At 42.3% G+C, this 137,564-nt stretch overlaps 8 protein-coding genes and 1 long non-coding RNA gene across 13 annotated transcripts; 5 read left to right on the top strand and 4 right to left on the bottom strand.

Moving 5' to 3' along the window:
* The first annotated feature begins 25,791 nt into the window (after positions 1-25,791).
* Positions 25,792-60,237, top strand: LOC124200656 (acetylcholine receptor subunit alpha-type acr-16-like). Its single transcript, XM_046596927.1, has 10 exons — positions 25,792-26,643; positions 41,583-41,722; positions 42,197-42,241; positions 42,566-42,675; positions 44,626-44,806; positions 44,940-45,210; positions 47,951-48,037; positions 49,755-49,864; positions 49,953-50,516; positions 56,496-60,237. Exons 1-10 carry the CDS (start codon positions 26,589-26,591, stop codon positions 56,700-56,702), a joined length of 1,770 nt encoding a protein of 589 aa, XP_046452883.1. The 5' UTR covers positions 25,792-26,588; the 3' UTR covers positions 56,703-60,237.
* LOC124200646 lies at positions 58,460-91,661 on the bottom strand. Its single transcript, XM_046596916.1, has 14 exons — positions 90,859-91,661; positions 85,051-85,126; positions 81,012-81,104; positions 71,596-71,657; positions 70,973-71,044; positions 70,323-70,463; positions 69,970-70,035; positions 69,673-69,864; positions 69,303-69,603; positions 68,979-69,161; positions 68,450-68,558; positions 67,750-68,065; positions 66,982-67,619; positions 58,460-62,913 (listed from the first exon to the last, which is right to left on the bottom strand). The coding sequence occupies exons 1-14, from the start codon at positions 90,901-90,903 to the stop codon at positions 61,293-61,295; spliced, it is 3,915 nt and encodes a 1,304-aa protein (XP_046452872.1). The 5' UTR covers positions 90,904-91,661; the 3' UTR covers positions 58,460-61,292.
* A 14,065-nt stretch (positions 91,662-105,726) lies between these two features.
* LOC124198817 lies at positions 105,727-106,711 on the top strand. Its single transcript, XM_046594894.1, has 2 exons — positions 105,727-105,934; positions 106,047-106,711. The coding sequence occupies exons 1-2, from the start codon at positions 105,847-105,849 to the stop codon at positions 106,511-106,513; spliced, it is 555 nt and encodes a 184-aa protein (XP_046450850.1). The 5' UTR covers positions 105,727-105,846; the 3' UTR covers positions 106,514-106,711.
* A 621-nt stretch (positions 106,712-107,332) lies between these two features.
* LOC124198063 (putative fatty acyl-CoA reductase CG5065) lies at positions 107,333-109,931 on the bottom strand. Its single transcript, XM_046593719.1, has 9 exons — positions 109,597-109,931; positions 109,255-109,503; positions 109,029-109,174; positions 108,901-108,940; positions 108,694-108,829; positions 108,480-108,618; positions 108,160-108,406; positions 107,822-108,075; positions 107,333-107,645 (listed from the first exon to the last, which is right to left on the bottom strand). Exons 1-9 carry the CDS (start codon positions 109,792-109,794, stop codon positions 107,567-107,569), a joined length of 1,488 nt encoding a protein of 495 aa, XP_046449675.1. The 5' UTR covers positions 109,795-109,931; the 3' UTR covers positions 107,333-107,566.
* A 441-nt stretch (positions 109,932-110,372) lies between these two features.
* On the top strand, positions 110,373-111,285 carry LOC124198071. The gene is made up of 3 exons (XR_006876455.1): positions 110,373-110,513; positions 110,567-110,741; positions 110,834-111,285. It is a non-coding gene; the product is annotated as an uncharacterized LOC124198071 (long non-coding RNA).
* A 1,853-nt stretch (positions 111,286-113,138) lies between these two features.
* On the bottom strand, positions 113,139-117,523 carry LOC124198052 (putative fatty acyl-CoA reductase CG5065). Its single transcript, XM_046593708.1, has 8 exons — positions 115,257-117,523; positions 114,947-115,195; positions 114,737-114,882; positions 114,491-114,660; positions 114,290-114,422; positions 113,979-114,222; positions 113,656-113,909; positions 113,139-113,559 (listed from the first exon to the last, which is right to left on the bottom strand). The coding sequence occupies exons 1-8, from the start codon at positions 115,449-115,451 to the stop codon at positions 113,457-113,459; spliced, it is 1,494 nt and encodes a 497-aa protein (XP_046449664.1). The 5' UTR covers positions 115,452-117,523; the 3' UTR covers positions 113,139-113,456.
* Positions 117,524-117,637: 114 nt separating this feature from the next.
* On the bottom strand, positions 117,638-122,169 carry LOC124198048 (serine/threonine-protein kinase/endoribonuclease IRE2-like). Its single transcript, XM_046593700.1, has 9 exons — positions 121,091-122,169; positions 120,724-120,995; positions 120,315-120,643; positions 120,041-120,258; positions 119,813-119,966; positions 119,502-119,742; positions 119,015-119,412; positions 118,761-118,946; positions 117,638-118,690 (listed from the first exon to the last, which is right to left on the bottom strand). Exons 1-9 carry the CDS (start codon positions 122,056-122,058, stop codon positions 118,118-118,120), a joined length of 3,339 nt encoding a protein of 1,112 aa, XP_046449656.1. The 5' UTR covers positions 122,059-122,169; the 3' UTR covers positions 117,638-118,117.
* Positions 122,170-124,250: 2,081 nt separating this feature from the next.
* LOC124209171 (putative fatty acyl-CoA reductase CG5065) lies at positions 124,251-128,287 on the top strand. The gene is made up of 9 exons (XM_046607109.1): positions 124,251-124,434; positions 125,908-126,210; positions 126,420-126,668; positions 126,808-126,953; positions 127,018-127,323; positions 127,406-127,532; positions 127,633-127,749; positions 127,808-128,061; positions 128,125-128,287. Exons 2-9 carry the CDS (start codon positions 126,016-126,018, stop codon positions 128,249-128,251), a joined length of 1,521 nt encoding a protein of 506 aa, XP_046463065.1. The 5' UTR covers positions 124,251-124,434; positions 125,908-126,015; the 3' UTR covers positions 128,252-128,287.
* Positions 128,288-128,711: 424 nt separating this feature from the next.
* Positions 128,712-136,700, top strand: LOC124196443 (general transcription factor 3C polypeptide 1-like). 5 transcript variants are annotated; one of them, XM_046591566.1, is made up of 26 exons: positions 128,720-128,849; positions 128,912-129,105; positions 129,177-129,319; positions 129,381-129,627; positions 129,713-129,835; positions 129,896-130,015; positions 130,090-130,129; positions 130,193-130,568; positions 130,632-130,794; positions 130,887-131,078; positions 131,141-131,262; positions 131,320-131,601; positions 131,663-131,891; positions 131,964-132,281; positions 132,367-132,518; positions 132,586-132,805; positions 132,867-133,185; positions 133,265-133,428; positions 133,502-133,791; positions 133,868-134,236; positions 134,305-134,471; positions 134,562-134,698; positions 134,794-136,048; positions 136,109-136,212; positions 136,278-136,368; positions 136,468-136,700. In XM_046591566.1, the coding sequence occupies exons 1-26, from the start codon at positions 128,771-128,773 to the stop codon at positions 136,614-136,616; spliced, it is 6,045 nt and encodes a 2,014-aa protein (XP_046447522.1). In that variant the 5' UTR covers positions 128,720-128,770; the 3' UTR covers positions 136,617-136,700. The 5 variants fall into 5 exon arrangements, with proteins under 5 accessions (XP_046447486.1, XP_046447522.1, XP_046447503.1 ...); XM_046591547.1 differs by having other exon boundaries at positions 132,867-133,191; XM_046591556.1 differs by having other exon boundaries at positions 128,742-128,849; positions 134,559-134,698.
* The last annotated feature ends 864 nt before the right edge of the window (positions 136,701-137,564 follow it).

Here is a 137,564-nt window from a genome sequence, read left to right as displayed (position 1 = left end):
TCGTCTTTTTCTTTATTTCTTATTGTTCCATCACCACTTGTACACCTCCGTTTCGTTCCACCTCCATCGCTTGTCATCTCGCCATCATTTATTTGATTGGCCATTAAATCATATTTGTATACATTTAGCTAAAGTTTAAGAAATAGAAAAAAAAGGACTGGTCAAATTCTAAAGAAAAGTTACAAGAATTGCTGGTCATAACAAAACGGACGTTATTGCAGATTTTGACTCCCGGGGATATGTCATGTTACTTTTGTGAATTCTTGGTGAAACGGGAGAAAACCCGTCCCTCGAAAAAAAAAGCTTTCCTTGCAGTGATATGTTTATTATATTTGAAGACAGACGCAACACAAAAGACTTTGACAATAGATGGAAGCTGAGAGCGGTACGCTGTATAAACGCACACAAAAGGACACAATAGCTGAAGGCGAAGAATATTGATATACTTCTATAGCAGTGTTCAATCCCCTATTTCATTTAAATACAAGCCGAGAGGCCTTTTAATGGGTTCCCGAAATAAACCGTGAAAACTCTCCATACATTCAAGCGATAGAGTGTATAGCACGCGTTAAATCTCTGTCGGATAACATAATAAGGGATATCGGATTTCGGCTTTTTTTTGTTGAAAAAACGAACAAACAAAAACAAACAAACAAAAACAAACAAAATAATAGAAACGAGGGTGGGGTGAAGAGTAGTATTGATTCTTCGATTGTACTTGTTCCATTTACAATCCCGTCAACTGGGAACTGTACCAGCGCTCCCCATACGATAATACCGTCGTGCAGTGCAGGAGAACAACAATATTTCAGGATCTGTGCTGCTGCTGCTGCTGCTGCCTACATACATGTTTCCATCTTCGTTTCTACCCGCGACTCCCCTGCGCGTGTTTTTCGCTCACCCGCGCCCTATAGAGCGCAGGGCATTTTTTCCCGCTGATTTCGTCCACACCACTTTCCCTCGGCTGCCTCATACGTATTCCATGAAACACATACCACACTACACAAGCAAGTGCTGCTGTTGACGTAATGTATCATAATAGTTGGTGCCGTGCCCAGGCGTCGTCCTCTCGCCATCTCCGCTCGCGTTCCCTGTGACTTTCGACACGTCCAGAATCTGGGAATAGAATATGGATGTGACACGCCTGGAAATTTCTCCCTTCTTTGTGTATTTCCATTTGAGAGTTGAATGCATTCGACTATTTAAATACAGAGACGGACAGGGGAAAAAAAAGAAATAGGCTGTTTACATACATGGCACTTGCATTTAGCTATCCAGAGAAACGTTGCAATTGAATGTCTGTTCCGTTTCCCTTGTACTGCCGTCATTCGATTCCGATGTTTTGATTTACCATTTTTTTTTTTTCCTCACACAGGAAATGTGAGTAAAAAGAAAAGAGAGAAAAAAAAAGAGATCCCATATATATTGCTTTCTTTCCTTCCTTCCTCTTGATCCGTCAATATATACGTCGAAGTATTTGCGCTGTTTCTAGGGGAGCGACGACGTCGTCGAAATTTCTCCGGCCGCTCCCCTGTTTGCTCGGCGTGTGTCTTGTTGTTCCATATATTTATTATTGTTTTTTTGTGTGTGTGTGTGTGTCTCTCTTTTCATCTTGTGTGTGTTATATGTGCAGAGACACAGAGGACTGGCTCTCTGCCTCTCGACTCGGCACTGCCTCTGTTTGCAGAGACCCGGTCCAGTTGGATTTGTAGCCATGCAAGGCGCCGCCGCTGTTTGTTTTAGTCGGTCGAGTCTCCGTCGGTCTCCGTGCAGCCTCTTCCGTTTTCGCCCTTTGTATTTCCATCCATCATCAAACGACATGTAATACTTGGCTGTACATACATGGCTTTCACCGCTCTACTGCTGCTCGACGGGATATATCTCTAAAAACTTGGATGGAAGTCACGAATGCCCTCGCTTGTCTCTTTTGCACGAAGGAAAGAAAATAAGGACGAAATGCAATGGAGAACGACGCAAAGGGAAAAACGTAATGGCCAACCAACACGGACCGCTGCTTCCTTCTTTCTGCCGATGGAGCCGGACTCGCCTCGCAAGTTGCAGCGACCAACGGTCGGATGAAGGAGAAAAGAAGCTCGAAAAAAATAAAATAAAAATAAAAGGCCATCCGAGAGGAGAAAACCAATAAAAGAAAAAGTCTTTCGGCAGTACTTCGGACTGTCTGGGTCCTTGTCACTGTGACTCTTTCCCGATCCGTTGGTCGTGGTGCCCCCCCCCCCCTCCTTTCTCACTTTCCCTTGATTACAAGTTACGCCTTTCGCTCGCCCGTCCGTCTGTCTGCTCCTGCCCGTTATCTGCACCACGCTATTGGAACGGAGGCCCGGCGAAGCTGCTGGCCACCTGAAGAAAAAGAAAAGAAATATACTCGCCGTCCGTCCGTGTTCCTCCTGCTCCCCTTTTTTCGTGATTGGCATTCCGCTCGCGTGCACTACAGCGTGAGCTATATAACTGTGACATGGGCCAAATGGGGCTAGGCTGGGGCTGGGGCTGGCATGGGCTGGAGCTCGTCCGGCGCACACACAGCTACAGACTAGACTATATATGTGTAGCTCGTGCTGGCTGCACCTAATTCCCAATTCGTTCCGCTTGACCCTGTCCTCCCGTGCAGTGCTGCAGGGCACACTGCCGCGATCTACTCCAGCGAGCAAAGGGCCAGACTACTACACAGTTGCCGTTCATCCGTTTGATGAAGTCAATGGAAATGAACCGTTTGTTTCCACCCGACCGGATAATGAAATTGACTTACAGACAGCAACTTTTCGCTTTTCCATATTGGGAGGGGGGGGGGGGGGCATGTCAGTACGTGGCTCCTGGCACACGTGCAGCTCTACATCACATTTTGCACCCAACTTTTGATGCTGTATAAATGTACAAGTAAAATAAAGCGTCGAGTTTTAATAAGTTGAACAGCCAACGGCTGTCAATATTACGTAAAAGCTGCACCAGTTACGCAAACACAGACCAGCAGCTGTATTTAGCGAACGATGAATCTGACAATTCCGCGAGGGAGGGCGGGGAAACAGACTGCTGTAATAGCGCAATAAATAATTATCGCGCAAAAGTCAAATATTCCGGTGCAGCGGCAAACAAGGAAAAATCGAAATGTCACGCCCAACGAGCAATACTGCAATATATTCACGGCCTATTTTTTATTTTATTTTTCCGGGTCCTCGGAGTTCTTATAACCCCCACACTGATATGACGAGTTATTATTATCTACATAAAGCAGTTCATTCTTGCCGCTTGAATGTACATCTTCAACCGATGCTTCAAGCCAACTTTGGCCATTCTTTTTTTTTCCCGAGCCGAGGACCAATCTCCTGCTGATGTCCTCCACCCATTTGCGCTGCAAGCGTGTCATGGTTTGGCGTGTTATATAATGACGGTAAATGGCCTCCCCGCTGTTCGGCACATGACAAATGGTCCTTTGCTGTTACTGATAAAAGTTTTCCTCCCCGGCCGGCATCTCTCTTTCTGCTCTACTCCATCATTGATTTATTTTTCTATTCTCTATTTCTTTTTTTTCCTTTTTTTTTACATCGCGCCTGGTCTTCGATTTATTTTTTGCGCTGCGGTTCATCGAGTATTCTCTCGTGATACGCGGCTATGGTCAAATCTTATGATCTATGGTTTCGGCCAAAGATTTTGACGCGCCCGAGTGGAATACAAAAGTGCTGCTGGGCTACTGCTATTTCCTCCTACCCCCAGTCCCACCCCCTCTTTCCTTTTCGCCGGTAATCTACGGTAAATACGTCACATTATACAGGATCTGTGTAATCCCGCCCGGATATTTTCATCTCCGTCATTTGAATGACGTCGATACATTTTTATTATACACACAAAACACGCGGAAATCTAATGCCGCAGCAATTTATTTATTTAGTTTTTTTTTTTAAATCAAAAGTTTGTTATTGATGCGTTTAGCGGAGGCAACTTATGTTTCACATCAAGTAGGTGTCAGAAAATCTCGGGGAGCGAGGCTAATAGAGCATGGGAAACCTCATCTGCGCTATCGGTTCACATTCATCACTCTCACGAGACTTGTCAGATTTTTTTTCGCGCACATCCTTCCCGTACGAAATAAATCCTTTTATCCGCGCCTGCATTACTACTATTGGCCTGTTTGATGCATCGTCAATCAACTGCCTCTTATCTGGGGATTTCCAGTCCTTATTTCCAACAACTCAATCACATTATCAAATTGATAGTCGCTCGCCGTTTGTTTTCATTTCTCTTTTTACTCGTTCGGAAAAAAAACTGGTCGATGTAATGAAACCATTTTTTTTTTCTACTTTTTACTACGAAATAGATGTCGCATGAATCATGGTTCTATACAGATCCGTTAAAGTCCTAACCTCAAGCACCGGTTGATTAATCCTGTTGCTCCCAAATTGTGTGTGGAGGAAACAGAAGGCAACGTATGCACGGAAACTATTCCGGGTAAACGTTATAGTTCGACATGAGTGGTGAACGTATATAAGAGCATCAGTTGATAATAAGCTATCAAATGAGCGCCACGTGTCAAATGCAAAGCCCTCTCTGTTGACTGCTGTAATAGAGTAGAGTTCCTTTATCTGATTGATTATTTATAGCGCAGAGAGGCGACTACTTCGCTCTCCTACTTTAGAATGCATAAGCCTACTTACCGTCTTCGTCAATGAATGAAGAGGTTCTCCAACAGACACACACACACACTACAGTGTCCTATATATATATACCTGGAGGGACAATAGAGAATACTTCTCCGTGAATATACGAAAGCGATACAGATCCCTAGTCGCTTGTGACGCAAAAAAGCCCGACGGGCACCTCTTCTATCTTATTATTTCTTTCTTTCTGTTTTCACGCTTCTTTCGCTTGTCGCCTGTCCCGAAGAAGAAGAAGAAGAACTGGAGGTCGTCGGCTCCCGGAGGATATCAAGGCGACGACAAAGAGAGTTGAGAAGACACCGGCGACACTAAGAGTGTGTGTTTAGAAAGAACTTGGCGCATTTGTTCCTCCGAGGAGAGTGTTGAAGTAAACAGCGATCGCCTCTCTTCTCCTGTCCAGCATCTAAATGGTCAACAAACCGTAACTATAAGGGAAAATACACGCAATATACATATAGAATTCTTCCCGAATAATACTGGCATATCATCCCACACTGCATTCCCCGAAAATTTAGATATTTATGTGTGTGTGTAACAAACAACTGTGCTGGTTGGCGGTGGTGGTGGTGGTTCCCTGTTAACGGTGGGGGCGCGTCTGACCCATTATTTCTCTGTTGCGGTTGTTGTTTCAAGCTTGCTGGCGGGACCATCTTCACCGCTCTAGTGCTCTCTCACACAGCGGAGCGAAAAGAATGAGAGATAATACATCTTGCAGGACGCCTACGCATCCCACTCTCAGACGCCCAGCCAGCCCAGCAGTCAGCCAGAGAGTGGCAGCGTATGTTGCACGCGTCTAGAAGCAAAACACGCCGCGGTAAAACGGCAGACACAAGCTCGAATTATTCTGGCTAAACTTCAACAACAACTTCGTGTGTGTGTGTGTTTGTTCAGAATTTAGTTTAGACGTCTTAGTTATGTATGCGCATTAGAAATTGTTTTTATTTGATTTTATTTTTTTGCCGGGTCTTTTTCCTTTTTTTTTTACCCGCAGCCATATTACGACGGTTCCTAATTTTGGTGGCCACCAGGAATGCTGGTAGATGATTTTTGTTTGAATTTCCCCCCAAAAAAGAATATTTAGTAATTCCATGCGCTTAAATTGACGTTGATTTTTTCCAAACGACTCCCCACTTGTCAGCTGCTGTGATCCAATTTGGCGCCTTGTTATAGACGTTTCAAGTATCGACGCCTGGCTTGGAATCCAAGAGCACGGATCCATATAGTCCAATACGAACCAGACGTCGGGGAAAAAGAAATCAAGAAAAAATGAAAAGGAAAAATAAAAAAAAACATAAAGAAATGTTCATTCGAGTTGGAGAAGAACATCCGTTTGTCCAAACAGCCTCTTTCGCTCTATAGTTATTAAGAGAGAGACGTTCAGAGAGGCTTCCAGCTAAGCTTTGACTAGTCAAGACTATATAGTGACTTGATTAGTTGGTGTGTGTAAGTCTATCATGTAGAAAGGGGTATACAGGATCGTTTCGTGGCGCTTCGCAGAGGATCAGTTGATGTCAAAATGGGGAATTATATCATAAGAGGACCGGTGACGATTGAGCCGGAACTATAGTGGTGCAATGGGTGTCTTATGGTGACTTCCGTCTGCTTTGATGGCAAACTTTTTCCCTCTTTTTTTTCTTTTTATCGATTCTTTAAACGTGAAATGGTGGTAAAAAAAATATAAATAAATACACGACAGCCGGAATGAGGATTTTTGTATTTTATTTTAAAGGAAGAGAGACCGCAGTGCGGCGAAAGCCTGAAGCATTTTTCTGGTAATCTTTAATTCGCTCCTATTGATTTCTCTATTGGAGCTCCTGTAGGGTAAACAACAAGAGCCAGAAGCTTTGCCAGCAGCTCGACGTCCGATTCTAGCCCTTGAAAATCTTGAAGGAGCTGAGGCGGGGGGCTGCTGGGGTTATTGGGTCTTCCTATTTGTCCCATATACAGTCGAGCTGTTGTTGACTTTAAAGGAGCGGGGATGGAGGGAGGAATTATCACAATAAAGCCAGCATCAGGATCCATCAGACGGCGTTTAACGAAATGTCTATATGCATCGGAGACCTGTACACATGAATCTTCTGTGTAGAATTTTCATTATAGGAAGGTGGCGGACTGGAATGCTGGAAATGGTTCTCTAGCTGCTTATCGGGTTCTCTCCTTCTCTCTGTCTGCTGCTGGGCTCGCAACACATGCTTCTGATGGACCTTTTGATGTTTCGCTCGTCGCCAACTGCTCCGGCTCTTCCGGTCCCACAGGGAACCGGTTGGCAAAAGTCAGAGAGGATACGTGAGAGGCGCAGCCCAATAATAAGATTTAGAGGCTGCTGCCCACGTATATACCGGTGGGTAGTATACATGTGTATACAGTACATAGATATCGCCTAGGTCACATTTCTCTCTAATGTTTTCTAATGCCTTACATTTCTTGTTGTTTTTGTTTCCCTTACATTCGCCATGCGTCTTGTTTTTATTCTGACTTGGTTTTCTTTTCTCGTTGTTCCTTTTTATCTGATTCTTTTCTTTTCTTTTTGGACTTTGCTGGCCGCCCCGTTCGTGACGGCGACAGTCTACGTGTGTGGCCCCACTCTTAACTCGGACCGTCTCCGAGACTCCGACACACAATATTGAGTAACTTAGTCAACTTATAGAGTTCTCTGTGCTCCGGGTCGACTATTGCTGAAAGCAGACAGCAGCAGCAGCACATTGTGTATGTAGAGTTGATTATCTCTGAACAAGTGATGCAGTAGACTAGACTTGCATCGTCTCAAGTTATTCCATCAGATCTATACGGGACCGACTGCCTGTATTATATACCTCAAACTAGTATATACAATTATACACATACTCACGGTCGGTTCTATATGATCCTCTGGTTATATAAGGGAATTACATTTCGGTGTTTTTTTTTCGGGTGAGAGATGATTCAAATGTTTCCCGCTGACTTTCCGTAATTTTCCGAAAGGAGCGAGATAGGAGCAGCAGCCCGCCAGCGGGCGGGCGAGAAAACTACGAGTCAAAGAAGTTAAGCTGATTGATGACGAGGCATGAGCTCGTCAATTCAAGTGAGGCACAGGAGAAGGAGTTTGGTTTGCTCTTCGCCAACGACTTTGAAATGGTGTAAGGAGCCCATCATCTGCCATAGAGACTTGCCCAAGTTTACCAACACGTCGATGAACTATCCGGGCGATAGATCCCGATGGAAAATCAAAAAATAGGCGGCTGTATATATACTATACAGGATCGTTTTTATTTTTTTCCTCTTTTGAAATAACTCGTCTGAGTAGAAGAAGAAGAAGAAGAAGAAAAAGATCTGAAAGATATAGCGAATCAATAAAGAGCCAAGGCCATAGCAATAACGTGAAATTCAAAAGAGATTTACAGGGCCGCCTCTTCCTCGGTTCCTCCTCCGTTCCAAATTGATCATATAGATATTTTCCCACTATGTATACACACACAGAGCGGACGAGGCAGCGCTGCGTGGGATATCCCCGGCACTATCAAGATTTCCCCTTTGATTATCTAACCCAACAGCTATTTTTTTTGCCGATAGCTGTAACACGGTAACCCTCTATATAGCTGCTGCTGCACTCTTCTTTCCTGCTCTTTTCTATTTGCCGCTTTTACATCTTTCCATTCACGGTCTGTGTTTGTGTTGACTCTTGCAGATCTCCATCCAATTGGAATTCCGCAATCAATGAACGGTTTCTTTTCTCTCTCCTTCTTCAAATAAGTATAGCGGAGCTAAACAATAACATCAAACACGCGAAGCGGAGGGAGGGCGGGGGTCGTCAGGGTATGAAAAGATGTAGATTTTAAATTGATTCGATATAATGTGGATGATAAATACCACCACCATCACAGAGAACAGAAGCGAGATAAATAAGAAATCAAATAAATAATCAATATTGGATCTATCTTATGTAGGCTGACTTTGGCCTTAGGTCTATCTTTATAAATAGAAGAGTGGGAGGGTGGGCGATGGGGTGATGGGGTTGGGCGCTGTCTGTCCAAGAGATTTGAATTTTGATTGGATTTTTGGCGGGCGGCGTTCTCGCGATTCGTCTTGCGCTCCAATAGCGACGCGTCGCTCTCCGCTGCATATTCCGACGCGTCTATAAAATGGAACCAACTTTTTTTTTATTCTAAGGCTATTTTCTTATATTGTAGAGACATCAAATATAGGAAGATCAAGAGCGGCGGCCGACGCGCGCGTCTCTGTTCAATATTCGCCACGCGCCATCGCAGCAACCACAGGCAAACACCAACAGAATAAAAGAGAGAAAAAAGAGAGATATACACTTACACATCTAATATGTGCTGGCGCCTCCGAAATGCCAGCACGAATCTCCAGGAAAAAAAGATACGAAATCAAACATAATTCTTTGTATTCAACTGAATCGAATTCCATTTCCTGTCTCGCTGGGATGAATAACTTCAATATTATTTCGCAGGTTTCTTTTCTTCTTCTTCTGCTTCTTTTTCTTCTTCTTCTTTTTCTTCTTCTTCTTCTTCTTCTTGGTACTGAGAAAAAACTAGAAAGAAAGAAAGAAAAAAAATGACGTTGTGGCCCGTCGGCTGCCATCGCCCTTCCTGTTTCCATGTCGTCCACATATGGGACAACAGCTATAGGGCAGTATAGGCTATTCTATCGGGTTGTCATGAAAACTTATATTTAAAAAATAATAATAAATATTACAATACAGAGAAATTCCCCACTTTTTTTTTCCCTGGGAAGGGCAGAGCGGATGATGGAAGAGGACGCGCCGGGAATAAATAAAAGGACTATAGCACGATATTACAATTCCATATGTCATCTAGATATTAATTCCGTACATAAATGTATATAATCGCATTTCTTTCTTCCACCCTGCCTGCTGTACTGCTGCTGTACGTAGTGCTACGTATGTAATAACATATTCTGATTAATTGTCCATGTTTTCCTATTTGGGTCACGCTACATCGGAAAACCCTAGACATCTGTAACGGTTTGATCATGCCAGATGTTTAATATCAATTTCTCGTGTAATACTGTCGCAAACATCAATCAAATCAGCGACCGTCCGAATCTTCTTCTTCTTTTATTGGAAAACTATATACAGACTACAGACTACAGCCCTTGGATATTATGTGTGTGCTGGATTGTGTTACAACATCATATCCGCTTTTCTTGACCGCCCCCCAATCCCGTTTTTTTTTTCTTTTTTAAATGTCTCCTTTATACACTTGGCGTTATATTATTATTTGGTACATGAGGAAACGAAGGCCGTAGAGATGCCGTCATCCAAGACATTCATTTCTTATTCAGTTTTTCTCTATAATATACTGTACTGTATTACGCATAAAAATCTCGGCAGTGTTAACATATATCCAAAAGAGTTCTTCCTCTGGCTTCTTATTGCAGCCTATATCTGTGTGTGTGTGTGTGTGTTACACAGCGCAAAGAGAGAGTCTACACACGCTATATTTATATATTTATGATGCTTGTGATATATTATCTCTCGGATATAGCGGAGGGAGGGAAGAAGAAAAAGAAGAAAAAAAAACATGTACATACATAAGACGGAAAATGAAAGGAAAACGAGTCGCGTCTCTAGGTCGTTGTTTGGCAGCAGGATACGGTATAGCGCATACATGTGCATATTGTTATATTGGATACTTGCGCTTTTTGGAGAGAGAGATATCTGTTAGACGCTCGGTGTTTGTTGTTTGCCAGTGAATTACTGCAGCAGCAGCAGCTAAGCTTTCATCTTTCCAAGCCTTATTTTCTATCTCTCTCTCTCCAGCAGGAGAGAGAGAAGAAACAAAAAATTTCTTGTTGTTTTCCTCCTCTTGAAAAAAACAATACAAAACAAAAACAACGGAGCAGAGCGGAGGTCTGGTAAATGGCTTTCGCGTTTCGTTCTCTTTGTGTGTGTCCGAGGTTGACTGAGCGCATTTATTTAGATATATAGCTGCTTGCCGCTACTCTGTCTATGTGTGAATATATATCTTTTCGCCCGCGTGTGTGTGCTGATACATGAAAGAGGGGCTTTTTTGTTATATGGGAGGCGACAGAAGAAGAAAGAAAAATCGCTTCCTGCCATCTTTTTTCTTTCCCTCCTTTCTTCTTATCTGCAAGTTTTGTTTCAACTATATCCGCCCTCCTGCGCTCCTATATGGAAAGAAAGGCATAGGAGAGAGAAAAACGAAAAGAAACGAAATTCTCACTGTTATGTCGCCATGTTATATATGATAAATACTGTATTCCATATATATGTATGTGTGCAAAGAGGCCTCGGCTGCTTAGATCTGCCTGCCGAGATGGTCTCTCTCTCTCGTCTGTACATGCGGACGTGTCGACTCGTCCCGCCTTTCTGTGGAGCCAAAGCAAAAACGAATCAAGTCAAAGAAGAGAAAGAAGAAAAAGAAAAAGAAGAGCAGACAGAGCAATGGTAACATAACATGCAGACAAGCAGACAGATGAAAGTACATACAGCAGCGTGTCTGTATGTAGCCAAAAGGAGGAAAGGCAACCCCCCCCCCTCAACACACGAAAAAAAACACAAAATAAAAAGATGAACGAAATAATACACGAAAAAGAAGATGCCTTGCTGGTTGGCTTGTTATACCCCGAAAAAATCCGTCGAAGCGCGAGAATATATCTCGTACGCTCACGTCCAAAAATTCCCCGCGCCATTTTTTTCCCCTTCGTTCTTCTTCTTTTCTTTTTCTATCCCTGACACGACGTAATAGTCCTTTGCTCTTTTTCCCAGTCTCTCTCTGCCGGCTCTCTCTCTCTTGTTTCACAATTTTATGATTACATTTTGGTCGTCGACAGAGAGACGAGGAGAGAAGAGGTTTTCTTAGATTCTTTACGAGGAAATTCGATGGGTTAAACAGTGACGGCGACAGACAGACACAGTGGAGAGAGGCTGATTGTCGAACGCGGTCACGTCAAAAAACCCCGCCCGACGCAATACACACGGGACGCTAGTTCCGCTTTTAATGTCGCATCGCACAGCCTGGCCTGGGCAGGCGGGCCGCCGGGATGCGGCAGCCATAAGCCGAGCACGGCAAAAAAGGCTCAAACACAACACAGCAGCAGCAGAGAGAGAAGCGAGCGAGCCCGGGTGTCGTCGCGACGTCCTTCTTATTTCATTTCATTCCGCAGCGTCTTTTGCCCCCCCCCCCCTGCTGCTGCTGCTGGGCATATAAGAGAGTCACGCTGCGGCGCCCTTTAATTTTCCATCCTGCGCTATAGACTCACGACAACAACGTCACGTCCCTTCTAGGCCTTTTTTCTTCCTTCTTCTTCCCGCACCAACTGCATTTTCTCCCCCAAAAGTTTCTTTTGTTTTCTTTTGGCTTCCGCTGAAAGTTACATCCGGTCAGAGAGAAAGAGAGAAAGACTCGACTAGCATAGTACCTGCAATTCGATCAAACCGTGTCACGCGGCTATTTTCTTTTTATTTCCCGACTCCGGGGGTCCGGCCTTAACTTTTTTTTTCACGTTCGGATGGTAAGAACTGGACGTCACTGATCCGCTTGCTAGGACCCCAAGATGCTGGGCGAGACTGCCGTTCAGTTTTGGGCTGCATTCGAAACTGCTGGTTGTAGACAAAACCGCGGGAGCTGGCGAAACGTCTTTTGCCCAACTTTTGAGCGGAAGAGGGTTAGATGTTGTAAAGTATTAACTCAATTGGATAAACAAGGGAGACACAGTTAGACAGCAGCAGCTGTACAGTCTGTCTGTTAAATATTTAATACCCCCCAGCCAAAAGCAGAGCCGAATCAAGCAGCGGAGAGAGACTGATATGATGCCGCAGACTCAAACGGATGACACGCGCGTGCCGGTTTCCTTCAAACTTGCCCGCCACACACTCCCGCGCCCACCCAGCTACTAATGCATTATGGTCGTCCTATAGACGTACTACCAGACCGCAATATCTATGACGGACCCAGCAGTCGACGATGATGCTGCCAGATATATATACACGGCCTGCAGCTGTAATTACACTCACCATGATGTGATGTACGATGGTGATTTATTTTATGTATGATGATTAACTCAACATCACCGCATAATACACATTCGTGGTGATAGCAAGTATATATGCACAAGTATAATAAGCGAACGCCGGATTTGTGATCGATCAATTTATATAGAGGATTTAACCATGTCTCTGCTATGCCATTAATAATGCGAGATTTTCCGAGAAACGTTCCCGCTATATGCCGTTTTCCTTATTTCTTTCCCTTTTGTTAAATAGTAGATCTAAATCATTTGATTTGAAAAAATCCAATTTGATATTTTGAGGTTCTCTTTTGAATATTAACATCGTTCAACAATTGTCAGAGGGAAGTCTCGCTGGGGGGGAATTAATCGAATGACATTTTTCTCGGATTTCCTCGCGGGAACCACAATTTCAAATGAACTTTTTCGTCGTCAGATTAAAAAGAGAAGAAGAAAAAAAAATAATTTTGTCATTCGAAAGTCTTGAATCAAATTGAATTATTCTCATGAAACGTTCGATAACGCCATTTAACCTAAACGCGCAATATACAAGAAAAGGAGAATTGAAAAATTCCACTTTTCCTGGCAACTGGAGGGGAAATGGATTGAAGCTTCTTCTCTTTTGCCCGGAGAAAAATATGCCATCGTGTTCTCCCGTGATGTGTACCAATAGACGCTCCCAGGTTTTGTAATGTTGTCGGCACTTTATATAAGAGTGTACCGAATAGCAACAGCACACACATATACACACTCATACACGAGAGGATTGGAACGAGAGTAGAGCTGGAGTCCGGGAGAAGAGAGTCTTGTGTTTGCTGTGCCGTCGGGAACGAACGAATTTTTTTTTCTTTTTTTTTTTCGATTCCAACACGAGGGGAGACAGGAAAAAAAAAACTTTTTTATTTTTTGTCTGGGTATAGAGTAGAGAAATGTGTCTCGTACATGCATTTAATATTATTTTTATTGTTTGCGGCTGACGGTGTGTACAGTATATATACACAGAGACTTGATATATCGTTCCTGTTCTCTCTGCCGATCCTCTACAATATAAAGAGACTCGCGTCATTTAATTTTCCTCGAGACTTCCAATATATCCCGTGGGGAGGGCGGGGGGTATAGGCGGCAAGCAAGCTAGAGCGCAATAATATCTACACCGTCCGACCCATAACTCGGCTAAAAGCGTCAACAACTCAAGACGCGCAGGCCGTCCACTTCTGATAATCAATCTCCCCGCTCAGATGTTATATTTCGACACGTTCGTCAATCCTGCTCCGGCTTGTTCCTCTCCAATGCCGCACCCAACTTCTCGTCCCCATGTCTGTGCGTGTCTCCTAATATGAGCCGATCTGCATTTCTTCTAACCCCTCCAGCCAGCCAGCAGCTAATGACGTCAGCGGTGAAATACAAAACCTTTGGCACCGATAGCTATTACGTAGAGTACTCGCTGGCATCTATAGTCGTCGAACAATACAGTGCAGGGCGAATAATCAGATGTTCAGTGTCTTATCATCTTTGATGGTGTCGATACAGACATCTATCCATCGATCCTGGCACTGGGATACGCGCGGGACCGAGTCTGTGCACAACCAAGTCGGGCAACCGGCCGAGAGTTGCTGTTTCTCTTCTTCGTCATGTCTCTCTACTACGAATATACATCCACCACAATGCAAGTTGCACAGACAGACGGCTACGACGGGGTTTTCGTAACTTTGTGGATTCGGCTTTCTATTTAATTGGTCATTTGGCAAAGTGTTGAAATAAGAAAAAGGAGCGACGAGTCAAAAGGGAAACAGCTAGCAGCAGCGCAATAAAGCTTTGACGCAGAGCAGATCTCCCACCGCGTTGGATGTTGGCTGCTCTGGTTTTGTTCGAAAGTTCCCCATTCTCTATGCAACAACAATGAGGATCGGAGATGAGCTGGCTCCCGTTGTTGTTGTTGCTGGTAACCGACTCTTCGCTACTTCTCCCCCCTCCCCCCTCTCGTTCTCCGTGTCCTCCCCAATTTTCGAAAGGGAATAGCGAGACGAGTCTTTTGTACACCAGCACAGACACATCCATGCATAGCGAGAGAGAGAGAGATGGGCAGTCTGAATGGACATTATTCCGTCATGCGACATCATTGCCAATGCCAATCTCTCTCTCTCTCTCTCTCGCCTGTCTGTAGCTTTCTCACTCTGCTGGCGGGCGAGTTTCGCGGCCTATCAAATATGCAACGGAAACATTCACGCATCGGCGGCCTTTAGGTGCAAAGTCTAACGTACAAGCAAATAGGTCATAGAGACATGCATCTAGAGAAACGAGGGAAGATGTGCAATCGTCGAATCGTGTCACTGATGGCAGCAAACGATAAATAGATTATCTATAATGCTGGCCAGCAGCAGTAGCGCCCGTATGGCAATATCTTGGCAATAAGTTAAACTAACGAAATTCTCTCCTTCTGACGATGGCCTGCTGTGACGTTGATACATGTTCATCTAGTCAGGAGTCAAAACTATTGAGGGATTTTCACAAGACCAACCTTTAAATAGCAGCTCCGCTATACGGTATCTTAGGTACTAATATTATGCATTGCGCAATGAACGCAGTTTCTTTCTCAAGGCGACGTGAAGGCTCAAACGCGTTATGTAGGCTAATATAGACTATTTTATCCGCGACTAGTTAGAGTAGACAAGTGATGCCGCTATATTTTCGGGCGCCTCTCCTAATTATAATACAATGCGGATGTATTTTCACGGTGGGGCTCCTGGGTAATAAGTTACGCCATACATCAAAATGAGCCGGCATATTAGCATAGATTATCGCGACCAACTACGACAATCAGCACATTATTCCGCATCAGCGATTTTTTCTCACTCGAATAGTATAGGGCGACGAGCGGACGAGCGGAGCAGTTTCGGTTTAACTTGAGAGTTGAAATCCGATTTGCTCAGCGGGAGTCGTAGCTAGTAGTCTGAGAAATTTTTACGATCGGTGATAAGGTCGCCTCGTTGCCATCTACTACTGCTGCTGCTGCAGTGCGTTCACAGAAAGCCAATTCGGCAAAGTTTTGGTGGACCCTCGGCTGTGCTGTTGTGGCGACGGAAACGAAATGAAAAGGAAGAAGATTACCACACACACACACACACAGACGGAGTGTAAGTAAGAGGCTGTACACGGACATAATGCCGGACTGAAGGACCAGCCTCGGCCCAAGCCGAGTTTATGTTGTATACATGTGGACCGGCCAAATAGAGAGAAGCTGGCCGAGGCATTCACGGATGGTTCGACACTGTGCTGACGATGTGTTTTATATACTGCATCCAACATCTATTGGGCGGCGGGTCTTTTCGCCGTCGCTCTGCATCAGCACAGCAGCGTTTAGACTATAAGATGCCGGCACTGCTGTGGCGTTGGCCAACGGCGTCCAGCGGATGATGAAGCAACGAGCGATTCGTTCCATCCGGTCGAAATCGGCCAGCTTGTACAGTATATAGTCGTCCGGGCTCTCGGCCGGCTTCATGTAATTTTCCTCGGCCGTAATTTGTTTCGACAATTTTATCAGATCTTTTCAAAGCTTTAACTTTCAGCTACGGGACCAATGTCAAGAAAAGAAAAACGAAGAAGAAGAAGATGAAAGCCTTATCTTTTTCTTCCGAGGTGACTGGCTGGCTGGCTCCTAAATTTCATTGTCACGCGAGTGGATGGAAAAAGGAAAATAGAAAAATCTTTCTGGGCCAAGAGATTCCATCCATGCCTTCAATATAACTGCCGACTGGACTCTCACTTTCGTTTCTTTCTTTCTTTCTTTTTATTATGTGTACTTATGGGGGAATAATAAGCTTCGGGAAAGCCCCTGGCACTGATCAGCCGAGACTTGACGAGACGAGTTGGATCCCATCATATAATATACAGCCAACCAATTCCGGACGCGCGAGTCGGTTTCATTTTGGAGTCGGGAAACTTTTGGGACGGCACAATTTCTCTATGAAGGAAAAGAAATGGAGAGGAAGAAAGGCACATCATCATCACGATATGTGCAGCCACTACTATATGGAAATGGCCGGCTGAGCCAGTCGGAGCAAAACGCCATTCTGGGCCTTTCGGCGTTTCTTTATTGGGGCCTTTACAACGCGCCGAGCCTATATTGGCCGCCATATATATTGTGAACATTTGTTTTACGGTCCAATATCAATAATAAATGTTATGTAGTGGACTAACTTGCCTTTCCTATACTAGACACATCTATAGTTACACTGCCTCCTGGATATGTAACTATATACTTATCATCTCGGCCTTTTCCCATCCACGTTCGTTCCCTTATAGGGCTATGAACGCCGACGCTGGGAAAATAGTAGATCTTTTCGGCGACCATCCGTTTAATGGCCGTTGATCAGACAAGTAGGCCCGGTCTTCCAACAGCACTTTTAGCCACGATGACTCAGATGAACCGAGAGTCTACTTACTGTCCTAATATGTTTCAGCAATTCGACAATGCAATCAAATGAGATAAATGGGATTAAGCATAAAGTAGCCGATTAGACGCAGTTCCCTTGTTGGCCACTCATCGGCGATCAAATATTTAACCGACGAGAGAAAGCCCTAGCCTTTGACGTATGTTATGTGGTGCAGATCTTCTAGTTTCTTTTTTTTTTCGCCACTGCTGGCTATCCAAATGCCCGGTTATATAACTCTGACAATATTGGCCAACCAATCAACTTCAATATTATCACCAGAATGCGGTTCCTACGTAGACAGAGGGAGCGAATTATAATCTCTGACGACTTTTATCTCACGTTGCAGCTAGGCGATTGCCTTTTGTATAAAACATCTCCAACAGGATCGTGAGTGAGCCGGGCATCACAGGCCGGCGTGTACCGTATTGATCGCCCGGTCCCACTCTACCCACTTGTCGTCGGCGCCAGTTGTAAGCGTTTGGCTCTGTATGCAGCAGCAGCAGCAGCAGCATCACCTATACAACAGCGGCCCGCATGGATTTTTTTATTTTACCGACGAAAAGAAGAAGAAGCAGAGTCTGCAGAGACGAGTTCGTGTTATGCATGTATGGAATGATACAGCAGACTAGCCCGACTGGCGGATCAGACCGCCCTGCCATTTTCACGACAGGCCCAGACGGAATCAGGATCTCGCCAACAGAGCTGCTCTCTATTTGTCAGATTTGGATGCACTTTGCAGCTGCGAGTTTCCGACGACAGGTTACACGACAGGTTGGTCGTTGGTTTTACATATAGTCCACACACCCAGTTCAGTTGAATATGCCAGGGATGATTCAATATCGTTTTATTCGTTTAAACGTTGAATAAAATAGTTTGAAATTCAATTCGAATTATAAGTAAATACTCGGTGATAAAATGTCTTCAAACTGCTTTAAAAAATGATAACACTATTCAGTATTGAGTTCAGGCTTCGTTGTGTGTTCCGTAGATGTCCTACCGATCCCGTTCGTCTACTTCCGATGAGCCGGAAGATCGGGATCGACAAAACTGGTTGCTAGGATATCCGCTAGGTAGCGGATCAATCCTTACCCGGAAACAAAACTACTACGTGGCTACATTCTATTACCCTAGAAAAAAAAATGCATTTAATCAATCATTGTTGAGGAATTTTTAATCATCTTCTTTTGGCCCACCTGAAAACCAGTCCAAATTTTAAAAAGGGAAATGATTTTCAACGCCATCGCTATCTCAAACGATAATTGACTTCGACACGGTATGTCATATTTGATATGGCATATTCTCATCATCCACAATACACTGAGTCATTACTTGCGTGCATCTTTTCCAATCGCTGGTTTAAAGGTTAAGTGCCGCTTTCCGCTTCCAATGCATTGTTGACGAACCATGCAAACTTACAATTATCAGCGAGAGAAATTGACGCGTATCAATCAACTCACTCATAACTCTGAAATCCCATCAACTAGGCCACCAGCTTCGAATAATGATCGAATCAAATTACACAAATAAACGATGTACGCTGTATTTTATTTGACTTTCGCGTATGTGACATATGTATAATATTTAGACTTGACCTAGATCCTTGACTCTCATTATGGTGTGCTTGTCTCTCTATCCGGGTATGAGAACTGCAGTGCTCACCACCAGGGGAATCGAACTCGGGTCCTATGATTCCAATCCAATCTCATAGATTTAGATATCAATACTAAACAACGCTTTATCCGACTCACCCACCCGTTACTAAATAATATGTGCTCGTAGATCGTTTTGACATTGCTATTGAATCTCGGTTATCAGATATGAGAAGAAAAATTTAATAGAAGTAAAGGAATAAAGATAGACAGAAAAAATTCAAATAAAATTGACAACACTCTTATGTCATTCAAATCCAAACATTTCAGAGATTCATAACAAAATGGACAATTAGACTAAGCAAACCGAAATTCGGCTGTGAAAAACAGTGATTTATCTTTGTAATTAGAACTGTCGAAAGAATGCTGAGAGACAACTGGAAACCGATCTCGTTCGTCTACTTCCGATGAGCTCCGGAAGTTCGGGATCGACATAACTGGTTGCTAGGATTTCCGCTAGGTAGCGGATCAATCCTGTCCCGGAAACAAAACTACAACGTAGTAGTACTACACCTTTGGCGCTTTCAGCCAAGTAGCAATTGTAAAGTTTTTGTACGGTATTAAAAAAGAAAAAAGTGGGTTTTCTACCGTCTAACTCAGTATAGATAACACACAACGGGGGGATTTGATGAAAAATCATTGACTTTGTTACTGGGAACCGCCTTCTTACATCGGAGTTGGGGAAAAAGGTTTCAGCAATTTCTTTGGCTTTGCCAATACAATTTTCATTTGTACAGAAATGGCGTGGGCGGGCGGAAGGAATTTCTTTTATTGCCATCAAACCTGGTTATGTCGGATAACTTTTTCTAATATTACAATAGAAGTCTAGTGAATCCTAGCGGGTTTGTAGACAGACCTCTATATATAGAGAAACGAATCATGTCTCGGCCATGTCGTTTCCTTCAGACCGCTTGACCAGCAATATAACGTTCGAGCGAATATATGAGGCCGCAGCAGTCACAAGACACCCCCCTCTCTTCTTCCGCGCTCACGGCTGCAACGGATATTATATATATATATAATATACATAGAGGACCAAAAGAGTCTGAGCGCTAGAACGCAGCATTAGACTGCTACTGTACGGCAATATAAGGTCCTACAACGGGTCTGGTCCGGTTAAACGGGGGGCAGGGGGCAGTTTGGTGGGCTACAACGGGTTTTGATGTCAGTCATATGGAAGTAATGACACCGTGATTATGACCTTCGATCCCATCAGCGGAAGCTCCTATTCGCTCAAGGAACATTGGGCTCCTATTTGTGAGCTATTCCAACCGTCCAACCGTCCAGCGAAGTCCAGAACAGCAGCACCAGCAGCCATATACTCACATATAATAGGCAAACATTTAAGATTTGAGATGTGACTGGAACTGGCTGAGAAGGAAGCTCGATTCCACGGGCAAACATTTATCATCGGCTTCTCCAAAAACAATGGCGTGTACGTGTCTTTCTCAAAAACAGTCTCGTTCCCGAAATCATCTCTTTTACCCCTCAGCTTGATTGCAGTTTGACAGCAGCAGCGCCAGCCTGCAGGCGCATATAATGTGAACCGTCACGTCCAATCAAGCCGTGATACTTGGATGATTCCTTTATTATGTGAATCAATAGTCAAGGCGCAAATAATTAATTAATCGTCGAATATGCAAAGGCGGAACGGCAAGACATCCACGGGCATGATTAGAGACGATCTTATAATTCGCCATCACATAATGATGCAGGTCTTCCTCTCTCTCTCGTCTCTGCTGTGTTGCTCATCCTTGTGCACACACGAGCGGGTGCAAACGAGTCAAAAGTGTAGGAGAAACCCACCAGTCGCTGCTGGTGGTATCTTATAATAGTAGGCCCGTCCGTCCGTCTCCTCTCCTGAGTTTGTCTCGTCGAGCGGAACTCGAAAGGATATTGCAACAAATGAACTCATCTAGTCGTTCCCGGAAGTTGGGATGCTTGGATGAGAGATGCATGATCGCATCCCTTATATGACAGTAACGGGCCGGGGAGCCGGGGATCCGGGCGCTGCTGCTGCTGCCGCTGCTGTGTGTAATCCAGCGAAACAGCTCTCGCGGTTCTCCCGCTCCGCCTTCTCATTTATTTTCCTGCATTTTATCCTTATATTATTTTCTCTCTCTCTCTCCTTTTCGTATATATATACTCTCATCATCCTCTTTTATATTCCCTTTTTCTCTTTTACTTCTCCTTTTCTTCCGTTGCCCTGATGCTGCAACCTCCTCTCTCATCTGTGGCAGGGGACTGTTGGGCGCTTCATTTTTCTCCCCCCTTTTCGGCTCATAGTCCCGTAATGTATAGGATCAAAGGCAAACGAGAAAAAAGAAAGAAAAAGGGCTGTGCTGGGCACAGGCTGGTCCGGTCTGGCGGTGGGCGGGAGAGTAGTGAGAGTGGTGGCGGTTGGTGTGTGCCGTTATGGTCCCTTCGTCGCTTTGATAATGTGAAAGAGGCCGAGGGAATTAAACGGCGCACACGCCGCGGTGGACATGTGGAGGAGGAAGTAAACGGGCGGGAACCGTGAAACGCCAAGGGGCTGGATAATATACGCGGACGGCCTACGTGTTACGTTATCGAGAGAAGATACGCGAAACGCAGAGAGAGGAGAAGCGTACGAAAGAAGAAGAAAAAAAAAAGAAAAAGAAAAGAAAAGAAAAGAGAAGATGGAAGCTTTTGATCTCGTATAAACGCGCTGATAGTCTTTTGTCGCCCGCTCAGCATCCGCCAGATGTTTTTGACAGCAGATATTGCGGAGCGCACACACACACACGGTCAAGAAGGAGGGAAAATGTACTACAAAGAAAGCGTCACTGTGTGTGCACGGTTTACCGACCGCCACAGCCTGCTGCTGGACTCGGCCCTTCTCAGACACCGCAACCATCCGCTTTGAGTTTTACCTGTACATCCCGCTTTTTTCTTTTGAAGTTCTCAGAGAAAAAAAAAATCTTCTTTTTTTGTTTTTTGTTTCACAGGTTCATTTTTCCCTCCCAATCGTATCCCGGCCTTCTGCACATATATTCTACAGTCGTTCCTTTGCTCCTCGCATACGAAAGCTGATCCGGCGTGCATATATTCAAACTACACACACTACAATATTCGCAATCTAGTCGCAGAGCGCTGGGCCTCGGGAGGGATCAGACTTAGATTCACCTGCCTACTAAAAGGTCAATTCTCTAGCGCGCACTGCTCTCAGAGGAGGATTTATTATTTTTTAGCTGTGTACTGTAGACGCTGGTGTAGCGTGTACGTTTTGACTTTATAGCTAGATGGAACGGAACAAGATAGACAAAAACATTTTTTCTCCCCCTTTTTCTCTCCTTTTTAAATGTCTTTTCCGTTTATGGGTTCCCGGAAGGAAGAAAAGGTTTCTTGAGATATGCCTCCGGGATTTTTTTATTTTTTTTATTTTGCTGTTTTGGGTACACTGTGTGCGGAATGGGCTGTGTACACATAGAGGGGGCGAGGACTTATTTCACCCAGCCCTAGCTGCTGTGTACGGAAAGTGCTGGCAAACTAAACTTTAGTGGCGGATGCACATCATTTGATTTGTAGCATTCGAGAGAGATAGCAGTCGACGAGTTAGTCTCGAACGTGATGGCTCCTGAAAATTTGTCGAGCAAAAACTTCGTAAAAAAAAGATTCACTACGAAAGTCTATATAAGAGCCAATGTCTTTTGGGTTGTTCAATACTAGCGGATTACAAAGGCCACAACAGCAACAAAACAAAAGTTTGGCTTTTTTTATATTTCCTCTCTATTTTTTTCTCCAATATATAACCTCTTTGTTCCAGGATCTAAAAATACTAAAAGAAAAAGGGGGAAAAAAATCTCATAGGAAAAAGAACAAAGGAAGGATCTTTATTATTCCGGCTGTTGGGGCTCCGCGGGACTCTCTCGTCGTCTCGTCTGCTATATATGTGATGCCTCTCGTTCGGCGGTTTGCCGAATCGATCATCATCGTTTGCGGATGAAACCGGCAAGAGTTATAGCTTTTCTATGCTATAGCCTATATATATACTACAGTGTTTATACTAGCGCGCTTCAGTGCTTCATGTAATAACAATACAAACCATCGGGTGCTGGTCGATTTCGTTCCAACTCCTGCCCGTGTTTCTCGGTGCTGCTGCTCTTTAGTTCTCTCTCTCTCTCTATATTATGGAGACATTGGGACAGAACAGCGGAAGAAATGATCGGACCATGTAATTCCCTTCTCCGGCAGTCGGGCATGTGGCAAGATATAACTTGATACTATCCTCCCTCGGCATCGAGAGTCTTTCATCATTGCCGTCCTTGAAATACGCGATGCCTATCGATTGTGCATCGAAACGGAAATGCAGAAATGGGAAATCAGTCTAGACCTTTTTAAAAGCATTATTATCCGGTCCAACTGGATCGAACTGATCCCACGGATAGAATAAGTGGACAGTCTGGTCGTCGGGCGAGGCTCTGTAGACACAACACGATCGCCAGCATTCAAAGAATAATAACAACGCCGAGTCAAATAAAAATAATAATAAAAAAAAAATGACCTTATATCTAATAATACGATAGACATCGTGAATCATCTTTATCGATGCAAGCTCATAGATTTCCGTTTCCTTTGTTGGGGGAAGTACAAATGCATTGCGAAATGGCGAAGGTGACGAAAGACAAATAATGTCAGACTCTATATTACTGACGACGATTATAGCCATATAATATAAGCGTCTGAGTGCCAAAGTAATACCAAGTTATACTTTAGATTTTCTTTTACATACAAAAATGCCCATAGATGTACGGTGCCGTGTATTTATTTATATATAAATGTATATAAGCTAGGTCAACTTGTGTTTTATAGCTTTGATTCGGATGCCAAAGAAGAATGGCCTCAATCCGGTGGCTGGATACGCCACATCATTTGTCTGGATCATAATAATAAAGAAAGTACACAGGAAAAAGTCTCTCGGACCCCGAAAGTCGACATGGTAAATTGGACGCGGATGCAGAAAAAAAAAACCCAAAAAACAAAAAAAAAAGAGTTGCGCACCGCGGGTGGGTCCCGAAAACATTATTGTCGATTTCCCGGTCCAATACATATAGGCATCGTTTTTCAAATCCCGCTGGGATTTACGCCGAGCCATCAAATATATAAGACACTACGCGTCACTATAAGTAAAAAAGGAAAAAGAAAAAAATATAGCAAGGGAATACATACAGAAGAGATATACGTCTTGTTATAAATGCTCTGCTCCTATGCGAAAGTTTGAAGATAAACCGGAAGAGAGGTTGCGAAGTAGTGTCGAGTGTCAGGTTTCCAAATTTATTACACGAATGACGCAGTAGGATCGTGGGCGCGTTGCTGAGCGGCCAATAACGCAACGCTATAGGTAACGATGGGCGTAAGTTGACATTGAAGATTTTCGTGAATGAAAGTGTCTAACCCCCCCCCCCCCTCCCCCGCCGACCAACTCTACACAGCTGCGAAGGTGATGGCAACAGCTTGATGGCTTAACCCTATTGGGCGTCGAGTGATTCGACATTGTCGCCTAAGGGTCTAAACGTGTCGGCATCGAAATGTTCGTGTCGGTTGCCTAATACGATGTACAGTGTGCGCTAATTAATGAAATGCTAATGCCAAGACATTGTACCATTCAAAGACGTGTGAGTAAACCATCCAGTCATTCGTTCGGCGTGAATGATCCGGAAGCTTATTCCCAGGAGTGTTACAGTGTATAATCTGAACGAGAGGCGTTGAAAGATGATATCCTCCCATCCCAGTAAATTGATTTCAGCATCAGCAAATGAGTCGAGGTAGTACCATTTTGCCATCTGGATTTCGCCGTTGATTGGATCCAATGGTCGCAGAGTACAGCAGCGGAGCAATGCAGCGATAGACACTATCGCGGACACATGCGGAGGTGCTGCGGTGCAAGTGTATTCAATTAACCCCGGCTGATTGGCTGATCTACGCGCTTCCAGCTCACGCTTTTCCGCTCTTTGTTCTGTATCGCTTTCTAAAAGCTCAAATCTCAATTAGCGCAATTAAAGCGACGTCTATGATACACTCGCATTGATGGCTCCGGCACCCTCCAGCGCTTCACATTGTATGGCAGTGTCTAACAGTCACACTTATCATTTATCAACTACAGTAATAGCTGCAGCAGAAAATTCTAATTTTATTTTCTTTCTTTCCCCTCCGATATTTGGTTGTATTCTAATCGAAATTTGAAACTCTTGTGTCGCCCGTCTCGCCCTTATGGCTCCACATTACAGTTCCTTCATCCTTCTGTCACTGTGATAAAAATATTCAGCTCTACGCACCAGTGGACAAACGCATGGGATGAAGCCATTCTTGAGACAACATCATTATGCAGCACACAGTGGGCTGGCTGTGTATTCTGCATGCAAGACCCACCGAACTCTAGTCAGCTCTTGTATACATATACTCTTCCGGCAGTCGTCTGTAATGCGTTAGAGCTCATTCTCCAGCAGCAGCTATAGTATGAGGCTGCTGCTGCTGCTGCTGCTCCTATTGGCTGTCGGTGCCCTCTCTTTTGTTTTCAAACATATAAAGGCCGATGTATTCTGAATATCAGACTTACCCCGGACGTCATATGTAGTATATATGCCTTTCACATAGAACGCTATGTATATATTACATATATACACGCGCTGGGTGCATTTATTATTGCTCAATAATCAGAATCATTTTTGGGCTTGCACCAGCGCACATCATTTTAATATCAAAAGGCGGATATAAATGATTAAAATACCAAGCTATTGAGCTGGCCTAGATTTCTTTTGGGGTGGTTTTAAAATTCGCCTTCATAACAGGATCCGGGGGGTATCGGCAAATTTTCCATTTGCCTTTTGCCATAGGTACACATAGCGAAAATGATCTGCCGATTAGAAAATGCGGTTTGAATATATTGAAAATTCCACCGATTGTGTATTATTGGGAAATTTGCGGATGGAGCTTGCGCATGCGCAGCCTCCGTCCTCCTCCTCCTTTCCATTTTATTTTATTCCATTGCTGCTTTTCTGCTGCTTCCTTCCGGCTGAGGTGAGATGCATCGATTTGAAGAGAAGAAGAGGGGCGCGCAGGAGGAGGCTGGCTGTTGCCGCCTCTGCTGCTGCTGCTACTGTCAGGTCCCTGAATCGAGCGGTGTGCTGGCGAGTGTCGACACTTTGGGGCTCCAGTCAATGCCCAGACGGGGCCCTGGTATGTGCGGAGTAGTCAGACGCTCACCCGCCACTGCTGCTCCTGCCTCTGCCCCTGTAGGATCCCTCGCCCTGTCCTCCCCATCGCGTCGTCTTTCTCTTTGGTGAATTCGACTCGTCAATTGGTTCAAATCGAAAACGACGCTGGCTTGGGCTTCGTCCTGGGTCGTTTCCCTCATCTTCCTCATTTGCCTCTTTTGTATTCAAATTGAATTATTACCGGGTATCGGCTCGTGACAGAGACAAAGCAAAAAAAAAACTTCCAAGTTCTTCGACATCTTCCGTAACGCTCAGCTGGTGGTCGTGACTCTTTTTAAGACTTGAAAGTTTCTTCCACCTAATATTTTCTTTTTGGTTATTTTTGGGTTTTTATTTTTTGTTGTTGTTGGGCTCTTGGCAGTGTGTGGTGGTCTTTTTTTTTTTTTCATTTCGTGGTTGAACAACAAAACAACAAAGTTGGAGGCGGCCCGCAAGGAAAAAAAAGGTTGTGCATATTTGAAGGGATCGGAACAACATGTTGAGTCGCATTGCTGCTGCTAGTCGACGGCAGCAGATGGCCGCTGAGACGAAGTTGACGGTGTCCACCTTCAAACTTGAACGTTGACTGGGCATGTTTTTGGCCGCTGTTTTCTTTGTGCTTTCCGTTTTGTGATGATGGAGGCTTCCAACTCGATCGTCGTAATCCTCCTGCTGGGCGCCATTCACGGTGAGTCCTTTACTTCTAGTCCTATTCATTCAATCCTCGTTTCTCCAAGCTGTCGCTCTAAAGTTCAGCAAACAGTCGCCTATAGTCCTTCCTGGTTGAAGCCCCGTGTGGCGCAGCATCGAGCTCTCGCCCAGATCATTAAAATGTATACCCTAGCGAACCGAATCAGCTGACTCTTAGAGTACTAAGCACTAGCCTTGATACTCCTATTCTAATCTGGCCAACGTCGCCTAGATCAACGCAACTCTGATGTTGTCTCTAGCCCGAGCGGCAGCATCAGTGTTTCAACAGTGTCTTTTAAGCGGTTTGGGCTCCACCGGGACTCTTATTTTCAGCCCCACTCGTCGCCCCACTTCTGCCCTCTCACTGTTTATATCTCGCGACTCTTCTCGCCTTTTTTTTTTTTGGTTTTCCATTTTGTTTTGTTTTTGGCCTTTTTTCGGTGGGGATTCCTTCTTTTATTTGTCGGTCGGTCGGTTCTCTCTCTCTCTGTTTGTGTGGACGTGTGCGTGTCGATTGTTTGTTCAAGAGACACACTCTTGTAAATGGCTTTCACAAGGCAAAATTCGTGGCACAGCCGCCCAGCCTCGTGATGCATTTATGCGGAGTCAAGTGTTGCAAATTGAAAGCTGAATACGATCGGCTAGTCAAGCTCGATCGAATCCTGTAGAGTAGCTACTGAGAGGAGAAGAGACGCCATTCTAAGAATTCTGGAATCGAATTGATTTTTCTAGCACAACCACAAGACGCCCCCGTGTCAGGAACTGATTTTCAAATGTTTTGTTGTTTTATATTGTTTGTTTGTTTTTTGGTTTTCCCGGGAGCGGAAAGTTTGAATTGCGTCAATTCAAATTTTAAGGTTATAGGTTCAATTGAAAGATTAATATATTTCCTTGGTTTCTTTCACACTCTGACGCTATCCTTGATCGCTGCGTTATTATTTCCCGAAATTCAAAGCAAACAGTTGAATGCGGTTGTTTTGAAATTGAAATAAGTTTGCCTTTAGCCGATTCCTTCACTTTGTGATTCTAATGGAAGCAGCGCTCCGATCAGTATTAGCTTTTCGTAGAAACGGGTGGCTGCCGAATTGCCTCGTATATATACGCACGTAATGTACACACTTAGTTATACACAAGCCCGCGACTGTGCAGTATATACACGGATGAAAGTGCATTTTTATCGACTTCACGCCACGTTGATGGTTTGCACCGCCCAGCAGCATTTATGGCTTATTTTTATACGCGACATGTCATGATGATCGAGTTCTATATCCACTTATTATTATACATTTTTTTTTCTCTCTTTTCCCATACGCACACGTTCAGAATGGTTCCCCGTGTCAACATTTGCGGATGCACATTGGGGAAGAAAAAAAAGGCCCAGCCCCCTGCACCCCCTCCCCAGAGTAAGTCGTGTAAATCAGTTATACGATGATACTCAAACTGCTCCATCCAACAAAATGTATGCACGGGGGAAATAGGCAAGAAGAGGCCAATAAAAAAATCTGACAGGTGATTCGTTCACGGAAGCCTCGATAAATATAGCAGCCTCAGCATCCGCCACTACCTCCGATCCGTGGCAATTGACACAAAGGAGCGCGTGCTGCGGTATCGATCGAATCTTGTTAGTTATTTAATCCTCTAAGACTTTATATGAACAAATTTTCATGTAGATGCAGCTCCGAGTTTCAGGGGACGTTCGGAGGTGCCACCCAAGAGCTTATGCAAATCAGCGCGTATAAATCAACCAATTAGAAATGATCGATGATTTCGAAGTTGTGACTTGCGGCCCCAATGACATCTCGCGTGGTCACGCCCGTGCGATGTGGCACCATTCACTTGCTGGCGTACCCGTCATTTTTTTTTATCTGGCCATAGAATCGAATATATATCGAATATGCTCAAGAGAGGAGGAAGTTGTCATGGAGTGGCCAACAGGATAAAAAAAAATGTACCTCAGAGAGAGGCCGGAAATAGATCTTCTTCTGCCGAACAGAGATAGAATAATAATTTTTTAAAAAAGTCGCGTTAGAGAGAAGAAAAAATCGACGCACAACTCGAGCGGTTGAAAAAGGTACTAGCCCGCGAGAATATGCAAAGAAACTCCACGGAAGCATAACAAAAATGGAATGAGGACGGAGAGAGAAAAAAGGGAGAAAGATAAGGGTGTGGCAGGAAAGGCCAAAGGGAATATCGCATGACTGCAATCGCTGGCTGTCTAGTCAGGCTACTTCGCTCCCGGATGGTGTTTTTATTTTTTTTTACCCCTCCGTTCTTTCTCTTTCGCTTTTACACATTCAAAAAGAGCCGCTTACGCTTTCTCAACGTGGACCCAGCCACCCACACCAAAACATTTGAATTCGCCTCGGAGTGGCGAAGCGCGAAAAATGGGTCCAGCGGACAAACGGCTCACCACTTTTCCAATTTTTTTTTCTTCTTCTTTTGTTGGAAAGAAGCGCAGGAGAGAAGGCGCTATATACTGTGCAACTTAAGCTGGGCTATTCATTTCTAAGAAGAATATGTTAGAGCATAATCTTCTCTTACAATTTTGCGAAAATCCGGGGACTCCCTCCCATCGCCGCTTGTTGGTTGCCCTAAAAGGTTCCATGAGAATTGATTGCAGTGAATCTCCACTTGCTGTATAACTCTTTTGTAGACTCGCTGCATCTGATATATAAATATATATATATAAATTATATACGTATATATACCGTAATCCGAGCCATCCACTTGGGCTATCGGTTTCAGCCACGGCGAAACGATGAGTTATAGTGCTGCAAGTCAAGAACACTGCCGGGGAGCTTTATCGCAAGGATTTACGGCGTAATGATTAAGCCACTTGATTAATGACCAGCATCTTGTCTGAAATCTGATGGGAGGGAGGGGGAGTTTGCCACCCTCTCTTCTCGCCACATTTCTCTCTCTTTGTGTTCGGATGAAAAAACACCAGCCAAAAATTAAACAAACACAGCGTGATTAATTTGCATCTCTTAATCCTTTTGTTTCCGGTTGAGTAATGAAATTGGCGTTATTCGTTTGACTATAATCAGTATTATTATGCTGGCCCTTTTAAAAAATTTACTTTCAATTGGAAAATGGAAAAAAGAGCGGGTCTTTTCACTTCCGGACATTACACGGTAAAGGTTATGCAAGGCAGGAGGGATAAAAGACAATAGCAATAATATTACCTTGCCATGTAATACTACTATAAATCCCCCATAGACCTAGGGGAACTTTACTGCTGTGGCCAACCAATAATCTAGGATCAGCGGCCGGGTTCCATGTCCATCGAGAGAGAAATGTGGTATTGTCTAGGCTCACGCAATACATTCTCCTAATGACATCGATGCGAAATATACGAACTTTGATGTCATTCGTCGACTTCCTTGCCATTCATACCTTGAAACAACACGCAAGCTTAAAGAACAGCTTCCCGGCTGCTTTACCCTCGGATATTCAAGTTCCGTAGTTTAATTTAAGCCGGCTCGTGTTCTCAACATTTCGAGTTCCCATTGGTTGAAGTATATAACGTCATTGAAGTAACAATCTAAAGAAATGCTTTAGATTCTTAGCAAAGCAACAAACAGTGAATAGTGCATGAGCGTGCCAGCTTTATGCATGGCATTAAAAAAGGGGGAAATGACATCAAAGTAATATTGTGGATGTCGTGAAATAAAGAGGAAAACACAAATCCGTGGGGATTAAAAGAGAAAAGTCGCTATCCCATCATAGTCGATATAAATAGCTAGCGCATTTCTTTTTTATCCGGACATCATCAGAGATTTCCCTGACAAATCAAAGAAGGGGATGGGATGGGACGGGTAAGAGGAAAAGCCAATGAAATTTATAAGAAATACGAGGATTTGATGATGATGATGATGATACCGAAGACGAGTTGACGCGCTCTCGACGATCGAATGAATGAGAATATGTAGTAGTGAAACGTCCAGAGGGCGCCGTCAGAAAACGCCACTGCATGCCGAGAGCGTTCTCATTAGAGTTCTCTAATTGACTTCCTCTTCAGACACTGCTGATACCTTCATTAGTCAAATAGACAAGGAGAGGATTTTCCTGGGTTATAAGATAGACTCGAGATGGAACTTTGGATATTGAAGTGCTTGGCTCCACCCACTCACTCCAATCACAAGTGGTGTAGAGATCCGAGCCGATATTTCACCTAGCGTGCGCTCCTCGTTAGGCGATCTTGTCAGCCCCCCCACTAGCAACTCAGGAGGCTGAAAACTTTGCCAACACGCAAAAAAAGAAAGTCAAATTTATTCCGAAAGAGAGAAACCACGACAGCTGAATTAGTATATGTGTATTCGAGATCCTCGTTTATATGTTCACGCCAATCGGAGAAATGAAAATGGAGAGGTCGTTCACGTCAAGTGGATCGTAAATATTGAATTCGCATGATAAAGTCGTGGCACGCTGGAAGAATTCACGATTGATACCCGACTAAAACGTTGATGACTTTGTTCACTCATCATCTCGCCAGTTTATAAATAGTTGGAAACTCTGATCCAACTAAGAGATCCAATTGAATCCCTCTTCACGGTGAAAACTGAAAACTCAAAAAAATCGATTTTCAATTTCTAGTGGGATGATGATTTTCATCAAATATTCCGCAGTGCTAAAAAGAAATGAGAAATACATCAGTGTATATAACTAGGCTGCAATTTCTAATGAAGAGGAGGCTCCTTGCGAGTGGGAACAGTTAGCGAAAGAGGATCGATTCTGGGTCTATAAGAAAGCCTTGAAAGCGACGCGCCGTCAATGTATGCAAGCGAAAGGGATCAAAAGCCTGGGTCGAATGCCACACACACAGACACACTCTATATGTATATAGAAGGCTTTGGTTAGAGCTATCATTAGTCTTCTTCACTCCCCCTTGGTTATTGTTGTATCACTGCAAGTGCAGCGCGGCAGCACACAGACAAACATTCTGCGCTGGGACTGTTATTTCCGATATAACGTACCGTAGGACAAGGAAGGTCCAAAAACAGGAGGCTCTCCATCTTCGTTATTTTTCTAATCTTTCCTGCTCACTGTGGCAAACACAAAACAGTCGCACGCGCCAGAAAAGAAAAAAAAAGCGGCTGCTTTCTTGATCTTCAACTCGTTTTACCCTTGTGTGCTGGGTACAATCGCATAATCGCTGATAAATACGACGACATTACTATTCCATTCGGGTGTATGCATTTGCTTACGTCATTGTGCAGACGTGATTATGACACTATTTCCTAAACGAATTATTATACATGCGGACACTGTAGGTCGTTCAATTCACAGACGGCTAAGGGCCGAGTGAAGTGGCAGTAAACAAACAAAGGAAATGATAAAAAGAAAAGCGACAAGAGACTAGTTATAAATGAAAGAGTGGCCAACGTGAATTCCACCCCTCACCTTTCCCGTGGACGAGTGCCTGAATGAAGCACGCGTGATCCCTTCACAGTTCCGACAGGAGGAGCGTGCACTCCAGCAGGAACATCAGATCCTGATTTTTGACTCATATTCTCGAAAGATGAGAGTAAGCTGACTTCACACTCAAGAAAAAGTAATAATGAGATACTAGACTGTATATCTTTTTCTCCAGACTGCAGTCTTGAACATCAAAGAAGTCTTTGTCGCCTTAAAAGCAACTACAGAAAAGATAGAGAGAGGGGGAAAATATTTGTCTTCCTTTTCATCGCAAAAAAAATATTAAAATTCATTTTTTTTCCCCAAGAACATTTGTAATTTCATTTCGCAGTGTTGAAGAACCTTTCAACTGTGAGAAAATCTGGAAACTTGATCTTATTCTTTGTCACTGAGCGTCTTTATAAACTCGCTTGCCTCTTGACACTTCCGCACATGAATGAGAGAGGGGGGGTTATTCACGAAATATTTCGCCCACTTTTGTCTTTTCCCTTGTTCTGTTCAGCAGATGAGTTAAGTGGACGATCATAGTCAATACTCGAGAACTTTTATGCGGCAGTTGCCAGCTGCTATGCGTTGATGCTAACAGGCTGCAGGCGACTTATTTTAACATGAAAAACCACTCTGTCAAGGAAATGGCTCGGGTCTTAATTCTTTTCTTGATCAATGGCATCAATCTATCCGCGTTATTTCCCGATTTAGATCTAGCCTGTTTTGTGAGCGGATAATTACGATAGGCTCCACTCCGCTCCGCGAATGCACAAAAAGGGAGGAAAACTGGTAAAAAGAAAAACCAATTTAAACACTGTCGAAACGAAAACAAACGGCTTTTGTTCTGCTTTCACGCAGCACATTTTCGTTTCCTTGTGATTCGATTTTCCTTCGTTGTATACAACAACAAGGCCGAGCCCATTGACCTCGCCACCGGTTCCGAGTAAATAGGAAAATAACTTGGAAGTGGGCGTTTGCAGTTCTAGCAAAACAGAATTATTTCCGTGGCCAACCGCTGCTGGGTAACTTGGCACCCCATTACCTATACTTCATACATAACCATCTGTGATGCAGGTCAGCAGCGCTCAATATACAGCAGTTCACTGGCCACGTTTTTCTGTTGGTTTTTCAATAGCGACCGAGTGACCGACCGACAATTGTACGGGCGGAAACTGCAGTTGGCCATCGTCTTTTCCCATTGTCGGGGGTGTTGGCCTATGCGACGTTGACAAAAGAGGTATCCTATAGAAGATGTCGGTGATAAACGTCCCCTTATATGCACGGGGCATCGTACAGCGCGGGCGCTTCTTGAAATTCTCTTTTCGTATTAAGGGGTTTGAGGGCGACAGCGTCGCTTTGTTAGAAACCACTTAGAGGCGTCAAGAAAACTTTGGCCAACATTTGAGAGAAGCGGGGGCCTACTGTGTATACAGTGATATAAGCGATCTGATATGACGGACTATGACGTTTTCTCTGGCTCAACACTCGGTGGAATCCATACGACATTTCAGCCCATCAACAATGTAGCTCGTTTAGGACAGCAGGAGCCCTACTAAATACGGGCGAGGATTCCGGGTACGATGAGGCAGCCACAGGCTATAGAGCTGCTCACCCGCCTGCATTTTCACTTGATTCAACATAAGAAAACGAACGTCGAGCGCACACTATACGGCGACGCTATATGCTGCTGCATGCGGCGCATTTCAGGTCTTTTCCCCTTATATTAGATTGCATGAATTATTCAGTCCGTCTCATTTCGTGCGCGTGACAACATAATGCTTCCGGTGCCTTGGGGGGCTTCGCCGCACTTTTCTCGACAGCACAACGCGCATCCCCGCCGCGCTAGCTCTCCTCTTGTTACCATCGTCTCACTTTCATTTTGCTTGTGTTCTTAGAGGCAAATCTTTCAACGTGTTGAATAAAGCAAACATTTGAAAAATAAACGGGGTTCTATAAAGAAATAAAAAATAGGCAGCATATAAACTGTGCATGTATATTTTAGGCGTGCCGCTAAAGAATATGTGAGAGTGTATAAACCCACGTTCCTATTTTTTTTTCTTTTTTCTTCCAATGAATCACGTCTCACAATGGCTTCGAAATGGAACGGTACGATTTCCCTTTCACGCGGCGCATTTTCCAGACGTCTCATAGCGCTCGAGTTCTTTTTCCGGGACCCAAACGCTTCAATTGTCATGCTCCACGAGCATCGGCAAGTATCAAAAGTTTGAGGATTCCAGCTAGATCCAAGGGGGAAAAATGAGCAAATCCTATAGCTCCGTACACATTGTGTGTGGGAAAAGAGATACTTTTTTTCTTTTTTTTCAAATGGGTCTGTTTTTGCATTCACGTTGCCTGCACCAACGCGCAGAGATCTCAAGTATATAGAGAGATGTGCTTCTATTATAGTTGAATCCAGTCGTGCCGTCAACTGTACTTGCTTCGTGATCGCAAAAAGACTGCATATAGCTACAATGGTTCCTTTCCTTGCGCACGAAAGAAAAATGTGTAGACTTGAAAGAATCTGCCATCGAGTGAAAAAGAAGAAACTCGCGAGCGCATACCTTCCCATTATCAAAGATTTAAAAGAGCTCTTTTCAATTGCATGCTATTACTCTAAAGCTATAACATGCGCACGGGCTATTAGACACCACTGGAGGCTGGAGAACATCTATATCTTATTACTCCTTGGATCTTGAGCACTTCTTCAGTCTCCGAACAATTTAGAGAGACAATTTCTAGGCTAGGAAAAGGTAGGTTAGATAACCGAATACGAAAAGATAGGTTATATAACGTAATCTAACTCGATAAACTGCTGGTTGGGGAGGTGGACGTAATTTGGGATTGACTTTCTGAGGGCCTTTCACTCGTGCGAGAGGAACATAAGTTCCGATTTCCGCCCTCGACTGTCAATCCACGGTCCACGCAAAATGCCCACACATCACTAAAACGCGCTGCTGGCGTCACAGACAATGTTTAGTTATATGAATGTGGTAATAACCCTGATGGTATAACCTAGTTAATTGGCAAGCATATCAAGTTGTCCTTCAGGCATGAAACAGATAAAATACAGCATTCGCTTCTGTTTGAAAGTCAAAGCCGAGAGCTTCAAAAGGAGAAACATCAAAAGTTAGACATTCTTTTTATCCAAGACGTAAAAAAAAATAATCTGTACGTCAAACACTCAGCAAAGACAAATTACAAGTTATGTGACATAATCAAAGCCAGCTGGCTAAAGCCTGCCTTAAAAAAGGAATTTGTTACGAGGACTATATAAACAGTTTGTTTGACTATTGGCTAATTATTCCGTTCACTCTTTTTTCTAATCGATATCCTTATTTCAGTGGGTGTCATTTCACAGCTCCTGATATACGGATCCTTTGCTCTTCTCTGCTTCTGAGATTCATTCGTTGAACTTTCGACTGCGAAGACGAAGGCTGAGAGAAGTTTTAAGTGCAACTGTAACTTTCACAGCCTCAGCATATCTTTTCTCGAAAATCTAAATTTTGTCTGAAGGGGATTAGCGTGCAGCATGCTATGTGGAAGACCGTTAAAAAAATAAACCTATTGGAAAACTGGTGTCCCTGTTCGGGCGTACGAGTACTGTAAATGTCTTTGATGATGCTGCCCTGGAAAAACAAGTGAATATTGTTAATTTGAATAATGTTCGCGCACAGAGGAAACAACAACACGACACGAAGCTTTTTTCTCAAGGATATGACACTTATCCAAGTGTATTAGTTGTTTATTCTTACAATGTTATGTTGGCTATGAAGCACAGGTGCCGGCCCAGACCAACAGCAGTATAGTGCCGCATGTAGTACCTGAGCGCTGCACTTGGACTGTTTGAGTCTGAGCCCAGCATTTTGTTGGGAGGGGGCATGATTTGACAGCTGTGTACGGTATTTGGAGCAAGTTGACGGTATATTAGAAGGGGGAAAGCTCTTCACTTTCTATTATTTAACACGTAACTCTTTGATCTCCCCTGGCACCTCTTCCATTGCAGCCATCGTCCCATGCGCAGCACTCGTATGTTTAGCCTTTACCCTATATACCCTGATCCGCTTTTCCCGGCGACGGCAAACCGGTGGTCATCAAACCAGCAGTTATCACGGCCACAGGAGCTAACTTTTAAAGGTTGTGAAGTTCCTGGATGTAAATAACAACCAGACGGGACCCACCATCAGACAAAAGCTCTGACGTGGTGCAACTGAGTGAAAAAACCGCACTTTTAATGATAGTTGTCACGACTATACCATTGGTGCGTTCTCAATTTATTTGTCAAACCATCAGAACACGAACTTGATGCCGAACTTACCCAAGCACGAGCCAAAGTCTTGTTTGTCTTGGGTGTCGTGTTCTTGACTCTTTGACTTTTCGACGCTATGGAAAAAGATATGGCACAAGGGGGTTCTGGTAGAATATTATAAGCAAGGTAGCAGCACATCGCTGCTGCCAGGTAGCGGAGAGTACAGAGTCTGGCCACATCTATAGATCAGTATTACGAGAAGGGATTTTTTTTTATATTATTATTTTTTCTTCTATTCGTCTCTCTACCAAGTCCGTTCAATATACTACATAGGCAGAAAGCTAGTCCAGTCAAAGAGAAACGACACTAGCAATGGCAGTGACACATGCTGCGCCACATGCGTGAATCCAATATGGGAGAATCTTCACTATGTCCACTGATTCGATTAATATCCGAAGTAGAGCCGAACAGCTACAGGCATTCTGTTATTACTTTTCTCGAAGCAATATGAAAAAGGCGGACGAAGAAGAAACGATCTGTCAGTCCGCCTTGGTTGTTTTCCGTTCGTCAATTTGCATTTTGGCCCACTGGAATATTTTGTCGATTTTTTCCACGGCGGTATCACATCGCCTTGACGTTATCGAATGTTGTCCCTTCACCTTGGCATAGTTTGTTTATTCGCCTCTTCGGCGCAAGGGCCTGCAATGCGAGCGCGTCCAACCCCGCGTGTTGATCTTAATTCCCGCATGGGACGGAGGTCTTGAGGTCTTCGCCCAGATCCTTGAGTAGGCGTGTAAAAAAGCACACACACTCTCTCGCCTCCAAGTTTGCCGCTCCTCGGAGAGACTGGAAAAACATCGTGACACATAAAGTAAGCATCCAAGCACCACACTCGAAACTTCAATTCTGTTCAACCGCGCGCGAAACTTTCCGTTTCATCGCCCTTTTTTCAAAGTGCGGAATACAATTCAAATCACGTCCCTCTCGAGGAAAATTCCCTGATCCATTTTTTGCAGCTGTTTCCTGGTCTTTACATAAAACAAAAGATGCTTAACTAAAGTGTGCTTAAAATCCATTGCTTCACTTCAGCTGTATATCGTCGCACAGCGCAGCGGTTTTTCCCCCCTTCGCTGCGCTCCCGCTTCCCAACATGACCGTTAAAGAAAAGAAAATCCCCCAGTGGCTCGTTTTCCCGTCTCAAAAGCCCAGACGTGACGTCGCACCGAGCGAACGTAACCAAAACCGGCGAGATTCGTGGTTCAATAAGCAGTGCAAAGAAAGAACGCGATAAAAAGCATTGGCGATGCACGTAACAGATCTATCCTAGCTGATAATATTCAAAACAGATATACAAGTGCTGCAGCTCGGTAATTTTTTTCCCCCCACCAACTTGAAATGCAAGTGAAACTTCGTAAGAGCAGGATCAAGAGGTCCACTATTCCAGAGCTAAAGTGTAACTTTTATTGTTCGCTACTCAAGCGTCTAGATATGTGCAGCAGTGCGGCGGAATAAAGGTTTCCAGCAGTTCTAATCGCGGGGAACAATTGAGTGAGTTACAAGAGTTGTTAGTGAAATTTCGCTGATAATACACAAGTCACAATGAGAATTTCATCAACCAACATTTCATTCTCAAGGAGAAATAAGTTCAGACATACAGGGCTTACTAATAAGTGTAATGACTTGTCTACTTTTGAATCCACTGTTTCCATGCAGTAAAAGTAAAACTATCTTTGGAGGATGCCATCAGTTTTGCTGCATCACTGTGAGAAATGTAACTCTAAACGCGGAAGAAACTCCCTTCATTAATTGCGTAACTAAGCGTACACTACGCGCATATAGACAGAGTATAGCAAATTCTGTAATACAGGTTTCTTCAAGAGGTTTTTTAATTGCTTTCCTGCACAAGTCGCAATTTAAAAAACAAGGGCTTCAAAAGAACGAATCTTTTATCCGCACATTTGAATAACAAAAATGTGTTCCGAAATTTCATGAAAAAAAATTAAATTTAATAAATAATTTGTCCACTTTGGCAGTGAGCGGAACGTGCCTATATCAGTTTTAATTAAAATATTTTTGTAAGAATAAGCGTGTGTGCATGATAAAATTAATAAAACAAAAGTTTCGTGTAGCCAGTGTGAGTGTGAAGAGGCTGTTTTTGTTTTATTTTGTTATTTAAAATTATTATTTTGTTTTTCAGATTCTCTAATTAAAATTGAGACTGGTTGTGCATATACGCTTATAGAGAAATAAATTTGTATAATATCTTCCTCGCTATACAAGAGATAACATTACTCGGAACCGGGCTTAAATTTTAAATCAAAATCAACGTTGCGTGAAAGGCACATATGAACGAAACATCGAGTAAACGCTTGATGACAGGATTCTTGTAATATGAAAAATGTTGCTTCATGGAGATGAATCAAACCGAAAACTGCGATTTCGGACCGAAGTAGCATTATATTACACAATGTGCTGCAATCTCAGCATATGGGGCTCCGGGTTCTCATAATGCACCTACAATCCAGCACGCTCCTTTAGCTAATCAACTTTTTGCTTCGATTGAGTCATCCCGAGATGTTACTGACTCGGCTCTTAATAGGTCACGTCGTCTCATTTTGCCGATTGACCAACAATAACTAATAGCCAACAACGAGGACACCATAGATACAGAATTCTGCAATTACAGTATGAATCAATATGGTCTTATGATGAAAGATATACCCTCGGAAAAAAAGTAGCTGAATAGTTATTCTGTAAATAGAATATCTGATATTTGAACTACGTATTGGGCTATATACTGTATTTCCAGAGCCAAATGTGCCACACAGTATCAACTGGCGTTTTGAAATCGATGGATGAGGGGCATGCGTGATAGTTTCCTCCTTGGTTGGCACCCAGGTGCAGTTGAAACCAGTGTGTATTTTCAATGGCATTATAGACTATATGCAGCTATATCTCGATACTTCACTATAGCCTTATACTCCAGCACTTATTTTGCCCTTTGCAATTACAGACGAGGATGGGAAGAAACTCTAAAACAAGAGAACGTATAAGGAACCTTGCGAGAAGGTTAAGAAGATCTGAGAAAACAGGAATATGAGCTTATTTTTAAAAGGAGTTGGTACCAATTTGTGTGGATCCAATAATAAACCCGTCGTCAAAATCATTGACTATTTTGATTCAATGTGGAAGCGGACGGATGTAATTATGGTATGCGATAACTTAAAATTACATGGACGATCTGGCAATTAACCCAGCAGATGGTAATTCATTCGACTCAACGGACGGTTATTTTTAACAAATTATGGTACGAAAGCTTTTTTAAGCTGTGTCCTTCTAGTTATAGTGGAGTTGATGGTGAAGTTAATGAGTATGAAATCTCGATTCAAAATGATTTATTACCGTATACGCTGTTCTAATCTGTTTAAGTATTTTCAGTATTTTCATTCACGATATAGAGCTAGGCAGCTAGGCTATCAGTTAAGGCCGAACATGAAGTAACTACCATTCTAAATTACTTGGTCTATTTATTTATACTTATTTTGATAAAACATCAAGTTGAAACTATTTGATTGTATCGACCGGAAATTAGTTCTGGAGGAGATGGAATGGCGGGAGTAGTGTAGATAATATACTGGATGCCATCATCAAACTGATGTGCCGGCGAACTCATCTGTGTCGACCCTGGGTTAAATGACACTAATAGGGAAATTCTTTCTTGTCTCCTAGCTATGGCGGACGCCCTCAATTCTTTTCATAATTACACTTTCGCAGCATTTTTCCTCGGGGAAGAATTCCATATTTTTTTTGTATTTGAATGTCCCTTGGTTGTTAGGTGTCATCATCATTGACATTGTTATCGTACAGAGCTGGATGGATTCCGGTCGGGTGACTAGATATATAGATTTTTTTCAACAACTGACAACTTAACCGTGTGTCAATGGAAGGCAAACCCAATTGATCGATACTCTACACACACTTATATACAGCCTATTGCGCCCGACTCCGGTCCTAAATCAATTTCCGTCAAACACCATTCTCTACATATATACGGGCTACAATGTACACACCGCACAATGTGACCCTTTCGACACAAGAAAGTCAAGGAGACCGATAAAAGGGAAAATTGAAAGTGCTCAGCCGTTATGCTTTTGTACAACTCGCAGTACGATATTATACAATACCGCTGTGATTCACCACCTGACATCTCCTATTATATGCTCTATTTTTTGTAATCCTCTTCATTAAACTTTCTTCCGAAAAACTCCCTATGACTAACGAACATACAGTACAGTCGTGTACATTTGTTAGCCATTTGATTTCACGATTTGTGTTGTGTACGTGGTAGGTCTTCTATACAGAAAGCTGACGGTTGCTTGGCAATCAGATTTTTTATGACATAACGCCCACTCATTCCTTTATTTATATACTTGTTTTTTTTTTCTTTTACGAAAGAAATTCGACAGGAACAAAAAATCGATGCAGTTACTTTTTTTTTCAACGTTCTACTTCCGCAAGATTTGAGAAAAAAGGTGTTACCTGACATTTCCAAATACGAGCGATAAACTAGTTGACTGAAATGTTCAGTAACGGGAGGCGATATATATGACAACCTGTCACCACGTATATAACCGGGAAATCCCTTGTCAATTCATTCCAAATGATTGAATAATACATTATTTCATACCATATACGTAACTAGGCAATTCGTGGTCAGGTACGAATAGTAGTAGGGATTAATCGTATAAGGAAAATCTAATCCAAGAAATAATCTCCGTCACGTCAGTCTAACGTCATTCTCTCTCGAGGAGAAGGGTCCGTGCTGTGTGTGTACTGAAAGAGACTTGCTTCCGCCAGCGTGGTTCTCTATGTATATTTGTCTAACTTGTTGAGTGAATGTTCTTCCTGACAGGAGTAACTTCGTTACTGCGAGTTAGCCTATATACTACGTGCTATTAGTTTTGTTAGTGCTGGACGCGGGCTTTCAATTATTTCGCTCAACAAAGTTAACTTTTTGGAATATATTGATTTCTGGGCGTTTAGACCGAGTTCGCCTTAACATCAAATGTGATATAGGCCAACGCGCTGGATTGCTATGAATATAAACATACTACAAGGAAGGAAAGGAGGGTCAGCGCTAAAAGTCGTTGCCAACTTTTGATAGAAGCGGATGTACAAGATATTTAATGCAACATTTCTTTTCGTTATAATAGTACTCTAGCTTTAAGAGATATAATTTATAGTGACATTAATCTTAACTTTTTTTTCTTTTGTTTTTCCTTTAGGCTGTTGCGGTGGCCCCAACGAGAAGAGATTGCTCAGTAACCTGCTAGACAAGTACAACACACTGGAGCGACCTGTTTTTAACGAGTCGGAACCAGTCGTCGTCAGTTTTGGATTAACTCTTATGCAGATTATTGACGTGGTATGAATATGTGAACCGAATCATCCAGTGATACGCGTATTATAAACAATTTATTTCTTCAAACTTAAAACAAAAATATGTATTACTGAATAATGGTGTATTTATCGTAGGAGAATGTGAATCAATTCTAATGTAGAATTACAAAATCTCACTTGGATATACGATTGAAAATACGAATTCAAACAAAATAATGGCCGTTTTCAAAATTGTAATCTAAAATCAATATTTCCCGCAGCAAGTCTTACATACAAGTCTCTCGTGTAGTGTCACCTGTAGCATGCAAGCAGGAAGCCAATAATTTTTTTTTGGCGAAGTTAAATATAACAAAAGAAATAACCAGATCAAAATAAAATGTTTTGGAGGCAATTTTGTGAGGAAAACTCGTAAAACTGTGAAGTTTTTTCCTCACTTCAATCCACGTTGTGTAAGCCAAGTGCAGCACTAATGATCTTCTTGTCTCACTTTCTGCGTTAGGATGAAAAAAATCAAATTCTAACGACGAACGCCTGGCTTAATTTGGTAAGTTTATTTCCTCCATTTCTGACGTGATCCTCTTTTTTTTTGCGCTAGACGCACGTTTTATATCCTAAACTTTTTATGTTCTATAAAGTCAATAAGTGCCGTGTAGTAAATATGTACTGAATTCGGTATAGTGCAGTGCACCACAGCGTATATACTCCGACACTTCATAGAAACCTGAGAACTTTACGTCTTTACATACTACTCGTATTTTTTTACGTAATATACTGTGCCTAGGAAATTCATTAGTCTCTTCTCTCATAAGCCTTTTCCTATTCCATTTCTCCTTTGTCTTACATGTATGTGTTGCTCTGACCACTATAGGATTGGAGGGATCAAAATCTTATATGGAACCCGGCGAACTACAGCGGAGTAAAGGATGTCCGGATCCCACCCAACCGCATCTGGAAGCCCGACATTCTTCTTTACAACAGGTTATCCGATTAATTGCCATGAATACTTTGTCAGGGAAATGTTTCCTTTAGAGAAGAGTCGTGCCGAACATCTGTCGTCTGGAATAATAAAACTCCATGCTAAGGTCGTGATGGAAATAACGTTCCAGATAGGTTTGAAAGACGCCACGAAAGCAAGACAAAGTTTACGACGACGACAAACTTGTTGTGTCTTATTAAAATAGAAGAGAATCTCAATCTCTTTACTTTTCTCTCAAATGGAGCGTCTTATTGGTTTTCGTGAACTGTATAACTGTTACGTTTGAGTTGATCTATAGGTGAAGTTGTGCATAGAAGTTCCCTATACAGGATCGATGGAAGAGATGAACGTTTGTTCGTTGCGTACAGTGACAAACCCCCCGAGTGTTCAGAGATATATATGTATATATTGGGAGAGAGCGAGTGCGTCGTTCAGCCATCAAGCCCGGAGTCAGGTTACAATAGATTTCTGAATTTCAATACATCCAAGTACATCTTTGCATTTTCCATTTTCACGCGCGCCTCTTTTTGCAATTCAGAAAAGATGATTCGTTCGTAAATGAGTTAGAAAATGTACGGCAAATAAAGAAGCGCGGATCTTCGACGCACAGCTCCCGTGGGTGTATTTAACGTATGCAAATGACGTGATTGTATATCCTTTGATGTTCCGCTGCACTTAGCAATTTATTCGACGATTGGAATTTGATGTGACTTTACGCCAGAGAATATCGTATGACGTCAGCATCTGCGCTCTCGTGCAGATGAGGCCTAACGCTCGTGAGCAGCCCGGTGTTATGAGAGCAGTCGAGCAAACAAGTCGGAAAGCAAACAGGAGTTCAAGAGTCCTGCTGTGGCCATCCATCAAGAAAAGTTTGAACTCGAGTTAAGAATGTCGTAACTTAATACGTCAAATCTAAACTGCCTCGAGCAACAAGTGGATGCCGATGGAGGCAAACACGCAAATGAGGCGCAGCCACGTCAAGCGAGTTGCGCAACACCCCCTCCCATGTCTCCATTAGCTGTAATGGTTCCTACTGACGAAGAACTTGTGTTCAAGCAATTGCTCCTGCAGCTGACAGGTCCTTTTTCGACCGAAAATAAATCATTGTACACGAGGGAAAATGAAGGCAGACGCTCGGCCGCCGCCGCCTCCGCCGCCGCGGAAGGAGTCACTTCTTCGCCACTCTCTTGCATCAGAGAGAAGTGGATAATAAACCCCAGGATCTCTATCGATCGGCACCAGATGGAGGAAAAACAGCAGCGACGGTGAACTGCAGCCGGCAGACTGGCGGGAGTGACCCCGCCTGCCTGGGCTGCTGTGTCGCTTCATGCGCGCTCATTTATTTCCACCGGTCCAACTGCTGACTCGCTCCAATTACTTTGGTTGCCTACCTCCTTCCGAAATGAGAAAACAACGAGCTACTAGAGAGAGCGAGAGGGACATCCATTTTCTGTTTCCCTCCTCCTTCCTACCCTCCTTTTTTGCCGCACTTTTCCTCGTTCTATTACCGGGGAAATATCCACTCCACAACTCCGATTCCAAATTCAGAAGTTGCGAGTTAAAAAAAATATATACATATTACGTCTTTCTCATAAAGCCCACAACTTTGCCTTTGGCGAGCGAAATGCCAGTGGATTGGAACCGTTTCTTTCGAGGGAACCCAATTTATTTTCAAGCAATCATTCGCGTGGAAAGGAGTGGCGATGATTTCATTTCGCCTCTGAGTGGCCTCGCGTAATAATATTGAAACTTCTCGAGTTTCTTGTTATAACGATGGCGCGTTTCTCTAAAAAAAAAAAAAATAATATCCTGTGTCACCATTTGTCGTTGCCTGCTGCTAGATTAAATTCACTTTTTGGGGGGTTGGGGGAGGGACCATATCTAATTGGTTGCCTTTTGCTGAACTTTCGATTCTTCTTCAATTTGTTTCGTTTGTTGTCGTGAAAAAATAGCGCCGATGAAGGATTCGACAACACATTCCAGACCAACGTCGTCGTGCGACACAACGGCAGCTGCAACTACATCCCACCGGGCATCTTCAAGAGCACTTGTAAAATCGATATCACCTGGTTCCCGTTCGACGATCAACAGTGTAAAATGAAATTCGGCAGCTGGACTTACGACGGTTTCATGGTCAGTACAATAAAAGCGGATTGTCCTATTCTTCTTCTTCTTTTCTTTTATTTTACTCTTTTTCGTCTTCCTCGTCTATAACATCGAAATTATTTTCCTTCTTTCCCTGCACAATGGCCGCTCGTGAGTGCAGTTGGACCTCGTCGAGAAAACGACGGAGGGCGGCGATATTAGTGGCTTCATTACCAACGGTGAATGGGACTTGATCGGCGTACCTAGCAACCGTACCGTTGAATACTACACTTGCTGCCCGGAGCCTTACGTAGACATCACTTTCGTCATACACATCAGGCGGCGAACTCTCTACTACTTTTTCAATCTCATCGTTCCCTCCGTGCTCATTTCTTCCATGGCTCTTCTCGGCTTCACCCTGCCGCCGGACTCGGGAGAGAAGCTCACTCTAGGTATAGTATACACTATAACTATATAGAATATACTATACACAACGCGTACTCTCGTTGCATTCAAAACAGCAGGGAAATGCAGACGTATATAGCAATGGCTGTCGTTTAGATAGTATATGGCAGCAGAGACATTGTCTTGTTTCGGAGCAGGTCAAACTGCTGTGCACCGCTATTTTCCGTGTGTACACATAGTAAGACCGTGACACAGACAATTGCGTTTCTGATGTAGGATTTCGATGAATAAAAGAGACAACCAGGTTTCTCTTTCTTTTTCCATAAACGGGCCTCGATGTTTCCTTGTAATACGCCTAGAATCCGCATTCAAGCGAATAGCGACGTCAAGAACGGCGGGTACGTTGCGTTGGCGCGTCTATATCGATTTTTTTTTCCAGCCGAACGTTAGACAGACACACGCAGCGTGTGCAGCTGCACTTTCTAAAAAAAAAAAAAAAGGGGGAGAGAAAAAATCTATTACATCACATTAAATGTAAAGAATGTGCTGTGTGAGGAATAGAGAGAGCAGGAGGACGAACATCAAATGGGAAACGGCAGCAGCGGCAGACAGGCGGACAGCGTCGCGCGTGTAGTCGACTCGTTTTCCCTCCTTACGCTCCGTCGCCTCTATCCTTGCTCCAGTCGTCTCTTGATTGTCGTTATTTACTTTGAACTGCTGAGGAAATTGAGGATCGATCACCTACTTCTTCTTCCTCCTCCTACTCCTCCTCCAACTTTCCATATAGCGGGAGGTAGAAATGGGGATCGGGGTAGAGTATAGTGGATTAAGGGTTTCCGTTGCCAATCGGGATTTGGTTACGGCGTCATGAGATGCTCATCTGCTTACCGTGTTCTTTGCGAACGATATCGACCGTGAATAATGCCGCCTCTTTCCAACTCTTCATTCCTGCGTGTGGCCAGCACTGCTGCAGCCCATGAGCCCAATGACAATTGGCATTCGGCAGCCCCCAGTTTCTCCTCCGTACTACTCCGCCGCCAGGACATGTACCAATTATCCCCGGCATATAATTCAAATGTAATCCCAATGCCGTTTAGTCTTCGCCAGTTGTAATTACATCTTGGACGTACATATAATCAACTAATAAGTTCTACGGCGCAATAGATTGCCGTCGTGGCTCTCTACTCGTCCTCGCCCGGTAAACAATAATATAAAGCAGACAACTATAAGCGACTCCCACAACACAAAAGCAACGACGCAGCAGATGGATCTTGGCCGAACACAATGTCAATCATTCAGATATTGTGTGGATGCGCTGTGCGCTCTGCGTTAATGGTGATTGTTGCAGGCTTGCAATCTGTTGTTGCTGATGGATCTTGTCAAAACGAATAATAACAAAAAGAATAACAACGAAAGCAACGAAAGCAAAACTATTGCGAAGAGCCAGAGCCCCGAGAGCTCAGCAAAACATCCGTGTCCGGCAAGGTTTTTGTTGGAGTCTCAAGTTTCGAGAACCTTTTTTATACGTAGACATAAAAGAGTAATAGATGTGAAGAAAAATGGAGAAGTAAAAAAGGAGAAAATGACAGAAAATAGGGAAAGTGCTTCAGGAAAAGATCCGTCAATCAAAAGGGGCTGCCACCTTTTTCTTTCTTTATTTTATTTTTATGTTATTCTATTTTATTTTATTTTTTGCTCGGCGGGCTTATATTCCCCAGCGGACGGGCGGGCTGCGCAACTTATACGAATCAACGGATAGCACATGGTCTATGGTCTCTCTACAGTCTACACTGGTGGAGTGGGAATAGGAACACGTGATTTCCGACTAACAATGGCCTGTTCTGGCCATCCGACTATTCTATACAGCAGCGGCCTTTCCTTCAGCGGCGTTTTTCATGCCCGACGTCTGAGTGAGCACAGCGCCTTAACTCTGAAAGGCCGGGCCACCAACAACAGCAACAATACATTGCTGCGCCCAGGAAGCAATCTATTATTCAAGCATCAAGCGGCAACCGACAGCAACTCTAGACTCGCCAACCCTCCCGAGTTAACTGCGGACGATGGAACTGTTCCCTCTCTCTCTCTCGCCAAAAATGCACCAACTTCCATTCCGCGCATACGTAACTACGCTCAAGCTTTTCCGCACGGAGGGGGGGGGGGAGGGGAACTGCATATTCGCGGTCCAAATGCTGCACAGGCGGCGGCTATTTTGCTCGACAGTTGGTCGGTTATATTTCCCGCGCCGTTAATATCATTTTTTATTGCTGTCCATCAGCCGGGCTAGAATTCGCCATTATGACGTGCGCACATTTTGTACGCCATTCCAAGTTTACACACGGTCGTTGTTTGTTGTTTTGTTTTTTTTTTCCCTTGACCATCTCTGAGCCTATTATATTCACGAGATCGTCGAGTAATTTAGCGGAAACGTTGCTTGCTGCTGCTGCTGCGTCAGACATTGCCATGAGCCCGGCTGGCTGGCTAGACGTCCAATTGTTTTCGTAAATACACAACCTCCCGGGATCTATATGCGCTGTATCCCATTGTTTTCCTCTCGCCCTTTTCTCTCTCTCTCTTTGCCCTTTACGACGCGGATGATTCCCAGCAGCAGCAGCTGATGTTTGATCCTGTTGCATACTTTAAACATCGTACACAGTACATAGTCCAACGCACCGTACACACACACACACACATCATATTGTTTTCTGGTTCACATACTTTTGTCTCTTCTATTATTGACGGGGTTTCTTTCTTTCTTCTTTTTTATTTTGTTTTTACACTGTTTTTCAGGAGTTACCATTTTGCTGTCGCTGACGGTGTTTCTCAACCTTGTCGCAGAAACTTTGCCTCAGGTCTCCGACGCCATTCCACTCTTAGGTAATAACGTTTTCATATTTTATAGCGTTTCCAGCGTGAAATCTATTTCTCTTTTATGAATCATTTTTATATTATTATTCGTTCCCATTGCTCAGTCCGCAACATTTCAGTTTTTAGCGCTCTACGGCGCTATTTTTAAACTGTTGCGTCATCTTTTACCGTTTTCGGGCTTGAATGCGCTCCATAATAAGGCCATTGTGTCGTCCTGTATGCGCGTATCCTGTTTCCTCCCGTGCGCCGCTTTACTTCCCTAATTGCGTATACGGTGTCGGATGTGTGTCGGGTTTCACCGGTGCTTTCGCTACTCTCTACAGAAGCGCACTCTCTCTCATTCTGACTTTCACACCGGCAGCTTTCGCCGTCGAGTCGGTCGATGCGAAAGTGTATGAACTAGGATTCAAACAGGCGGGCGCCTTCTTCTAGCGCCTTCCCTTCAGAGCCGGATACTATTGTGCTACTGTGTTTATACACACGTCCCTAATGAAAATAGTTGAACATTGCGTTCAGCCCGGAGGGGTTGCGCCTTCTTCGACTTGAACTATTTCGAAACTTACCCGCAGCCTCAATAATAGGTCCACACACAAGAGAATTCGTCGCTTACATTACCACTATTATAGATACAAGAGGGAATGCACCGAAATACTATAACTATAAATCATAGCTCAGTGCCTGCGCGACGGTGTGCATTCGCGTCCAAATGGTTCTTCTCAGCAGGCTCCCATTTTTTCTCGTTGGAAATGCGACGCTTTTATTATCGGGGAAAAGGGCATAACACAAATGCCGACGTAAATTTCCCCCTTCCCTGTAATATTTCCGACGTCTTGTGTTTTCCGTGCTGCCGTGTTGTAATAACACGTGAATGACACAAACAGTAGCCTTGAGCAGAAGACTAGATATTATCCCTAATGATTCTAATGAGAATATAGTGCGTACGTGTAGTGTCTTTTGCGTACCCAAATTAAAACATATGTCAACGCACATTTGTACACAGATGACTGAGCTCTCCAGCTCCGAATATAATTGGTAGCCTTCAGCATCGTGTTGTTGCAGGAGAGTCTCAAATGACAAAAGGCTGATGTCTGTCGTATACTCTACAAGTGGCGGGTTGTGCGTGAGTTTTCTTTTCAAACTAAAAACGACGGGCGAATGGAATGGATGTTGTACTCGTATTGGTGGGTTATATGGCCTCAGGTTCGACACTTAAACTCAAAAGAAGAAAAAAAATGCAGGATGGAAAAGGCGGAAGATGCCCCCGTATATATACCAAAGTGGATGCTCCTGATCATTACGAAAGAGGAAGACATCTTGAGAAAAGATATAGCCTTTGGTCCGACGGCAAACTCAGTTAGTTCGTACAATTCCAAATGAACAAAGAGAAAAATATTCAGCCTCTCACCAATTCCTGGAAAAGGCAAGAAAATGAGGAGACAGAGACGCAGCAGACTTGGGAAACTCATTTACATCTGTAGTTTGTGAACGAAAGTCAACGGATTTTTTATTTTCCTTTTTTCCCGTTACGTGAAATAAATGTCTGAAATGTAATTAGACGATCTCGTGATGGGTTGCTGCTTAGTCGTATACGGCCCCTAACATTTTCACTGTTGAGCTGGTGTCACTCGGAACGTGAATCTTGAACGCATGCGATATTCAATTAGCGATGATGTAATATGCCTCGTCCCGTCTAACTGAAATGTGTCTTCTCCAAATCATTTATTAGGCACATATTTCAATTGCATCATGTTCATGGTGGCATCTTCTGTCGTTCTGACCGTCGTCGTTCTCAACTACCACCACAGACGGGCAGAAATGCACGACATGCCGGGATGGGTAAGTCCTAATCCTCTTGCATAATAATAGTATCTACAGATTTATTCCGTATTGTTGAGATTGGAATCAATTCGCTGCTGGTGCACAGGTTCGAACGTTGTTTCTGCTGTGGCTTCCATGGATTTTACGAATGAGCCGGCCCGGCAAGAAAGTGACGCGCAAAACGATCCTGATGAACAGCCGAATCAAAGAAATGGAATTGAAGGAACGATCTTCGCGCAGCCTGCTGGCGAACGTCCTGGATATGGATGACGATTTCCGCAGCGCGTCGGGCATCTCTTACGCGCCCACGTACACCAGCAATCTAACGAACCGCTACAGCAGCGGTGGCGGCGGTGGCGGCGGTGGCGTGGGATCGGGATTAGTCGGAGGAGGAAATGGCGGAAGAGGCGTCGTCATCGGCTCTGGCGCTGGCGGTGGGGGAGTCGGTCCAGGAAATAGCTCAACATTACCCCATTTCCCGACTTCTGCCTCCTATCACCAGCAGCAGCAGGCATCCGTTGGCCAGCAGCAGCCATCGGTTCATCTCGCCGAGTCGTCGCTCGTTCACGGCAACATGATCTCCGCCAACGCCCAATCTTCCACTTTCGGAAGCCGGGCAGGAGGTTTCGCCATGGACGAGGACAGCCCGTCGGCTCCTTACTGCATTCAGGTGAATATCTCAAACCTAAGTGAATTCTCAACTCGTCCATAGATTAACTTTGAGGACTTGAGGCGCGCACTCGCCGTCAAAATTCAAAATGTCAACGGCAATTTCTAATAAACTCTCCCCGACTGTTGATTGTTGGTGGCAAACAAATAACCCCCTCCCGAAAAAAAATAAAAAGACAAAACAAAAACAAAGAAAGGAGCGAACCGTCAATCGATCGCTCCGTTCCGGCTCGTCCCGGCAGTATAGTATCCGCGTCCTCGTTTAATATCATATGAGACCCATACATACAGGAGAGACTCTATGTGTGTAGAATGAAGGAAACCCATTCGTAGAAGACAGCAGACAGACAGCATCTCTTTCTGTTGATTCTTCCTCGAGAGTGAAAACACATCTCACCGGGGAGGAAAATCGATATTGATACTATACGGTGGACTGGATGTGCTTTGCAGCTTACAACACTCAGGCAGGCTCCGTGATGGCGTTATGTTATATAGGGAGAATGTAACGTCGTTATAAATTCGGCGTTCCTTGATGCGTGCACGAATGCAGCTGCAGCTTGTACGGTCTACATGATGCAGTTCTATAAAATGGTTTCAGATGAAATGCAGTTTTTAGTGTCGAAGAATGTGTATTAGTTATCCCACAATTTTGTGTTACACTCAATCTCAACTTAGTCAACTAAAGCAGTAGAGTGTAGATTTGTTGCAACAACATTTTCGGTCCATAAATCACACAGCAGAAGGTTATTATAGTGTAGTACTACGGGCAACGGAGAATCTGCTCCCATTTTTGTATTTCCCTTCCTAAGCCCCAATAATCTGAATCGAACACTGGGCTTTTATTCTAGATCTGTTACATGTATGGAGCTGCGTCTTTGCAATCAAATATTTAAGCTAATAAAATGGCGTCCTTTCGACGATATCCTCATCCGTTGAAATGTAATAAAGAACGGACTGAATAGCTCCTGTAAATATTTCATTTCACATGTGGGTGGAAAATCTTCTTCAGTGCTCTTCTATAATCCGAACTTGCCCCCCTATAATATTCCCGAACGAATATTATTCAATGCCCCGAATGGGGAAAAAAAATGAAGAACCGGATTTACGCTTGCTGATTGCGTCAGTGTGTTTCTTGAGGCAGTCGTTTTGCATTCATTGTCAAATTCTATTGAAATGTGACAGTTATTGAATAAGCGCGAACTACTAGCAGTGGGAGTATACCGTGTGTAAGAAGTCCAATAGAACGACAAAAAAGACCTAAGGGTGGGGGGAGGCATTATTTTGTAAATCATTTTTTTTTCACAAAAATTTGTTATAAAGGGTTAAGCCTACACTATCCTGTATGACTTTTTTTTTTTTTTTGTAAATCTTCTTTTTACTTCTTTTTCTTCTTAAATCCGTCATCGCACATCCAGTGGAAATGGCAAAAGCACAGATGCACTTCTTTGGACATTTCAGCCCAGCATAAAAATACAATTCTGTCGCGCATAACTCGCTAAAGGGGAAATCGATTACATTACATCCTTTTCCCCTCCTTCCCTTCTCTTTCCGTCCTTAAATTTATTAGGATCATATATTTCTGGCACTCTCTGGCTCCCTTTAGTCTCACTCTCTTCTCATTGCACATTGAATTTATTACTATTTCCAAACTATTTCCTCAATAACTGAATTCGTTCGAGTCTGTGACGTCCGTTTTCATTACCATCCATCACTCGAATTGTCCACCATCAAAACTTGATTCAAATCATTTTTAAAATCCCCCTCCAAAAAAATGAGCTGGATATTTTGATCCTAGTAAGATGATTTTAATTATGCCGGTATATTATCTACAATCTCTACACTGATCACTTTCTCCGCTGTCGTGTCACCTATAAATGTCGGCTTTAAAGAGCGACCGCCCCCACAAGTGGGGGCTTATATACACACATATCCACCGAAAACATAATGAAAGCCCGCAAGGAAGCAGCAGCACCCGTGTGTGGCCAGAGTATATACATTCAGCCATTTATTATTTCTGAAAAACACCGGATATTTAGGCTGTTGTGTTGGCGTGCATGTGCGTCCTATTAGAGCCCGAGGATAGTTTCCATAGATTCCGTTTTCAATATAAGACGAGTTAAGAGCCTACCAACCCCGCATCCAGGCCAGACCCCAAACCTGTCAGTGTATTATTATTATATTCGTGTAATAACCAAAGACTTCCCGGGGCTTTCTTTTTTTTTCAAACTATTCACGTTCGTGTGGCCCTTTTGTTCTTTTCTATTCTATATTGTATATTTTTTTTTATCTCGCCCGTGTTTGAACGTTGAGAGCCTGCGTGGGAGTGTCAGATGAGAAATCCTATAACACACGCGGAGCCGAGACAGTATTCGAGATATAGAGGCCTGGTTGTATTGTCCCATCTGATGACGTTTCCTTTTAGATGAGTTTTGAATAGTTCTCGCATTGGGAATTGAATCAATAATAGAAGCGACAGAGAGAATGAAGAGGGGAGGCATCATTTCTTTCCTCGTTTTCTCTTGTTTGCAGTTCCCTCAAAACTCCTCTTGTGACGCCACACGACGAAAAAGAACTCTACGGCTGGTGTTGGCGTCTTGCTTGATGCCACTTCACCACCACCACTGGCAAAACCCCAGAAAGACTATTCAGAAAAATCCAAATCTTGTTTCAGGAAGAAGCTCCGAATTATTCGATAGTTCACTAGTCCACCCCTTTTGTTTACTCGACACTCCATTCCAATCACTTCCTCATCTATATCGATCGATAAAATGTCGGCTGCTGTCACTCACAAACAAAAAATCTCGTAAAAAAAAGAAGGAAAACACTTTCAACTTGCAAATATCAAATAAGTCAAAGGCCCGATTTATTTTTTTTTTTTCTGCATGGCGCAAGGACAAAGTTTTTTTTAAATTATTATTTCATAGAGACGTGAAACTTTTGAAATGAGTTTTTTTCACGGAAGTTGTCCCTGTGTTATGTCACCAGACGTTTCAGTTTGTTTGCAACATTTTCTGGCAGTAGATATATCGTATATCAGTATCGTGCCTGCGATGTGGCTGGTGCTGGCGGCCCTACAGTTCGTATCGCTCCGGTGCAACAATGCCGCCAGGCTCAATTCGGCAGTCGCACCTTATCGATTTTGACTTTGGTTCCAGCGCTCTCAGCTCTCTCAGTTGTCTCTCTCTCTCTCTCTCTACCCCCAAAATAAGAAAAACGCGCACTCGAAAAAGCTGAAATCAACAATAATAGAAAGCTACTGCTCAGGGCAGAACAAGAGCAGCGTCTCCGCCTTTTGCATCCTTAACAAAATAGGTGGCCGCCGCCGCTTCCCTGTGAGACTTTATCGCCGGGATATGGTGCGCCGCCGCCTTTTTCTGCTTCGTATGAAATTCACGCTTGAACAGGTTTCATTACCCCGGGCTGCCGAAGACCGGGGAAGAGCGGAGCAGAGGAGCGACGAACGACTCGTCGCTCCGTCGTCTCATTGCTGTGCTGCCTCTCCCTGCCAACTATCCCACTAGTTAGTTGACTTTTGAGTTCTATTGACATGACGCGCCCCCGTCTTCACACAGCGCTAGACTGCTATACGCCCAGTCTGTGTGATGGCTGAGGGCGACTAACAAGGGCCTTTTCTCTTCTATCTTTCTCTTCGGTTTGGCTTTGAAGTGCCTTGAATATGACGATGTTCCAGAGTAGAGGGCGAGGCTTATTTGGTAGGACGTCTAGCGGATTAGATGTGTGGCATCTCTCGGCGTCTGCGGGTTTAAAAAAAAGGAGGTTGGCTTGTCTTTGGCGACATTGATATTGGCGGTGGCATATCTGCCTCGGTTGGCCATTAGCGCAGCGGCAATGACGGGCGACGTTCTCGACGTGGGTAAAATCATATGCTAATCGCATTTTCTCGCACAGGGGAGGCGAACTCTCTGCCGGTTAGTCCCATAATCTTTCGAAATAAAAAAATCCAGTAAATAAATCAACAACTCCGACTCTCTCACTCTGTTGATTTGTCGACGGACGTAATAGGTGACTACGTTTCCATGCAGCGCCCGCTGAGTGTTGCAGACTTTTTCGTAGAAAATCTGTCTATCTCTCTCTCTCTCTCTTTCGTTCTCTTACGGCGGAGACTCTCTATATACATTTAGGAAAGAGAGAGAGAGTGGGAGAGAGAGAGGGATGAAGGGAATCACAAAGTTGGACAACACCAAAGTTTTCGTCTGGCTAGAAGTATACAGTACCGCACTACCGTGGCGGCAGTGCCTCGGTGAATCAACTGCTATGGCCTGGCCTTCTCCTCATCCTCTCTCTCTCAGGCACTCGCCAAAGTTCTTTCTGGTTTCTTTTTCTTTGCTGTTGCATTCACAATTCATACACGCATTTATATAAGAGAGAGAGAGGGAGAGAGAGTTGTGTGTCGCCGATGAACTCGGGCGTCACGTTTGTGTGTATATACGGCGCAGTTATATAGTTCAGACTCCTCTAGAGTGCCACATAACGCCGCTGCCCATCTCTCATTTTTCCGTTTAGCCGTTTCTGTTTGGCTAGCTGCGCTTGGCGCTTATTCAAAAAGTTTGGGAGGCAAAGCTTCCACGTATACACTTGCCCCGGCTCTCATTTGTATATAAGCATACCATAGGGCAGGGCCCCATTCAAGCCATTAGGGATGTGTGAATAAGTCCGTAACTACTGTATATTAAATAACAAACACTCAAATACGGCGCCCAACTACTGCAAAGAGAAATGCCCTCGTCAGGATAACTAGAACGTCTTTTGCTCGTTTTTTTTTTTGGTCATTAGCAACTCTTGTTTTTTTTCTTTTTTTTTTAGTTTGATCTTTTTTGTAATTTCGTTATTAAATAAATCTAAATGCGGACGAGACGTTTATGAATTACAAGACTGATTTTGTCCTACTTGTTTGCGTTTCCATAACGACGACAATGGGGCGGAGACGAGACAAGATTTATTCAGTTGCTCCATTTCATTCATCCATAAGTAACGCTGGTGACATTCGGGACGGGTTAAAAAGGGGGGGGGGGCGTGAAATCGGATTAGGAGTGGAGGGGGGTCACCGAATAATTTACGTCTATTATCGCCATCATTTCGGGGGGCAATCCTGTCTGAGTACGTCTGACATTAATGCCTCGTGCACATTTATGGACTAAACGGCGACTGTGTCCGAGGGGAAAACAGCGAGCGTTTCCGGTATATCAGCCCCTTCTTCTCTTTTTATTTCCTCCCTCTGCAACTCCCACGTATTATCAGGTTTTTTTTATTGTTGATTTAATTTTTGAACGAAGCGCAAACTGCTGACAGGTCCAAGTCTCTCAAAGCCAAACGGTGGCCCGGATCCATGTCTCCTCTGGTGTGCGGCTGCAAGTGTTTTCACGTGTTCAAAAGTACTTGTTGCCTCAACTGGAATCAAATCTATTTTTTATCAAAATAAATATTAAAATAATGAAGTTTTTTTAAAAAAAGGGGGGAAAAGAGAGGAAAGGGATGGGGAAGTTAAGGATTGCTAGAACTATGAGCTTAACTATAGATAGGCTTATACATACATGCATCCTTCGGTAGATGTGTGTGTGTACACTGTGCGGGACGTCGTGTGTGTGTGTGACTATCGATCGACTGATTTCATCCAGGCAACCCGACCTCCTTTCATGTGGTACTTCAGATTCCGCTTTTTTCGATGCTCTTCGTTGTACTTTTAAGCTCCCCTCTCTCTCCGCTATACAGTCCACCCGCTCCTTATACTGTGTGTAAAGCAACTGAGCTGGAGCATGAATATATGTTGCTCCTGCTGTGGCGATTCCACCGGTGGGCAGATCGATGAATCTGTCTGTAATCCATTGGGCAGGTGAAAAGAAGAAGAAACGCTCCATCGGGTTCCTCCGCCGTTCGTTATCGGCAAAGCGGAAAAAAAAATAAATAAAATAAATGTTAAGAGGCTCTTAAAGAATGTGTTTTTGTTATTGCGACTCAACAGGCTCAACGGGACCTGCAGGCGATCATACGGGAGCTCCGCTTCATCACGTCCAAGTTGAAGAAGAAGGACGACGAAAACGATCTCATCGCCGAATGGAAGTTTGCCGCTATGGTCGTCGATCGCATCTGCCTCTTCATTTTCACCATGTTCACCATCATCGCCACGCTGGCCGTCCTCTTCTCGGCACCGCACATCATCGTGCAGTAAAAAAAGAAATCATACAAAAAAGAGGAGGAGGAGGAAGAAGAAGAAGAAAAACGATCGACCCCGGCCCACTTCGAAACGCCCAAGAAACTTGATGTCGTGTGTGTGTGTGGGAGGGAGGGATCCTTAACCTTTTTTATTTCTTCTTCTTCTACTTCTTTTTTTGGCGAAATCCTTCCATCTCTTAGCTTCCATCATCGACACACCCAAGCGCAAGCCTGTGCAGAAAGAAAAGGAGTATATATATATATATATACAGGAGCTGCGTGTATTGATCTTCATACGTTGCTCCGGCTGAGTCATGTAATGTGCGCTCCTGCCGCTTGATGGACAAAAAAAAAGAAGAAGAAGAAGATGGAGAATAAAAACAAAATAAGGACCAGCAGAGGGAGAAGAATAGTCGAGTCAAAGAGCTTCTTAGACTTCAACCCCCTCGGAACTGCCAAGAGAGAAAAATTGCGTCAGATGAAAAAAGCAACAAGACAAAATAAAGAGCATGTTTCGTGACATCACGCGGACCTGTTTTTTTGTTTTTGTTTTTTTTGAGAAATGTGTATTTATGGAATGCGACGGACGGATACGGTTTGTTGCTCTTGTACATTACAGTGTCCGCGTAGTGCATAGGCGTATAGAGTCTAGTTGGTTTTTGGATCGGATCAAAGGGCGAGGCAGAGAAGAGAAATCAACTCAAGTGGCCGGGAGGAACTGCAAGAAAAATGGGAGAAGCCCAACCAGTGGGGATGATGAGAGAATTGGATGTCGGGGGAAAAGAGAAACGATATCACACACACACACACACACACAGACACAGACACAATAAAAAAGGAGCAAACTCGAATGACTATACAGCAGAACTATAACTGCGCTGATGCTATGTGGACCTGCCCCATGGACTGTTGGGTTAGAGAGATCCCATCCCATCTCAAAAAAAGGGGAAGGAAGAAAAGAAGAAAGAAGAAAAAACAACAAGAGAACAAAAAATGATCGTTAGAGAACGGACAAGATGGACAGATTGCTAAGAGAAAGAAGAGATGAGAGAGAGACGAGCCATCACAATCAACAACAACAACAACAACGAAAATCAGCTCGTTTGAGGATGTGCACTGTTTACGTACTTTTATCATCATGTGCTTTTCGGGTTTTCTCTTCATCTCCTTGGAATGGAAACAAAAGGGAGACCTCCACTAATATCCGATGGATCCCGTAGATTAGACACTTGACTTGATGATGCCGTCTCTATATACCTTTTTTTACGGACCGTAACCGTACCGCCTGCCTGCTCCGCTCTTACCCACCTCTTCCACCCCCATGCGGCTGACATTTGTCTAAGCTAAGTCACGTGTCGAAGGATCTCTTTCTTCTTTTCCTCTTCGGCCCCTCTCCGTTCGTTCCCCAACCTCCTCGCGAATACAAATACTTTGATTCGCCCACAGAAGACCCGAACGTGGAATTGGCGGGCAACATGAAATTCAATTCTTTCTTTCCTTTTCTCTAGCTCTCTCTCTCTGAGTTTTGTGGCTTCTTTAAACAAAAAATCAAACGACACTAAATTTCATTTCGGTTATTATTTTTTTTTTCTTGTCCCTCCCTCAACCTTTTCGAGCTCACTCACTATATTCGTGAGTCGTGTTGTGTGTGCGTGTGTATATGTGTACACTGTAAATTATAACTTAAGACAAAAAAAAAATTCCCCTCTCATATTGTTCCCGTGTGTTCGTCGTCCAAGTGCTCAATCAATATTTCCCCTTTTTTCCCCTCAACTCGTCCTCCACTCTTCTTGTTCCTCCTTGATAAATAAATATATATGACTATTGCATTCCTGCCCCGGCTCCTTGTCGCTCTTTTCTCTCTCTCTCTCTCTCTCTCTCTCTGTCTTCTTTCCTGTCATTTTCTCGCTCGCTCACTCTCTTAAATCTCTTATTGCTATTTGCTGCTTTGTCCCGTCGTCTTCCTCAACGTCTTCTTCCTGCGATTCCATACGATTCCATATTTACTTTTGTATAGGATCCAACCCCCGGCCTCCCTCCCACACTCCGTCTCTCCTCCTTGTGTCATAGACTGATCCCCCTGACAATATCTCTCACATGTATTACCTCCTTTATATAGTAGGCCAGACAAAACTGTTGGGTTCGCTGTGGACTGCTGGGTGCTGGACCGGAGAGAATCTATTTGATAGACACTGTGTGCGCGGCTGTATACGCAGAAGACATGGGGGGGAGAGAACGGCCGACCCGAGCGTGGTCATATCGAAGGCCAAAACGATCAATCGTTTTCCAATTCCCATCAAGGGCATCCCAAAAACTTCCTTTTATATATATAATATAGAACATGTCCATCCAATCTAAACCTTTGCCACCCACCCGGTATCTTTCTCTCTCTTCTCTTATTTCTTATAGTGTTTTTTTTTCTTTACTTCTTCTTCTTCTTCTTCTTCTTTCCTAAGATTTCTTTTTTAATAACCCGACACGAGATTGTATCGCATTATACGCGTGTCGCCTCCACATACACCACACGCCCGCCCACACAATCCCACCCACCTGTCAAAGTATTATAGTCACAATATGATCGATATCAGACCGTAGACACGCAGCGGAACATCAAAGAAGTCTCCCTCTCTTCCCTTCCGCTTCCTCCTTCTATACTCATTGTAGTAAAAAAAAAAATATAGCCTACCAAACGTAGGGCCCGGATAATCCATCACGGATTTTTCGCCATTTCTTTTGATAGACTCAAATTTAATCGTTATATAATCACTGATTTCGATCACACACACATATATACACTGAAATCCGATAATTATATACGAAAACGACAATCAATAATGTTTTTTAAACCAATCAGCCAAAACCACTGTCAACAGACGAATCTTCCGTATACGTTATATCTACGTACGTGTATAATCAATCTGAATCATTTTTCTAATTTAATTTTTAAAAGGTAAAAATTCAAACCCAAAAATATGAATAAAAAAAAAATAAAAAAAAATAAAAAAACAAACAAAACAAAACAAATTGCGAGGGCGGGAGGTCATTCTAACGACGATAATTTTGTTGATGACATGTTGAAAAGTGTATTCAGTTTCGTTGCTGGGCGCGTTACACGATGAGATGAGGAAAGATATGATGGACCGTCGATTACTTACATTCATGCGCTCTGATGATGATGCATGTCAATTTATATCTTTTACTGTTGAAATACAATTTTGTTGTGTCTCTCTCTAACCCCCTCCGTTTTTTGGTGTGGGCGTGTGTGTGGGTGTGTGTGTGTGTGTTTGCTATAGTCAATTAGTTGATTGTGTACCTCTTCTCTTTCTCTCTCTCTCTCTCTCTCTCTCGGTATCCCCGTCCCCCCTCCCTTGTTCCTTCCATTTTATATCCGGTATTTATCCTTATTATTACAATCATATATTATTACGCAAAAATATTCGGCGATGGCAAAATGGACGGGAAACTGGAAATCGTGTTGTTCATTTCGGTTGTTGCCCAACAAATTCCCGAGTCTCAAAAAATAAATTGTCTCACGAGAGAAAAGAAATCAACACACATTTTTCGAAATTATTTTATTTTATTTTATTTTTTTTTTAATGGCCCAAAATCATCGAAATGTTTTCTTTTTTTTTCCAGATTACATGATGGGTTATGAGGAAAAGGGAAATATAGTTTATGTGTAGGAACCAAGGACTACAACTTGCGCTCTTGCTCCGGATGTTTCACGCATGTCAGTACAGGCGGGGGAGTTTTTAAGAAATCAAACTCTGATCAAACTAATAGAAGGAAAAAGTTCACATTTTTTTTCTTTGTAGGTAAAATTGGATTAGTAACATGTTATGCAGTGTGTATCATATAATTGCTGTGTATATATGACATGGAACTTGAATTCGTAACAACCCAGACACAGCAACCATTTCTCATCGCTCTATAGCTACAGTACGGTATATGACACAGCAGTATTTATTGTAATTACTTTTCCCCCTTTCGTACCGAACTAGCACATACAACCGCAGCAAATACGACCTAATGTAATATGTAATAAGATGTATTATATAAGGTATGCAGCGGAAAAGTCATGTTCATCCCGGATCGGGGCGTGTTAACAAAGTTCAATTATCTTAGCCAATAGGGAACCGGGCTCAGTCCATTAGGTAATCAAGTATTTAGTGAAGACAACAAAAGAGTTCTCAACAGACAAATAATGAAAGCAAAAAGAATGATTATCTATGTATATATAGCAAAGTTGACGATGCTGGGAAAGGAAAGGAAAGAAAACGGGTGAAAATCCTTAAGGTATTACTCCTCTACATAGCCAGTCCCTTAGTTATTTACATTGCATCAGCCCCGCCCCCTTAAATATTATCTGCATTTTTGCGGTCCAATAGCCTAATTCCGGTTGCTGCATAAACAGCTAAGTATGTTTTATATATCCAACAATTCAAAGAAGAAACTCACCACAAAATGAAGGCAATAGATTTTTTTTTTTTTTTTTTACAAAAAGTCAAACATTTTGGGAATTAGCTTCTCCACCTGTAAGCGTTTCCTGTCTCTCCGCCAAGGCCACAATTTAAAAAAAAAAAAAAAAAACGGACCAACCGAGCACTTACAATTGAGCAATTTCACAGAGCCGGACGGAAATTTCAGGAGCCCAGAGGTCGTACCAGGGTTCGCAGGCCTGTCCATCGCTGGCCGCATCCGACAGATGATCCAGACTGTGGGAGCTGCCAGATTTGGCCAATTGCAGCCGCTGTTTCAAGCGCAAACTGTATTCTTCGAATTCGGCTTTGATTTGTCGCTGCTCCTCTCCCGCGCTCGACTTCCTGGACGACTCTTCCGGCGACATTGGCGCCTCGTCTAATTGATCCAGGTTGAACTGGACGCGCAGCGACGGTGACGACGAGTGAAGCCAGGAATCCGGTTGGAATTTGCGAGGTAAAGTGTGCGGCATGATGGAGCCCGACGATCCAGCGTAGTTGGTGGCTCGCGAGTAAGGCTCGTCGTGGTAGCCGCCGCCGAGACGGCCCGGGAAAAACGGGTGCAAAAGGGCCAGCGTCGGTGGCCAGGAGGGTAGCATTGGTGGAAGGAACGGGTCGATGGCCATGTATCCGGATTCGCTGGATCCCATCGGATCCAGGAGATCCGACTCGCTGCCGTATTTGCGCCAACCCAAATTAGAGCGGCGGCTCTCGCTGCGGGTGACCCGACGTCGGACGCTGTTGCTGTTCATCGCCGATGGGGGGCGGTAATCGACGTCGGTCGCCTGGCAACTTTTAGGCAACGGCATCGGCGGTCGCCAACCGACGTAACAAGGCACGGACGACTTGTGCTGCCATGGCGTCGCCTCAGCAGCGGACGACGGTGGCGACGGCTGTTGATGAGCGTCCTGGAAGAATAACGAAGTATCCAGGAAAGAATCCTTTGAACGGGAGCGGAAGAGAGCCGTTTTCAGAATGCCCGGCGCTGCCGACAATTTGTTTTTGATTTTGGCGGCAGTCGCCATGCTGCTGCCGCCGCCACCCAGGGGGCCCACCGTCGCCGTCGCCACAGGATCCCGTTGCCCTGCCGATCCGTTGGAAGACGACGACGACGGCGAAGAGTTCTTGGTGAAGAGTCCCGACAGTCGACGAACGGCGGCCGAACGATCCGGCATTGGCTGCTGCTGATCATTGGCTACCTGCTGATTTTCTTTCTCAGACGATTTGCCACCGCCGTTGGTCGCCGACTGCTGATCGCCCATGTTGCGATGCCGACGCAGCTGCTTGGACGCCTTTGAGCGAGTCAGCGTGGCCAAATAACCCAAGACGGGCGGGTAGCTGGAAAGTTTATTATTATTGCCGGTCCGGATCACGGACGGGGACGACGTACAAGTGGAAGTGGAGATACTACTAACGCTACTGGTGCGACTACTAGCGCTCGCCGCTGTTGGACGCTGATGCTGGCCCCCTCGGGCTGCAGCAGCCACGGTCGCCGCGACGGCCGACATGGGCATGGGGCGTGTTTTGGTCGGTCGATCGAGCGTCATGGAGAGTCCTTGGTTGTTATAGTTTGAGCGGCCAACGCCAGTTGCTTTTTTCAGCTGGCCATCGCTGCCGACGCTGTTGCCCGAGCAGCTTTGAGGCTGCCTCGTCCACTCGACCGCCGATGATGCGCTACACATGCTGCTTTGGCTCACGTCCAGCGCTGAGCTGTACAAGAGCCAATGGCGCGACAGGTTGGGCGGAAATCTGTTGATTTTTTTTATTTTACTATTATTATTTATTGATTGATTTATTTTTATTATTATTTCGTTACGGGGCCCGGGAGTTGAATTTAAAAAAAAGAAAAGAAAAGAAAGTCAGACAGATGGGGGAACAGGAAAATGTTTCGACATGGTTCGTATAGATATCGTAATATATAAAAAAACCTCGTTGTCGTAGTTATAGAAAATGTTTCTAGACTTTCACAACTTGTGTTTTTGGCTGTGTACAACAAGTACGTCTTTGCAGCGGGAGAGAGAAAAGCTCGAGGAGAACTCAAAGTGGCTGAAGAACGAGAGCATTACAAGAAGGAAAGAGGAGGCCAACGCTCAGCTTTCATCGGGATGAAAGAGGAAGGTCGGAGAATAAAGACGAACTAGGGAGAAACTCATAAAGGAGAAAGAAAGTCTACAGAAGCTACTCAAAAAGGAAACAAAAAGAATGGGGAAAAAAGAAAAAGATTTCGGTAACGTACAATATAGCTAAAAGGTAGGCCAGCGCCGTGTATAGATAGACCGAACAGGAGAACAAATGAAAACGTGATGAAGAGATTCAGAGTAGACTTTTTAGATACCATCACCCAGCCAGAGCGCACAGTCGGGCTCAACCCGGGGTCTCTCTCTCTCCACCCCATCATATCCTCAGTTAGTAATGCGAAAAGGAATCAGTAGAAGAAGAAGAAGAAGAAAAAGATCTCGTCTTTACTCCTTTTTGCTTTTTTCTTGGAGATAGATATACCTTCGCCATATTATATAGTATATATATATATACACGCGTATAGGCCATAAGCTTTATGATTGTTGTTACTACTACTATTATTATTACAAAGAGCGCTGTCGGAAACAGCAGCAGCAGCGGTATAGAAAAGAAAAGAAGGGCGGATGTAAAGAGATCCCAGCAACCAGCCGCCAAGTAATAGGCAACCGAAGATTGTGTATGTAATCACAGGTCAAAGGCAGCGAAGACACGACGATGGCATGTTAAGGGGGTTGGGAAACGATGGGATTGAAGAATCAATGAAAGGAGAGATAATAGCGCGAGATCATCTATATAGTACGACAACAGCAGCAAGAGAGAGAGAGAGAGGCTCAATGTGGATGCTAGAAATACAGTACATATTGTGAGGTATATAATGACAACACATGTGTGATGGCCTTCAGAGAGTATACGGTTTGTTTGTTTTTTCTTCTCTTTGCCCTCCCCACCCCCCACCACCACAGTTTCTTTATTCACGAAGTCAGGATCGGCCATTGGAGCGTGACCGTGAACATCGATCTTTCACACACAGTCAGCGACTCCAAGTGGGTGAAGTGAAACTTGGCGGAGAGGGAGAAGTTTTGACAGGTGGAAAAAACAGGAACCAGAACGCAGGAGCGGCAGTTTTTTTTAAATAGCAGATCGAAATAAAATTTGATTCGTTATTTTTGTTTTTACAGAAGATGGGAGGGCACTACATAAAAAAATGAGCCGTTTTTGTTTCTGTTTCCGCTCCTTGAGAACATTAAGGCCTATATAGCCCAGTCCAGTCGTCAGAGCCCCATCACCGTAGAAGCGTTGCCATTCTGGGTATACTGCACGTTGAGAAAGAAAAAGAAAGCAAAGAGAAGGACAACAACAGGTTGATTCAGTGTGTGTAAAGCCAAGTCAAGCACCACCAAAGCGGAAACCAACAGATATTTTGTTTGTTTTTTTGTTTTGTTTCCTTTTTAAAAAATATACGAAGAAGAAGAAGAAGAGAAAGAAAAGAGGGACGGAAACGAGTCGGATGAGACAAAAAAAAAGAAGGGCGGAACGCGTCAAGGAGGAGGATATATACGTATCGAAGGAAAATATAAGAAGAAAACGACTCTCTCTTTCTCTTTGAGAAGGAGAAAAGAGAGAGAGAGAGAAAAGAGAATGGGGGAGGAAGCTGAGAAATGGAGAAAGGAGGAGAGAGCGAGGAGGAGGAGGAGGAGGAGGAGGAGGGAAATCAATAAAGCCGCGCAGAACCCGCCAACGTGACGTGACGTGTCCGAAAGATCCGCTTATTCAGTCCATCCATCATCATTCGTCGTTTTTCCAATTCACTGCCCAGCTAGACTATATACACTACATACACTACATACCAGCAGCAGCACTAGGCTACTGCTATCACTGTATCACCCCATCTATCTTGATTTCTATCTAGTTCCAAGGAGCGAGGTTGATCAAGGAGCGCTGACTCTTTTCTTCTTTTCTGAACACATATCCGTCGCCCATCCCCCCCCCCCCCCAACCCACCCACCATACGACTTTTGGGAGAACCAGATTCAACATCTTTGAGCGATCGACTCCGGAAAGAGGGTTTTTTATAGGACACATGGACAACGAATCCTCCCGACTATATCCAAGGGGTCGTTATATACCCGGCAGCGGTCGGGGTCAAGCGCCCCCGTTCCAGCCCGTTTCGCGCACCAATGGATTTATAGAACATTCTGTTTTATTTATTCGATAGGCAACGAGTCGATTTCCTCACTCGGATTTTTTTTTTATTGCGATTCCGTAACATCCGGAAGAGTTCAAAGAGAGCCTTTCTTCGCAACGGGCCAAAAACAAAAAAAATCGAGGAAAAAAAAAAGAAATCTGAATAAAGAATCACTGCAACGATCCGAGATTTCTTTTCTTTTCTTTTTTTTTGCCCATCTGTGTAATAGATATGCAATACAGTATCTGTAACAAACGATAGGAATTCTGTTTGTTGTGCAATAGTGCGCTTACACCGCCTGTCCCTCTCTATCTTATACCCGTCGATCCTATCGCAGATCCCCCGCCCCCCGTATTGACATGATTGCTGAGACTGAGGCATTTTGATGGGACGAACATGAGCCATGGTGTATAGGGCGGAGAGGAGATGGGAAAGCGAATTTCGGGCAATTGAGAAAAGAGAATCAAAGAGAGAAAGAGAGAGAAAGACAGGAGAGATATGGAACGGATGACGGAAGGACCGGAGAGAAGGAAAAAGAGGATGAAGATATAGGCTACACAGTATATATACTTATACACAGAAAAAGAGAAAGGAGAAAGAGATGAAGAAGAATCGATAAATATGACTTAGCCTATGTGTGTGTGTGTGTGCGTGTGTATATATATATATATAGGAGGCGTGGCTTCAATTTACCAGCACACAGCATACGCCGCCGCCACCGAGAAGGAAATTGACGTAGTCCCGGCACGGCATACAGACAGTGTATAGTCACCACCTCGGCGTATATCTTGATTCTTATAATACGGAACCACGTATAGCCGATAAAATCCGATAAATCTAATCAAAAAAGCGGCGGCATGGTGACGGCGGTGTAGTATGTGTAGCCTAGACATGTGCTGCGCCTTGTATAGAGCGGTGATGGCGTACGATCGATGCCCAGCTATATTTGCTCTTCGTCTCGCTCACCCGTGCATACGTACGGCACTGACAACACGCGATGCCCAAAATGAAAAATTTACGCAAAAATTCCCGTAAAAAAAAGGAGTAAAGAAGAGAAAAAAAAATTAAGGATCAAGCGGAAGAATTGCGCCAGCTCCCAGACGGGACCAGACGCCGACAGCCTCTCCTATTATATTTTCTGAAAGTCTACTTTTCTCTTCCACCTGTATAAATTCGTCTGCCAGACGAATTGTCCATTTGACTAGTCCACAATGTGCCGCCCGCCATCATGCCAAATAGGACAGGATCCCTCTATGTGCCCATCGTTTGAAAACTGACTGGAAAACAAAACTTGCATAATTGGCATGAAAAAAGCAAGTCCGAAAGTTTCTGACGAAAATTTAAAATAATGGACTCGAAATAAAAACAAAGTGAAGTTAATCAAGAAATAATAACATCTTCAGACGTCCTTTCCTTTCACCCCCCAGTTATGACATAATAATGTAAGGGTCGTCTGCACATTCAATAATGAGACGCCATACTATAATTATATATATACACACACACACGACTTGATAACTAGAAATATGGCAAGAAATATAGGCCTAGTTATGACACAGCCTCTATATAATAAATAACACGATTTTCGGCCAGCCGATCTACTAGAAACTCACTTGAGACTCTCCTCGTCTGAGTAGTCGACTTCGGGCGCTGGCGGCGGCGGCGGCTGCCGTTCCAGCAGAGTCGACGGGGGTTGGTGTTGTTGCTCTTGTTGTTCTTGTACGGCAGCTGAGGCTGGTTCGGTGGCGAAACCACTGTCGCTGCTACTCCGCAGGCTAAGATCGGCTGCGTTGGTCATACCTAAGAGAAGCGAGTGGTGCTGGTGCTGGGCCGGTTGAGGGGCTAGGGTCGTCTGGAGGCGTGGCGGCGGAGCGGGGGCTTTCTTGGTCGGGGAGAAGACGGCGGCGCTGGCGACGTGATTAGAATGAGACGGCGATGATGATGACAAGTTATTGGCTAGGGCGGCGGACGTGGAGGAATTGCCGCTGTTGTTCATTGGAGTGCAGCAGGAGCTAAACATTCTGGGCGTCGAGGAGGAATGCGATAGCGGCAACATCGTCATCGTCGTCATCGTCGAGTGGTGACTCATAGGAGACGGTGAGGCAGGGGTGGCGCCGGCGGAGGGGCGGCCGTCGTGCTCGGCGGAGGGAAGTGGTGCGGCGGACGGTGTCGTTGCTGGACAACAGGGTGCTGAGGGCGTTGTTGCAGGGAAGAGAAGGCGCTCGGCGAACGCTGAACGCGACTTACGAAGCTGCAGATGTCGTCAATCGAAGAATTTGACAGTTAATTCAACGGCGGCAATTGCGTTAGAAATTGAAGCCAATCAGAGAGAAAAACCAAAGAGGATGATCTCAAGCTAAAGGTGGATGTGTAATAGGTACCTTGCTGAAGCCTGGCACCTTATTGAACAAGGGCCGATCACCACCTAAGAGTAGGCTATTAGGTCTACTGTTGGTCGCGTTATTATTCAGCAGCTGCTGCTTGCCGACGACTTGAGCATTACGAGCGCAGGAGGATTTCAACGCTGCGGACGCAGGCGAGGACGTTATTTGCGTGATGTGACCACCGCCGCTAGCGCTGGAATTGGAAGCCGAGGAATTGCCGGACGTGGTCGATTCGGCGTCTACGTTATTAGCCGCTAATACAACAGGCCCAGCGCTCACAAGACTCGAGTCAAACTGCGAGCGCAAGCCGAGACTAAAAACACAAAAAATACGCACAACACGCAGAAACAAAAAAAAAGAAAGAGTCAGAAACTAAGGGGTAACTATAAGCTACAAAGTATTTACAGGATTGATAATAACAAATAATGTCTTAGTAGTGTATAGCCTAATAGGGTTGGTTGCCTAACGGCGCAATGGGGGAAATAACCCCCCGACCAAAAAGGGAAACAGATCAGCGTGTTCCGCCAACAAAGAAACAAAGATAATACCGGTAGTTTCTTTTTGGGTTATACTTTGGCCGATTGCTAATAACATAAATGAATACTCGGCTTATGTATTTAAGTACATATCCATGTTATCAGACTTTTTTTTTCTCTTTTTTAATATCTACAAAGGATATAATCGAAATGTTGTATACCCGGAATCGACGTCGGCGTCCTTCACCTGTTCGGTGTAAGCCAACGGGAACCATCCGCGTTTACCCGTCCGCACATTTTCGCCGTAATACCATCCTTTATTGCGATCTCCTAATACAAATGGCAAAGTCAAGAAATGAATAACACGGAATGAATTCTTCAGAAAATCAGGTTGGCATGCAGCGTCTTCTGTAGTCGACTTTCATCGCTATTCCTAAGACATACACGTGCGCTACATATGTATATATCGCAGCGCTACCAAAGTCACCGAGTTCTCTCAGTCGAAAAGAATCACTAATCAGAAAGTATTACACATTCAGAAATAGGCGGTAAAAGGTCATATGGATATCATAAAAATGTCTTCTTCGGAGCATTCGAAGCGAATGATTTCCGATATGACTGAACATCCGAATTTAGGTACCGGTATTTCTTCTCGACTATCTATTTGAAAGCTGCTTATTTTTCACAATAGAATGAAATCGAATGAGTTCTAGCCAGGCAAGCCTTATGAGTTACAGCAGTGAATGGTACCGTTAGCGTTGGAGTGAAAAGAGACGGGTTCATCACCGAGCAATAGAATCAAATCGCCTTCGAGGAAATTGATTTGATGCTCGCCGCTGGAGAGATAGGCGTACAGAGCACGGACGGTCCCTTTAGTGCTGCCAGGTAGCGCCAGAGATTTGGGTCGAGCTGTCGTTCCAAAGCCGCTCCTGACTGCAAAAAAAAACAAGAAAAAAAATAACACACCAATCGATTGATTTACAGTTGAACATACTGTGGCAACTCTGGAAATTCAATCGATGATAGAATGATTGACATTAAGAGAGGAAAAATAAAAAAATAAAATCAACTCACCTGATCGGGTCGGCGAAGCAAAAGCCAAATTGAATTCAGACTTCGATTTACAAAGATTGGTGCCTCCACCGCCAACTCCTCCCATATGGCGGCTATCTCCGCCAATACCGGCGCCTAGCCCTTGGTTGGCGCTTATTTTCGGATTGACCGCTTCCGTGAACGTCGACTGAGCTTCCTCGTAGAGATACGAAGTGTCGATCGAGTGAGATTTACGCATCTGAGAGGCAGAACAGAAATCCACCTCGTCTTCGAGCGTTAAAACGGGCGTCCGCGGCAGGGCGTAAAGATTTTCGCTGTTGGCCTGCACGAATCATCAAAAATGAATTATATATCAGTCAAACTGCGATGTATTTTGAAAATTGAAACTCACCCCGCTCTGTTGACCCAGGAGGAATTCAACACAGGGCGGCAATTCCTCTCTGGCTTTGGACGTTTCCTGCCATCCGTCCAGGTGTTTCTCCAGTAATGCGGCCCCTTTACCGTAATGAGCTAAAAAGTGTTTCGACAATGAAGTCTGGCGCTCCAACACGAAACCGTAGCGCTTCCTCTCCTGAGCGATGGCCTGTCACAAACAAATTCGAATGAATCGCTAATAATTCGCATACGAACTTGATTAATAAGTCACAGCGGTATAGCTGTGAACCAATTTCAATTGAACTTGTCGTACCTCTTTTAAACTTTGTTCACAAAAGGCATCCAGTTTAGCTTTTTCTTCGTCCATCGACTGCATATGCTAAGAAAAATTCAAATAAAACGCAAATATGAAAATCGAGTTATTCAATTTTAAAAGAATAAGATATGGGGAGAAAGGAAATCAACATTTTTTTATGGTTTCTTATGTTCGGTACATCCGTCGTCCAGTAGGTGGCGGTAGTCGCCTGTGAGGCGCAGCAAACCCGCAAAAAAGTTTGAACGCGGGACTCGTTACTCCCGCAGGAGAATTCAATGGGTGGTGGTGGCTATAATTGGTTTTTCGACCGAACAATTTTCATCGAGACACGTTGCAGTTATTTGGTTTACCTTAATCTCTTTGTCGTACGAGGCCGACGATCGATTCACTTTTGACGAGCTCTTTTTGCTGTGTTTCTTAACAAGAGACATCGCCTTACTGTAGACGTCATATTGGCAGCGGTATTGTTGATTGAATTTCTTATGGTCCGCCTTTTGTAAATAAAAAACATCAGTCGATAAATAAAGAAGAAATACATTAATCATAGAAAACGGTTCAATACATAAAATGGGTTACTCTAAATATCAAATAGAGTTGTCCAGTCAATTTGCAAGGGTCGGAGACTACATCAGCAATCTCAACCATTCTGGGGGTAGGGGAGGGGGAGGGGGAGGACTTATTTGCTTAATATTGATTCTGTCCAACACATGTGTATACACACAGGATGAAACCAAAGCTCGTCCTCGTATACATCAAACGCTAAATCTCCGTTCATTGTTGTGTTGGCTTCAGTATAGCAGCGGCATCCAGGATTCGCAGAGGTGGAAAACCCTAGTCGAACTTTGCGTTTATGTCGCTGTGGACTTAGCCATTTTCCGGCTGCTTAGATTGACAACCCCGGGTGCTGCTGCTGCTATACTTTTCCCTTTTCGAATGCGAATGAACTCGTCAAGAGATAGACGACAATGTTGACTAAAAAGATAAACGGAGAATATCCTACCTGCACAACTTTGGTGTCCTTCTCAATATTGGATTCCAGTGGCACGATCAGGTCAACATAAAAGGCCTTCAGCTGTCAAAAAAATAAAAACAACGGGACAAATATTGAAAGAAAATAATCACACATAAAAGGACACAAACAAATGTAAGGATGAACGAGAATGCCTTGGCAATATCAGTTTTCTGACTGAACAGGCAACACAATTTAATCGTATTCTGTTGGATGTCTCGAACCAACGACCTCGGTATTCGGGAAAAATATCGAAGGGGGGAAATGGAACGAGTCCAGCAGCAGGAAATGATATTACACCCTTATAATCCCATTAGAGTGCTACTTAACACAAAAATACCCCCTCCCCCCGCACCACCTCACCCAAACGAAGACCTAGGTGCCATCCACCGTCGTCTAATCAATACTGATTCGGCCAGTTGGTCTCTTTCCACGTCCGCAAATACAATCTACATTTCCTTCTCCCCCCTTTTGTTTGATTCATTTACTACTAGGGAACCAAAAAGGAGAACTACTAAGGAGCCAACCCAAGTCAGTCCATACATCATTCAATTAAAGTCCCCTTTCAATTAAGTAGCTCTCATTAAAATCGATATCATCCAAAGAACGCGTACCGTGTTGAGCTGTTGGCTTTGAATTTCCCGCTGGACGTCGACCATCTGCTGCATGGCAATGCCTGTTAAAGAAAAAGAAAAAATAGAATAAGAATCAGCTGCTTTTATCTTTGATTTACATGTGAATGTCTGAGGCTGCTGAGGGCAGAAGACATTTCTATGCTAAATCAAACGAACCAATTTAGCCAATCTCGTGAACATTCTCCGAATGATGGTAATTGGGTAAACAACATCCGATTTTCGCTTCTCATTCGGAATGGGGCTCCTATATAGGATCTCCTATCTTGATGTAATATTGGTTTTGGGCCGATTTCCATCAAGGAAGCGCGTTCCTCAAAATTGAAAAGTCTCGTAAACCATCGGAGCTGAGTTTGGCCGTCTGATGGAGCGGCTTCAACTAGTCCTCTCAATACTCGGGCTCTCTTTCTCTCGGACAGAGATAGATACGCGCACATCCCTTTGTGTAAATATAAACTCGGGCGGAATGTAGAGAACGCTGGGCACCCCTCTCCCAAGAAGAAAGAAGAAGAATAAAGTAAATAAAAAGGAAAAAAGGAAAAAAAGGAAAAAGAAAAAAAATCCTGGCGTTAGATTAATGGAGCAACTGAAGAGTAGACACATCAGTGAGGAATGGTGCGGCGGAATGGGAAGAAGATTTAAAGGGGGGCGAAAGAGCTAAAGAGCTAGGGGAAAAAGATTGACTTTGACATCCCCATCTAGCGCCACTAAAGTATTATACATAAATACAAACACACACTCTATATAGCTGCTGGCTCTTCTCTCTCTCTCTCTTCTCTCTCTTTTGTATATAGTTTATGGGCAATCTCGGCAACCCGCTCTGGAATATGGAGGGAGAGCTATACACATTGTGTTCTTCTTTTTGTACAAATGCAATTATTCGTGGAGAAAAGTTTCCCATTCAGACAGTTGCGTTTAATTTCTGTCAAGTTTGAGAAATGCTCCACTAAACCCCGCAAATGCAACGCTCAATAGTCACCAGCGCTTTTTATTTCTTTACTCAAAGTTCATTCCAACGACAGCTGAGTCCTTTTCTTCCCTGTGCCAAACCAACTGGAGCACAGTAGAAAGAGGGGGGGGGGGTTGTAGGGTGAAGATCATGAGGAAGAAACTGCTGGCCAGGCGATATATGTAAATACAATCCGAAAAGGAGAGAGAGCTGAGAGGGACGAAGGAAGAATGGCTCGACGTCTTCCTTATTTTTTCTAGTCCTTGTGAATGTGTGTGTGTGTATAGTCATCCCTGGAGAATTTCGATTTAATTTCATCGTCCGTGTGTGCCGACGCTGAGTGAGGCGGCAGAGCCAGTGCTCCTGGAGTGTGCCGCGCCCACAGTGTTTGCCTTCTCCCCCCTTCCAACGACAGTTCGTGAGTTCGAGTATAGTAATGGATGGTGACAATTTTGTCACAAAATGAAAGAGGAACAGAGAAGGAAGTGCATATTTATAAACATCTTCTCCAAGGAGGATGACGGCCGTCTACACTGCCTGGGCCAGAGCAACACCAACAGCTGGTGCCGTCCGGGACGACTGACTTGATTAGGAGCTTCAATCAATCAGTCAAAATATTTCAAAGTTTATACCCGGCCCTTTCTCCATTAGAGTTTAGACCTCGTTTCTTTTTTTTATGGTAGGTCCTGGACACGGAAACATATCTTTCGTGATCAGCCATCAAGGGGCGGATCTGATTGTATATGGACGACTCTTCTTTTAATACCGAGGTTCGAATATAACATTCTAGCCTATATCGATGTTGGCAAGGAAACCATGATGGCGGTTTCACGAGTTACGCATTTCAATCATCCAACAATAACGACGAATAAACTTGGATATATATGATATCCTCCACCCTCCTGCTGCTATGCGGTTCCCTATTTCTTTTTTGGCTTCACTCTCTCTCTCTCCCTCTGCTCCCTTATTGTGTTGGTAATGACTCCGACAAGTTGAACGATAATGCTCCCGAAAGTCGACGAGAATAATCTCTCTGTTCTCTTTTTTCTTTTCCAGCTCGAGAAGCGAAGGGGAGGGGACCTTATTTCTTTTTGCCGAGCTTTTTGCTCCTCTCCAATTAATGCCCCGCTGTTTCCTTTTTGACATTGAGCCGTCAAAAACCTATACGGCGTTCACAGCGTGAGTTGGCAATCGCATAAAAAAAAAATTAAAAAAAGACTCCGGCGCAAGCGCGCACATATGCAATTATATGCTGTGCTTTGCTTTGGCTTCTCTTTCACGCTCGGCACTTTGTTTTATTATTTCCGACTTTTGATACTTTCGCTATTTTTTCAAAATTTGTTGGGTCCGTTCTACTTTTCGAATAACCGGTTTTCCATATTCCATACATATACATTAGATTATGCTGTTTGTATTTTTCCGAAACGCACATTCCGTGGTCGATTTTTTTTTTGTTCCCTTTAAAATATTTGACAGTGACGCCCCAAAATTGCGACCTTGCCCATATAGCGCATTCCAAAACGTGTTCAATCTACATAATATTTGGAGTTGCTACTGCTGCGAAGCCGGTACAGCTATAGTAGAGAGAGAGAGAGTTATTATCCAGTCCGTCAATTTCTTGCCTTATTCATGACATCATTTATTTCCCCGCAGGGTAGCTCTAATGTGTAATAGCTTGCCCATACATTTGCGTATGTAATGCAGTTGTCCCCCATCAACGACTACAAAATATACCAGCCCTTTGGATCGAGGCTCTTCCATTTATTCACCGTGTTGAATATGTGCTTGTCGCTGCAGGAGAGTGGACTCGAGCGTTTATACATACATACACCGGCCGTAAAAGTATTTCGATTGCATTGTTATTGTTATTGCATACTGCACGTTCTATAAAAAAATAAAAGCCTACTCGATTTATAGCGCAGCCTATATGCCATCGAGCAAATGCTCGATCTACGCCCGGCATTCGCAACGCCCTTTCTCCGGGCACTTAATAAATATTATCGCTAGAGCTCTAGTTTGTACTGTTGCCCGATGAAGTATCGAGTAAAAGATGCGGATCATTCCAAGTGCCCAGAAATAAAAAATGGATAGAAAAGACGGCAACATGGTATAATGTATACAACAGGCCATATACTTATGCGCACTTTCTTTTACTGGCGACTATTATACAAGTCTAAGCGCTTTCGATACATTTTCTCTTCTGCATTATGTAGATGACTAAATATATATATAGTAGATCTGTCCGTACTCTGGCATTGTGCAATGCGTTTGCTGACTCACACGTCACTGAATCTGCTGGTCTGGGTCTGGTGCCGATCTCTTATTTCCTCGCGCAAAGTGTTTGTACCTCTCTGTTGAAAATGGCCGTCCACTTTTTATAACAAATAGTTATGGCATGCTGTATATACGCACTGCTGGCTGCTGTGGAGTATAAAGTGCAGGGCGATGGCCGGAGAGAGAGTGGGGATTTTTTTTCTGGTACATATAAAGTAAGAAATAAAAATAAGGGGAGAAAACTCTTAGTCGAGCTATAGGAATACCCCAGCACCATTCCTAATACACGCAACTGTTTTTCGAGCTTAACTGTCTGGAGATAAAACGCCGAAATGACGGAGAGGAAAGATATAGGAAGAAATGGCGGAAGAAAAGGAAAGTGGGGTTAAAAATAAATATTGATTATCTCCTAGCCACAGCATACAACAGGGTGCAAGTCGCCCCCTTTTTTCACCCCTATTTTCTCTTGTTATTCTTGCCCAACATTCTCTCTCCCTCTACGGGTACCGCGGGACTGCACACAATAGTTGGTTCTCTTCCGCTCTCCCAACCGGCGGTGGCGCCACAGCCATACTCAACTATGAGCTAAGAAAATGGTGCATATACAACTGCAGAATTATTCGTCGACTATATTGGAAAGATAATACATCTCTCCCCTACATTTCCGTTTGCACCCTCTATATATTCATTTCCCTTTGGCGTCTGCGTCCGCGTACAGTTTTTCCTTCTCCGCCATCAGCCATCCGTGTAACAAGGGCATGTAGACGTTATATAACATCAGTCAGAACACGTCGGTGGGAGAGAGACCCCCGTACGTTACGCAATATACAAGTGGCCCCTTTTTTTTCGGTGGGTTGTAGATAACAAAAGGAAATGAGACGAACAGATGAAAGAAAGAAAAGGAGAATCCTTCCAACAACACGAGATGATCTCTGCCTTTTTCTTTCCTTTCGTTTTTGCTTGCTCGTTTTGAGAGGAACAAAAAGATAAAAGATAAAAAAGAAATCAAAAGAACGTGAGCGAGGGAATATATAGAACGCTTGTGGCCAGCGTGTTATACAGACAGCAGACACTGTCTGTCAGCTGGAAAGCATCTCGCTCATTTCTCTCTTCCGGTACGGTTCTATATATTGTGTAGGCAGCAGCAATGCTGTGTTCTTTCCCTCCCGCGTTGCCTTCGCAACTGATCTGTCGCGAACAGCACGCGCTCCTGGGGCTCCTTTCAAAGCTCTTGGAGCGGCCATCCATCAGATCACATGCACTGATGCCTTGCTCTATTATTATTATTATTATTATTGCTTCGACTGGAATGCCGTGCGCTGCGCAGACATCATGCAGCTCAGATCCGGCCGCTGCTGCTGCTGCCGCTGACTGCACTATCTATCTATCTATAGATGTACATAGTATTTCGCCTATATATACGCCTATATAGAGCGCGGTGGATAGTAGATAAAAGCTTAGATTCTCTAGCTAGTATATTTGCTTGGGGGCTCGTCGGAGAGAGAGGGGCGTGAGCCGACTTTAATAATAAGACGCTCGCTCCGTCGTCCGTGATTTCTTTTCCCCGCCAATCTAATATATCACTTGTACAGTAAGAGGGGAAAATATATATATATATAAAGAAGGCCATGCTAGACCAGATATGTAATACCGGGGCTTGACTGGAGATTGTTGTTTGGAGGCTGTTGCGTGTGAGTGTCGGAGAGATTTCTCAGAATGAAACGCCGGGCCCGTTATTACTGAGATTTTCTCGACGGACAACCTTCGCAGCAGAAATTGAACATTGTCCGTCCGTGTGTAGATATGGGACGGACCTGTCTCAACATATTCGACCGTCGTGTATTGCACGTGTATTATTTCGGCGCTGGTCATAATTTAACGTAGCGTATTTGGCTTGCACACGAAATTGAAGATTTGGGGGACGCGTTGTCTAACAATCAGAGCCACAGTCTCTTCCCCCGATGGGAAATTCATAAGCTCTGCTGTGCGATGTCGAGTCCCTTATTTGTTTGAGATAATCGAAGGGCGTGTCCGCCGTAATAACACTTTTCGCCTTGACATCGTAGCTAGCTGCTTCGGTGCTTCCCCTCCTGCCCGTTACACATCGAAAAAGACGTAATAGTGGGGAGTCGATGGAGGAGGGCGACTCTTGGTGAACATTTACTAATGCCTACTTTTGATAGACATGATATTATATCTTGTGTGTGGATATAATATCTGAGAAGTCGAGCGGCTTACATTTAATAATCAACTTGCTCCATTTTACATTATCTACGTTCCCGCATCGGTGTGGCAATGTCCCTTGTGTATATTTGCCTTGACTGCGTTTCTTCTTCTTCTTCTTCGACTTTTTATTTCCCCCTCCCAGCAGCAGCAGCAGTCGGGCTTTCTCTAGTGTGTGTATACTCCGGATAACGCATTCCACTTGGGTGGGGAAGGGAGAAGTTAAAAAGAAGCGGGCCGCGAGACTTCCTTCTTCTTCTTTTACCCTCAGATCGTATTGAGTAGAGAGAGAGACCCGGTCGTCAAGTTCCAATTTAGATGTTGTGTATACACACGACGACGGCAGGAGAGGGAAAAGTCCCGCGTCGCTTCTTCTTCTTCTTCTTCTTCCTCCCCCTACCGATCGGGGGAAAAAAAGGATCGGGAACATCACGCCGTCCGCTGGGACGCGCCCAGTCTCGTCTTTTCAAAGATGATGCCAAAAAGAGACACACAAGCCCATCAGACTAGAATTTCTTATAAGGTATATCTAGCCTAGTATTATATACGAAGAAGGCAGCATTTCAGCCTATATATATGATCAATTCAAACTAAAGTCTCCCACAATCAAATCTCTCTCCGCCGCGGCGCGGGACCCGACATGTGATGAGAAATTGACGAATCATTCCGGAAGCGGCAGCCAGGGGAAATGAGATATATGTAAATAATGGCTGCTGACTTAGAGTAGTGATACATCGCAGACGTATAATAATCTATGTGACAAGAGCTTTCGCCGTTGCGCGCGCGGGGAGGGAGTGGAATCGGGCGAGATACGCCGAGTGAAACCGAAATATGAATACACGACGATTTCTAAATCACGAAACTCAACGGCGCATACACAAAAAACCCCGCCCGCCAGAATACATAGAATTTAGAGTTCCGATTTTTTTTTGTTCACGGTCTGGTATTCCCTGGTAGATTGATCCATCTCGTTGCCTCTGCGATATTTGCTCTCCTCATCCCTATTGGTGCGCTCGGCGGGAGCGGTTGTCGGGGCAATTGTTCTCGGCCTATATCCCTGATGATACACTTAGACGCGTTGCCAAGGCAACGCAAGTTTCCCATCATTTCGTTTGAATCTTCCCGAATGCCTCGTGTGTGCCCTTTACTTATCCTTTGATATAAAAAAACTTGTTCGCCCTGACATTGGACCCCCAAGTTATTCTAGATTTGACTCGAACGTATTTATGCCATAGTTCTCTATTGCTTTCCGGGACTTGGGGGTCTGGTGTACACCGGAAGAAGGGCGACGAGTGTAAATCTCTTGAACTCTTTATCCACTGGCACTTCTTCTTCAGTTCTTCTATCTCCTTCTTGAACAACATTCGCTTTTCTTTTTATTGTAATATGCGCTGCGCGTGTCAAGATGATTTGCATTCCAAACTCTACAAAACTTCAGCCCAGACTTTTTTTTTTAGCCGGGGTCCAGGGTCCAGTGCCCGGTCGGTGTGCCGCCGTGTGCCAATGGATTCCCAAACTCGGCAGAGGCTCAGATAAAACGTCGCCGACTCTGGCAATAGAATTCCGGCGTTCTCGCACTCGCAGTGAGCCCTGCCTTTGGCCCTGCCCCGGCGCATACTGTGCCGGCGGGTAAAATCAAATCAAAAAGTGTGACAGAGCGCAAACGTTTTCATAGTTCAACATTTTTCACTCTCCATCTTTTTTCATTTATTTTTCTTTCTCATTTTTTTCCTTTCAACTAGTTTTGTTCTATTTTTTCTCTCCCCTTCGATAAGACGTTGAAAAGATCAAGGTGGTATATATTGCACAGCTTGTATTTATAGCGTCCCATTTAAGTTCGTGTCAACTACTGGGTACTGGCGGATCGTTTTAGAAACAAACGAAAAATGGATCGACGTTCTATCGCTCGATGAGCCGAGAGGGGGGAGAATAAAGAATAAACAACACCCCCCGATGTGCCGTCGTGTCACCGCCAGAAATGATGACGGGAAATAGGGAAGAAGGGAAAAACAAAATACGGCGTGGACGATGATTACATATCGACAAAAAAGGAGAGCGCCCAGTGGCAGAGAGAAATGGTGAACGGAGCAAAGTCGACAGGAGAAAAATAAAAAAAGAGTCGAAGGGGAAAAAAAAGTTTTGTAAGTACATCATCGATAGACAGCACGAAAGGGGATGAAGTGCAATATAGGGACGAGAAAGAGAGGCTATATAGAAAAACATCTGATTTCGTCGGTCGGCTTCATCTTTTATTGAACTTTTTTTTTCTCGTGAAAGTAGAAGAAAAAAAGGAAAAAAAAAGAGACTCGGGAGAGTGAGGATAAAGAAAGTGAGACGATGATTTTGAAGGGGATGAAAGAAGGAATAGAAATATATATTATATAGCCAGCCAGAGCAAACTACTACTATATAGTGCGTGTGTTCTGTTGACCTAGCACGATTCTTCTTCATTGCCTCACTTTCTCCCCCACCACCACCACCACCCCTCTTATATACTCTGACTCGCTCGTGTGGTCTCGTCACGTCAAAATGCCCACGAGACAAAATCCCACTTTGCGCTGGATTGATTACACAGAGAGAGAGAGACGCTTTAGACTGTGTGTGTGTGCGCGCTGTCGGACTTTTGCTCGGCTCTCTGACACTCACGCTTCGCCACCGTCACTGCAGTTACGTTTTGAGCTGGCGTCTAGATGTGTGTCAGGCCCGTCCCAGCAACGGTCCCAGCGTCTCTATTCCAATTCACCCAAGCTCACAAAGTATACAGTTTGTACTGGCCGCTGTACACTATTAGATATATATGTGTGTATTCTTCATCTTTGCCGGCGTTGGTGCTAGGGTGAGAGGGCGGCCGGGCGCGTCCGATCTCTTCAGACTATAGAAACACACCGGCAGCAGCACTCGCGGTTCGCCAGCCGCTTATTGATGATAACAAAGTTACGCACACACATGCACACAGCGAGTGTGTGTGTGTGTGTTTGAGAGAGAGAGAACCTTCTTAGTGATTCACGGGCTGGTGATGGTGGTGGCTTTATACTTTTCTCCCTCCGCTGTTTCCTTTTCATCCAAACTTTGCCGCTCTTCCGCAACTGCGGCTGCTGGGTGGGTGTGGCGCAGCGCTCCACATATACTCACTGACTGACTTCTATTTTGCGTTTGATGTTAAATCAGCAAAAGCCAAAGTTTCTCTTATTCTTCATCCTCCTCCCCTCTTCCCTTTAACCGCCTTTGACGGGAGGTGGGGTGGTTGTTGAAACAAATTTTACGTTTTCTTTTGTGTATTGGTTTTCATGTTTGCGCTTCGGCTGGTGATGTCACTTTATTTCCGGCTTCTCTTTCCCTCTTTTCTTCGCTTTCAAGTTCACATTACCATAAATCTTCAATGCAACATCGTTAGCTCTCTATAGTAGGAGGGTATGTAGCGCTCTACCATCCATCTATCTTGTAGCGGCGTACACATACGAGCGGAGCGGTACTTTTACCGCTGATTGTGTACTGCTTCGTCACCGTCGACGACGTCTTTTATTGGATTAAGCGTCGGCGTCGTCGTCGTCGCTTTGACGATGAGGTGCCAAACAGAGCGATGGTATAGGCCCATCAACTCTCGTCTCTACGGTCGTTGTCTCTCCCTATAAGCTTTTCCCTTCATCATCTCCAAACGTGCACGCACATCCGGACGTGTGACCCGCAGACCTTTCTGGGCATTTCACGTTACAACTTGCGTTTAGTATATTGGATATCATTTCTCTCTCTCTCTCTCGTTTTTTTTTTAGTTTTTAGTTTCTCTCCTTCACTAAACGGCTTACGGATTAGTTTAGGCTCGACTTGACATGTCATAAATAACGGGCGCAAAAATCCGTTCTTCACTCATTCACCGTCGTAATAAAATACGAGAAAACGAGAGTCAAAGAGAAGAAAGATTTAAATGTAATTTGGTTTTTTTTTTTTGTCTTACCAATGTCGGCCGTTCCGCCGCAGGTTCCCTGTTGAGCTTGCTTGGCCACCCGCGAAAGAGATTCCAAATAGATTTTGGCCGCCGCTGCCGCTCCTGAAACGCCGCGAAGCGATGCGCGCACACACCCAACGGAATTACATGAAAAATCAGAAGAAAAAAAAAAAATAGAAAGACGGAAAAGAATGGAATAATTATTCACAAAAATAAAACTCTCTCCCGGGTCTTACAAATTGAATGGATGCACAAGAAATATGTGTGCGGGAGGAGAGAAGGAAAAAAAAAAAGGGAAAGTGAAAGCAAAAAGGAAACAATCAATGCCAGGGTTATTGTTGTAGTCGACGTCGATCTTCTTTTATCCAGCACAAAGAAAGAAAGAAAGAAGAAGAAGCTATTCCTGTCGTTAATTTTATTTCGTTTTTTTATATTTGGTCCCTTTTACCACACCGAGCGTCGTCGTCGCTCCCACTGGAACCTCGCTACAATATACTATAGTCTTATTATTACCATTATTATAGCCGAGACTCGTAGCCAAATAGTGCCATCAAAATCCATTTTGACTCAATGACTAAGAAGACGACGAGCGTTATGTTATATTTGCTGGAGATACTTTCCTACCATACTAGGCTGGAAAGAAAGGGCCGTCGGCGAAAGTCTCGGATGGGAGTCTCGGAGAGAAGAAAGTCGCTTAACGCCCAAATATAGGACAGTATAATACTAACAATATTCATCAAAGAAATATGTCCGAGGTCCCAATAACGACGCCTATACACTGCTGTAAAGGTCCCAAACGCATTGGCAGACGAAAGTGAATGCTTCACGGATTTCAAGTGGCCATTGGCGTGAGAAATAAAAAAAACCCGCAGCGCAGGAACTCCATCAAAAAGCAAATTATAACGACGAATGGCCATCGAGAGGAAAAAAGGTGGGAGTTTGACTAGTGTTGTATGCCATATGTGTGAGCGTGCGCGTAAATAATTGCAACCTCTTATATATGTGTCTACAGAAAATGGCAAGACTGAATAATTCTGTATAGACGATCGCCGTACAGTCGCCAGCAATACATTTTCATCATCGTGAAAAAGTAAAAAAAAAAAAAAAAATAAGAAAATAAATAAGAGAGCCGTGGGCTTGTCGCTGTTGTTGATGTTTTGGCTGTCGGGACTCTCTGGCAGTGACGTGATATCAACAATACGCGGTCACGCTTTCTTTTTTTTTCCCCCCTCCCCGAACTTCCATACAGGTGTGCCGTGTCTTGAAAAACGTGTGGACGCGCTCGTCAACGCGAAGGGATAAATATTCACGTGTGTGCCATTTCAGCAGGGCCGACCGCCCGCCCGCACGTTAGGCGCGGTTATATCACATAACATGCGCCCATAATCATCGTCATCCAGCCCAGACCAAGGGGGGAAGGAAAGAAATATTACGCGAAAATTTGTTTCGGCGTCAAACGCCATTGACAGAATCGACATTCACATTTTCTCTATGCTGATGACGCGGTGCAAGGGTTAGGAGTTTGCGCCGTGACGCCCTCTAGTCCATCCTGCCTTCCAGCGAATTTACTATTCATATTTTAATGGGACAATCCATTATATCTCGGGAGGGATTGGGTCATCCGGAGCAGCAGAATAGCTGCTGGATATTAGACATGTCTGGAATGTTTAGGCGCGCATATATTATGAAATCATCGCGCTTTCTAGATAAACGATAAAAGAGGGTCTGGCGTAATAATTTGAATTACATTTTTTTCTTCTTTGCTGCGAATTTATTTTTTATTCACGAAATTCTTGTTCTTTGTTTTTTTTTTTAGCTTTTTTTTCTCCCCTTGAAATTACACCGGCATCAATCACGATCACAAAAAAAAAGAATTCAAAAAATTTGAGGTCGGTGGTAGTTCTTTTCTCTTTAATACGTGGCTGATGATTTCCAGTCATAATTAATACTCGGACGGGATGATTGCTTGTTCCAATCTCTTATTGATTGAAGGGATATAAATGCATTTTTTTCCTTATCTTTTATTTATTTTTTTTTTTCAATGTTTGCATGCGTGTGGGCCCCGATCAAACTGAATTTTCGAATGTTGCGCGTTTTTTTCCCCTATTTTGAACGAACGAATATCAGCCAGCCAAAGAATATGAAAAAAATAAAGAACAAAAGAGGGCAGACAACTATGTTATATTGCAGCCAAATGATCCCCTATTTTTCTCAAATGTTTGATATATGTATGATGTATCGATCCGAGCTCGAGCACGAACGATCGTGTCCAGCGTGTCTGCATTACACGAAATAGAAACAAGGCTGATTTTTTTTGTTTTTCTTTTACCCCCCTCCGTGGACGACGCTTCAGGTGCTTCTTTTGATCTCCGTGAACTGGTAGGGGACGACCATGGAAAAGCTTGTTACACACAAGGGAACCGTCTATTTTTACGACGACCGCTCATCCAGCTCAACGATAAAGAACGAAGGTAACTCGGGCCCTCTCGGTCGCCATGTACGTACGAGGTAAGAGCGGAAATGGTGCACACGCATTTTCCACTGAGAAATGTCTGGAAAAATCCGGCCAAATTTCTTTGCCACGTTATTTTTTAAAAGTCCTTCATCATTTCGGAGCAAAATGATCTAACATTGGCCGTGTGTTTGCCATTCAACGTCTGCAAGATTTTCCCAGCCAAAAAAGAAACACACGGCGTCCACGGCCATTTTTGCGCAGATGGTCGTAAAAATCGAGACGGAAGTCGGCCACCAGATTCGCTCATCGGGAACGAAAGCGAAGCCGATTGACAAGTTTTACATCGTCTATAAAGCCACCTGCAGTGAGTTTAACGTCGCATTCCTTGAAATAATAATAAAAAGAACCTTGCTTTTTCCTACAATTACCAGCGAGAAGATAATGGCTACCACAATAAAGAAGGTTAGAACTATCATAATAATATATACGGATGTATTTTGCCTGGGGTTCTATAAAGGCTGTGGCTGATGCTGGATCATGTGTTTTTGCTCCGGTTATTGAAGCCAGCATTAATAATAAATAATAATAAAAAAAAGCCTCGCAAGCACAAAGCAAAAATATAATAGTAATCTCTCGTCCCCGGTATCGTTTTTCAGCTGCTGCGCATTTTCATTGCCATTTTTTTCTCAAGGCTACTTGACTCACGACCGAAGACTAAAGCCAATTTGGCTTCGCTGCAGCCAACTCTTTTTTTGTTTTGTTTGTTTGTTGTGCTCACACACATTCTTCTATTTATACGGTGGTGGGTATGTGTGTCCCTGTACAGTTCTCTATAGTTCTAGTAATTCCAATGTCTCCTTTTCTTTTCCGTTTGCCTTTTCCTAGTACAAATACACCTGGGTTCTTTTTACGTGTGCTAAGTGATGGAGCGTGATGTGTTAACGAGACTGGATCTCACTGATTGGATAGGGAAACACATTTTTAGAGAAGGCCAGCAGGCTGAGTGTAAACACAATCTTGAGAATGGTGAAGGACGAAAAAAATTGACTTTGCACATGTACGTATCTATATATAAGCCAAGCAGCGCTGATTAGGTAAGGTTATACCACCAACATTCTAGCTGTGTGTAATACTGTAATCGATCTTTGCCATTGTTGTGGCACTATCGTTTTGCTGTCTCGAAAAAAGTTAAGTTATTTCTTGTTTTGTTCTCTCTCTCTCTCTCTTGATTTTAATTACAAAGCAATAAACTGTTCAACTATATTTACGTGGCCGGGGCGCACAGCCTTGGTGCCTTTTGAGAAGTGAATTCAGTGTCGGCGCAATTACACGCAAGGGAAAATACCTGCGTAAATCGTCATACTGCCTTCGGGCGACTATATACCTCTCGTTGCGGAACAACAACTTAAGTGAAACTCGAAGGAAACATAATAAGAATACTATACATATTATATATACGCTCGCTTTTTTCTTCTTGTGTGTTTTTCCCCTTCTAAATAATAAATGTGCCATCCATCGTTCCCCTTGGGGAGAATTAAAGTAGTAGCTATAGTAATAACAACGCAAGAATGTATGTAGCGCTAATAAACTTACCGTGCAAGGACTTGAGATAAGATTTCCCAGCGTTGATCAGTTGCCTGGCTCCCGGGTTAAACTTATCCAAAATGTTCTGCACGTGTGTGTCGTCATCAGCGTCGGAGCGGGTCGGGCGGAGAGAAATGGAATGAGAAAAAAAAAGAAACAAAAAAAAAATATTAATGAACAAGATAAAACGAAAAAAAAAAGTCATTTTGTGTTCAGTCGTAAAAACATTTTCATAATGCCGAGAATAATGGAGCAGCCGAGGGAAAAAGAAAGAAAACGAATATTAAATCGACCTTTTCTGCTCATAATGTATATAGACTGGCGAATAGGCTATTACATCCAAGTCGCTCTTCATATGATACGCTGATGATGATCAACCTTTTTTTGGGAGCAGCCAAAACCAGGCAAAACAAGAGCGTCGAATTTACGAGCTCGTCGAGGGTCTCTCTCTCTCTCTCTCTCTCCTGGGCTATAATAAATAACCCGCGAGTAGAAAGAGGTATTGCTTGCCTAAATTCCATAAGAGAGCCAGTTATTTATTCGGTTATTTGGTTTGTTTGTATTCAAATAATCGCTGACGGCATTTTTTAAAAAAGCCTGAGCGCGAATATATATCATTAGATTCCAACCATTTGCGAGAGTCCCTGCCCTGATAGATGCTTGTTAATAATCCCGAACTCCATAAAAACCCGACGAGACATAGTATCTATCGTGCATCTGCTATATAGTCTGGTATATCTACGCCACACAATGGATAGGTAACGAAGTCGATCAATGCAAACCGCGCCGCTTTGCTCCTTTGAACATTAAGAACAACAAAAATAATGAAAGGACGCGGAATAATAGTCGATCTAGATGTTGAATTGAAAAAGAAGAAAAAGACGGGCCGCGGGTGCCTTTTGTTATCGGCCGGGTGAATAAGTCGATGCCTATAGAGAGAAAGTTCTCGTCATGTTTTTGTTTTGGACAGTGTGTCTACCAAAACAACGTCCCGTAATACAGAACTAAAGTCTAACTGTAGATGCATACGTACTTCTACTGCTGGCAGCAGCTAACATACCGTAGCAGTAATTTTTCGACAAAATAACACACGGCCGGTGCAATAATAATAAGCTGAGAGCGGACTCCAATGGTGGATGACGTTGACAGCCACAAATCGGATTCGCCTCGCACTTTGCCGCAAGCGGCCTCAGCCTGCAGCAGCAGTGTCCCCAGAATATGGTAGCATATAGAAAACATACGGATGGAAATATGTATTTCTGGCGGGACCCGCGCTAAATTTAGACGACCAGCGCGCGACCACACAACGAATATTTCTCTCTCGCCCTTAAAGAGAGACGGAGATAAGACGAAAAGTTTGGTTCGTTTCAATTTCTGTGTTTTTTGGTTGTTGTCGACGTCATTCCCCCCCCTTGAGAGACACATGGCCGCTCATTAAGACCAAACGAGTTCTTTTTGTGTGCGTGTGTGTGTGTGTTTTATTTTGGCCTTTTAAACTTCTTCCTTGTGTGTGTCTCTCTCTCGATCGGCGGTGATAAGATTCGTTACAAGGAAATCAGCCCTTGCCTGTCATGTCCTCTTTTAATTTTTATTATTCCAGATGGAATGCGTCAGACGAGATTAACAGAAGATCAGCGGAACGACGACCGACGGTCTGATTTCCTTTTTCTTTTTTTTTTTACTCATTCCTCTGTTTTCTGATTCGTCCTTCGACTCTCCATCGTTGCCTTTAATTTCCCCTCCTCCGTTCTCCCCTTTAATTTTCATCAGATGAATACAGGTCATCGTCATTGGCTTATAAAAAGAGTCTGGCTAATGGCTATTAGCGGCAAATTAAGTTGGCCGATGCATGTACATACGAACGAGGACGGCGACAAAACGACCGGGACCTTGTTTTTCTTCTTATCTGTTGCAATGGGAGCTCAAAATAAGAGCGAATTGTTTATTCCGCCGACACACAGCAAAAGGAAAAAAAAAAAATTTTGCACACAATCTCCGTTCTAAATACCCAGAAAAACACGGCGGTTTATAAATATGAATGAAGGCGGAATTAGTAGAAAGAAGAAAAAGATAAAGACAAACGTGTTTCATTATGTTATTTTTAACTATAGACTTTGTGGACTTTCTCTTTCACACGCTGAAGAGAGCTGCTCGTCCCGTCATCTCGTGATGATTCCCCCCCTGTAGGAATTTGTTTCGTTCATCGCTTCCAGCTCACAGCAGAGTTCTTCTTCTTCTTCTCACTGGAGCAGTGGAGCACATCAGCAGAGGGCGTCAGAATAACACGGTATAAAATAAATCTTGAGGTCGTCGGCTGTCGGGTCATGCAGTCTACATCATCACCACGTCAATTTTTTTGTTCACTTTTTTCTTGTTTCGTTTCTTTCTCTTTTTTTCTTTTTTTGCGGCCTGGCCCTGTGTCAATCGCTTTCTCTCATGGCAACACATCAGCAGTTAGTGAAAGACTTGTGCTATTGAAAAATGAGGCGAGTGCTTCCTCTGTTTTTTTGTTTTCTTTCTTTCCAGCTGCTATACACGAATGTAACAATGAAGTTGGTGAAATCTTTTTTCGGGATTGTTCGTCACTCCATTCACAACCTTTTCGACTCCTGCATTCCCATCGTTCCCCATCCGACTCGTGTAACTCATTTGATGTTGTCGGCGCAATCGAAATGACGAAATGTTCTCTACTGGCTGGAGGGAATTTCGGAAGCCATTCAGCTGATTGGCCGTACATGTATAATATACAGACAATGAAGGACAAGGAACGTTAACCGGAACACGAGACCCATTTTTTTTCTTTTTATTTCACCTTTTCCTAATGACGCAAACAAAAAAACATATCGAGGACGTGAGAGAGAAAGAGAGAGAGAATATTATCGTAAGAAAAACGAGGAGAAAAGTGATGATGAGCGAGCCGACATCATATACGCGAAGTGTTTTGTCGTTGGGCGCCGAGAATTTATTGGTGGCGTGTTGCATTTCCTCATTTCTCAACTCTTTCCGCATCACGAAACAATTGAGGCGTGCGTCTCCGCTTATCTCCCACCACGGTATCATATTATTCCAGTCGAATAAATATTCTGTATGTACACACATCTATAGTTGTACTATGTGTATTTACTTTGTGTTCCGCCAGCACTGTCATCATCGTCGACGACCGAAGACTGAATGTTATAATTTACCTTCTGTTTACGCATTCCGCGGTCGGCGTTCGACCGTTGGTCGGCACTTTGTTTTCTCTCTCGTTTTTTTCCCCCCGTTGTTTATTTGTTTCCCAGCCTGGGACAGAGACTAAATATTAGGTACTGCGCTGAGACACACCACAGCAGCTATTGCAGTTCCATCAAATTTGCGACTGTTCATTAATATCACTACATCATCTGTCATCCCACGAGGAGCCCAGCTCTGCGCCTGTCCACCGTTGCGTGTAGCCTTTATTTGTGTACTGGATAAAGACGCTGCTGTTATAGACTAGAGGAGATCGGCACCGTGAAAAGCAACAAATCATTTGTTGTCTTTATAGATAGTGTTTTCCTTTTTGGCTCTTAAACTCCCCAAAGTCCCGAAATTTAATGCTCCGCATCGTACCTCTTTTTGTTTTTCTGTTTGTTATTTTTACACGACGATGGCGGATAGAGCATATAGCCCGGCCCGGCTGCGTCCTGTTTGTTTGTTGAAGTCAGCTGGCTTCACCCAAAAAAAAAGTTAAGCCTCTGTCTCTCTATTCTCTGTCTGTCTCTCCCCGACTCTATTTGTCAGCACAGCACGAGTGAAGCTCATTATATTTCCAACTATATTGTGTGGTGATCTTTCCTTTCCTCAAGTGCAGTTGCATGACACTTGTCCGTCTTCCCGAGTTCCCGGACAAGGTCTCTCGCGTTGGGGGAAAAACGATACAGTACGCGGACTACTTTTCCTTCAAAAAAAGAAAATAAAAATACTGCTGGCGAATGAGCATAAGACATTTTTCTATTTCCCTACGCTGCAGCGTATATTTAATCCAGCCGTTTTCTAATCTTCTTCTTATTCGACATTTGTTGCAATGGCTTCAATCTCGCGGAGAAATCGGCGGCCGAGAGATGGAACATCAGCAGCAGGTGAACAGGTCGTCATCATCAGATTAAAAAGCTGTGTACGTCTGCAGTTGATGCGCCACTATATAGCTGGGCTCGTTTCATCACTTGTGAACAAAGGCCCTCGGATGCTTTTTCCTTTCCTATTCATGCAGCAGCCTTTTTTTTCCAGCTCTTTCTCTTCCATCAGTGCCTGCCATTTTTCCATTAAGAAAGAAGAAGCGCTGCACAGATGAGAGCGAAAGTATATACACTGTACATATCTTGCACAGTTCCACGGCAGAGTGCTCTCGGTCTGTTTGTGTGTGAAAGAGAGAGGTAAAAGGTATAAAGAGAGAGTGAAAAGAAACAAAAAAAAGTTGAAATTTTTTTGCTTCTTCTTCGTCTTCTAGTTGTTTAGTTCTCTTCATTGAGAATTGAAGAGAGAGAGAGAGAGAGAAACGAGATGAGACGCGATGAAGAGAGCAGGTCAACTTTCCTTTTTTTTTGTGTGTGTGCATCCTCTCAGCGCTGATCGTTTTTTTTCTTCTCTCCAACTCATTTGAGCTCGTTACCAATCAAACGACGTAAGAACAAAAGAAGAAGTTATATGAATAATACATGTATAGAGCAGCCGGCAGCCCCTACTATAGATAAAGCTGTAAAAATCAAGGCGATTAATTAAGTATATATCTAGCGCGGGAGAATAAGAAGACATGAAAAAATAAGCACACGTAGGGCGAGCACGCCAGCAGCACCGATAGAGATCGAAAGAATAGAACCATCCTCATCCTTTGCGAGGATCATTAGCAATAATATAGCTTTTTTTTTTCTTTTCTTATTTTTGTGTTTGTGTGTGAACTTTACCACCTTTTGCCAGGTGTTTTGCGGTCATTTCCCAAATCCAACCTTATTCTTTCTTTCTTTCTCTCTCTCTTTCTTGCCTTATTTGTGATATTCGGTTCTTTTTCTCCTGCTGCAGGGAGGAGTACGTTGCGCTGCAATCTTTTTCAAATCTCTTTTTTTGATTCATAGCAGAAAACGGCGTGGGTTCCCGGAATCCCGTACGTTATCTAGCGCAACGTCATCTCGCCGATGACGACAATAATTAATCGCTGGGAATTAAAAGAGGGAAGGACAGCAGCGGCAGCAAATAGAGGCGCCAACAGTTCAGTCATCCCCATGTCCCACTCCATCATCTCGAATTGGGGCTGTGAGTATAGAATAAGCATACACTCGTTTCTTTTGATTTTTTTTCTTCTTCTTCTTCTTCCTTCACGCAGCCACCAACAATAAGTCTTGTGGCGCATACCCACCAGCAGCCAATGAGAGATGCCAGTTGACGAATAGGATCTGTTGGCGGTGAAATTTGGCGAGCGGAATGTTTGGAGGGGCTAATTCGTATACACCTGCTGCTGCTGCTGCTGCTTTTGCAGCTATTTTGTGTTACACGCGGCTTTTGTAACATGGATGCGGGTTTAGCCGTGTCTACCAAAAAGAGCCAAGGCGTTGTGTGCACGCTCACGCAACGTCGCACTCACTAATTGTATAATGACAGCAACTGCTGCTGCCATCAGGGCAGGCCCATTTCCACCAGATCCATGCGAAATGCGGAGAGACAGCAGATACACATCAGGCGTGTATCTCGATGCGACTCAATGATACACCTCACTGCCCTCAACCTTCTTTTTCTTTTTCTTTTTTTCTTTTGTTGTTGGTTTCACGTGTCTTTGACTCGCCTTGTCGAATTGTGTTTTCTTACCTTGTAACACGCGTCGACGTTCTTGGCCATCTCTTCCGGCTCCATTTTTGGGTTTTCCAGGTGACTTGATTGACGGGGCGTATTCTGAAGGAGCGACGGCGGTGCGGTGAAAAAGAGTTAGCAGCCAAACGGAGGCGACCGGCGTCGTCTTCAGCGATACACACACACACACACACTCGACACACGTCGGCGGTCTGTAATGAAACAGAAAACTCGCAAAATCCCCCAACAGATATTTAAAAAGCAGGTGTCCGGATGAATCCAAAATAAATCTGAGCCGAAATCTGCTGTGAAGAAATTGATCAGCCGAGCGTCAACTCCAGCAACACACACACATCACTGGAAATGTCAATGTCAAAACCTTTTGACTCTTTTCCTTTTTTTCCTTTTTTCGCCCCCCGTCGACGCAATGTATACCAGCGGTTAATTGCTTTTCTTTGCCGGTCACCAAGAGACTCTTTCGGTCGATTAAATGAGCCAACCCAAAAGTCAATTAACGAACGAAGAGTGAACGAGAGCTGGAGGAAATTCACGAAGCGGCGGGATAATATAAACCGGTCGCAGGGTGTGTAGCGGCGGATAAGATGGAATAGATATAAAAGAGACAGAGAGATAGATGGAGACGGATAGAATAAGATAAAGAAAAGACAGGGAGAGCGAGAGCGAGAGCGAGAACTGATGGTGACGGCTACCCGGCTGGTTCGTAACTGAAGAGAACCCGTCACTTGCGCCTCCTCTTTTTACGGCCAGCAGAAAAACCGGTCCCGAGCGCAGTGCCGCGTGTGTGTGTGTGTCTGTGTGTGTGTGCGTATACAGTCAGTCGGCTGAGTGCAGAGCCAAGGCTTCAAGGAAGTCCCAATAGCTCTCTCTATCTCTGGCAAAGTTTCGACGCCCCTCCTCACCCCACCTCAGCAGTCCCCACCCTGTGCATACATATTTGTATTCCCCCTCACGACGTCTCACCCCGCATCTTCGTGCAGTTCTCCACGGCGCGAAAGGGACACTGAATTACACAAGAACGCGGTTAAACTGTATAGAAAGAAAAACAAAATAAAAAAACAGTTCATTGGAAACGAGCGTGAATCGAAAAAATAAGAAAAAGAGATTTTTATGTTTGTTGTTGCTCTTTCCTTCGGGGGAAATGGGTCATTATTTTATGAGTTAACTGCTCATTGCCGCTCGAACCTTCAATAAAAAGCCCGAAATGTCATTGAAAAATTCCCATTATTTGTAGAGAGAGAGAGAGGAACGAATCTAATAGCGCACCACACGAGACTCTCTCTCCTTGCTCTCTTTTGCAGCTTCATCCGAGTCTATGGTGTTCACACATTTATAATCCCGAAGCGCGTTGAGTGGAACGCAATTCACCGCTGTCGTCGCCATTTACTTTTGAGAAAGAGCGTTTTGAATGCTGCGCGCATTCCTTCTGATTTCTATACGGTATATGACGTCGCCCAGTCTTAAGATATGACATAACAGGTATTGTGCACCTGAGCCTTAGAAATGACACGCAATCCAAAAGCGGGGAGAATAAAAAAAGTGCATACCGAAAGGGATTTGGTATGTCTGGCCAGACGATGGCGTAGCGCGGCGATTCACAATCTAACAACAAGTCTATAAGGACCTGAATAAAACTGTTGGTTTATTCGTTCCTTTTCTCAACTGCTATTTGGTGACATTGTTGGAAAAAGATTAGGTTTTTTTCCTTCTTGTTTCTTCGAGACTGGCGGCATGCGTCGTCACAATAGGCGATTTGTACGGCGGTGAAAAACACACGCCGCGTGGACCAGCGCACACAGCCGCAATGGGATCGACGCGAATAAAAAAGTACAAATCTTTGAAGGCAAAAAACATCAGAAATGTCGTGTCGGTGCGTTTAAAAATCTTTTAATGCACGCCTCATTGGAGACAATAAGAAAAGTCTCAATCTCGAAAAGGAAAATTTCATTTTTTTTTATTGCATATTTCTTTTTTTATTTGAAAGAGAGAAAAACGGAGGGGGAGAGGAAATCTGGTTCGTTTGATCACGACATTCCCCCTCCTTATCATTACTTATTGCAGTCGAAAAAGAATGGAGGAAAAAAAGCAAACAACAAACAAAAGAAAACTAGAAACGGACAGCCTGCGCGTTCTGCAGCACGTTGCCGAGAAATGGTAAAAATTCAATCTCTTGGGTTATTAAACAGAAAATAAGAAAATCTCTCAGTTCCAACTCGCCGAACTCGTAAATATGGCCGACGTATATGCGTTCGTGTTGTCTGTTGTGTGTCCCTCCACGTATATAATAGCATCTTCCTCGTTGGCCATGACCACTCTATAATAGCCAATAATAGGGCCTCATCAGATGGATAAAAAGAAACCGTTGAAGCGGGAAATGAGGACACCAACAGCAACTCTGAATAGGGGAAAAAAACAAAACAACCGACAAAAACGGCGAGGCCTGTAACAGATGCCCATTTTCACTTTTGATTGGTCTCTATAAGCATTCACGGTTTCACCACAACAGCAACGCATTCCCATCGGTGAAACCGGAGATTTTAGTTTTTTTGGTTTTTTGTTTTTTGTTTTTATTTTTTCTTTCAAATTTGTTTGTTACCTTGCGCGCAGGGATGTGAAATGAAAGAAAACGGAAGGATATCCCATACACCATAGCGCCACCTTTACCTCGGCCCACTTTCGTTCGGATGATATGCGCCGCGTGTTACACAGCTAGCACGCCCGCGCACCTCCATCCACCGCCAGATTAGTGATTACCAACACAGCCAGAAGGATGATGGCCCAATGTCTATAATCATGCACAACAGCGCAGATTTTTTGTTTTCGACATATAGTTTAGACTAGTAGTAGTAGCAGCAGTGGTACTGCAGCATGGCTGAAAGGGGATTGTTATTATATCATTCTGTTACGCATTGTTCTATCCGCCGCGCAGCATAAATGCTAATGTGCATCCGTTTATTACGGAATTGAAAAAAAAGGGGGAGAGTGGGAGGATCATGTGAATGTTGGTATTCTTCATCGGTTTCTTAGCAGTGCCCCAATAATTAGGTCTATATATATTATATACAGTACGTAACATCAGCAGCGATTGTTTTATTATTTCTTTCCTTTCCTATTTATGATGTATTGGTAACGTGAGAGAATAGGTTGGTGAAATTTTGATTCGTGCTGTTGTTTCACAAGATATCTGTGCACCGCTCCCTTCCTTTGACACACAAAACATTTCAGACATTTCGAATATTTTACCTGTTAATTAAGTTCACACATTGCCTGCAACCAATTTTATTGTTCTCTTTCAAGTCATTTTGTAATTTCGTTTCGGGGTGATTGGTGCTGAAATCCTTTCTTAGGCCATCACTGATGTGAACTTATTCTTTTGGACTTTCTCTCTTCACAGCTTTGACGCCTTCAAAAAGTGGCCCCTTATAAACTACGAGTACAGCAATTAAAAGAAAAGTGAAAATAAAACGGGAAAATTCGTCAACTAATCATTTGTCAAATAGTTGGTGCACGAAGCAGAACTGGTGGCTAGGTTTGCTATAGCTGCGTCTGTAGTTATTTGGAGCAAAACATGGGTCCGAGTTACCGAAATAAGTGATATTTTGAAAGAAAAAAATTTGTTTTCCCATTTTCAAGAATGCCGTTGACGAAATATTCACTTCCATCCGTCTCAGGGCCCTTGTCAAATGTCGCATCTAAACAACTTCATTTTTTTGTCTCCGCTTTTTCCCCATTATAATTACGATCCCAGGTATGTGTTGAACAATGCGTATATTCCATTCCATTGAATGTTGTAAGTCGGAATCAAATCCAACGAGAAGAATTAAAAGAAGAAGTGACCAAAAAACATGATGTTTCGTGATTCTTTAGACATCCCCTATACTTAGGTATGAAAGATCGACGCACCTTTGACGATAAACTCAAAGTGATTTCGCTTGTAGGTCCATTTATAGCGGCAGCAATATTCTCATCTGTCTGATGCGTTGATGAAATCGTCTTCTCCATCATCATTCGGCAGCAAAAGAGATGAGCTTCTTTGACTTTCTATTTCGTTTCTTCCTCCTCGTCGGGCTTCTTTTCCCCCCATCCGTCATCATATATGTGTGCGGATTTGAATGAAAATACGAGAACCAAAGCGGTTCGTTTAGACACCTATAGGAAAGAATTTTGTTTTTCTATTTGTTTGCCTGCTGCCGTGTGCCCTCCTTACGCGATTCACATGCAGGGCGTCGAAAAAATTAGAAACGCTTTTCCCTTTCGTTTCCTCTCTTTCCCACTCTTGCGTCACACGTCTAAGGTTGTCCCTATTGACGTGTAGTATGCACACAAAGGTGGAAATATCAAGCCGCAGATGAAGAAGAAGACGAAGAAATGATGACGCTCGATTCGTTTTTCGTGGTCTTCCTCCAACCTCCGGTTCGTTCGGGATCAAGCGCTTTCAACGACGGCGGTTAAATATTAGGAAAAAAGAAATAGAAAGCGGACGTGTGTACATATAGAGTGACGAAGAGAAAGAGAGAAATAAAGAAAGAAAGAAAAAAAAAAAGGTTTGAAGAATCATTAAGACCCGCCTCACTCTCTCATCCCATAGATAGCGTAACACATTTACAGATTTCAATTTGTTTCTTCTTCTTTCTTTTTTATCCTGGCTCGTCTTTCAGTTTCCAGGAAAGATCTCAACTTCCTTGACGGTGCCATCCTTCCCGCATGCTATCCGACGTGTTTTCCGTCATCACAAATGCGCGTCAAGAAAAAGAAATCTGACGGCTTTAAGTCTATAAAAGAGAACTTAATTTTTCATTGGATTATCTAGATTGCCCTCGATACATTTTTTAAAAAACTTCTTACCGACAATCAAATAATGGCCCCCTTTTTTCTCACTGGCATAAGTAAGAGAGAGAGAGAGAGAGAGGGTCCTTCAGAAATCCCACTCTAATCTGGTCTCCGCCAGCAATTTAGGAATTTGGGACGTGTCTCCTTAAACCTGAGAACATGTGGAGAGCCAGGTAAATAGTGTTTCTGTTGGCGTTTGCCGGATCGGGCATTCTCAAGGATTTTATTTCGCTGGTCTTATCTACGTGGCGTACGTACAGTACGTATTATTACCTGACGGCTTTGTTTTTGGTTTTATTGTGTAATGTAATTTTGTTTTTCTTCGAAGGGAATTTCGCGAGCGTCGCCCATGTCAAGTGCTTTTCGAATTTCCGCCAAAATTTTTTGATAAGCCCCGCCGCCGTCGTCATTTTTACCTCTTACCTTTTGCTCTTACCTGCGCTCTGCTCCCGCTAACTCTGTAGTGCCATTCTGCACGGACGGACACACGCACGCACGCACGCAGGTGATGATGATCGCGGGGGAAACCGATCGAGCTCCGTTCCGTCGTGATTCAAATAACCTTGCCGGCAGAGACACTTGAGAAGATCCTTATTCAAAAGAAAGGAAAAATATAAAAAATAAAATAAAAATATGAAGAAACAGAAATGATAGAAAAAGGAAATGTGAACATGTGGATTACGTCGGGTGCAGCAGCCAGCAGCCAACAAGCAGACCTCCACCCAAGAGTCGACGGTTCTTTTGTTAAACACAAGCAGAAGAAGAAGAAGGACCAATTAAACTCCTCCACCTTCGTCGTCCCTCCTCGGCGGAGGTAGTAATACACTCGAATAGATATTGCTCTCTCTCCCTCGCCCGGGGCCCATCCGCTCTTCAAGGACTTGCTGATGATGACTGCAGCAGCTGCTGCTGTTTGCTCCTCGCAACTTTGAACAATGTATTTATTCATACATATAATATTACCTGCGCAATGCATATATGCAGATATACCGCTAATTTACGAGGCACAAAAAAATTGTTGAATTTCGATGATGTCCGAGAGCCAAGTTAAATACAGACAAGGTCGATCAGCGGGATTTTTGAAAAACGAAAATACGGATTTTAAATTTATAAAAAAAAAATAATTTGAGCGCATCAATTCGAAAATTCTTTTCTTGTGAGAATTCGGTGGTCCATCTTCATCCATCCAGTCGCATTTCAGCTTTATACGGCTCATACATGATATTACCGAAGCGCACGCACGCACGCCAGTGCAACTATTATATACACACAGGCAATAAGCGCAGCAAAGATATTTATGCGTCGCGAAGAAGGCCAGGATTTTCGCTGTGCGTATAGAGTTCTTTTTGGGCCCCGAGGGAGGAGACACACACACACGTACACATATAAATTCTCGTGCAAATTTCGTGCGCTCAATCATCACTGCTGCTGTGTGTATGGAAATTTTCGATTGTCTGACTGAATGGAAACAACAGAAGTGAGCAGAGGGGCCAAAAGCGGCAAAACATTTCAACCGGAGACGCCGTTTATTGATTTCACTCTCTCTCTCTCTCTTTCGAGAAAGGCGGGGAGCTCGCGTGTGTGTGTTCTTCTTCGCCTTCTTTCATTTCTTCTTTTTTGAGAGGAATTTGCTCCGGCTGTTGTTGTCTTTTGTGTGTTGACGAGAATAACTCTGCTGTAGCAATAACATGAGAACGGCCTGTGCCTAAATGCGGTGGTGGCGTTGACGTTTGAATTCCGAAAGGCCGTGACTCGCTTATAATAAACCCTTTCACTTTCATCAAAGTAACAAGAGAAGAAGAAGAAGAAGAAGAAGAAGAAGAAAAAAGGGAAATTACGGCACCATCAGTTCAACATTCAGCATGTGGAAAAAAATGTAGAACGTTTGAAGAGGTAGAGAGGCAGCCGCAACCGCATCGATTGAGGGACGCCTCCCGTCGTGATTGGTATTGCCAGGTTATTACGTCATTAGGTATTACAGAGTATAGTGTATGTAGTTGCACTGGCAACAATATGCGAAACCTCAGAGTAATAGATAACCGTAAATCAGGGAAGAAAAATATGAGAGATGGGCCGAAAAAAAGAATTAAAATCGGCATCCAGGGAGAGTAAGACAAGAATTGGTGGGTCGTACTACTTCGAGCTCCGAGTATTTACGTAATCTGCCAGTAGACTATTACCGACAAATGCACATGCAATAAGAAAAGAGAGAGAGTGGAACCAGCAGAGAAAAGCCAAGAGACCTCCATCGTTCTTTCGTTATCGTCGCCGACCCTTTTGAACTTTTGCCGGCGCGTACCCGCACTACGCCCTAATTATTCGTCGTTTCGTATGTGTCTTCGACCCCACCCAGTTTCACCGCCAACATCCGTCAACGGGCGCACGCCACACTCGCCTATTATCTCCTTCTTTCTCTCTCTCTCTCTTTTTGCCCCTCAAACATCAGATGGAAAAATTTGTTAAAAAAAAAATGATGGAAAACAAATTTGTGAAGATTTGCGTTTATAATTTATGCCGAGCACGATGATGCTAATTCGCTAGCAGTCCCGTGTGTATTTTATAGACGGGTGTTGTATAAAACCTCGTTCACTTTTTGATTGATAGATCACGGCAGGTATAATCAACCTACAAGTCTATTTAGCCTACTATACTCCGCTCTAACAGCTGCTGCTTTGTTCCAATCAAGTTCTTCTTCTTGATCGCATAGGAATGGCGTGCAGGTTGGGTGGTTAGTAAATTTCAAATCTTTTTGTGCGTCATGCTCTTCGACTGCTCTCTCTCTCGTTCGCTGGTTCACTCTCACTATCTTCCTCGACAGTCTGTTATAATTCTTGATCTTGTTCTTATTATGCGCTGCCGACAAGATCTCCAAGAACGTGAGCTCCATTTAACAATTACCGAGCGATAAAAAAAAAATTTCACTTACGTCCAGCAGCAACAACAAACAGACATTTTCTTGAAAAATATTTCCCGTTTCAATTTCGTAACCTGTCAAATAATCGGTTGAAAATTCGAGTCAATCTGTCATCGAGCAGAAAATTTCTTATAGCAATCTGGGACAGTTGTTCCCTTCCTACGGAGGAATTTGTCAGTTAAAAAATTTCTAATGAGAATTATATAATCCTGTTCTGCCCCGACTCCACCGAGACGTTTCTGGTTCCTTCAGGAAGACTGTCCAAGAAAATAAAACAAAAAACGGTTGTTTACTTTGTAAAACCGACAAAACCAGGCGTGTATATGACGACCGACTTTCGCCCTTCGTTACATGACCAAGCCTTTTTTTAAAAAAAATGCGACGTGAGCTATGATGCGGTCTATCATTCTTTATTGTATCTCGCTTTTCTTACGGGAGAATTTCCGGCCCGACAGCAAATGAACGAAGGCAGAAAAAGGGAAAAGCCGAGCTCCAGTAAACACGATCACTCTCTCTTTCTGGTTCGCTGACAAAGATGAACTCTAAATCAAGACATAGACAACGCGCTCATCAGCAGAGAAAAGGCAAAAAAGAAAACGAAACAAAAGAGAGAGAAAAAGACGTTTGCGGAGAGCTTATTAGATCCCATTATTGTTACATATTTCAACGGTTGGCAAGTGTATACCGCCGCCAGATAGAGAGAGAAGACCATCCGAGAGTACTAATACGTAATAATATGTCATAAATAAGGCCTTCGTTTTCAAAAGTGCCTTAGAAACGCCAACTGGGAATAACATCTGTATATCGTCTGGAATATGGCAATAACGACGGCATGGCATGGGAATGACGCGCCGAGCTTTTCAAATTGAGAAAACAATGCGGTCGTTACACGGCCGATCGCACGCCACATCGTCGGCCCATGGCGCTACAATAAGGCAGAAGATATAGCCAGTCTCTTTCTCTGCGTCACTTTGCTTACCGCACCGGCAGTCACCGTGTATAGGCAAGAGGGGCAAAACACAAACCGAAAACGTTAAGTAATTTGAAAAAAAAAAAAAAAAATCGCGGCGCGCTGTTCCACTTTTACCTGTTTTCAGTGTAAATGAACTCGCGGCGAAGAATAATCATCCCTTCAAAAAGAAAGAAAACATTCTCTATCGGCTGTGCAGCAGGGACCCCGAGACTCCCATGCCCGACAGAAGAAGAATCGTCGCGCTGCTCTATAGCTTTTTGATACTCTTTTAATTCACCACAAGTCTTTTCAGCAACTCTGCGTGAGTTTCACGCGATTCAATTGGTGGTGGCACCACAACGAACTCCGCCGTAACACGACAAAGTGACACGGTTGACCGGCAGGGGGTACAGGTACGAGCAGGGCGTGGAGTTTCGCACCTGTGCAGTTGTGGTATAGCAAAACAGCAGCTCGTAACGGGTAATGTCGTCTATTTCTCGCTCTCCAGGGTTCAAAGGTACAAAGACAAAACAACAATTCCAACACTTTGAGATGTGTCGCATCTAATGTGCCGTTAGAGCAACCTGCAGCGAAAGCCCGGAGAATAATCAAATGACAGACAGAAAAAGAGATGAATAGTCGATAGCTTTTAATTAATGTACAGTATATACGCAGCAGCTCGCACGGAAGCGGGACGGACCACCAACCGGCTCATTCATCTGACGCTGCAAAAACTCGGCGGTAAAAAAGATTCCGCCACATCATCCGAAATTGGATTGTTATTACATGACGTACAGGTTACGGGCTTTACAGACCCTAGTCAAACTAAGACATGGCGTTTTATTTTGACATTTAGGACAAGAAAAAAGAGAGAATTCCAAAAAATACTTAGACAAGGTCGTCATATTTGTAACGGGCAGTAATTTTTTCGAGTCGAGACTTTTACACGAGAACGTCATGAAAATTCGATCCGCATTTGCCACGGACTAAAGAGTCGTACACGAACAGTCGTGCCGGTTTCATTATATAATACTGCGGCATGCACGCGGAGACGCGAGAGGACGCTGTCTATTATGACGATCTCATTAGGATTTTGGATTTCTATCCAAGAATATAAGATGGTCCCTTTCCAGTGATGTGCGGTGCCTAACTCTCTCGCCCTTACATCTCCCTAGTTGCGTCTACCATCCGTGAAGAAGAAGGGGATCATTCTGATTACCTGCACACAAAAGGCCCGCTTCAATCAGGACCAGGAGTGTATATATGATGGTGATTATATATATATATATACTAACGGACACGAACCAGCCATGTCGCCCTAGAAACGGCCGATGGATGATCGCATTTGACACCGTTGCTGAGTGGGTTACCAAATGGCGGAGCTAATGAGTAGGCGGACACCGTTCGGCTAGACAAAACACTCGCGACGGGAAAACAAATGATTAAATCACATGTTCTTTACGGCAGACAATTACTTTCCCTTTTTCTTATTGCGTTCTTACATACGTTTTCGCTAATAGCAATCTTTTATGGTTGACTACGTGAAAGAAATGAGACGCTAAACGAAATTTCGGCGCTAATGTGTAATGTGTAGGGAAGAAAGTTTCAATTGCCGCTGGAGCGCGAATGTGCGTTTAGTTTATTGAAACAAATCGACGTGCATATTGACGGAGCGTGGCGCAAAACAAAAGCGAATCAATGAACAATAGACTCTATCAAAAATTGGAAAAAAGTCGTTACCCATTCACGAGTATATATGAAACATCTAACAACAATACGAGATGACGAATCAAAAACCGCCGGAAGATTGAAACTGTACGTATGTCCGATGAGCATTGTAGACTGTGTGCAACACAGAGGTTACATTTAACCAATGACTCGTGATTATTTCTTTCTTTTTTCTTGTGCCTGATTTGTTTGTTCTTTGGAGATGGAGGAAAACTTTTCGTGACAATTCAGCTGACTGTGATAAGCGGACTTTTTCAAATAATGATTTCACATGTTAAAAAGTGGACGACATCTAGTGCCGCGATAGCGGACTGAACTAAACAAAATACAAAAGAGTTTCTTCTCTTGTCGCGTAGTTGCGTGACTAACGACGTGAAAGCTGAACTACGGCGCGAAGAAATCACGAAAAGTTTTTCCATTGACAGGTTGTCTGGGCTCTAAACTCTCATTCAAAATAAACAGGCACCATGCGTGTCATGTCGCGATTAATAAGAGACTGGCGTCTGTTTGAAAAGCCCTTCGTACAATGAGTTAAAAATGACTTGTCGAAATTCCGATTTCCTGGTAGCTTTTTTAAGCAGTGTTTGAAATAACTGAGATACAGATTGACGTCATTCGCCTATATTTTTATTTTAAAAGAAGTACAATTAATATAATGCTAAAGTAATATTTGTAAAACATATCCCAGGCATTGAATAAGGGACAACGATGTTCCTTCCATCTTCTGGTTATTCTTATGCATATAATCCGTTTACTTTATGATTTTTTTTTTACTCTAAATGACCCTATCTGTATGATTTATCATTCCATTTACCAAGTAGCCTGCAGCTATAAGCTTAAACGTTATGAATTTTCAAGTCCTAACTGTCCTAACCTTCATTAATTTTATATCATAACAAATTAATGAATGAACAGAGCAGCTGTGATGATGCGACCTGTTTAACAGCACGTGGAGTTACAAAACTTATTTACCAGCGGAATTTTCGAGGGTCTGAATCCGAAGAAACGAACAAAAATAATAATTTGAAGTACCGGTAGTTGATTGCGTACTGTACGAACCAGTAGATTTGCATAATAAAGCATGCAAGAGCAAAGAGTCCAGAAAAAGAAAAGAATAAAAATACAAAAAAAAACGTGTCCCTAACAAATGTAAAGTCTAGCACTCTAGCTATATTTTGTGATATAAGTGTTTTACAATTCTTGCTAAGAACTTTGACGTCAGAGATACTGCGAGTAAACCCATACAGACCCATGATTTTTCTTATTGGTCTAGACAAAAATAATATAAGTCTAGATGCGCCTCCTTGCCTATTTATTTGTTCTGACACTGTCAATTCAAATGCAACCGTGTTTTTGAATAACTCTATGAATAAGACGCATCCTTTAGTGAAAACTACCCACAAGTACCCAAGAAGTAGAGAATTATGTTAGAGACCCCCGAGTGAATTCTTTTGTTAAATGTCTCAATACAAGTTCAAGGGCTTGCGTTCAAATACCACCCAAAAAACTTGTCGCTTCATTCTTATTTTGTTGATTCCTGTTCCCGAGTCAATTGACATTGTGCGCCTTTTTTATGAAGGCGTTCCGTGAACTCCTCTTCATTCAGTCTATTATGTCACGTTCGTTTTTAGCCAACGCAGAAACGGAAGCTTATAGGGCGTCTACTACATAAATATGCGGGAAATTTATAATTCGTGGTTCAGTGATAATTTGGCTAGGCAACCGATGACGCCTTAATTATTATCTTACTTTAACAGAACACCTCTGTAGATAAACAGCATCAACGATTGACTCTGCTAATTTTGATTAGAGTAACAGTTCATCAAAGCTGCCATAAGATGGTCAGAATTAATGTCGTGTGTGCAAATATGTGTTTGTCAGTTTTGTTGATAGTGTTATCCATCTATTTTGAGGGAAAGAGTGTCTACGCTAATTCTGAAGAAGGTAAGGCAATCATACTTTAATTCGTAAAAGAGCGATAGCTTCCACTATGCGAGAATGAAATTTTATTATATGTATCGTTTCAGAATTTTTGGAAAAAATCCATCCGCTAGACAGCAACTCTGATCCGGCACCGAAACAGGCCATAAACAAACACAACAAATTATTGCGTTTCTTAGGCGATACTCCTACTACAATCTTCATTAACGTATTGTCGATTGTATCCAGCATTATGACAGTGTGGGGATTTATAGAGACTCGGGAGGACGCGATCGAAAAGAAAAAAATGAAAAAACTGAAAGAAGAAGAGGAAACGAGTGAATATGATCAAACGGAAGTGTTAGAGGAATTAAATCGGAAATTGGAAGGGATACATTCAGGAATCACAGAGGAAATGGAACATATGAAACGTTCTTTTAAACAATTGACCTGCCGTTTTGACGCCGTTCACGCCAAAAGTAAAAGTATCAGTCAAGAGTGTCTGAAATTTATTCGACCACTGAACCAACCAACTCATAATAAGGCCATCCCACTGGAAGCAGAACTTCCTCATTATAAAATTAATCACGTCCAGAAAACAAATTTTTTGTCATCATATGAAGATCATCGTATGAACGGATGAAATGTTTCAACAATCTTTTTAAAGCTGTTACTGCGACTAATAAAATATATAGGCCTGCAGGTTGGATTATACGATTATACACAAATGTTAACATGTTAAATACGCTTTGTGTGCTCCAGTTGAGTTCCTATTTCGTTAATATACAGTTAAGTTATTTTAATGTTATTTTTTGTTACAGTTGTTTAATCATTTTGCAACATACTCCTCAGCTTTTAATCTCGACTCAGCGACCGTCAATCGAATAGAATAAGTTCAAAAAGTTAGACAGTGACTTATTTGTGCGTGTTTCCTAACAACTCGGTTCAACTATTTGAAGAAGAAATAGAATAAGTGTTCCGGAAATTTTGAAGCAATACACATTAGATTAACGTTAGTGTTAGATGGTCTAACTGAGTCGTGTGTTAAAAGTCTTGTCTTTGCGAGCGGAGCATAAGAACTCCAGATTTATTTCATTTAAATCGTTCATATAAACAATGACGAAGCCGAAAAATTTGTCAATAAAAGGGAAGATATTATTTGGAATGGTGCATTGAGTGCACGGTCGTATTTCAATGCGCTGCATACTGCCATACTGGGCCTTAATTAGCCCGCTTTGCGTTAGGCCTACTGAGTGAACAGTAACGGTCCACGATCATTGTCATCGTCTGAATGACACCTAGCTTCAGATAAAATATCAATAACGAAGAGCATTCCTGCAGAGTACATATACAACCAAATATAATTTATAACCTGAGTCATTGTCAATTTGATCGAATCCCAAATATTTCTATTACTATTCCCAGTAAATCAACAACGTAACGGTGTAAAAAAAAACGGGTATTCGCAGCATATAAATTCCATGCCAATCCGCAACACACCCAGATAAAACATCCCAAAATTTGAAAGAAAACGTATGTAAGATAAATAAGATCATTTCGATTCATTTTTATTTTCATTTGATTTTATTTCATAAAAATTGGAATTCAATCATTCAAGTTAACTCATTCATAATAGATCTGCATGATGCGTCTGGTGTGACTGCAAGTAACCAGTGGACGACTGGCGTCTACCGAGTATATATATACTGTTCTCATTATTTCTTACATGTGCCCATCTATCTAACAAATACTATTATTATTAGCCTAGTCTTCGTGGGTGGATGTGAGTGAAGTGTAAAGGTTACGCATATCCACTAGTCAAGTAATGTCTTTTGCTTGTTCACTGACTCGACACATTTGTAGAACCTTATTGTGTAAACACTTGGAAAAGCCCAATAAGTAGCTGCCCACCCAAACCAGTAGAACAATGAAAAGACTAACGGTAGTGACCGGTGTGGAACTCTAGGCAGTGAACGTTTTATACAGAAAAAACTCAATGGGTCACTTTGCTGGACAGGCAAATTGTCTTTCTACTTTGAAATAAAATGAAGTGATGAGGTAATAGAAATTCATGTGAATGAAGAAGGCATGCAGTACACTGGTCACTTCCCATTGTTAACTCGAGACTTGTTGACATACGAATGGTTGATCCACTTTGCAGTGTCTCTTATCTCTCAGCCGCACACTACTACCAACCGTCAACTCCATGCCGCACACTACCGCCTGATTACCGCCTCGAGTTTGTGATGTGTTAATATTAATAATTATGTTCACAGAACACTGAAAAATTGTCGTTTAGTCAATGAGCGGTTTATCGAATAAAAAAATTTAAATAAAAAAATTGTAATATTTACTTCCGTGCTAGACGTTTTTGGGGTTAAGTGCTAAGAAAACAATGATGGCGTCGTAATGTGATATGTGCGTTGCAACCTAAAAATTTCTTCTTCGTACACACTTACATAGTAACACAGTACATATAGCAAGCAATATAAGGGAGTTAGATATACAGGAATCACAAGGTTTAGTGTTCCATGGACCATCAATCCAACCGGTGCAACAAATCGACTGGAAAAGCTTGATTTTTTAAATAATAAATGAGTGTTATCTAATTTGAAGGATCGAAAAAACGCGCATCGTTTCCATAATGTGTATAAATTTTCGCAAATTGTTTTTCTTGATCACAATTTCGATTTATTTAGAAAAGACATTTGTTCACAGTGCCATCGATAAAGGTAGAATTTCCGTAACAGTTGTCAATTTGAATAAATGCCGTAAAAAATTGCGCCCATATTTTTCTTAAGATGACTAAAAAGTAAAAACTAATATTATTTCTTGTGATTGCAGATTTTTCAAAAGAAATTTATTACAAGAAAGGAGAAGACTTATTGGTTTCTGATTCGAAATGGGCCTTCAGTGAACGCAGAGGACGCTTATTAAGCGGCAGCCCAGTCGCTACATTTCTTAAGAACTCGCTTAGCATTACAAGTGCTATATTTACAATCTGGATCTTTGCAGAGACAAGGGAAACACGAGCTGATAAGAAGCAAGTCACTAGTGAACAACAGTTTCAAGACTTAAATGATCACATGGAATATCTAAATATTCAAATGGAAGGTGTTCAACATTCCCTAATGCATCTGACGTGTCTCTTATTCGATGCCGTCCAAGCACAGACGAAAAATAAGCCCGTCAGTCGAGAATGTCTGCAATTTATTCAGAAACACAAGCAGGCTGAAACATTTTCTCCCATTTTGGCTAAACCGTACCACTTTATAACCAAAAACCATATCGAGAATACAAATTCTTTGTAAACCAGCCTATGGTGGGCGGCTTCCAAGAATTAATTCAAAAAACTTGTTTTGTATTCGGACGCCATTCACGCATTAGATTGACCTCAAATCAGGTTTCTTCTGTGCTCTGATTTATTAAAAAGTGTAATTTATTGAAATGTACGTTGTATCTTAATAACGCTATCGAGTAATAAACAAACCAGAAATTTCAAACAAAAACTCTGCATTCGAGTAATTATGTGACCTTGTGATGATGACGCCAGTAGAGCAAGCTTTCTCTGGTAAGATAAAGAATAATTGCGGCTGAGAGTATACTGGCCCTCCATTAATGTGCATGAATGTGAAAGCGAGTTTCTTTTCTTGCGTTGTAAAATTATCGCAGATTACAGACAGGGTCACTAGGTCACTATTTAATAACAAACGACCTTCAACAACCAACACCATTTAAGGGAGATTTTCACATTAATAATTTTTTTTACGTGACTATACAGTACGTCTTGGCACGAAACTCGTATTCGGACGATTCCATGTTTCTAGAAGAAATTTCTATTTTGTCTCGGACTCCTGTGTAAGTTCCATTCATGTGCGCATAAGGATGTCCACCACGACTTTCCAGTTACATAATCCGTATTGGTTTTTTTTACGACCACGTTACCACTCTGTGTGGTCAAACTAGCTTTTCCGGTTTTCGATATAAAATACTAAATAGCTAATTCCTTTTTTTTAGATGATTTTTACACTACTATTTCCAGATTATTTAAGTTCGTTCTCCTCTAAATGACTGATGTTAGCTCTTGTAAATCCCATTCATTACACATTTTCCACAAGACAATTGTGAAGTAGAATTTGACAAAATTTATTCGAAAAAATGATCAAGCATTGACATGTTAAATCTTTTTTAAAGTTTCCATGTATTATTAGGTCATAAAAATAAGGATGAACCAAACTTTCCCCACCTAACAGTGCTGGTGAAATGGCGATTTCTTCGTGCTGATATAATAAGAATATGAAGAGCAATTCGGCCATGATGCATGATACTTCGATTGGTTTTTTTTTCAGAACATTCGATAAATTTTAGAAAAATATTTTATAAAAAATAAACGCCAAAACAATCACTAAAATCGAACGCAACAGCGTCCTCAACAAATACAACCTATGCAAAGAAAAAGTTTATATTAGTCAACATCGGGAAAAAACTCATATTTACTATTCTAAGCAGCGGATACTTCTACATTTACACGCAATAAGTGCGGAAATTTCACGTCATTTTATTCACGAAGACAACAATTAAAAACTATCGCCAAAATCAAAACAATAAATTAATAATACCTGTTCAAATTCCGTCTGGCAATTTGCAATGTTTGTATATTGTCCTTAAGCAGGAATCTCCGGCAGCCGAGAATATAGTTGGTGACGTAACTTTCCCAGTTGATCTCTCGGACGTCGAAATTGAACACACGACGATCTTCAACAGACATTTCTTCTAGGAGTTGGATGGGATTATTGCTCACAAATTTCCATTCGCGAACTACATAAAAATTCAGGCACGATGACGCTCGGTGGATTTTATTGTATAAGGATACCTTTGAAGGTTTTTATAAGTAAGTCATATTGAATTAATTAACCTCATTGCATTAATAAGTAAACGAAAATGATGAAATACCAACCATAATCGGTTTCTTTCCAATAATTCGAGCGACAAAGTCGAAAAAGTAAGCCGGGAAATAGTGGAACAGTGCCTTTTCAATTTTGAATGGGATTTCGTGAGTATGGTAATTAATGCTGGGGTACCAGGCCATGTCTTTGGTAGGAAATCGTTTCCAAGCAGCCATACCATACTGATTGAATTTACCCCAAGTTACAGGATTGTGAGATCCTGTTACGCAGTTGTATACTTTCGCTTCACTGCCCTGTCTGAATAATGGAATCAAAAAAATTGTCGGCGTTAATAGATTTATTAGCCGTAGCGGAAATGATTAATGCTTACTGCATTCCGCCAATGGCACTCTTCCAAGCGGCAGCAATCATTAAATTTATTGATATGTCAACAGGTATCATATCACCTACTAATTGACAGTTAGTAATCGCGGTTCGTAATAATCCCTTCCCCACACCGACAACGAAACCTGAATCACATCCGTAATGGACCTTAACGCTGTAAATTTTATTTATAGACTGGTTTTATTAGCACATTTTTTTACCACTAGGTCCGTTCAGATTGTCAATCCATCCAGGAATGGGTTCCTGAAGCGAGCAAGTGACAATCGATGGTCTAACAATAGCCAAAGGAATTTTGTTTTCACTGCAGAATTTTTGAAGCACCTGTTCGCCCAAAGCCTAGAAACGAGAAATTCTATAGAAATAAGGCTATTTTCTAGAAAGAATGAATTTTTGTTTCGGGACATTGCCTTCGTGAAAGCGTAAACGTTTGGACACTTTCCAACTAGCCTGTATGTGTTACAATATTGTGTCGATTATTTATAAACTGCACGGGTAAAAATGATACGTATTTCTTTTTTAGTGCAAGTTGTTATACTGTTTAGTTATGCTGGCCAGAAGTTCGTTGTCCATGCAGTCAACAAATTCCATTAACTTCTGAGGATCCATAGACGCTGGATAGACCACCTCGTCTATTTCCCCCTTGTCCAAGTTATTAAACACGGTTGACACATGAACAAAAGCCTGCAACACAAATGAAACAAACATAGTACTTCATGTTTGTTTTTTTAATCTACAAATATCGACTTTTAATGAACACAAACCTGTAATTTTTTCAGTTGGCTGCAAAATGTAATCACTTTCTGCGGACCTTTGATGTTTGCATCGATCGCTTGACGAAGGTTGTCGTCGAAGTTGATACGCGCAGCCGTGTGAAAGACGATGGAAACCGATGAATTTAAAATCTCCTGATCAGCAGGTGATAGGCCAAGCGCAGTCAACGAAATATCGCCGGACACGGGAACTAACTTTTTAAAGACATCGGGCTGATCTTGTTGCAGAGACTGAAACACCTAAAAATACATATCCTTGTGCCAATCACTGCCAGCTTCAAAAATACATAATATCCACTATCCAGGGGCGTTGGAAGTGGATTAAATTCATACTTCGTTGTTGATGAGTTCTTCAAGACGGCAAGCGATATCCTTCCCCTTTGAGGGTCTCAACAGTAGATAAACGCGATCTATTCCAGGACAGGATCGTAGCAGTTTTTCCACTAACACTTTTCCCATAAATCCAGTGGATCCCGTGATAAAAATACTTTTGTCTTGGTAAAACTCTGCGATGCTGCTGGGATTCTTCATTTTTCTTTAACTTCGTATGTCGACGAACTGATGAAAAATGTGAGAGAATGGAACAGTAGAATATTTCTAGTCCAGCCAGCGGCAGTCTTCTTTTGCGTTACAATTGCGGGTTGGCATCTCTTTGCGGAGTGGCGATCGTAGCTTTTATCCCTTCCGCTTTTAGAGGAAAACCCGGTACCAAGTAGGCCAGTGGGGTAAGAAAAACGTTACGTACCTAGTAAATATAGGTAAGTGAACATTTGTCATTTTTTCTCTTACGGCAATTCTTATTATTCTTATTATTATTTTTTTTTGTATTTTTTGTAACCCATTTCGTCATCGTGTTCATATTTTCACCTTCGATATCCTTTTTCTTTCTCTCTCTCTAGTCTCATCCTTCTGCTTTTTTGGTGTATAGACTTTCTTCTCTAATAAAGGCAGATATGAAACATCATCTTCCTTTGTCTAGATCAAAGAACCAAGGAAAAATAGGTCGGAGAAAGGCCAACGCCAAGACGCTTTAACAACGGTAAAGCGTGCTGATGGAAACACGTGTAGCGGTTCAGTCTATTAGCGCTTTTAGCTCAGACATTTCCGTCGCAGCAAAAACTTACACACATACACACACTTTCTCCCGCACGGTTCTTGGTTCAGTCAACAAATGGACATGTGCGCACTAGCATCATGAATGGAAGCGGGTCAATTGCAACAGTCCAATGAAGATTGGAGCAATTTTTTCCGTAAGATGATTTCTTTCTTGTATATATATTTTTTTTATTTTTATGTTAAATAGAGAAATACAGTCACCAATTTCATCAAAGAAGTGAACATGCTTAGTGAGACAGATAGGTCGTCATAGATGATGAAGCATCTGGACAAAAGTAGAAGCGTGTGATGGGATAATTGCCATCCCAGAACGTGGTTTGAGAAAAAAAATCGATTTAGTACTTATAGCGTTCTACTTCACGGTGAGCAAACTCAGAAGCACAGCTGTTTCCTCTTCTTGTTATTTTAGAAATTGAGTTCTACCTTACCGCTCTATTTTTTCGATTTCGTTCAGCTGTTGGGGCATTCACACATGATGTTAAAATGTAGTCCAAAAAGGCAGACGGTCGAGATCGTATAGACGGTTGACCTAATAATAATTCATACGATTCAGTCTTACGTAACTACCGGTACCGTATTGATCTGTGTACAGTTATGGTAAATAGTCGACCGAAATGTTCGTACAACTCACTTTTATTCTGAATGAAATGGAATATAATAGAATGTAAGAAATATATTTATTTGATGTTAATTAAAACCTCTTCTCAAAATTTGTACGTTTACTTTCACCGCAATAAATTTTAAAGAGCTTACTTAATCATTTAAAGTTTATTTGTGTGTTATGACTGAATTTTTTGGTAGTTAACACAAATAAAAAAGAAAAAAAAGAAAAGAAAATGAGCTGAACAAAAGGCACATCAGCGGCGTCATTCATCCCTAAATTATTAAATTTATTTGTCCCAGTAACCCAGTTCATTTATAAATTTTAAAGCTATAATTTGCGGCTTAAGTTTATAAATGTCTTGTGCTTCAATAGTAAATAGTACAAAAGCATTTCGTCCTTTAAATGAGCACGGCGTGTGTTAGTTTTCTGCTGCATCAGCAGGATTGAACGTCCTTACTATTCTTCTATATGGTCAATGTCCCATATTTTGTGTGAGAAAAATTCGCCGTGTAATCCGATGCTGCGTGACGCAGTCAACCGCCAGCGTTAATCGCCAAAAAACTTGAAAAAATCCTCCTTTATTGTGATTGACTTTCATTCCAGTAGATGAAATTGATAAAAAATTGATTGATTCTAACCGATTACAACTAAACAGCTGTTTAGTTGTCTGTGGTTCACTAGTGAACCACGGTAGGTATTAAAAAAAAATAAAAAATGGAATATGTCATAAGAATGAATATGAAAGAGAAAAAAAGAAAGATAATTCTGTGTCTTCAGTATCCGTTTCGAATTGAAAATATTCAAATTTGTTTCACGCCCAGTCCCTGTTCTCATTTCGTGACTTCGGGATTGTCAGAAAGGAGTACAATTCTGTGTATTAAAGAACCGGATTCAAAGCGTGAACTATGGAAATTAACTCTCATATTTCTTTTATTATCCGTGAATATGCAACATATTAAAAATAAATAAATAAAGGTTCATAATTAATAGAATTTCGCATAGGCGCAATGTATATAGACCTACGTAGGTATATATACAGCTAGTACCAGCTTTATACTACACTCTTATAATTTGATATCCTATTTGTACAAGTTTTAGGGACATCCCCGGCCTTGAAAATATGCCTTGACACACTTTCACTACTTTCACCACGAACCCTTTATTGGCCCACTGCTTTTGAAATAACAACCAACAAGCTACGGGATATACAAACCGGTTTCCATACTCAACTCATGTGAAGGTTGGCTCTATAGGGTTGAAGGAAAGTTATTCATTTTTAAAAAATGTTGTTCGAACCTAGTTTTGCTGCTGTCTCGACGAACAACCGTCCTACTCAGACGAAAGGAAAAGCTCGAAAAATTCGAGCTATCTTTTTATTGAAACAAATTATGACCTTTAGGAGGAGTCTCGTCCCGTTTAGAAGCTTCTAGACGGCAATAAGTATTCTTTCTTGTTTCTGGATATAGTGAAAAATAATAAGATGTACAGTATTTTAAAAGAAAATCCCTTTCCCCAGAAAAAAAAGGTAATTTATACACACCGACACACAAAAATAAAAATCTTACATGGGAGATTTTTATGTGCTCGACCATTTATGGAATGGCAGTTAACGACGACCTGAAGACGGCTGATAAAACAATAAGCGATACCCCTCTTGATTGTTGGAATTGCTTTGACCCGTAAAACGCAATCAGTACTTTGCCAACAAACTATTCTTTGTGAATTCGCTTCTAGTTTGCTTTTTGTTAGTTTATCTTGCGAATTGGTGTATAGCAGACGGACCGATGATTCTGAGCGACATAAGATGGAACAAAAAGACAAACAGGGAGACCTTCTGCCTGAATTTTTGATCTATCTGATTCTAAGACAACTTTACAGTCTGGAATGGACAAATCTATGCAGTTCTATTAATCGATTCCGACAAACTGAGGACCGTGCTAGAAATAATACGACGCTTTCTCTTACCAGACCGGTGTAGAAAGTTTAGTGCACAAGTTTCTAATGCTGCTCTCCTTTTTTTCCAACCGCGCACTCGTACAGCCATTTAAGGAAAAAAAAAAAGAACTCCGTTCTATGAGGACACATTTGTTTATAATCGCCTAGAGAAATTGTAGGGACTTATAAATTAATGAAGTAATAAAAATGTGAGTCAAAATTCAACCTTTCCCTTTTTTTTCTCTCTCTATTTCCCGGCACAACACATACACAGGAGGCAAACGAAAGTGTAAGCGTAACAATGGAGCGATCTACGAGCTTGTTTTATAAACTGGTAGGAAATGGTGCTGAGTATTCGGCAAACGGCGCAGTTGTTCAGGTTTTATCTCCTAGGTATATTATAGCTGTCTTAGTTCACGAAGCAGCAGAGGCTCCAACACAAACTTCAATAAAGGCACGAAACATTTGATTTTATCTTTGTATAACTGTGAATCGGTATAATAAAGTGCGTAATTTTTATCTCTTCAAGTTAAATGCTTTAGGACTTAATAAAGGAGCGGCCCATATTTCTGATGCCCCTGACGGCGAGTAAGGAACAAGAGAATAAAATCAGACGTAGTAGTAGTCGAATCATGTACAATCTAAACGTAACGAAAAAACAAAAAAGAAAAAAAAGATAAAGAGGCGTTATAGTTTTGTTTCACTTCATTCGCACAGGTAGGCGTATCACAAAATACCTTTGCAGGTTGCTTCTAGCAAGCGGTAAAGTGCTGGGATCATCTTTAAGAACGAAACGACGAGCTCCAAGTATGAAAGTTTCAAAGTAGCTTTTCCATTCTATCTCGCGGACATCAATGTAGAAAGTTTTCCTATCTTGTGCCGACATCTCGTCCAGCAAGCGAATGGGGTTGTTGCTGATGAATCGCCATTGATGCGTCGTGAAGAATTCCAAACAGGAAAAAGCACGATTGGCTTTGGCGTATAACCGGACCTATGAGAGACGTTACGGAATTTTACTATGTCCTTTTTTTTTTAAAGAAATAACTTTTTCCAGACGTACCCATCGAGCGCGCTTGCCTGTCAAGGAGTTGAATAAATCGAATAGATGGGCCGGCAAGGTATGGAATACGGCCTCGTTCGCTTTGAGCCAAATGTCATTGATCGTAAAATAGGCACTAGGATACCACATCATATCTTTGGTAGGGAACTTCATCCAAGAGTCCAAAGACCAACGCTGTAAAAGGCCCCAAGTGAGCGGATTTTGATGGCCCGTGGTGCAACTGTAGACGGTGACATTATTCGGCCTGGTGCAATGAAATCAAATGTGTCAATCAGTGTTTTTAAATGAATTTTCATTTCAAACTAACGTACCGCCGAGTAGCAGTATGCCAAGCGGCAGCAATCATAAGATTAATTGGGTAGTCAACAGGAATGATGTCGCTGATCAGATCTGCGTTGATCTTCATGACACGAAAGAATCCTTTCCCGACAGCTGCGATTGTTCCTAAACATAATACCCAACGATTAGTATTAGTCATATTTGCATGCACGGCTACTAATAAAGCTATCTACCTGTGGCTCCATTCATGTTGTCAACCCAGCCGGGAACGGGTTCTTTCAATGCTGCAGTCACGATTGAGGGTCTGACAATCGTCAACGGAACGCTTCCGCATCGCTGCTCCAACAATTGCTCCGCAAGCGCTTTAGTGTAGGTGTAGGTGTTTGGGCAATTGCCAAGTAATCTAATGAAAATAAAATGATGCAATCACAATAGTACGAGTGATTCCAATGGTGAATGAAAGATGAAATATAACTTACTCTGTCGCGATATTTTTCACGACGCTGTCTTCAAGGCAGTCCAGCAGCTCGATCAATTTCACTGGGTCAACTTTTGAATGATAAACTTCCTCCTTCATTTCTTCGCGATCAAGGTTGTTAAAAGCCGTTGACACGTGCACGAAAGCCTGTGAATATAAAGAGCTTTTATTTAGTACTAGGCTGCGGAAATTTGACAACTGGATTAAAAACCTCGAGTTGTTTCATTTGACGGCAAATTTCAAGTAACTGCATGGGACCTTTGACGTTCATCTCGAGAGCATCTTTGAGCTCTTCGTCGAATTTGATCGTGGCGGCCGAATTGAAAACAACAGAAACGTTTTCGATTAAGAGTCGCAAATCGGATTGCGACAATCCATACCCCGGGAAAGTCACATCACCCGTCACAGGTGTGACTTTGCTCATGACGTTTGGCTGCTGTTTCTTGACTTCGTCGAAAATCTGTGATAAAAACACGTTCACTTGTTGGGCCCTATTATTTAACTAATAAGACTAGTTATACCTGATTGTTGATCAACTCTTGAAGGCGATATTCAACGCTTTGTCCCTTTGAGGGTCTCATCAACAGGTAGAGACGTTCAATTCCAGGACAACATCTCAGTAGCTTCTCCACTAGCACTTTTCCCATGAAACCCGTCGCTCCAGTGATGAAAATAGACCGCCCCTTGTAGAACTCGACGATGCTCGTTGACTCCATGTTTAATTTTTTTTGCGTGATTTCTGTGAAATAAATGTGAACTTGAACTCCACGATTTTTCCCCTCAAACTGACATTCGGGATCGTTGTGTTTTTTCTCCAACTGATTCAATGGGCGTGTAGCGAGAAACTGATGTCGTTACACGGAAGGTAAGGAAACTGGCTTATCCGCTTGATTGAGGTCGACGGGTAGTTGGGGAGGACAGAGGGCACTAACGAGAACCGCTCCCCAAAGTAAGTTCTAGTGAATTGACGTCGAGAGCTTTCGCCTTTCGCCTTATATTTCTTCTTGTTTTCTAACCTGTTGCCCAATGCTCATGCCCCGACTGCATGGAGGCAGTCTTCGTTCGACTCAACTCTCTGCCGTTGAGTTTTTTTTTCCCTTCAAGAGTGGGGCACGTATGTCTGGCATTTGGCTTTATGACCATGGTATATCTATTGGTGTTTCCTAGTCCTTTTTTTTCTAGAAAAGTCAAATAAAACAGCTCGAGGGGTACGGCTGGAAATCGAGGCGGAGTGTGAGACACCAGCAGCAGCAGAAGTGAAAGTAACCTTTTTTTTTCTAGTCCTGGAGTATGTAGGCACGGCCAAGGTGGTGGTGTCAAGGTAATTCGTTTCTCCACATAGCTGAGCCTCCTAGTCATTCTCAAAAGAAAACCAAATGTATTTTATTTACTTTAAGTTCTATTGTGTTCAAATTAATAACTGAAGTAAGCATTTTGATTCCTGTCCAAAAACGCGCCTTTGTTCTATTTGCGTTCAAGGAAAGCATTGAACTTCTATATCCCTGTGCGATATGACGCAATATCAGTCTTTTCGACGTCGTGAATGGTAGCGAATAAAAACAAAAGAAAATATACATTTGTCGGATTTCTTTTTTTTTTAAAGACACCTTTCCCGATAAGTAAAAATATAAGAGAAATAGAAAATACATATTAGAGGATTCGCTAATTTTAGGGATCTGGTGAACGAACGTGAACATACACGTATATAAAACTTGTAAACTTTTGCCTGCGGGAAAGAAACTCTCTTTTCTACTTGCGACACGATGACACAGCAAATCTGTGTTACGCTGGTGCTATTACAATTCGAACAACGATTCGTAAGCTGCTTCGAGCTTTGCGCAACGAGTCACTACGGTGTATGTCGTCCCCAGCTTCATTATTCGCAACAAAACCTCTAGTTAGATTTATTTGTCGTCGCATATTTGAAAAAAGAGAAAGTTGGCATCTCGGGAAGAAGATTTCTAAAATAAAGAAACTATTCGTCAGCAAGTTTCCGCACTAAACGTACAAGTGTAAAATTTTCTGTGGTATTATAGCCATGGGAATGACGCCTCTCGTAGATCTCCGAAATGACATCATCACGGGAAAATACAGTATTTAATAAAAATATCAACTGGGAAAGCCAACGTTACTATACACATCCAGGCTCTTGGTACGGGTTTAGAATATTAATAGCGCAATAAGGACAAGGGATTTTCCCTACGCTGAACCAGTGGCGAATTTGTACAAGTTTCCGCAATAAACGTAAAATGTAAAATGTTCTGTGGGGTTCCATGGAAATGACGCCTCTCGTAGATCTCCCAGATCAATGACATCACGGGGAAATACAGTATTTAAAAAAATATCAACTGAGAAAGCCAACGTTACTATACACATCCAAGTTTTTGGAATGGGTTTGGAATATTATTAGCACAAGGGCAAGGGATTTTCCCTGAGCCGAACCAGTGATGACGCATTTGTATAAGTTGGAACCCATCTCCGAAAGTTTAGATAGCTTTGAATTTAGGTCGACGTCATTTTCTTTTCTTTTTTTTTTTTTTTTTTTTTGATTTAAAGTGTAGAACCCCTGGCTAAAGAGCGACCAGACGAATGGACGTTGGGATATTATCGATTTCGATAACCAAATCACAAAATGTATTTACACACACACCCAGTTTCATGATAACAATGTTTTCTTTTACTCATGCCCTGAAGCACGCAGCTTATTCCGTGTTTCAATATCTTAGACAAACACTTGTTGGGGTGAACGAGTCTTCTAAGAGTCAAGACCAGAACTTGCTCGAAATAGGAGCTAGCAAGGAATAAGAATCGAATATTTTAGTTGAATGGAATATTCTTAAATGCTTACCGGGACAGGCATGACAGAAAATGATCGGGAACAGAAAACTAGTGGACGGAATAATTGTGATGCACGAAAAGTTACGCGTTTATTTTTAACCACAAAATTTGCCCCCAAAATAAAATAAATTTCTAATCTGTGTCTGGAACATTTCAGAAAGGGCATTAACATTACAAATACGGAAGCTAACAAATGGGATAACGTAAGATGTTTGCTGCAACCCGCTTTCTTATATTTCATAAAATGATCAAAAATTTTACAAGCTTTAAGGTTTCGTTTATGAGAACATAATTATGTATTTTAAACAGGATTTCTTGATACCGACATTCAACACTTTTTGAGAATTCTTCATTTAAAAGATTTTAGAGGCGGTGATGAATGCAGTATACAACCCAAATATTTACCCTACAATTCCAAGAAAATCAATTTCCCCAGAGAAAATTAAAAAAAAAAAAAAAGAGAAGTTTGCGGCACATTCGATCGCAGAAGCGTCGCCCGTCATGACTGGCAAGAGTAGTAAAAATGTGATGGTCAAACAGTTTTTTAGTCGCTTGCTTTCTTATTCTTCCTTCGATGAAGTGACTTTTGCTTTTTCCTGCCATGGTGAGTAATTTCGCTAAACTCCCATTGTTGACTTAAGGTCGGTAAGCTCCAAGCGGCGACTCTGGGTCCAAAGGCTTCGTTCTCTCTTACACGTACAGAATTAGTTGAGCGATCATTTTGTAAACCCCATTGTCCACCCGGCCCCAACACGATATGATCATCGTTGCTGTTTTCTTGTAAAGGCGATTCAGCAACCTCTACCAAGCCCGTTGACACTGCTGGATTAGGCGACAGTGGGTCAGCACTGACGGATACATTTTGAGCTTCTTCTAAACCTTCTTCACTGTCGTTTTTCTCTTTGCACGGTGTTTCTACTTCAGTTGGACTCGACTCCTCTGCTACCATATCCCAACTTTCAGGCACGTTTTCTTCTTCTTCGGACTTGACGGCAGTAACTTTTTGAGGTTCTAGCAGCTTCAGTTTAGGAAACAATGGATCGTATACAGGGAAAGCGGTTTCCAGGGCCCGGTGGAAATCCGTTTTCGGCTTCGGAGTTGGCCATACGATGTATTTCTAGATAACCAAAAAATCTCTGTTCACTTGGGGACTTTTTTTTTTAAATATTCAGGACAAATGAATTTACCTGGATGAAATCGTATTGTTTGTCGTAATAGCGAGAGAAAATGTGTTCATTTTTCACGCAGTGCATCGAGTACCAAGAATGCATAAGAAGTTTAGGAAATCGACTCGTCCAATAATCGCAATATTCTTCTGGATTCCGGCCCATAACTTTTCTGACTTCTTCAGATACCTCACGATAATGGTTTTTCTACAAGTAAATAAAAAGTTGAAAATGGATTTAAAATGTAAATCGCATTTACAATGTATGCTGATTACCTTATTACGCAAAGCTCGCAAAAGATCTCGTACTGATCTCCCTTGATAAGTGCGATGTCTCCTAAGATCTTCCATTACGACATCCTCTAAATGGGTTCTCCAACTTCCTCGAACTACGTCATGGGCTGCCCGTTCTAAGCTCTGCAAAACGGCACTCTCCGTCGAGTCCTTCTCCACACGATCGGACACATCCTGGAAAAAAGCCAAAACTTTCTCTTTTGCCCAGAAAATTGGGTGCTTGAGAATTGCACGAGCTGGCGGCCGTTCCAACGGGTCAACGCTGAGCATCTTTTCAATAAGCGTATGCGCCGAAACGTTGAAGAGAAGAACAGTCAGATCATAATCGCCGCTGAGGATATTTGCTTGACGTCGCAGCACATCACCAAACGGGTGCAGACCTGCGAAATTATTGATAATCCCAATAAATTTAAAAATAAGACACAAATTTCAGGTTAAAAAAAAAAATGATAGAAAAAAACCCACGAACCTTTGGACAAAACGTAGAAATAGACTAGACCCAAAGAGAAAATATCAACGGCACAGGTAGTTCGTTTAGCACCCTCTTCCGTCATCATTTCTGGTGCAATCCATCCTTCAGTGCCAGCGACGCCAGAACGTCGGGAAAAAGACATTCGACCAATTTTTAGTTTTTTGCACAATCCAAAATCAGAAATCATGGCTCGAATTTCTCCTTTGGCATTCGGTGTAGAAATCAGCACGTTTGGGGGCTAGAAAACGATAACATGGGTCAGAATATTGCCACGAGGAAAAAAACGTTTTGTAAAAAAAAAATAACACCTTCACATCTCGGTGCACAATATCTAGAGAGTGTAAGTGGGCCAGCCCGGCAGTGGCGTGCCGAAGGATGGTAACCCCATCAATTGGTATGGAAGCATAGCGCCCTTCCACGTAATCCTGCAACGTAGCTGCACACAGCTCCAGTGCAATGTACCTAAAAAGCATTTGCAATAAATTGTCGATGAGAGTGATGAAAAAGAAATCACTTATGGAAAGACTAGTATATACTTGAACTGGCGGTCCTGCTCTGTGCAAAAATAGCGAATAACGTTGGGATGTGCGTCTGATTCGCGAAGTAGTGCAACCTCGCGATCTGCCACCATAAAACAGTCGGGCAATAATCGTTTAACTGCCACGTCACGTCTGTCGTAGAGCCCCTTATAAACAAATGTGCCATCACAACCTTTCCCCAAGATTTCTGAAGGGTTGAATAACATTTTCCCGACCTAAAAATAAAATTTGAATAATATAACTTCACCAGAGAACGTCGAAGAGAAAGTACTTGAACAAAGCCATTTTTGAGTTCAACTGCAGTCGAATATTGAATGTGTTCTCTATTTGACCTAAGTGACTCGTCTTGCTGGCTTTCTTTATCGAGTGACTGCCATACACCTCCTTTAAATCCTCTTTGATAAATCGTGAATAGAAGTAGAATAACCGCGGTTACTGCGAGGGTGTACGAAACATTAACTCCCAAGAAGCCGGGGGAAGTCTTTTCTTCTACATTAATCACATCTTCATCAATCATTTGAGATTCGGTTTTCTCACGAGCTTCATCAGAAATCTGAAATGCAGGATTGAATCGTCCAGATTCAGGAACTTTGTGATTTCCTGTAAAATAAATAGCAATAATAACTCACTAAATGTTAGCTATTTATTGATGAGTAGCGCTGAAAAATCAATTAGCCTACCGAAAAGTGTGATAGGAGGTTTGGCGCTATTGAACGTGTTGCTGTGATCTGTCCATCCAATTTTCATATCTGATGGCAGCCGAAGGTTGACGCTTATCGGACTTTTGGTGGTGGATGAGCTGTCTGCTGAAGAGTCACTCGTTTCAGTTGATCGATCTGGACCCTCTATCAGCAGCCGTCCCGTTTGTGATGCAACAAAAGTGGTGCGGTCGTCAACCAGTGACGGAAACGCATAGAGACCATGTTTGTATTGCCCAATATACAAGGCCTGGCTGAATTAAAATACGTATACACTATTATAAATGCTGTACAACTATCGAAAATAAATGAACGTGAGATTTAATAATTGATGTGTTTATTTACTTACAATAGTTTCGTATCACCCGTAATTCTTCGTTCTTGTTCTGAGGGCTCGGTGAGTTTCGATGCAAGATTTTGTAAGGTGTCGGTTGAGAGACTGGTAAAGGGTATTGGCATAAGACCAATACTATCATAAGGATTTGAAATGTCATGAATCAAACCATACATTCCCACAACCGGACTATTAAAATCATTTTGCCAAAGCAAGTCCCCAGAATGCCTATCTAAAGTTAAAATTTTCCCTGTTGAACTGGTAGTAAAGTGAGCCAGATCATATTCTTGAGGATCTTGCTGCCCAAGCGTTGAGGATGTATAATCAAAGTATGTAACATTCCAGTGTCTCTCTCTAGTCCTACTGTCCAATAGAATCAAGGAATATTCTGTCCTCCCAATAAAAATGGATGGTCCCAAAGGTTTGTTACGAGGGCAGGCAGTTTCTAACCCTTGAAAACTCAAGACTTCCTGCTTTTCTCCAGTAAGGGGATCAATTACGAACCACATATCTAATTTTTTCCCCATGTAAAGCATCCCATCACTACTCTGAGAGGGACTCGCTGAAACTAGTTCTGGAATGGTAAAGGGTAATTTGGTTAAGGCTTCAGCACCACTGTTGCCCAACATATAAAGAGAACCATCTTTGGGATCAGGTAATAAATTGAATGTTTTTGATAATTCTTTAGACAATTTGATGACAGGTTCATCCTCTAACTTCCACTTCACTTTCCCAGTTCTCTTGTTGATTGCAATAAGGTTTCCTTCCAATGTTGATACCAGTACCAACAAATCATCCCTTATGAATTTTGAACCTAAAACTTCATTGGGGGTGTCAATGGGATCTTCCTCAAAAGGACGTCCACTTTGATTGTCACTGTCAACTTGTTGGAGATTGTAAACAAAGAAGACTGTTAACAAAAACAGTTTCCAGTAGGCCATGTCTTTGTTGGCATTTGAACATGGGGCACTAAAAGACACCATTAAACCTTTTTAAGGTATATATTTTGATTACGAGAATCAATACAACTATCAACACAATCAACAGTGCGATAACTTTAACAAGTTAGTCACGTCGTCATTGTAATTTGTTTTTGTTCAGCACCACCTACCGAGTATAAACATTACTTTCTGACATCGTTTCTCTTGCCCAATAGATGGCATCTAATTTGAACAGAAAATTTGAAATGCAAGAAATTAAATTGTGATAAAACAAACAAAAATAACTATAAGTCAACGTTGAAGCCATATTTTTTTACAACGACCTGACTTCAGTCATGAAATAGTCATTTTATTTTTAGGTTTTTTTATCAATTTTAAAACAAGCGATCTCCAGTCTCCACGACTCAAGCAGTCCGAAATCACGGAGCGGCTTTCCAGGTCTAAATCCGAAAAAGGCCTTAAAAATGATAATAAAATACAGTAATGTTCGTCTCTGCACGCCAGGTTTACCTGCGTTCTCAGAAAAACGAAATTCTCTCCCGTTTAGGAGTTTTTTTAGCTGTAAAGTTTGGGTTTTTTTGAATTTTGTCAGAAAGTGGGGTCACTTTTGCATCGCTTTTCGGAAAAACGGGGAAGCTATATAAAAAAATAATTTTACAAAAAGGTTCATTGCTATCCCAACCACCAAAGTCCGAAAGGAATTTTTTTTCCGGATTTTATTGGTTGAGATATGGCCATTTTAGTGAACGACTTATTCAGCCCGTTTCCCTCCCTGGCTAGCAGCCATTTTTTTTAACTCTCCGCCGCGCTCCTTGCGGAAGCCAGCAGAAGGTCTTATCTGTTGGCCTTAGTTTTAGACCTATAGAAATCCCCCACTTTCTGACAAAATTCAAAAAACCCAAACTTTGCAGCTAAATAACTCCTAAACGGGAAGGAATTTCGTCTTTTATTTGCAAACGCAGGTAAATCTAGCGTGCAGACGAACATGACTTCATTTTTTTATTATTTCTAAAGCCTTTTTCGGATTTAGACCTGGAAAGTGGAAAGCCGCTTTCGGTCTACTTGAGTCGTGGAAATCGCTTGTTAAAGCGGATTTTAAGAATACTAGAATATCTAACTCGGTACAAGCCCAAATGCAAAAGAAACAAAATTGTCAATTCGAGAAACAGGTTCATTCTCGGTAAGAGTTCAATTTTACTGATAAAAACAAATCCAGCCATAGTTAAATCCGCAAACGTGCAATCTCCCAGCTAGTTAGTATTGTGTGTGTGACCCACAGCAGAACTCAAGGCAAACAAGGGAGTGATGGGGAGAGTGATTGAAAGACTTCTAGACGATGTTTGGAAAGAAATGTGTTGTGTTCTCTAGGGACCTGGGATTCACACAAGATAGAAAATACCTGGCGGTCTGCCGACTAATGCGTGGGTCCTTGAAACTGTTCCTTCCGAAAGGTGAAGCAGGTAAAAACAAAAAGTTCCTCGAAGGTCAATAAACGGTAGTTCGACCCCTTGGACATACGATGAGCCTTAGGCTGGCTAGGATTTTCCGATAAGGTTTACGCCTCAACTTTAAATGATAGGAAGAAAATGCGACAGTCAATTTTGCATATCCTTTTTAGCTATTATGCAAAAATGTAGTCTAGCCATCAAGCCTTAAAGTTAATCCAAATTGGCGTCCACTGTGATTGTATCATACAAAACACACACACACACTACCACTCATACTCGTATTAAACACAAGGTAATTAAACGGTCAATTGGTAAATAACGTTCATGAAATGTATTCTACAGAGCTCGTTTAAAACAAAAGATCAACTTCCAGGAAATAAAGTTGTCAATAGTAACAATTTACAACTCCTAGTTTCTTGCTGCTGTTTGAATGGTTCTCCCATCCATTTATTTAGAACCCACAATGATTTCATAATAAGTTTCTATTTTGGTCACTCTTCCCTCACACACAAAACCATTATATGGGCATCACATTACACCTGCTGGGTAACATGGACCATGGACGTAGGAAAAGAAAAATGAGTTTTTTTTTTATCGTCTTTGATAGCATTTAGCATCTTACTTCTGGGAAGCAGTAATTGAAAACTTATTACGTCATTCGCAATAATTCTAGTAACACTAGATGCCCTTCAAAATTCAATCGTCTAGAAGACGTCTTGGATCTTGATTGGCTACTAGTATCAAAATAGGAAAATAGAATACCATTTCCTCGAATGCCGGTGGCTACTTTCTTGCCACCTCCCCCTCGATACCCTCCTCCCCCTCGTCAGTACCTACGCTGTGCTCAAGTTGTTTAGTTCAGTGCAATTCATTCAGTGGTCTGAGTATAACCTATTACGTTTCTTAAGTCATCGTGTGCGTGATCAACTTTTGTACATATTGGTGTTGAACGAAAGGATTATTTTAACACGTAAGCTCATTTAATCTCATTATTTTGCCGTCCATTACATTACATCATAGTCTTAAAATACCTAAATAAGCTTCAATTTCTTTCGTGTGTTTAGAACATAAATTCAATTTGGTTACTTAGCGGTAAAACTTTTATAAAATGTCATACTTCCGCGCTCTTTCTGTTGAAAAACGTCAAGTGATTTTTCACATACAAACTCGATTCAATGGAACTTCCGGCTACTGATTTTCAGTTGAAATTGAAGAATTATTTTGTCTGTATGTGGATTAATTCTCAAGAACAAACGTTTCAGCTAGCTGTGTGCTTATTTTACGATTGTTGGGTTATTTTTTTTTAACTGTTCTCCTCAAAATAGTGAATAATCTGATTGAAGACAAACAAACAAACAAACAAATCTGTCAAAAGTCTAAATCCAGTCTTCCACACGGTGTTCTTGGGTATTGTGTGGTCTAGAAAAGACTTCCTCTGAAAATAGTTTACCTGGGTTTTTCCGGTCTTTTTAATCACAAAAACCTTGAAAAAGTATTGCGTGTATTATTATATCACGCATTGCAATACTGATAGTCAACGAAACAGTAGAACACCGCACCGAAAAGGTGTAAATGACTCATAGTAGTTTCATATTGTGCTGGTATAACCCTAAACAAAAAATTTTTTTCGCGCGCGCGAGTGTAGAGATCGTGTAAAGAGTAACATCTGTGTTAGATGTTTCTTAACGGGTTATTTTTTTAAATACTCAGAAAGGGTAATTCCCTTTCCCAGATTCAAACCTTCAGACTTTGCGGTACTGATGCGCTTTAGTAAAGCACTACTTTTTTGGCTTGACCACGTACAGTATGTATTATGTTTAAACGTAAGTTATTATTTATGTTTATATGTAAGTTCCGGCGAGTAAAAATAATTAAAAAGTAAAAATCCCCCTACACACGGGAGTTTTTTTTTTTACGGTGTTACCCAACAAGAATTTATGAGGGAAAATAGGGATTTTCGTTCCATTCCAAAGGTTTCAAAGGATACTATCCTCCCCTTATATGCTAGACTACGTTTTGATGCCACTCGAAAAGTGCTTAGAAAATAAATACACAAAATAACAGATACTACTTTCTCCGTCAAGTCAAATTTAAAGACAAAGTTTGGCTCCTTTCCGGGTTCGGTTTAATGGTTATTTTCAACAATTTTCATTGAAAGTGCCAAAGAATAGTGGGATGTCAAGCGTAAAGAGAATTAATTCAGTGGAGAGTGTATTCCCATTACCCCAGACCTTCCAACGTTACCTTATAAACTCAAAAAAATAACAGTTTCCCGAAATTCGAGCTGGTGATTCCATGCACGTTCACAAACTCGTGAATAAAACGTGCCTTTGCCGATGGAATTCATTTTCCATTCGAATACGTAATTGAGCAGTGAAGTGTGTGCTTATCGCATTTAAATTTCTAAGCATTTTGCCTCTTTTTCTTTATTTTTTTTCCTTAGTTTTCTGGATCCTATCTGCAGTGATATTCTGTTCTTTGAAGGTGACGAACACTTACGAAAAACTCCAAGAAGAATAACGAAAAAAAACAACAACAAACAAACACTGAAATGGCCGATTCCAATATTGTCCAATTTTATGAAGATCGCTCAATTTTTATTACCGGTGCAACGGGTTTTATGGGAAAAGTTCTTGTGGAAAAGTTGCTCAGATCCTGTCCGGGCATCAACCGCCTCTATGTACTGATGAGGCCCTCAAAGGGGAAAGAAGTTGCCGTCCGCCTTCAGGAACTTATCAGCAATGAGGTATAAATAACAGTTACCAAAACCGCGGATACTTCCGTGGAAATTATAACGTCGATATGAGGTTTCATCACCGATGATCGATCAAAATATTGCGTCCACAAATAATTTTTTTCATACGAACGCAGTTATTTTGGTTTCATTCTAACCAACTTTGTGAAATAGAAGGTTTTCTTTCACACACTTAATTCTCAAAAAAAATATGTTGATAGGTATTTGATTCACTTAGAAGAGAGCAATCCAATATGCTAGAAAAAATCGTTGCCTTGTCAGGAGACGTGACGCGGGAAAATTTTGGGTTGTCGCCCTCTGATTTGAATTTGATTATTGAAAATGTTTCGATTGTTTTCAACTTGGCCGCAACAGTAAGATTTGATGAAGAACTGAAGTCTGCCCTTCAAATGAACGTCAAAGGGCCAATGTACCTTCTGGAAATATGCCGCAGGATGAAAAATCTAGACGTAAGTAGTTTCTATCGAGTCGTATACATTAAATTAATATTGCGCAACAATATTGTTTTCGCATTAAAAGGTCATTGTACCGATAGTCAATGTTAATGTGATCACGCAACTTGGGTTTTGTTTCGTTCTTGTCCACTAGGCTTTTGTTCACGTTTCAACGGCTTTTAGTTTTGTTGACCGACAAGAAATTGATGAAGCCATCTATCCATCAAACATGGATCCAGTCAAACTATCCGAATTCATCGACGGTGCTGATCCTGCGCTTATTAGCAACATCACAACAGAGTAAGTCCATCAACACAATACAACAAGTTTCCGTTGAATCTTTAATGCAAATTTTACAAGTTAGACTCGTTGGTTCGTATCCCAACACGTATACCTACACGAAGCAATTGGCTGAACAGATTTTGGAACAGGAGTGTGGTGCTGTTCCGTTGGCAATTGTTCGGCCCTCCATCGTTACAGCGGCTCTTAGAGAACCTTTTCCCGGCTGGATCGACAATTTAAATGGTCCAACTGGATTGATTGCAGGAGGAGGGAAAGGCTTCATCCGAGTATTCAAAGTGGAAAACGCAGAATTTGTAACTGACCTGATTCCTGTGGACTTGTCTATTAATTTGATGATTGCAGTAGCGTGGCGAACTGCAATGTATAAGTGCGTGAAAATTTCATTTCGTAGAAACATTTTTACGTCACCTTCTTCAAAATTGCATTCACAATTTCTTTGCTCTATATAGACCAGTGAACCCTGAAGTCTACTTTAGCTCAACAAGTTGTGATAATCCTATCACATTCGGGCAATTTGAAAGTTTTACCACTCTTGCCTGGAGGAAATATCCAACCAAAGACATGCTGTGGTATCCGGTATGGGATTTTTTGATTTCCTTATTTTTATTTTCCTTTTTTAATCATCTGCCATGTATGACTTTTGTTTGTTTTATGTATGAATCAAAATGTAACCTAGACATCGGAGTGCACCAACAAGAATTGGTATTATCAGCTCAATGTTATGTTGTGTCACATTATGCCTGCCGTTATAGCTGATTGTTATGCTCGATGCGTGGGTCAACGTGCAAATAAGGTCAGAATTCAGAATTCGTTTTACTAATTCGTGTGTCTAAAATACTTTTTTTAAACAGGTCCGTTTGTACAGAAAAGCTTTTCGTGCATTATCTGCGTTCGATTTTTTCTTTAGTAAACAATGGAAATTCGTTAGCAAGAACTCAGATGGAATTTGGTCAAAGATGTCAGCTAAAGATCGTCAAATCTTTTATTTCAATGTCCGAGATATTAACTGGCGTGCTTACTTCGAGACCTACATTTTGGGTACTCGACGATTTATTCTTAAAGATGATATCAGCACTCTACCAGAAGCAAAGAAAAATGTTGCAAAGTATAGAAATCAACAACTTTTGCTCAAACTTTTCGTGTCTTAATCATATCAATGTTTATTTAGGCTGTATTTACTGCGAAACTGCCTGCATATTTTCCTTTTTGCAATTTCCGTTATCGGTTTTTCATCAGTTTTAAATTTGATGAAATTTTTTTTCCGCAGACAAAATACTGCAAGTTATGATTTGTAGGTTGTATTTGTAGAAAATAAACGGCTAAGACGCTAACTAATAATATGTGCACAATGTAAATATACGAGTAAATATAGTTGTAGCACCTCCATTGACAATATATTAAAGTTGAAAAACAAATGCAATCTGGCCTTCAATTAATTTAGATATATCTCTAAATATGAGCCAAATGAGTGTTGACTGATGTTGAGGATGACCGACGATATTTTACTTGGTATTTTAGTTTTTCTTTTGGTCGATTCATGCTTCATAGCTCTGGCCATGGCTTTGGCCAGAGCCAGAGTATTAGAATAATTCAAAAGAGAATCAAGTCAATCAACAATAATTCAAGAATAATTCACGGTCAGTTCACGGTGGGACTCGCGCATTTAGCGGTTTGTGCTCTGTATTTTTTTTAACATGCAAAGCCCAATGTAAAGCATAGATTCAGAAAATGGCAGCGTTGTCACGTTTTGTCAAGCAGACGACAGAAGTACTTTGGAACTTGGAAGTACGACAGTAAGGTTCTGTTTTTTGAAAATGGAGTTTCCAGAAAACATTCCTGGAAACATTTTGGATGAAATTGCCCTAGAAGGGCTCGAAGGAGTCACTATTTCAAGTGTGTATTATATTTTAGTCAAATATGTTAACATGGGACTATTTTCTTTTTAACATTTACAGCCCTCTGGATTCGACTAACAAAGCGAAAGAGTTTCTCCCTCGCTTTAGATGAACACTCAAAACGATTCATTTGGAAAATCATATGCAAAAATGATTCAATTGAAATGTTTTGTTTGGAAGTTCCAAGACCACCATTGATAGACTACAATCGATATGACAATGTGGATCCTGAACTTGAAATCATTTGTGAACCTGTAAGTAATTGCAATTGTAATGACTCAATCATCACATTTCCTCAAAATTGTGTTGATGTATGTATAAACAGGAAGCTCTTCCTGAAGACATTTATCCAGTTGCTGCAGTTGAGGATAAAGCAAATGGAATAAGAGGATCATGTGCAACTTACCATACAAGGCAAAATATAACTGCAGCGGCAAGAGGACTTACTTTGGAGGAAGCAATTTCAAAGTAACACAGTTTGTGATCCACTCTGAATCCTTAATATTTCTTTGTATCTCAACTTATATAGACATGGTGAACAACTTGTTTTAGTTGCTTGTCAAGCATCTAGAAATGTTGCCTTGGCTGGAGTCCAAACAGGTGTTTTAGAAACTCTTGCAATCAATTCTTACATCATGCTAGAAAGAATTGGCAGATCGCGAGAGCATGGTGATGTAACACAGGGGAGACATGGGCTCAGTCGATTAAACATTCAGCCAAAGTCTGCTTTCTACTTCAGAAAGAGATTACTAGCAGACGGTCTTATTGTAAAACAGGTAACTTTTAATTTAGTTTTTGTTATTCACATTTTTCTTAGTCATTTTTTTGCTTTATCATTTTTTGCTTTATCTTGATTTTTAGCCTATTTCCATGAGAATCGGCAATCGAAATGTTTTAGGAACACTTCTTCATATAACACGATTCTACAGCTTGAGACTACCCAAGTTGCTTGATTTAATTAAACGACTTATTCAGATTCTTAAAGTAACATTCGAAATTCTTTGGAACATACGGTAGAATATTCAACAAATTACTTTTATACAGGAAGCTCCTCCTCATTACATGCTTGATTACCAAACGATAAGGACGAAGCTGAACACTTCTTGTCAACTTAAAAAAATCCTCGCTGCTAGCGAAATGCGGCAGTATGCAGTAGTTGAGTCGGTCAGTTCTCTTTTCCAAGTTTTGATGATTAATTATTTTTCACCCCCTTACCCTGCTTGGTTTGTTTTCCTTAGGTACCGTATCGAAGTTATTATCCAGATGCGACGATTAAAGGTATTTGATTATTAATTTTTATGGTATGACTGTATAATAAATTTAAGTAACAATTTATTAAAGATTGGAAAATGCGTAATTGTGACAACGAGAAACAAGTGAAAATTGTCCGGTTAATCGACCCAAACATCGATCCCGAAGCGCTCTTTCAAGGTGACGAAGCTCCCCCGGATGATGGATCTCTTTACAGTGAAGGTGAAGAAGAAGGTTCCTATTCTGGAATCTTATCAAACGCTGTCGTTCAGAGACATCATCATTCTATTGCCCAACAAGCCTATGCATTTGTTGAAGCGAGCGGATCCGAGGGCTTAACACAAGGAGCTTTAGCAGAACAACTTGGTCTTAGTCAGCTTGATGCTCGTTCTACTATACGCTCCCTTACTCGTCTTCTGATGGTTGACTGTATTGTGAAAGAAGTAAAGAAAACTCGATTCTTTTTGTAAGTTACAAAATGTTTATTCCTGGTTGGTGCGAGAATAGTACAAATTTTTGTATTTTACAGGTATGTTGCTAAAAATCATTTTGGTTCCAACGCTATCCGAGCGCAGTTTGAACAAGAGCAACAAAAGATCAAAGGACTGATGCAAGCCTCCAATGAGGTTGGTAGTGACGCAAGTTCATCGTCCTCCTTGCCTTTCTTTCCCTCTCCAAATGTACAGTTAGAGGTAAGTGGGTTAATTGAAATGAGAAATGAGAAAATTCTATGCGTGATACCGTAATTATTATGTTTATTCCTTTTTGTTAAAAAAAAAAATAGAAAGATGTTACTCTACGACACGAAGAGGTAGAAGAGGACGATGGTCTATTTCGTCCTAATGTTCCACGAGGAATTTTAGCTGAGGGAGAAACGATCTCTGATTTAACTCATCGTAGCCTGAGACGAGTCAACATTATTCTCGAAGCCATTCGCCAACATTTGGTGATTGAAGAAATTGGCGTTTTACTCAGAGTAAGCTATTCTTGTTTGGTGAATTCTGTTCGATTTCGTTGTAACGTTTTGATTACTTGCAGCTAATTACAGCTGAAGAGGCTAAGGAAGGTGTAGATGCCCGAATGGATCGTCGCTCACTTAAACGTTTACTTGCTCGTTTATCCAATGAAGGGCAGTTGAAGAATATGCGAATCGTCCTTCGGTATGTTTATTGCCAATTTATTTAAAATCTATATTATTAATTATTAACGCATTGAAGGTGTGGTGATCGGGAACGCGCCCTTAATTTCATCTGTCAGCCTGGTATTGATCAAAACAACAGTGTGATTCGCTCGGCAATCGATCAGGCAAAAATGAAGCTCTTTTGCATGTCTAAACACAAATACAACCGTAATACAGCGGCAAAGGCTGAAAAAACGCAATCAAAATCTGACAAGCTAGAATTTAACGATAACTCAGTTCCATTGGATCCATCTCTATGTGCCAGCGTCAAACAGGTCAAAGAACAATTGCCTAAAGGACAAGTCCAGGGATCAAAAAGGTAAGAAATGTAGTTACAAGTGGAGTATTTCTTTGTAAAAAAAAAGTTTTTTTTTTTTTAGTTTCCCTTTCAAGTTTGTTCACGGTACTAACAGCGGGAAAGTATACGGAACTGAGCCTAAGTGCATCCGTGCGAGAGAAATCCACAAGCTTTTATATTATCTTGTATATGGATACGATGGTGAGCTCATAAGTGATCAAGCTCAGGCAAGAGAAATGCTGAGAACGCAAAATCCTGTCCTAGACGGCCTTGATGATGAAATGTTTGACGATCTCCCCGATATTTATAAGGCAATTTCTATAAAACAGCTCTTTGTCGATGAATGTTTTTTAACAGACTATCCCACATTTGTTTCTTGATAGACTGAATTAGGGTGGCAGACATTCATTGAACCCCTGCCAGAGCACCGTGGATGGCCTTGTGGGTGGTCTTTTCTTTGCGACATTTTTCTCCGTTTGCCTCTTTCAACTTTTCTGAAGGTGGTCAATATCACTTATCAGATTGATGGGCTTGAAGCTTATCTCAAACATCCTATCAAACAATACGTGCTCCTTAAACATCTCCCAATGGATCTGCGACAAGGACTCATTTTCGCTCGGAAGTATATTTTCAGCGTTCACGAAGTCATCACAAATTTGGTTTATCTCGGACTTGCTCAATTTGGACCGCACAGCCTTAAGGTAACGTCTTTAGTCTGAAACTTTGTTTTTTACTTTGATGTTGATGATTTTCACGGCTTTTCATCTGCAACGATTGGTATGATAGGAAAAGGACCAAGTTTTCATTTACTTGAACCGGAAAACAACTTTAATGGATACGACTACCTCCAATCCTGGATATCATCACATCACACGTGAAATGGAATACGAAAAGAAGACTTTTGTTTTTGACTCGATGCTAGACGTTGAAAAATATTGGTAATTCAGTTTTTTTAAATGTTTACTTGACATACAAGTATAATTTTTTTATTCTTTTGTTCGAAAGGTACGAAGTCCAGACTATTTGTTTCAACACTCTCTTGGGCAGTCTCAGTACTGTGGCCGGTCAAAGTATAACACTTGAAATGTTAAGAAAAAAACCAGCCATGATTGAAGCGATGAGAATGCGTGAACCCCACGAAGCTCCATTACTAGATACAGGTGAAGTGCCTGGAGATCATCTTGGTGCTGCAGGATTTGATTCGGCTTTCTTCGCCCATTTGAAGGTATGAACAAATGTGTTTAATGTTCACAGTTGCGTTTTAGCCTGATCATTTTTTTTTGCAGAGGAATTGGACTTACAACAAGTCAACAACGATGATCAACCGATTGGAGATGCAAGTTAAGAAAACGGGTAATGGAAGTAAAACAGCCAAGTCACCGCAAACAAAAACGTCCAATCCATCCACTGCTCCGGGTCGGCTTGCTAGTTTGCGAGACAATGCTGTTCGTTTTACTCAATGTACTACACAAGACGGAACAAATTTAACCATTCCTGTGACTGTTGTCGAAAACGAAACCAATCCCCGAAATCTAAAGAGGAAGCGTAATGATAGCAAGAATTCAACTCCAACTGTCCGTTGGTCAAAAGTTGGTCCCAAAAGAAGTAAAGGTCATATCAAGTCTTGTACAGTGTGTAATTTTTCAATTGAATCTTCATTCCTTTATGTTGATGCCCTTTACAGTTTCAACAAAACCTGCATCAAAGGTCCGAGTGGTTAAGCCTCGAAAGAAACGAGGCCCACGTCGTCCATACTACGATGAAAAGGACAGACAAGCTCTGCTTTTGATGCGACGTTTGCGCGTAACCTGGTCAGCTATGGAAGACAGCTTCCTACTTATGTGTAAAGTATGTTGATAAAAATCATTAACCTTCCTTTCGGAACAGTTCAAGTAAATATAAATTTTCTTAACCATTTCAGGTTGCTGGTACTTACATTCACGGAAGTCTTCGACATAGTGTACCGTTCATCGTTGTGAGAGATTGCCTTCATGAGACCTATCCGGAATCTCGCAATAAGACCTCGAGGGCTTGCCAACGACGAGTTGCTTACATGATGCGAAATCCTACGACAGAGTATCAAGTCGTAAACGCATATCAGGAACTTGAGCAGGATCCCGAAATTGAGGTAGTTTCTGGAGGAGGGCCAATCACTAAAGAAGATCGTAAAAATCACGGAGTTGAAAAAACCGAAGAACTGATCATTGCTCGGTAAAAATTTTGACCTTTGAATTGAGTTTCACTTTGAAGTGTGTTTCTTATGGTGTATATCAAATTCGGAGTATAGGTTTCGGAAGCTGTTAGAGTACCTGAAACCCCGATATTCACAAGGAGGAAATTCTAGCGCTATTCCTGGTCTCAAACTGCCCAACACTATTGAAGAATTCCACCAGCAGTATGAACTGACCTACTCGTTGGCAAACTTGCGACACCGCCGACCCATCTCGGAGGTCAATAATGTAGTCGACGTAAACGTCAACGTTGTCTTCAATGTTATTCACAGTTCAATGTGCACGACGGAAGACAAAGCGTCCTGGGGATTCCATCTATTCAACATTTACCAACAGTATCCTGATAATTTAGTCCGATCAACTCTCGCCAGAATGAAAAACGACATGATGATCGCGCAGAGAAAACGCGCAATTTCTCTTATCAGGTAACACTCTTATCACATAACTCTTGGTGTTGAATGAACTGCACTTTAATCAAATTCGTCTGTTCCAGGAATAAAAAATTTTCCGAGATGCCACTAAGTGCGGTGCCATACAAATTGTCCATTACGTACATTCACCTTTTCCTTTCCCGATATCAGTATCCGGTGTTCCATTGCTCCTACCAACGTCTACGAGCAATCTTAGACGAAAAACAAAAAATTCCTCCTGCAAGCCAAGGTAGGCCTTCTAATATCTTTGAAATGTGAAGATATGATATTCTATCCATGTATTATGATTGTTATTGATTTTTTTTTCTTTATTTTGAAGACTGGCCTGGAGTTGAGGTTAGCCGAATTCATGAGGGAGGTAATGCTGCTATGGTAGTCTCACTATTTGCTATCGGTATGGCTCGACTTCGCTTCGTCATTCCAGATCAAATTATTATTTTTGATCCGAAATTGAAGGTAACTTAAATTCTCCGAATAACCACCATATTAAGCACACACACACACAAAATTAATTAATTAAAAATGAAATAAAATCGTTATCGATTGTGTAGGACCATCCGGAAGAGTTTGACAACTTGATTAAACGTTACAACAACTGGGTCAAAGATGTTGATACGGCAGCCCAAAATGTTAACAAAGAAGACAGATCGCAAATACAGCGACGTCGACTAGGAATGACGACAGCCGCTGCGACTAGTGCAATCGCTGCAATTCCGAAATTGATGAGCACGACTGATGTCGCTGCCTCAGTAAGTCATGAAGAATTCGTTCAACCCACACTTCGCGAAACGTCAATCAGTGCCTTTGAAACGATAACTGGGGCGAGCAACGACCGAACTCAAAATCAACTAATAATGCGCACAGCCTCGCGAATCGGTCTTCACATGTTGCGAGAAGATATCACGCAAGATACCCAATCGCATAACAACCAATCGACACCTCACATTCAGCAGGAGCATTTCGTTATCAATTCATGCAAAGTGTATGTCGACCTGAGTTTGCCGAAATCGTCGTCTGAAGGCTGGCTGTTCATCAGTCCTAAGAAGAAACAAGAAATCATTGATACCATTCCTACCACTGTACCCTTTTCTCACACTCTTCCGGATCAAGCTTACGAACAACTGTACGAACGAATGGAATGCAGTGAAAGTGCTAAAGATGATGCAGCTACAATATTGCAGTTGATCACTAGTAAGAAAGAAATGGGGATCATTGCTTCAGAACTGCCACACATAGTGGGTGACTTGGATGATCCATCCTTCACATTGGAACAACACATGTCGTTGCTGACGGAGAGTCAAATTGTGCAAAAAGTCGGTGTGGTCGCTCAACGTTTCGTTTCAATTTATCATATCGATCCTTGGGTCATCAAATCGTTCCGATTATTGAGAAGTGGAAAGGAAAAACTAGAGCCCTTCAATGATGATTATATTCCGAGTAGAAAAAACGATGAAAAATCTCAACCAGAAGAAATCCAGATGGTAGAGACAGCTCCTGAAACCAAACAAAATCCTGATGAATCACAACGACAGAGTCAAACTGAGGAAACGGATAACCAGTCGGAAGACATTCAGATTGAAGAAACACCTCCGGTTACTGCTGATGGCACTGTTGCAGAATCTGCAAAAGAGGCAGTTTCAGGCCGTCGTAAAAGAAAGGTCTCTACTTACTTTCCGCCTTCAAAAAAATCTCATACCGTCGATAACTTGGGAACAAAGGATCGGATCGATCTTTTAGTAATGGTCAAACCTTGGGTCAAAATTGACGGAGGTCTCAACCGTCGTGTCCTGGATCGTTTGCTCGGAGGTTTTAATATCTTTTCTATTTTTACAAATAACTTTCCTTATTTAATATCTTTACTTTTAGGATTACTTTCTCATGTGCTTTTAAAGCCGGGATCTAATATTGGACAGTTGGCCGAACGTTTTCATCCAGCCCTTCAGCCGTTTCAAACTAGAGAGTTGGTGGAGGTAAATTAATTAGCAATCCGTCCATGTATTTTTATGTGACATTTCGACTTTGAATTATGATTCAGATATTAGAGAAAATTGGATGCGTAGAATTTTATGGCATTAAGAAAACGGGCAAAGCTGGCCCCTTTGCAGCGCGGACCACACTTGAAATTGGTAGGTTTTAATCGACTGAATCGAAGTTTAGATTGTTAGTTTCCGTTATTAAAAATTCAACGAGGGAAGTTGTTAATAACTTTTTGATTGTTTCTGAAGTTGCTCTTGATAGATTTGCCCGTGATCAAGACATTTATGTCGACCCTAAAACGGAAGCCATCCTACGACTGGGTGAGTTCATCGGCGACAAAAAGTACGAAAAAGATTACATCCCAAAATGCAGTTGTCACAGCAACGCGGACAGCTAGAAGGTGATATTGTTTTTGGAATTAATGCGTTTCACTGAAAATTACAAATACTCTTGAAATGAAATTAAAATATTTCAACTTAAATTCAACCTATTCGCGTTAAACCATCGATTTGTTACAACAAATTTAGTTTACGGAACTAAAAATGCTAAGTCATTGTTCCTCATCACCTAATGCAAATGCTTTCTAATCCCGAGTCACAATTGACCTCAATTTCGTTAGATTCAAGGGAATCTTTGTAGATAATTTAATGTAATTCGACCTTGCTGAGTTACATGTTTTCTGCGTGATCACTTTTTGCATCGAAGGGTTTATTTTTATCTATCTTGGTTTATGCTTCGTCACTAGACCCACCGTTGTGCCTGTACAGCCTTGTATATGAAATGATGCAAAAATAGTACGTTGAAATTTCATTACTTTCGTTTGCTTGAGCGATCAAAAATAATTTGGGAGTTGAATAGTAAAAACGCATTTATAATAGCATGTAAAGAGTATTCAAGCAGATTTGAATACTTGCGTCATCTGAGTAAAGTTGCCCTTGATCCCGACATACCGGAAAGATGAAATAGCCCGTGAAACTTTCTCGGTTTCTTGATGCATGGCTTATGAGTTTAAAGCGAAAGCGAATCTTTGGCCGTGATTTTCGTAGACATCATTTCATGCTATAGTCATGTGACCAAATCTTCTTCGATTTCACTTGGCTACAAACTGGGTATCCATTTGCATAATTCCGTATTATTTATCAATAAGAATTCCTTGCAGTCCATGTAAATCCCCGTAAATCCCCGCTTTTGTTTTTTTGGATTCTTGTATTGAAATATTTGTACCGTCTTGAGGGATGAGCTAAAGATAGCATTGTACTGGCGTTCGACTGTCATAAAATTTTAGAAGACGAAATTGGCAACTAACTGTAGCTTTTACTGAAATAGAGGAAAAACTAGGAACTTT

This window comes from Daphnia pulex, chromosome 1, assembly GCF_021134715.1.
Source record: "Daphnia pulex isolate KAP4 chromosome 1, ASM2113471v1".
In the NCBI taxonomy this organism is placed as follows: domain Eukaryota; kingdom Metazoa; phylum Arthropoda; class Branchiopoda; order Diplostraca; family Daphniidae; genus Daphnia; species Daphnia pulex.
This window is presented reverse-complemented; position numbering and strand designations above follow the sequence as displayed.

Excerpts from the sequence above, each read along its gene's own strand:
- LOC124200656 (XM_046596927.1), top strand. The coding sequence starts at position 26,589 with ATGATGGAGGCTTCCAACTCGATCGTCGTAATCCTCCTGCTGGGCGCC. Across the intron at positions 26,644-41,582 it reads CCTGCTGGGCGCCATTCACG|GCTGTTGCGGTGGCCCCAAC; the intron begins GTGAGTCCTTTA and ends TTTTTCCTTTAG. Across the intron at positions 48,038-49,754 it reads CGACGCCATTCCACTCTTAG|GCACATATTTCAATTGCATC; the intron begins GTAATAACGTTT and ends ATCATTTATTAG.
- LOC124200646 (XM_046596916.1), bottom strand. The coding sequence starts at position 90,903 with ATGGAGCCGGAAGAGATGGCCAAGAACGTCGACGCGTGTTACAAG. Across the intron at positions 81,105-85,050 it reads TTATCTCAAGTCCTTGCACG|GAGCGGCAGCGGCGGCCAAA; the intron begins GTAAGTTTATTA and ends GCGGCGTTTCAG. Across the intron at positions 69,604-69,672 it reads TCCTGGGTCAACAGAGCGGG|GCCAACAGCGAAAATCTTTA; the intron begins GTGAGTTTCAAT and ends TGATTCGTGCAG.
- LOC124198817 (XM_046594894.1), top strand. The coding sequence starts at position 105,847 with ATGTGTATAAATTTTCGCAAATTGTTTTTCTTGATCACAATTTCGATT. Across the intron at positions 105,935-106,046 it reads TCACAGTGCCATCGATAAAG|ATTTTTCAAAAGAAATTTAT; the intron begins GTAGAATTTCCG and ends TTGTGATTGCAG.
- LOC124198063 (XM_046593719.1), bottom strand. The coding sequence starts at position 109,794 with ATGAAGAATCCCAGCAGCATCGCAGAGTTTTACCAAGACAAAAGTATT. Across the intron at positions 109,504-109,596 it reads AAGAACTCATCAACAACGAA|GTGTTTCAGTCTCTGCAACA; the intron begins GTATGAATTTAA and ends ATGTATTTTTAG. Across the intron at positions 109,175-109,254 it reads GCCAACTGAAAAAATTACAG|GCTTTTGTTCATGTGTCAAC; the intron begins GTTTGTGTTCAT and ends TTTGTGTTGCAG.
- LOC124198052 (XM_046593708.1), bottom strand. The coding sequence starts at position 115,451 with ATGGAGTCAACGAGCATCGTCGAGTTCTACAAGGGGCGGTCTATTTTC. Across the intron at positions 114,423-114,490 it reads CAACATGAATGGAGCCACAG|GAACAATCGCAGCTGTCGGG; the intron begins GTAGATAGCTTT and ends TATTATGTTTAG. Across the intron at positions 113,560-113,655 it reads GCTAGAAGCAACCTGCAAAG|ATTGTACATGATTCGACTAC; the intron begins GTATTTTGTGAT and ends CGTTACGTTTAG.
- LOC124198048 (XM_046593700.1), bottom strand. The coding sequence starts at position 122,058 with ATGGTGTCTTTTAGTGCCCCATGTTCAAATGCCAACAAAGACATGGCC. Across the intron at positions 120,644-120,723 it reads ACCTCCTATCACACTTTTCG|GAAATCACAAAGTTCCTGAA; the intron begins GTAGGCTAATTG and ends TTTATTTTACAG. Across the intron at positions 118,947-119,014 it reads TGCGAGCTTTGCGTAATAAG|AAAAACCATTATCGTGAGGT; the intron begins GTAATCAGCATA and ends ATTTACTTGTAG.
- LOC124209171 (XM_046607109.1), top strand. The coding sequence starts at position 126,016 with ATGGCCGATTCCAATATTGTCCAATTTTATGAAGATCGCTCAATTTTT. Across the intron at positions 126,669-126,807 it reads GCAGGATGAAAAATCTAGAC|GCTTTTGTTCACGTTTCAAC; the intron begins GTAAGTAGTTTC and ends CTTGTCCACTAG. Across the intron at positions 127,533-127,632 it reads AAGACATGCTGTGGTATCCG|ACATCGGAGTGCACCAACAA; the intron begins GTATGGGATTTT and ends AATGTAACCTAG.
- LOC124196443 (XM_046591530.1), top strand. The coding sequence starts at position 128,771 with ATGGAGTTTCCAGAAAACATTCCTGGAAACATTTTGGATGAAATTGCC. Across the intron at positions 129,628-129,712 it reads ACGGTCTTATTGTAAAACAG|CCTATTTCCATGAGAATCGG; the intron begins GTAACTTTTAAT and ends CTTGATTTTTAG. Across the intron at positions 131,892-131,963 it reads ATCTCCCCGATATTTATAAG|ACTGAATTAGGGTGGCAGAC; the intron begins GCAATTTCTATA and ends GTTTCTTGATAG.